At 45.4% G+C, this 130,958-nt stretch overlaps 4 protein-coding genes across 4 annotated transcripts; all 4 read left to right on the top strand.

Annotated features, from left to right (window-relative positions):
- The first annotated feature begins 43,519 nt into the window (after window positions 1-43,519).
- LOC134677808 (GTPase-activating protein CdGAPr-like) lies at window positions 43,520-66,439 on the top strand. The gene is made up of 7 exons (XM_063536235.1): window positions 43,520-44,226; window positions 56,850-56,947; window positions 58,029-58,105; window positions 59,112-59,212; window positions 60,078-60,213; window positions 61,651-61,807; window positions 66,226-66,439. Exons 1-7 carry the CDS (start codon window positions 44,173-44,175, stop codon window positions 66,437-66,439), a joined length of 837 nt encoding a protein of 278 aa, XP_063392305.1. The 5' UTR covers window positions 43,520-44,172.
- Window positions 66,440-66,683: 244 nt separating this feature from the next.
- LOC134677905 (GTPase-activating protein CdGAPr-like) lies at window positions 66,684-70,458 on the top strand. Its single transcript, XM_063536350.1, has 4 exons — window positions 66,684-66,793; window positions 68,059-68,150; window positions 69,003-69,060; window positions 70,301-70,458. Exons 1-4 carry the CDS (start codon window positions 66,715-66,717, stop codon window positions 70,429-70,431), a joined length of 360 nt encoding a protein of 119 aa, XP_063392420.1. The 5' UTR covers window positions 66,684-66,714; the 3' UTR covers window positions 70,432-70,458.
- An 89-nt stretch (window positions 70,459-70,547) lies between these two features.
- On the top strand, window positions 70,548-76,909 carry LOC134677809 (GTPase-activating protein CdGAPr-like). The gene is made up of 9 exons (XM_063536236.1): window positions 70,548-70,573; window positions 70,716-70,865; window positions 71,008-71,157; window positions 71,446-71,595; window positions 71,738-71,887; window positions 72,924-73,102; window positions 74,753-74,936; window positions 75,687-75,815; window positions 76,726-76,909. Exons 1-9 carry the CDS (start codon window positions 70,548-70,550, stop codon window positions 76,907-76,909), a joined length of 1,302 nt encoding a protein of 433 aa, XP_063392306.1.
- Window positions 76,910-77,129: 220 nt separating this feature from the next.
- LOC134677810 (GTPase-activating protein CdGAPr-like) lies at window positions 77,130-120,291 on the top strand. Its single transcript, XM_063536238.1, has 11 exons — window positions 77,130-77,198; window positions 78,973-79,062; window positions 105,323-105,383; window positions 105,949-106,073; window positions 106,695-106,825; window positions 107,322-107,454; window positions 107,936-108,045; window positions 109,802-109,918; window positions 113,429-113,500; window positions 114,686-116,470; window positions 117,308-120,291. Exons 1-11 carry the CDS (start codon window positions 77,130-77,132, stop codon window positions 117,384-117,386), a joined length of 2,772 nt encoding a protein of 923 aa, XP_063392308.1. The 3' UTR covers window positions 117,387-120,291.
- The last annotated feature ends 10,667 nt before the right edge of the window (window positions 120,292-130,958 follow it).

Raw genomic sequence — 130,958 nt, forward strand, 5'->3', positions numbered from 1 at the left:
GTCCCTTTTCATAGATAGCGTCACATTTGTTTACTTTTATTTAAGTACCTAATGATACAGAGTATAATTCTAGTCGGCGATGTGCACATACCTCCTTTTTCCGTGGAGGAGTCCAATAGGGTATTAGTCAAATCAGTTACTTTTTTAGAACTGTCAAAACGATTTGCAAATATGGAATTATTATATGAAACATTACATCGTGACGTCACGGCCAACTCACCTACTTTTTTATATTTCTATCCGATTTATTATATAGAACTTGTGTAATGTGTTTATAAATAACTCCTATCTGTGTTTTTCTGGCGCCTTAAATATTTCATGCATGGTGTAAAATTATTTAAGTATTTTAAATACAGTCAAATACCCTATTCTAGTTGGAGATTTGCACATACGTCCTTTTTCCGTGGAGGCGGAGCCCAATTGACAGTTAACGGAAGTGCCAATGAACTTGGCGGGAAACGGATGTTCTTATTTTAAAATTTCGAAACGGTCAAGGCGTTCAGTGTTGCAAGTATTTAAAATAGGCAGCAGCTGAGTGGTGTTCAACTTGCCCCTTGTTTAGGACAGAGGACACCATAGACTTATAATATATAGAGACGGTGTCTCAGCGAGCTGTCACTGTTGCCACTTTTGTTTAGTGTACGATTAACAATTTAACACCACCTTGCTGTAGCCATGTCGATAAAGTCATATCGATAAACTATCGACATTTCTTACAATTTTAATTTTACTTCAAAGGTTTGACGATATCTAAAATGAACAAAACCGCTTTTATTCTTTATTGTGGTTATCAGATCACAATTTTATCGTCACGCCCCAGCAGGGAACCAGGGGAAAGTTCAGATATTTAATTAAAATACATAAATACCTACAAAGATATGTGTTCCGCAATAATTGAAATAATTTATTATATTCTAATATATTTATTATTCATTAGCATTTCAATTATGTATATGTTTAACGAAGATATTGAAGCTTCAATTAATAGCTATTCCGTTCCGCTGTGTAGCGTTTATCGATATATAACATGATTAAAATCGACTTTTCACATCCCTAAAAGAGCAACATACACGTTTTTACGCACACATACACAGCCTGGATGCATCAAAAAAGGCAACACTTGATTTGAAGTTCACCTTGTCAACAGTATAGTTGTCCTTTTTTGACAAATGGCATTTTTAAAATAGCGAGGAGAGAGAAATTATACTAGTTGCTGCGCCGTCAAAGAGAACAGAAAGCTTAGGGGCCTTGGAGGACACGTTCGACGTGTTGCATCCCTGTCACATTTAGGTACGTATTTACTACTTAGTGCGACAGAGAAGCAAGTCGAGCAACACGTCGAACGTGGTTCGCGGTAAAGTGTCATTCTATATACTTCGTTTTTTTAGCATTAGAAATTAGGTAAACAGTCTTGATGTGTCTTTGAATTGAAAAACACATTTTAAAACTAAGTTACGGCAAATATGTAACAATTATGAATCTAATACGATCATTTATATTCTTCTGCTTTCATAAGTAATAGTTATTGATTTTTAAAAAGCGTTTTTCAATTAAAAGACATGCCAAGATCGCTTACCTTCTTTCAAGTTCTTTGTAATGCTAAAAAAAACGAACTATACGTAGAACTTGCTAACTATGTAAACAAAAGTCAGTTGTAAATTCATCATTCAGAGACAATTTCAATATGGCGGTTTGTTTACATAGTTAGCAAGTTCCATAGAATGACACTTTAGGCCCTCAGTTGCTGCCACTGATGCGCCGTCATACTCGTAATGTTTCCAAAATTACAAAACATTCACATGCAAATTTGCTTTCAGTGAAATTTCTTAGAACTTTTCCACATTGACGGTAGGTACTAGTTCATCGGTGTCACTCACGAATTCGAGCCAATCGTGCATCAGCGCGCAACTAGTTGCGACCAATCGCCCGCGTGTTGCGAACTCATCAACCAATCGCGTTGTAGCGCTGTCACACCGCTGTACTGGCCCCATTCATGCCCCATTCTTATTGCCCGTAAGGGCTGGCCTTGAATACATACGTACGTCAATGCTTTTCCAACTTTTTGGAAACTTGCCCCCTATTCAAGCTTCCTTCTGTCTAAATCAGCGGTCGGCAACCAGCGGCCCGGGAGCCTCCCTGGCTAGTGGCTATTTTGTATGTAATATTGACAAATGACAATGTCTGCTAAAGTCACAAATATTACCAAAGTGCGGCCCGCGTCATCTTCGTTAACTACTATGTGGCCCTTGGCTGCTAAAAGGTTGCCGACCGCTGGCTAAATCATGAATCTAGTATTAAACTGGATTGGGCATGAGTGGTGGGGGTAACTGACAGAACGGGATAGTCTTACGTATCTTTCAGTAGGAGTAGCAGAGAAAGCGCTATTATTGTTTGTCCTTGTCACAGTCTCGCATATTTTTAGTTCCCCACCTTAAATTTAGTATGTATTATGGTGGGGATCCTATCTCATCGCATAATAATTGGTTGTCATAATGTAATGTTACTCTGTTCTCTTTTCGCATAATTTTTCTCCAGCTGAAACAGAAAGTATTTTCGAAAATATTTTGCATAGGTTGTGTAGAATAGGGTAGGTTAGGTTTGAGTTATAATTTTTTCAGAATTGTTAATATTTCCAGCATAATAAAAATTATGCGAAATGAGTTTTATGCGTAACATTACATTAGGACAATCAATTATTATGCGACCCAATATGGACCCATTATGGTGGGCAACAAATAAATTGGACCAATCACAGTGTCGCATTGCGTATGTTTTGTCCCTCACGGAGGCACGCGTATACCACTTCAGCTATAGGATCCTACCTTCTATGGTCTAAGGCCCCCCCACATCTGGCGTCTTTCGAGCGTCGGCGTCTACAATTCTATGGCCGCTGCTCGACACAACGTCGACGCAGCGTCGACGCAACTGCGCAGCGACGTCATTTTCCATAGCGCTGACCAGACGCCGACGCTCGAAAGACGCTAGATGTGGGGGGGGGCCCTAAATGTAACAAGCCGCACCCTCTCCGGGTCTTTTTATAGAAAGTTTTGTTTACATTAAGCGTCGTATCTCGCCCACTGGCATTTAAGTAAAATGTAAACTGAGTTGCAGCGTTTGATATTTTTAAACAAGCCAGCTTTAGGTAGATTTATGCAATACAATTTAAATGGGGTTGGCCGGTCGAAGTATTTGACAGATGGCGCTAGCATAGCTAGCCATGACAATACTTAAAATTGTGTCATAGCTCCTCTACACGATGGGCCATCGCCGGCCACTCCAAGGGACGCATTTATACGCGACGCGTTAGATAGAGCAAGTGATATTGCTATCTCATTTTACCGCATGGCTGCATCCCTTGGAGTGGCCGGCGTTGGCCCATCGTGTAGAGGAGCCATCATATATTTTTTCGGAATATTATGGCTTGGATGCCAGCCCTTTAAGCCAAATCTCATAGAGCCAAACTAGAGGAAGGGGTAAGCTATGATGGCGCCATCTATGCAAACCATTTACTGTTGCCCACTCCATTAAAGTAGGTAGTTCTAGGGGTAAAAATGTCTATTTTATGTTTTGTAGCATAACATAGGTTATGCTACAAAACATAAAATAAAAATAAAAAGGAATCCCTGCCTAACGCCCGAACCCCCACCCACCCCCCGCCTCATTAGCACAATATAAATAATAGTACTAGGTACAGAAGACTCACTCTCTAATAAAACGCGTCTGTTACGATCAGGACAGGTATGGCCGCTAGGTGGTGACAGCGCCACGCGCGGCTTATGGCAAACCCCAAAATTGGGGTCGAACGGATGTACTTTTAGCTACCTGTAGCAAAGCGACGAAATCGCGGAGTGAGCCACGCCTGTCATTAGCTATTTTCCCTCCCTGTATGAATCTTTAAACCATCTGTATCATTACATTAATTGCAAAAGCCTTGGTCGCACGCGGTCATTGACTGCTCATGTGCTCATTGGCCACTAGTTGACCTCATCCAAAGGTCAATATCATGTGGTCATTAGTGCAAGTCGTGTAAAAACCCTGCATGTTAGCTTTTGCACGCTTGGTATCACTTCTGTATAATATACAGTTGGTTTTGTCTGTAAAAAAAAACCGGGCAAGTGCGAGTCGGACTCGCGCACGAAGGGTTCCGTACCATAATGCAAAGAAAACTGAAAAAATACCAAAAAAAAAACGGTCACCTATCCAAGTACTGACCACGCCCGACGTTGCTTAACTTTGGTCAAAAATCACGTTTGTTGTATAGGAGCCCCATTTAAATCTTTATTTTATTCTGTTTTAGTATTTTGTTGTTATAGCGGCAACAGAAATACATCATCTGTGAAAATTTCAACTGTCTAGCTATCACGGTTCGTGAGATACAGCCTGGTGACAGACAGACGGACGGACGGACAGCGAAGTCTTAGTAATAGGGTCCCGTTTTACCCTTTGGGTACGGAACCCTAAAAAACAACTCTCCACTTCTTAATTAATAATTGTTTTAGCAGTATTAAATAGGTATCTATTAAATTAAATATAACACCCCCTAGGGGTCATCCATTAATTATAGGGGGGGAGGGGGTCAGGAAAATGTGACATGTTGTGACAGTGGGGAGGGGGAAGTCACAAACTTTGTGACGTCACTCTAACTTATTTGAATTATTTAATTCGCTGTACAATTAAATAACAAGTTTTTGGAACGATAATCGTTTTTATTCGTTTAATATTCTTTCCTAATCAGTTTTGGGTTATATTATTTTGATAAAATCGGATCGGACAATGTGAAAACGCTATTATTCTTTCACTTACTGAAGTTTATTTTGACAATACGCCTCTATACTAAATTATCTTTGGTATGGCTATGATAACTGTTAAAAACTTCACGAGCTAGTACTTTTTGTCATTTACGTGTCAAAGTGAAATTATCAAGTAAAACTGGTAACCGTTAACTGTCGTTTATGAGCGTGGGAAATGCTTTCAATTATGTGTTGACAAATTGTAATCCTTCACAAAAGAAAGTCGACCTTAATACGCTTGGAATAAAGTTTAGTTTAAATCGTCGCATATTCGCCACGATGCTCAATTCCTGTGACGTTCTATTTTGAAAAATAAAACGATTATCGACCTTAATGTAAAGTAACAGAGTCTGTTTTTAATTGAGTTAAATTGTTGACGCATAACTGACTGTATTATTCTATTTTCAAAAATTATGTACGTTAAATTTACAGCAAATTGGACTTAATTGTGTAGGTGAGATGTGTTATATTACTATGAAGCGGTTGTGAGTTGGGTTGTTTTAGAATAAGACGGGTAATAGTATTAGAAGTGTTGCTAGTCGTTTTATGTATATCAGTACAGTCACCTGTACTGATATAAAACTACTATATTACTCTATGACAGAGGCCTAGTATTACATAGATGAGCTATACGCGTGCCTCCGTGAGGGACAAAACATACGCATAGCGACAATATTAAAAACACGTTTTAACATTCCTGACACCGTACCAAAAACAATCTACGTAATTCGGTCGGGTTATTTGTTGCCCACCATAAACCATACTAAATTTTTGGTGGGAACAAACAAAAAGTGAGACTGTGACAAGGACAAGCAATAATACCGCTTTCTCTGCTACTCCTACTGAAATTTCCACTATCCAATAGATTAGATTAGATTTCTTTATTTCTAGATGAAAATTACACTATAAATTTGCTACATTCGTCAAAATTATGTTTATCTTCTCATCATGATCGTCAAAAATTACATTATATAATATGACTATACTGCGACTATATGACTATATTGACTATAGTACTCAATATGTGACGCTTTCTTATGGCTCTACAAATAAAATCGTGTCAGATATTTTTGCGACCTTCGCTGTGTAACATATTATTGCAGGATAATACAGGAACACACATAAACAAATGCCTTACCGGGATTCGAACCCAGGTCTCCACGAACACCGTTATTTCCGCTAACCTAGCTACAACGTACAAGACAGCCAGACAAAATTACTATAATTGTGAATTTCTATCCGAGATTGCACATGTCTTACAGATCTTGCGGTCCGCTGTACCCAATTGCCTTAGAAATACTATAGCATATGGGGCTAACTGAGTTAGGCACTTGTCCCACCAAGAGCGAGTAAGCGATTAACTATCGGCGATTTTCTCGCCCAAGAAACGAACAAAAGATTAGGATCCTGTGTTAGTAAAAGAGACACATATATTAATAGTTCATCGCTGGCTGTTCACACTGCCGGCGAGAACACTCGCTCTACTAGTTTGTCGCCGCGATAAGATAAAACTAGCTCAGCGGTACTCGTTTATGGATATGGGTGGGTTTTCTGATTCGATATAATTAAATCCAGGAAATTATATTATAGAGTTTATCGGGAACATACAAACATTGGGGTTTGAATTGAACCCGCTACCTCATGATTGAAAGTCGCACGTTCCTACCGCTATATATGGAAGTGTGGATTTGCCGTTTTTTACGCCAGTCCGACTCGCACTTGTTTCCTTTTGAGGTACTGAATCCGGAACTGTCAAAATGAGTGATACATCTACACATACACCACTGTGCTTTAAGATTTAAGGCTTCGTCACACAGGCGCGTTTCCGGACGCACAGTGTTTCGTCTAGAACAAGCTAGGTGGACAAAAGTCGTTATCAAATTATCTCTAATGAGTCATTAGATATGATAAACAACATGTTGAAACCCCCAAACCCATTAATAGATTATGTCTAACTTTCTAATTTTATGAGCCATAGGGTGCAGAAGTCAGCTAATGAGGTAAGTGCAATTGCACAATTTAATCAGTTGCAATTTTGTGATGCGTTCAACGACATCTCTTACAAGTAAAACGTTATTTTATGAAAAGGTTTGGTAATAGATCTTATAACTGAAGGTAAGCACTTTATATTTTTCATAAAAACATGTTCATATCAGTTGTAATAATGCTCGTATAGAGCAATAAATATGCACTTAAAAACGTGATGATTTTTTCTTCATTTTAGAACTTTGATAGACTAGCAAATACTTGACACCGCTTGACACCGGTCTAGATTTTTGATATTATTTACTTGCATAATTCTATTTTATGATGGTGTATATTTCATTTTGCAGAAATTTGCATAACATTTTTTTTTCATTTTTTTTGCAGAACACGTTTTCTCTATTTTAAGGAAGGGGTTTTTGAAGAATGGACAAATAAGGGGAAAAACGACGAAAATTTCCACCTTTATCAGTTTATATTGGTAAAATATGAGTTACGAGATTTCAAAGAAGAGTCTGAGAGACGGTTAAAAAATATTTTAACCAGTTATTCATCAAAACTGAATACCAAGTGGAATAGTGCGTCAAGATTTAAAGAAGCAATTTGTGGAAAAGTTTAAAAGTGGTATGGATGGCCAAAATATAGAATTACGAGTGTACATAACTAGACCAAGTGCATCAACGTCGTCTGAAAATGTTAATCCTGCAGGAAGACCCAAATTAAACTTCAAAAGTTCCCCTTTTGAAACGGAAAAAACGCTGAGTTAAAGATCTGGTACAATTATGTACCTATATTTTAACTGCTGCCGAAATCCCGATTGATTCGTGATCGACAGAAAATAGAACACGGCAAAAATGTTAAAAAATATTAGAGAAAGTCCACTTAAGCCAACGTAGTCTTGTTCTTACGACAGCAGTAGGTACTTCAATGAATTCTAGGCAGCTAAGTGTTAATGAGGCATTAGCATATTATATTGAGTCAAAATCGACAAATACAAACTTACAAGCAGACTAAAATGTGGTCAATGAAGGGTGATTATCATAAATATTCATTATATCATTATTTGCCCAATGCAAAAGGTACAAGCGTGTTATATCCTTCAGAAGAACTTTAAAAAACTTACGCAAAACAAGGAAAACAATTATTATTCTGATATAATACATGAGTAAGAACAGATTATAAGTTATTAATAATTAACAGATTAATTATTAATAATAAGTTAAGTTTTAATTAATTTTCTATATTACATTTTTATTTTTTTTGTATATTTTAAAGTAAATACTATGAAAATAATGTATCTAATGAACTGTAAAATTTTGTTTATTATTGTGTTAATAATTTATTTGCAAAAAAATATATAATTAATTTAAATATATATTTTATTTTAATTTTTTTACTTTTTTTCATGGTATTTTAAAATTTTTAGTAAATTATATTTAATTAAGCAATACTAGCCATAATACTACCCAAAAACACAAAAAAATAATTTTGTCCACCTAGCTTGTTCTAGACGAAACACTGTGGGACGGGGCGTGAGCGGGGCGCGCCACTATACATATAAAACGCTCACGCCCCGCCCGAAAAAACGCGTCTGTGTGACGGAACCATTAGAGAGATTCATATAACAAGTTAATAGGTACAATATGTAAAATTATGCAAGTGAAACAAGTAACATTAGCCCTTATGCATAGCAATTTTCGGGTTGCCGCCTACCGCACGTCACAGTCCGGTTTAGAAAGCAGACGACCAACCGGTCGTGAGATGCTGTACCGCGCCACAGAATAAGTAATAGTACTACCGTCACAGAATAAATAATAATACTAGGTACAGAAGACTCGCTCTCTAACAAAACGCGTCTGTTACGATCAGGACAGGTATGGCCGCTACGTGGCGACAGCGCCACGCGCGGCTTACGGCTAGCCATCAAAATTGGTGTGGAACGGATGTACTTGTAGCTATAGTTCGTTTTTTTAGCATTAGAAATAAGGTAAACAAACAATCTTGATGCGTCTTTTAATTAAATAACACATTTCAAAAATAAGTTACGGCAAATATGTAACAATTATGAATCTAACTTTCATAAGTAATAGTTTTTGATTTATAAAAAGCGTTTTTGCAATTAAAAGACATGTCAAGATCGCTTACCTTCTTGCAAGTTCTTTTTAATGCTAACAAAAACGAACTATAGACGCCGACGCTCAAATGACGCTGGTGGGGGAGTGGTTTTCAGGGCGCCTATAGTTCGTTTTTTTTAGCATTAGAAAGAACTCCACAGAAGCAAGCGTGCAGTTATTATCAGGCTCTTTAATTAGCCCCATGCGTGATTTTATTTTAATTTTTCAAATCATTATTTACATCGTTTGAACACCGGAAAATATAAAAATTCTTTTATAAAGTTTCCCATTATTTTATTAAAAAATATTTAAAATGTTGAATAATTTTGAGCGGTTGAAACGCTCATAATTTTTGGCGCGAATTCTTGATGACGCGATGACGTCACGCGTTGGACTCGTGAACTAACTGACGTTTGTTATTATTTACTGTTCTATGAAACTTCTGCAAGCAACTCCGCTCTTTCTGTGTTTATTCGTTGTATTGTTGTTAATAACATGGAAGAACCTAAAAAAAAACATTTTATACTTCTAATAGGTATTGTTTAGTACCAATGTGTAGAAACACTACCATGAATGCACCCGAGAAAACATTTTTTGACGTGCCAAGAGATGCGAAAGTACGCAAACGATGGTGTAAACTTATGAAAAGAGGAAAACTAAACCCCAAAACCACTTTTCATTGTTGTAAAATTACAACAATGTTGATACATACATGCTCATAAAACGTTACTCGTCCTTTGCGTTTTCAAAGCAAAATATATGTATATACATACACAGTTTATAGGTTATTTATTATGGTAACTATACATTTGCTATCACTTTGAGCTTTACACACACACACAGTAAAATTCATTATATTATTATATTTACCTTTCAGCTTTCTTTCCTTTCATCTCAGCGGAAACGAAATTTTTATTGTTGGCGAAATATGCAGACATCATGAAAGCATCTACATATGTGTGGTAGATTGTCCGATTGCGCTTTGACAAACCCGCTGTCCGTCATCGTCTCGGTGGCGTCGTTTTCTTTGATAAATACTTATATTTTCTATTTCACTTAAATTTCCACCGCTTTGTTGTTTGGATATTTTGCATTGATAAAATTGAAATGGCGCGCTTTGAGTATCCCGCGCGCATGACAATGACATATTAGATGACAGCACTAACCATTCAGATACTTACAAAGTTTTATGGTTATAAGAATTATAAATATAGCTGGTCAAGCAAATAAATCTTGTCAGATCTGCTTGACCAAGTTTAAAAGATATCTTTATTATTCATGTTTTCAGAAATATCACATGCAGTGTATTGGATCTAATATGGGGTCACATGCTTAATGCGTAAATAGAATGACACTAAACTCAACGAGTGACGTCACGTGACGTTTCGACCAATGGCGTTACGTTTCGTTCACTAGCTTTTCGCGGGCAAATTTTTGTACTTTTTATTTATTATTTTAAACAATTAAATGATAATTTAATAACGGAAATGCATTTGTAACATGATATAATAGTAACAATCATCCGAATAAAAAATATTTGATTGAAATTTAAACTTCATGCATGAAGCCAATTGTTATTAATTATTGAATTATTTAATGTAGCATGGTCAATACATATAATTTACTTCAAATTATTACCGCTAAAAGTGCCGGATTTGGAACCACAAGCTTACTTCTGCGAAGTTCTTTCTAATGCTAAAAAAAAACAAACTAAAGTCAAGGAGCCAATCGTAGCTCCGTGGCGTAGCAAAACAACAATCAAATGTATCTGCCATTGCGAAAAATATTAAAAACGAAACTATCCGAAGATGTTATAACAATAGACAATGAATATACTAGAGATGCACCGGATAGTCGGTTACTATTCGGTATCCGGCCTATCCGGCCATCATTTTACTATCCGTCCGGATACCGGATAGTGACCTAGTATCCGGCCGGATACCGGATAGTAACATTGCTTGATTTTGGAGTAAACAAATTGGATTTAAGAAACAGACACGGTTATAATCGTCAATCGCAACTGTCGCAAGTCAGTGGAAGGTTTAAATTGTTTTAAAATAAAACAATTTAAACATTCCACTGACTTGCACGCGCGCTATTTCGAACCTAGAAATGTGTCCGCGCGAACGTTCACTAGGAAACAGGCCAAACCTGCAAGAATGCGCACCTGCATGAAAAACCGAAATGTAGGTATAGTTCCACTGGCCCAATATTCGGCCGACGGTCAGGCCGAATATCCGGTATCCGGTATCCGGCCAAACATCTATCCGTTGCATCTCTAGAATATACACTCTAATGATCTGTAGGAAAGCAAATGATACGGTCACGCGACCGCCATAGCGCGTAATACTCATAATCGTTAGTGCATGGCGAATAGTGTTTAGGGTTCCGTACCCAAAGGGTAAAAAACCGGGCAAGTGCGAGTCGGACTCGCGCACGAAGGGTTCCGTACCATAATGCAAAAAAAAAACAAAAAAAGCAAAAAAAAACGGTCACCCATCCAAGTACTGACCACTCCCGACGACGTTGCTTAACTTTGGTCAAAAATCACGTTTGTTGTATGGGAGCCCCATTTAAATCTTTATTTTATTCTGTTTTTACTATTTGTTGTTATAGCGGCAACAGAAATACATCATCTGTGAAAATTTCAACTGTCTAGCTATCACGGTTCGTGAGATACAGCCTGGTGACAGACGGACGGACGGACGGACGGACAGCGAAGTCTTAGTAATAGGGTCCCGTTTTACCCTTTGGGTACGGAACCCTAAAAACGGGACCCTATTACTAAGACTTCACTGTCCGTCTGTCTTTATGTCTGTCCGTCAGTCTGTCACCAGGCTGGCAGGCTGTATCTCATGAACCGTGATAGCTAGGCAGTTGAAATTTACACAGATGATGTATTTCCGTTGCCGCTATAACAACAAATACTAAAAAAGCGGCCAAGTGCGAGTCGGACTCGCCCATGAATGGTGGCTGTGACATACGGACGGACAGACAGACAGACAGACATGACGAATCCATAAGGGTTCCGTTTTTTGCCATTTGGCTAAGGAACCCTAAAAACAGAATAAAATAAATATTTAAGTAAGTAACACTTTAATGTAAGGAAGAGACTAGAGAGGAATAAGTGGGCCTCCCAGATATATCGGAGCGACCGAGGTGCTCAAAATATCTGAACAAGCACTTTAACGCCTTGATTATAGAGGCGTGCTCAGATATTTATGGGGGCCTTGGCCGCTCCGATTTATCTGACGGCGAATGTACATAAACACCTACGGGACCCCAAAGACAATGGGCTGGCAATAGTAGGTATAAATATAAAAACACCGCGATCGACCGTGAAGACAGTTATGTCATGAACACACATACAAACGGAATCTATTGTCTAACACTCGCACAATTACTTAAAAACTGCCGTGTACGAGTTATTACCTCTCGTATAGTCGCCAACTCGCCACCAGATATATAGGAGCGGCGGAGCTGCTCAATAATATCTGAACACTCACTCTAACGCCTTGACAACGTGTTCAGATATTTGTTTGCACCTTGGCCGCTCAGATATATTTGAAGGCGAGTTGTAAAATTGCGTGGCCACTTTATGAATTAATTATAGTTTTTTATTAAATTTTTTTCTGATTTTTCCTTTCATCAACCTATATATTTGTAACTTGTATCTTTAGGCCTCTGTCAAGTCATACCTATTACTTATTTGCCAATATCATACTGCAAGTGAGCCTTTTCAATAGACACAGTTATAGATAATTAAGTACATAACGGATCATATAACTGCGGAACTATTAACTTTTTTGTATCCTTCCATCTTATCTCATCGTCCATTTAAATTAACCATTCGTGAATCTTATTCCAAAGGCATAAGGTCTAATAATGGTAATGTTGGATTATTGTTGTTAGTATATAATGACTGTTGCTTCATTATTACTCGGTGAGCATTCGTATTTAGGGGTCCGTTTAAGTTTAGAAAGATTTTTATTTTCCTAGCCTATTTGAGTGTCCCACTGCTGGGCAAAAGCCTCTCCCCTTAATTTCCATGACTCCCATTTTGGTGTTTCCTCCGGCCAGTTGTTCAGGAAGCTGTCCAGGTCTTCCCGCCATCTCCATTTGGGGCTGCCGCGGCCACGTCCCTCTAATACCGGCATCCACTTGGTGGCTAAGCTAGCCACCTCTCCGGATGCATGCGGTAGACATTACCGGCCCAGTCCCATTTGAGCCTAGCGTAGCGTAGCCTAGAAAGATTTAATGTCCGAAAAAACTTCAAAATAATGCATTCATCAACATCATCAACATCATCAACATTTATTCAGCAAATAGGCCACAAGGGCACTTTTACACGTCAACATTGAATTTACATAAAAGCAAAAATAATAACATCAACAATTTTATAAAATAAAACTAACAATTCAATCTAACGTATTACAATTACTAAGAGATGTATATGGTCTCTTAATGTCGAATTACATACAAAATACAGATAAAAAAACACACACAAAAAAATCTATAATATTTAGAGGTGTAAATGTCTCTAGGTGTCAGAACTATAAGATTATATAGTTTATCAAGTTATCCTTAGAGATGTATAAGGTCTCCAAGAGTCAATATCCTGTATAATTAATACATTCATTAAAAGAAAAGAAACATACGAGAACAGAATGAGGCGTCTCACTGTAATTAATTAATAAAAGTTACTAAGTATAATAGCTCGTGTTAGCTTAACAGACCAGTCTCCACAAACAGCACCCGTTCACGAGTATGACGCGTAGCGATTGCAAATCCGTGAAAATTTTTTCAAATCCGGATTTTCGGATTTTGGTTTGACCGAAATCCGAAGTTCGGATTCAATCCGGATTTTAAGAAAGGAATATTTGGCATAAAAGCAAAGTGAAACAAACAATCAAATTAAGTTGTTTTTATTAAAAATAACAAAAACAGAATGCGTACACTGCTACGCCAATAAAGAAACATCATCGCATCAAGAGATTCGTCACTTAACCTCGTCCTCATACGGTTACAGAACACTCCTGCTGCCGAAATTCTCTTTCCGACTCCACACTTGTTGGTGGTATTGATAATAGCTGGTTGTATACGGAGGATAAAATGCTACCGATTTTTCCTCCGCCCTCGTGGACGGCCATTTCTATGTGGATTCATCATCATCATCTCAACCATAAGACGTCCACTGCTGAACATAGGCCCTTGGACCTCCATTCGTACCGGTTGTAAGCGACCCGCATCCAGCGTCTTCCGGCGGCCTTAACAAGGTCGTCCGTCCATCTTGTGGGTGGACGTCCTACGCTCCGCTTGCTAGTCCGTGGTCTCCACTCGAGCACTTTTCGACCCCATCGGCCATCTTCTCTGCGCGCAATGTGGCCTGCCCATTGCCACTTCAGCTTGCTAATCCGGTGAGCTATGTCGGTGACTTTAGTTCGTCTACGGATCTCCTCATTTCTGATTCGATCACGCAGAGAAACTCCGAGCATAGCCCTCTCCATAGCTCGTTGAGCGACATTGAATTTTGAGATGAGGCTGATAGTGAAAGACCACGTTTCGGAGCCGTAAGTCATCACTGGTAACACACATTGATTAAAGACTTTCCTCTTGAGGCACTGAGGTATGTCGGACGAAAAGACATTGCGTAGTTTCCCGAACGCTGCCCAACCGAATTGGATTCGGCGGTTGACCTCCTTCTCGAAGTTGGACCTACCTAATTGGACTACTTGTCCTAGGTAGATGTACGAGTCAACAACTTCGAGTACCGAGTTCCCAACAGAAAGTGGGATGGGCATAACATTGGCATTTGACATAAGTTTCGTCTTGTCCATGTTCATTTTCAAGCCCACCCGTTGTGAAACTCGGTTGAGGTCATCGAGCATCATGCTGAGTTCCTCCATCGACTTTGCCATGACTACTATATCGTCGGCAAACAGAACGTGAGTGATGTATTCGCCGTTGATGTTGATGCCAAGTCCTTGCCATTCCAGGAGCTTGAAGGCATCTTCCATTACGGCAGTAAACAGTTTCGGAGAGATAACGTCTCCCTGCCTTACACCTCTTTGCAATGGAATCGCCTTCGTGCTCTATGTGGATTAGAGTAGCTAATCCGGGGCATCTGGTGGGGCAATCTGGGCAACTCCTGTATTATTTTGGTCGAGCAAAGACAGCTGCTGATTTAATTGCTCTTTAGAACTTAGCTCTCGTTGGTCTTGTCTCTGTAGTTTACCATTAACAGTTATCATTGCACTCGTGGAAGCCACCGAGGAAAGAGGAGAAGTCGGAGTCGATGTCGCGGCCATGGTGCAGATGACGGTGACTTGGCGGGTAGCGGGCGGCAGGGGCGGCGGACGCGGGGCAAGCATACAGCCGGCCTAGCCAAGGTTACAATCGCTATCGCTTCGACAACGAAAACCATTATGTCTCTCTATCACACTTCCATATTAGTGCGACAGTGACAGTTGCGTTTCGATCGCTACGGAGCGTAAGCGATCGGCATCTTGGCTACGCGGCCAGGTGCGAGCGAGTGCGCGACGCGCAATGCCCGGCTGGCAATAGCTCTCCCGCGTTACCGCTTCATGTGCACCGCTTTTTATTTCGCATTAGCATTAATTTTGAGCAAATTAGTACTGGTGGGAAAAAATCCGAAAAACCGGTTTTTTCTTTTCAAAATCCGGATTTTAAAACGGATTTTTAAACGCTCCGAAATCCGGATTTTTGAACTTCGAATAATCCGGATTGCAATCACTAATGACGCGTATCTCAGCCATCGCCTCCCTCAACCTTCATTCGGGAAAGTGGCGACCCGATCAACAACGCCACCGTAAGCAAAGACTTTTAAGCGAGCATGACATGTTCAAGCTACCGGCCTATATTAATATTAAAATAGTAATAACATGTAGCTGTAAGACACGGCATTTTGTGCTCATATGTTACATAAAAAGACAGTAATATAGCTTCACATAATTACTAGCCTAAGTTGACTTAGAGATGTAAAGGTCTCTAAGTGTCAGAAACATTAAAAATATAGGTAAGTATGTACAATCAAAAATAAAAATCAAATAAATAAATATGTACTTAGAGATGTATAAGGTCTCCAAGTGTCCAAAACTAAAATTAAATTAAACAATATAATCAAGCGAGAACATCATTGACTCATGTGTCAATTCTACTGGACACTAGCATATTTAATTCACAATGTAAAAAAAAAACAATATTTATTTAATTCTTATTATACTAATGAAATCAAGCTACCGGCTTAAAAGCATCTCTATCGTTTATAAAATCATTTACAGTGTAGTACGCCTTACGTAACAAGGAGTGCTTAATGTGCGACTTAAATTTATGAAGTGGTAAATTCACTACATCAGTGGGGACTTTGTTATAAAAACGTGTACAGTTCCCGACGAAAGACGTACTAACCTTACGGAGGCGGTGGGCGGGCACAGCAAGTTTATGTTTGTTTCTAGTGTTATAGTTATGGATATCACTGTTAACCTTGAATTCGTGGATGTTTTTCCGAACATACATAATATTCTCTAGTATGTATTGAGATGCAACGGTAAGAATGTTAACTTCTTTGAACCTCTCTCTTAGGGATACTCGAGCGCCCAGTCCATAGATGGAACGTACAGCTCGTTTTTGCAGCACAAATATTGTCTGAATATCTGCCGCTTTTCCCCACAACAGAATTCCATAAGACATAACACTATGGAAGTAACTAAAGTATACCAGCCTGGCCGTCTCTACGTTTGTCAGCTGTTTGATTCTCCTCACTGCATAGGCTGCTGAACTAAGTTTTCCGGCTAGAGTGCCTATATGTGCATGCCATTGCAGTTTGGAGTCTAGAGTGACTCCCAGGAAAACAGTTCGGTCCTCAAATTCCAGCGTATCACCTTTTATTTTAATCTTGCTGTTATTTACCTGCTTGACGTTAGGTAGCGTAAACTTGATGCATTTGGTTTTCTTGGCGTTCAAAAGCAAATTGTTTGCCGTAAACCAGTTTACAATGGTAGATAGCGCGTCATTAATGCTCTCGAAGCTATTTTCCTTTCTGTCCACTTTAAATATAAGGGAAGTGTCATCTGCAAATAACACTATATCATGTCTATCTTGTACAACTTTTGGTAAGTCATTAATGTATACCAAAAACAGGAAGGGACCAAGAATTGAACCTTGAGGCACTCCGAGGGCTACCGGGGACCCCGCCGATTGAGTTCCATTAATAACTACTCGCTGAGTTCTATCCGAAAGGTACGATGAGACCAGGTCAAGGGCACTAGCTTTTATCCCATAGCGGCTTAATTTTCTCTTTAAATTTTCGTGATCAACGCAATCAAATGCCTTTGACAGATCACAGAAAATTCCAACAGCATCTTGAGCTTTTTCCCAAGCATCAAAGATGTGTTTTAGAAGTACCGCACCGGCGTCAGTAGTTGATCGACCTTTGGTGAAACCAAATTGATTGCTGTCAAGCAGTTTGTTTCTGTTGAAATGTGACAATAGTTGATTCAGAATAAGTTTCTCGAACACTTTGCTTAATGCCGGTAGTATTGAAATCGGTCTAAAGTTCGTGGGATCTGTTCTCGTTCCTGATTTAAACAGAGGGATAATTTTGCTATGTTTCATAATATCTGGAAAAATTCCAGCATCAATGCATCTGTTGAAAATCTCAGCTAAGTATGGTGTAATTGACTCAATGATGGAATCTAATACTTTGACAGACAGGCCCCAAAGATCTTCTGTTTTCTTTAAATTTAAAGACCTAAAAGTCTTAAGAACTATATTCGATGAGACATACGAAAATTTGAAGATTTCTGTACATTCTGCCACATTTGTCTTCAAAATTTCTTCAGCGACGTCTGGCGATGAATTAAGGGATCTTGTTGTTTCTACCGGGATATTCGAGAAAAACCGCTCAAAATGATCTGCCACTTCACGGTCGGAACTTACTAAAGTGTCAGCAATTCGTAGGTTGTAGTGCGGATCCTTCAGTTTACGTTTTCCAGTTTCATTACTGATAACTTGCCATACAGTTTTGACTTTATCGCTGGAATTTAGGATCTTTTTCGACAAATAATCGGCTTTAGCGGCGACACACAACATTTTAAAAGATTTAGAATAATTTTTGACGTACTCCAGAAATTCCGGTCTTTTATCAGTTGCCTTTAAATCATATAAGTCGTAGAGCCGGCGTCTTTTCTCGTGAATATCCGGTGTAGCCCAGTCGCTAAATTTAGTCTTAGCCTTGCCTTGCACCTTTTTCTGAATGAAACAGGCATCAAATTCCTTTTTAATACAATTAAACAACTCGGAACTCAAACAGTCAGGGTTTTCCTGGGTACATGAAAGACAACATAATTGTTTAGTAATATTACGATTGAATAAACCTAGGCGACTTTCGGAAATCGGCCTACACAAAGTGTCTTGAGGAATTTCTTCAGTTTTCCCGCTGAAAGAAGCTTTTAGTCCACAGTGGTCAGAACTTAGGTTGTTAATAACAGATTTACTAATCGCGTCATTATTACTAAAGATGTTATCTATACATGTAGCACTGGTTGCTGTGACTCGAGTGGGTTCACAAAATAAATTGACTAAATTGAAGGATTTAAAAGTATTTAGTAACCTTCCACATAATGGCGAATTTTCTAGCAAATTAATATTGAAATCACCACATACAATTATATTTTTGTGACTTCCAAAAACACTACTAAGTACTTCATCTATGACCGATTCGAATAAGTTATAGTCTGCCGATGGGGGCCTGTACACGCATATAATTATAAATTGTGCATTAGGCTGCGTTTCCACAAGGGACGTCCTCGAATGAACCAATAGAATTGCTTCATTTACCTACCCTAGCTCAGCGCAGCGCAGGTTTAGTGGACGTTATTCTATTGATTCTTAACTCAATATTATTTATTAAAAATACTAGAGACCCGCCCCGGCTCCGCACGGGTTGATAAATTAAACACTTAAACCTTCCTCAAGAATCACTCTATCGATAAGTGAAAACGGCATGAAAATCCGTTCAGTAGTTTTTGAGTATGTCGCGAACATATAAACAAACACAGAAATAGACAGATGCGGAGGGGACGTTGTTTTATAGAGTCTGGCTACTGAAATTTTACCTAAATTATTGGCGGGAAATTCAAAAAATCTTGGGCTGGTCACACTTTGTGTAGTAGGAATTATAGTTTTGATACTAGACAATATCTTTGATATTCTGTGCACAAGTAAGGTACCTAAGGAAATAAGCTAAATAAACGTTTAATGCACTCAAAGTCAGCTCACATAATTTCTACCACTATTTAAAGTACAGTCAACGACAAACACACATGTTTACGTTCCAATATTTAGATTATATAGATATTTTTCAGAACTTTTAATTTATCCGTTTCTTTATACACTTGTCCTATTTATGAAATTCAGGCATTAATAAATTCACGTACTTAATCAAAGTAATCGGCAAATGTTAGAACTAGTACTTAAAGTATCAAAATATTTATAGAGCACCAACCTCCTAATTTGTTTACATTTGGTTAGAAGTAGTAAACATTGCACTTTTTCATTATACAACGCTACACGTCGACTTCGCACATTGTCGTAATTATTTACGAGCTTAAATAATAGTTTGTGAACCTCACTCAGCATATAAATTATTAATATTATTTAAAATAAACCCCATAAAAACCGCAAACAATTTGAATGAATGACATAAATTGACAACTGACTTTTAGCTTTTTTTTAAATCATAGACAATTGGTGATACAACAACGAAATATCTGTCAACAATTTTTGGCTAGCCAGACTCTAACTGGAGGGTCTGCCATCTTGTGGCCTGAATCGGAAACATATGTGCACATGTACATTGCCAAAGCAAGCGCCACCATCTACCGTTCTCGTCGCTACGTTCTTGTGCATAGTAGGTTCTGCCATTTTGTGGGCTAGGTCGGGAGCATTAAATGACACATTTACGCCTCGCGCCAAAAATCTGACGGATCCCATGCTGCCCCCTATAGTTCATGCACGGGGCCTATAGTATAGCATAGTAGTGTAATGTAGTTGTCGTAAATAGCTATGAAGCATGCATGTTTAATCTTTTACGTTTAAGTGTAATAATTTATTTTTTAATACAGTTGCTCAAAAAGTGCTACTTTACGTAGCTGTTTAGCGTGCGGAAAGTTGGTTATCTCGAACTAGTGCTTTTTACTTTTCCAATTTTTTTAAATTTATACTTGTTCCAATTCACGACTACTTATTGATGAGTGTTAATATTAGTTTCCTTTAAATGTCGTAATCAGCATAAAAACCTACCGTTAATGTAAGAATACGAAAAATATTACATATTTCATATTTAATTACTTACCTCTTCATCATTATAACACGTTTATTTTTTAATATTCAATATTGAAAATTCCGTTCTTAATAAGTTGACTGAATGGAACGGAATAGCTGCCAAACGCCCATAGATATAATATACTTAAAGACGATGTCTAACCGAGCTGTCACTGTTACCACTTTTGTTTAGTGTACGATTAACAATGTTTTTCTTATTTTTTCGCAACTGTATTAAAAAACGTCGTTCGATACACGTGCGGAAATGTCATTCTTCACTCGTCCCGAGTCTTGCCACTCGCCTGCGGCTCGTGGCAAGATATCTCGGTACTCGTGAAGTAATGACATACCTTCCGCACTAGCATCGAAATGTACTATTGTGTGTATATCATGTTTTTACTTTTGTGTGCGTATATTATGTTAATGAATTGCGTGGAATGTTATGTATCTAGTTATAAGTCTAGGATCCATGTTCCTTTCATAGGGTCGTTCTACCGTTTCGTGCCGATTTGGTGTCCGAGCCCACATCAAGCCTTAAAATTATAATTTTTTATATGTGGTTATTTTTAAAAGGTATGTTTATGTGGTACGGAAAATGCGCCAGTTTTGGAATTTAGCTAAACCTAATGATCTATTAAATAAAAATTAAAAACATGCGAAAAATTCATTTCCCTCGACATAAAATGGCGTACCATTGGGTTCAAAAATTTAAAAACACTATTATTTGCAGATAAACCCTATTTTCCATTATTGTTTATAAATAAACAAATAATCAGTATGATAATGGTACATGGTACGTATTTTTAAAGTTAAATTATCATAGAGAGAACGCACTTTTTAATTTTGTCACGCGAAAGACTTCATTTTCACTGTAAAAAATTGCCACTCATGCCAAATCTAAACGCGCCTTTATTCACGAATACCTGTGATTGCTACGTGTTTTTACTACCTTAGTCTACCGCAATACGTCAACGAAGGAGGTTTCGCGCTCTTGATTTACGAGTAATTTTGGTTCTCCTCACCGGAAAGGCACTTTGTCACGGTTACTACTCATTTCCATCCATTAAGTAATTTGGTGCTATATATTGTAAAAAAAAATCACCTTGTTAATAATCTGTTAGCATTTTGGCATATCTTCATTACTTTTACTTGATGACATTCTAACCTTAAAGACGATAAAGAAATTTAAAAAAAACCGTCGAAAGTTCATTCCACTCCAATTCATTCCTCTCCATTTCTTCCAATATTTTCGGGTGAAGGAAATGAACCAGTTTGGAAGGAAATGACAAATAATTTTGTATGACAGATGTGTTATGATTTTTTATGTTTTTAGCCCACAGCCCAAGAGTTATATGCACACATACGCTCTCAAATCATAACTATCATGTTTTGAAACGTATGTATGTCCCATTCTTTCGACTTCGTTAGACCATTTGACAGAGTTTCAGGGTATAGGTTCTTTCTTACCTATACCCGACACTATGTCATGGGAATCCTGTTGGTTGTGGATATTGCATATAAATAAGCAGATAGGCGCGTAAGCGTAAGTAGTCTCTTTTTTCATGGCAAATATTGTAAATATATCGGATAGATACATCATATTTCCAACATTTTATAAATGCGGAACATTTTGGACAGGTGAACCTATTGGAACTTATCTAATGCCTAACTTCTCTGCTAATTAACATACTGAAAACTTTTTATAGTCCTGGAATAAAGCTCAAGAGCGAGCCCTCCGAGGGCAGATATTTATGAGGAGGGTCTCACAAAGATCTGCTCCCGGGAGCCTCTTCTTGTGCTAAGTTAAAAATACGGGTTGGCCGTATCAGGGAAATTTCTTGTAACTTTGTAACCGTTTAAAGGCCAAGCTTTAGAAAATTCCAGAAAGTTCATGAAACAATGGTTCAACACCATCTAGAACTGGAGAGGAGCGTCCCATTCCCACCCCTTTCTGCGAGTTCCACAAAGAAAGAGCAGGCAGCTCGGAGCGTCCGTAAGTGGCGCGCCTTCCTGCAAGGCTGAAAGCCGAGCTTTCGCAGGAGAGTAGACCTTAAATTGTTTCAATGCAGAAATGCAAGCGATGCCGAAAGGCGAGCTCCGCATGAGGTGTTCAAAATTTCTTTTAACTATTGGCAGCGGGCACAATCGTGCGAGGTCAAAGACTGAGCTTCAGTGGAGCTGACCTCAAACAAGAACCAATAGCCGAATCAAAGACATGTATAACTTCGTATAAGATGAATAAAGTCTAAGAAGAAAACGTGCCTCGGAAATCAAGAAAAAGTCATTCTCGAAAAGATGGCGCACACACCTTTGGCCTATCCTCGGCTAGATGGCGTGACGACACCTTTTCATATTTAACAATTTTAACACATAGATATCAGGGAATGAACATGGGTAAAAATGATATTAAAATAATAAAATCATTTATCCATATATACACATTTTTTTGATAACTGTATACGTGTTTATTTTGAGTTTTAGTCGTGTGTCGATAGATGGCAGTAAATTTACAGTGACTACAACATTTACTATGAGAGGACCCTTCTATACTATCTATTCTCTTTGGCCGAATGTATTAAAAAGCAAGGCCGACGGCCCGGGGAGCTTCAGATAGGGGCACATTTCCGTACAAGGCCAAACATCAATCTGTAAGAGTGCAGAACTTTGCTAAGTGAGGCCAAAGGCCGAGATCCGCATAAACGCTGAAAGCCCAGTCCGTCTGATCACGTTGCGCTTCCATAGAAGACCTAACTTGAGAACTAAGAGAGCTTTAAATTTAACCAATGTGATCTCGGATCCTCATGCGGCTTGACCTTTGCATTTTTCCTCGAAAGACCGACTTGTTGAGTCTACAACCCTATGGAGTTTGTTATTTATAATAAGTATTTTGATTATTCGGGCGTACTCGGCCCTTGGCCTCTATCCACACAGTTTTGATGTTTCGTAGAGTACGCTCTTCGACCTCCAACGGCTTTAGAGCTCAACATCGTGTTTGCGGTCCGCTAGTTTGCTTTTTAATACATAACTACTTGGTCGTCTCCAAGCTCTGCTGTCCTGCAGCTTTACTTTGGCCCGCCGTTCCCTTTGAAACGGCTTATCATGGTAGTGTCCTAAATCTAATATCTGGCCCACTTCATTATTTAAAAAAAACAACATCTGCTCTTTACAAAGACGGCTAAGTCACTTTACCTACTAGAAAGTTTAAAATTATGCTGCAGTTCTCTCCCGAATAATATCAAAACTAACGATTGTTTTTTATAGCAATTTCTAGATAATTTAAGCTTTTTTAATTTCATTTATGTAAGCAGTTTTTTACATTACAAATCTCATTATTATATGTTTCTAGTTCTGACAAATAATGAGACCGAAGAGAAATACTGAAACATCGTAAAAAGTATCGTTAAAAAGTAGGTTATTATATTAAACAGGTCAACAGGGTAGATATACTTTTTAAAAGCCAAGCTATTTATGGTTGCATCGTTTAAAATATTATCACTTTGATTTTGACCAATAAAGTTAATTTATATTTAATATAATTTCATTTACTTCTATTCGTGTTTCATTACCTTCCCTTAGTTTTTCATTTCCATCTGTGCCTTCATTACTTTCCTTATTTGTTTTCCAAATGTATAACTAGTATATAGGTGCCTTTCTTAAAATAATATACACAATACGTATACACATCCACAATATCAAAATCTACACTGTAACTTCAAAATAAAAAAAATCTCCAAAAAAGTGGCAAATCGGCACGAAACGGTAGAATGACCCGCGTGCTAATAATTAATGAGATTGGCAGAAATAAATAAAACTGACTCTGCATGTAATACCCACTAAGTCAAAGGTACTCACGGCCGGCAATTTCCCTATATAAACCCGAGCCGTTTGTAGCTTGTTCAGAGACTTCAGAGAGCTTAACTCAATCACTTGCCTGAAAACTCTCCAGTAAATAAACTCAAATATATGTGTTTTTATTTCACACAACACATATACCGGTAAATGGAGGTATAGCGGACTTCGAGACAGCACGACGGCCAGCGCGTTCCAGCGGCGAGTTTCTACGCTTCACCCAACGAACCCCCCATCACTAAAGTTACAGTCTACACTCCACAGTAGTAGTATAGGTGTAGTGATTAATCCATTTCGCTCTTGACCGTTATCATACATGATTATATCTTTGCATGTATGTTTATTACCGTACACATTTATTAAGTAGTTAGTGGCAATTTTTATGAATCATTCTCAAGTGGTAATTCGTCATTGGTATTCTTAGTTCGCGATAATGACTCGGACAGATTTAATCGTTTATTCATAAGCCTGTTGTACACGTGGCTTAGGAATGTTGATTAATCTATACTATAATCATTAAAATGAGCGGTCTCAATTGTGGGTAAAGCCCATGTAATGGCTCCTCTACACGATGGGCCAACGCCGGCCACTCCAAGGGACGCAGCCATGCGGTAGAATGAGATAGCAATATCACTTGCTCCTTCTAACGCATAAATGCGTCCCTTGGAGTGACCGGCGTTGGCCCATCGTGTAGAGGCGCCATAAGGCCACATATTTGTGTGTTTATCACAAATTTTCGTTTCTGAGTTATGGATGGGTCATAGACTAGGAATCCTCTGGACCGAGTTTACAGCGATTATTTCATGCAACCGATGATGCCAAAAATGCGGGGGTGCGCGGGACGAGGTGAGCGAAGTCCCGTGCCGTGATTGGTCCGTTCACAGACACGGACGTCACACAAAGACACTTTCGACTCGAACATGGAGTAAAATTAAATTACCGTATGCGTGGCAGAGGGGGTAGCGCGACTATGCTAAGTCTGGAGGATGTTTTGTCTGTGGGATGGGTTCTGGGTATAGGTACTTCCATAGGGTACTTCTATGAAATTCTGACGTATAAATGACACTTGCACTGCGTGGGCTATCAAATCCGCAGACATTTTTTGGTCAGACTTCTATTGATATATTATATGTATATCGTCGTCTAGTACCCACAAATCCTACAACACAAGTCTTATTCAGCTTTCTAGGTCGGTCTGTGTAAAATTGTCCTGTAATATATTTTTTATAATTTTCCATTTTGGACATGGCCAAATTTCATGGCTAAAATTCGGGACATCCGGGCGCCGTTTCGTCAAACCGCGATGTCCGTGGTGTTACCCAAGTTGAGGAAAGTTTCAAAACGTTGGAAATGTTTTTTTGTTCATTTTATGACCACGGATTCTAGTTTTATTTCAATAATTAGGGTTACCAGTTACAAATTTTCAATGTCCCGATTTTTCAACGTACCTATCTACTTAATTACTGTTATACAATCTGACTAAGAATTTAAAATAAAATTTTATGAGTAACGTAACGTTTTACATAATTATTTTTTAATGGATGCTATGTTTGTTATTTATCTATTTTAAACTGATTGCCACTCTAACCGTTATCGAACAGTTATATCTACACGATCAGTGAGTACAATGACAACGTCATTTTGGCAGCTGACTCATGCTGTGACTTGTCATAATCACAATTTTTTGTCCATTTAAAAAAAATTATACAAACCTAAGTTAACGGTCCATTATTTGCTATTGATCACAAGATTACACATACAACTTTATTTCAAAGTGAAATAGTTTTTTCACCTCAGCAGCTCGAACAAGGGTACTTTGCTTCTTAAAAACAGTGAGCAAAATGCGATTTTGCTCACTGAGTCATTTTGTCTCACTCAGTGAGCAAAATCGCATTTTGCTCACTTAGTGAGACAGTATGAGTGAGCAAAATCGCATTTTGCTCACTGAGTGAGACAAAATGTCATTCAAGCGACTTTTATAGTCAAATGTCATTTCAACATGCGGGGTCTAATACAAGTTCGATATACTTGGGTTCTATTATCTCTAGGTATGTTCTCACTGCTTAGGGTGAAAAATTTTGTGTACTACACGAGATCAAAGTTATTTACATCTCGTGCGCTTTTGAATCCCTTACTACGCTCAAGATTCTAGATTAGATTCACTCGCTACGCTCGTGAATCTATTATAGAATCTTTCGCTTGCACGGGACTCAAAATAAGCACTCGAAGAAATATCAAACTTTGATCTCTTGTTGTACAAATAACTATTTCATGTTTTGCGTGTTTTTCATATAGAGCTCAAGATAAAAAAATGCTGATTGTAATCTCAAGTTACAGTAAGCGCGATAATACTCGTACTTAAATGAAATTTATAATTAACATTTACATTACAGAAAAAACTACCTAACCTCAACAAGCGTTTATAGAATATCGCCAACAGTGACCGCTTACCGACAAATGGGCCGTACACTTCCTCGCAACGCATTAGTAAAAAACTGCACAAGTGCGAGTCGTACTCGCCCACCGAGGGTTCCGTACTTTTTAGTATTTGTTGTTATAGCGGCAAGAGAAATACATCATCTGTGAAAATTTCAACTGTCTAGCTATCACGGTTCGTGAGATACAGCCTGTGGCCTATTTTATAAAGCTACAAGTTACAATTTACAAGCGGAAGTCTCTTTCTAACCCTATGTGTTAGAACGAGACTTCCGCTTGTAAATTGTAACTTGTAGCTTTATAAAATAGGCCACTGGTGACAGACAGACGGACAGCAGAGTCATAGTAATAGGGTCCCGTTTTACCCTTTGGGTACGGAACCCTAAAAACTACCTAACCTCAACGCGTTTATAGAATACCGCCAACAGTGACCGCTTACCGATAACGGACAAATGGGCCGTACACATCCTCGCAACGCATTAGTAAAAAATATTAGAGATGCACCCGATATCCGGGTACTATCCGGTATCCGGCCTATCAGGCCATGATATTACTATCCGGTCGGATGCCGGATAGTGACCTACTATCCGGCCGGATACCGGATAGTAACATTGCTTGATTTCGGAGTAAACAAATTGGATTTAAGAAACAGACACGGTCATAATCGTACTTGTTTATTATTTTAAAACAATTTAATCATTCCACTGACTTGCACGCGCACTCATTTCGAACCGAGAAATGAGTCCGCGCGAAGGTTTACTAGAAAACAGGTCAAACCTGCAGAATGCGCACCTGAAAAACCGAAATGTAGGTATAATTCCGCTGGCCGAATATTCGTCGGCGGATACCGGATATTCGGCCGATGTTCAGGCCGAATATCCGGTATCCGGTATCCGGCCAAACAACTATCCGTTGCATCTCTAAAAATATCCTCCCGTGGTTGCGTCACACTTGGTCACACCGCATGGGCGGCAGATGGCGTGCGTGTTTTGTTTTTGCCGTGTCCTGTTGTTTTAGTATTTATGTTATGTAGGTATTAACAGCGACACAATTGACTGACCGTTGGTAGCCTTTATGAAGTTGTAATAAGATTTATGTATAAAAGTACTTAGACAATATTGTTTTTATGAAAAATATCTTATATTTACATGATTTTAATGTGCATTCACGCGTGTAGGTACATCTTTTATAGATCAGAAAATGCCCAATCGTTGATGTGTCTGAGTTACGTAAAATAATATCAATTACTCATCATAACTTACGAAATCTACAGCAAATATAACAACTTTCATCCACTTCACCATTTCAATAAACTATGTAATAAAATTGTGTAACTAGCATACTCCCGAAAAGAAGTGTAAACATTAAACTTTGGATAATATCAATCGATGACAGATATGTATTACTTCCTTATTACTATACAGTCGGTTCATACGAATTGCAACCTTAATACAGGACGATAAGATCAACTATAGTAGTCTAATAAACTTGGTAATAAAACTTTTTCTAAACGGAAATTGACGAGATCTCGGTACTGATGTCTACTCTTATTTGTTGTACAAATTTGTACCTTATGTAAAAAACTAAGAGTCTGTTTCACAAAATCGCATTTGAATTAAAAGAGAGCTTGCGTAAGTAATCCGTCAATTGGAACCGGATTAGAATCGCAATGTTATCTTCGACAAAGGCAGTGGCGCTAGTGTCGCGTTAAGTACAATATCATTATAGGATTAGTTCCAGCTAAGCCGCGGTCATCAACTATCTATGTACACCATAGAGGTACAATAACATAGAGATGACATGGGGGAGGGGCCAAACGACCAAACGAAATAGTTGCACTTGTGGAAATTTCAGTAGGAGTAGCAGAGAAAGCGATATTATTGCTTGTCCTTGTCACGGTCTCAATTTTTGTTTGTTCCCCACCAAAAATTTTGTATGGTTTATGGTGGGCAACAAATAACCCGGCCGAATTACGTAGATTGTTTTGAGTATGTTGTCAGGAAGGTTAAAACGTGTTTTTAATATTGTCGCTTTGCGTATGTTTTGTCCCTCACGGAGGCACGCGTATAGCTCATCTATGTAATACTAGGTCTACGGTCAGTGCGCTGTTTCTCATTAGATAATGTTGCTAGACTTGCTAGGAATAAATTATACAGAGTGCTTCCTGTAACAGGAGCAATAAATTAAACTAAAGGCTGTACTCCTCAAACTGACCAACATTTATTCAGCAACTTTTAAAAATTATGAATCCTTTAGCCTTCCTCTTTTTTCATACAAAATAAATATTGCCTTCAATGGACGCTGACATCAGTGTGTTTGACGTTACTTGTCACGTTTTTAACATAAAATTTGCAATACATTGCGTCTTAGAATAAACTTTAAAGTGTAAAAACGCATTTAACTGATTTGCAAGACCGAAGTGATCCCATAATAAGTGTTCCGTGAACAAAGTTTTGTACGGAACACTAAAAATCAAACCATGAGTTATTTTCAAAAGTTGCTGAACAAATGTTGGTCAGTTTGAGGAGTACAGCCTACAGTTTGATTTATTGCTCCTGTTACAGAAAACACACTGTATATGTATATTTTATTCAATATTTTTATGCGTTTAACCCTTCGCGCCCACATTTTTAACTTTGCCGGCTTTTTCTGCTTACAATACGAGTCGCTGTGCCTGAGCATAGTATTCGTAGGAATAAATGAGCATAAACGCGCAAAAATAACGCTAAATTAAGCCCGGTTTTTTTATCATTGTTACACATTTGTTTTTTATCTTTGTTACACATTGTTACATCATGTTTTGCGAATTTATTTAATAAAAGAATTAATATAATCAAAGAAACGAGTGGCGCGGAAGATAATAATAATATATCATAGATAGACTTAATTTGGGTTCCATTTGGAACTATTATATTATAATCTATGGATTTTTAACCTCGTTAGGTGACAAGTAAGTAGGTAGGTATCAGTGGCGACGCTTCCATAAAAGCCGATTCCCACCGGCTTGCCTGTTTGTGGACGTTTGAGCAGAGTTGTAAAGGAAATATTTAAGCCAAATTAGCCCCGGCTTGCCTATGGATATATTTGACGCGCCGCCACTGGTAGGTATATTATTCAATCGGTCGATCAAATGCCGAAAAGTATCGCAAATCTTTGCAGAGGCGATTATTGTACACATATGGAAGATGAATGCTCTATAGTCTATGTTATTTAATCATTTTTAGGGTTCCGTACCCAAAAGGTAAAACGGGACCCTATTACTAAGACTCTGCTGTCCGTCCGTCCGTCTGTCCGTCTATCACCAGGCTGTATCTCACGAACCGTGATAGCTAGACAGTTGAAATTTTCACAGATGATGTATTTCTGTTGCCGCTATAACAACAAATACTAAAAACAGAATAAAACAAAGAGTTAAGTGGGGCTCCCATACAACAAACGTGATTTTTGACCGAAGTTAAGCAACGTCGGGCGGGGTCAGCACTTAGATGGGTGACCGTTTTTTTTGCCTTTTTTTGCATTATGATACGGACCCCTTCGTGCACGAGTCCGACTCGCACTTGCCCGTTTTTTTTTTTTGTTTACTTGCTAAGCAATGTTTGATTCGGTGCGTCATTGCCCCCAATTATATTTTTTATCATTGTGTCAAGAATGACTAACACGGGTTTTATTGCTAGAGGAAGTCCATGTTTTGTATACGAACTAATGCTTCTATCGGTACTGGTTTAAAAACATTAAATGTTATTCAATCTACATTTAACACGTATGTTGTCACTTATAACTTATAAATCGTTAATATACCTAATAGAAACGCGTATGTTACCGAATAGAAGTTTGCGATGAAAAAAAAATAGCAACCTTGTACAAAAAGAAAATCATACCTATAGTTCGTTTTTTTTAGCATTAGAAAGAACTCCACAGAAGCAAGCGTGCAGTTTTTATCAGGCTCTTTAATTGTTAATAATTATTGAATTATCTAATGAAGCATGGTTAATACATATAATTTACTTCAAATTATTACCGCTAATAGTGCCGGATTTGGAACCACAAGCTTACTTCTGCGAAGTTCTTTCTAATGCTAAAAAAACGGACTGTACGTAGTTTGGTTTGGTAAAATTAGGGTCTCCCCTAATATATCGACGCGCATTCGGCAAAAGCCGATAGGAAAAAGCTTTATGTCCGCGCAATAAGAGCGAAAAAGTCGTCGTTTGGCTCGGCTCGCGACGGCCGACGACGCCGGACGCGTCGACCGGTTTTTCGCTCTTATTGCGCGGACATAAAGTTTTTTCCTATCGGCTTTTGCCGAATGCGCGTCGATATATTAGGGGAGACCCTTACAGTCCGTTTTTTAGCATTATAAAGAACTTCACAGAAGTAAGCTTGTGGTTCCAAATCCGGCACTTTTAGCGGTAATAATTTGAAGTAAATTACATTTATTGACCATGCTACATTAGATAATTCAATAATTATTAACAAGTAAAGAGCCTGATAAAAATGTTGGAAAGTCAATGGCACACTTTATTAATTGACATGCTCGTATAGAGATGTCTTTAGAATATTTTGACTCTGGCAACTTGTGCGCTGTCATTCCTTCTCTTTGCTTTCACGGATCGACCGGTAAACATCTCATTAGATTTACTCTCGATATTATAAGTTATTTACTTAATGTTAATGTCCTTATTGACGACTTTACATTTGTGCATTTTGGAAATACACGGAGTGTTAAAGGACGACGTTGTTTTAGTTCACTATCGCACCACTTCCTCCTGCTGCGTATGCACCCAGTGACGGGCTCTGCTTAACAGGTTAAGATGCCCAGCATACCACGAGAAAAGGAGAAATCGTGATCCATCTAGTAAGTGGCTGTCGATCGAGTGGCAAAACCTCCAAAATATAATCTCTTACGTCGTCCTACAACGTTGATTCTACATATTTTTGACATAAATTGCCACGATGGCTGTTAATGCCACTAATGTCGTCATGGGCACTCCCGTCATCGAGAAGCTGGACGGGAACAACTATCTAACGTGAGTAAGTAAGTAAGTAAGTAAGTAAGTAAGTAAGCTCTTTATTTGCATTAAATGTGGTAACAAAAGGTCTAAAATATTATAGTTGAAAAAGCATCACACATTTAGCTGAATTGCAGCATGCAAAATGTACACCTATATCTAAAGTCTCTTACAAGTCTTACAACATGCAACATGCAAACAATCTTATATACAATTAAGAGTTGAGAGCAAAAGAAAATTAATTTTAATCATTAATAATTTGGCTATTTTGAAATCTAAATTTATATGAATTGTAAAAATAAGGCAATAATTAATACTAAATGTCAGAATACGTAATAAATATGTCAATTTCTATAAATTGTTATTATTAAAGAAATCATTTAATGAATAGTAACATTCTTCAATTAGCCATGTCTTAAGATTTGTATAAAATTTATGTCCAACTAAACTAGTAATAGATTTCGGCACTGCATTATAAATTTTGCTTAACATATAATAGGCATTCTTTTTAAATAGGCTCAAATTTGCTATTGGCATGTTCAAAGGTTTTTGTGTAATTATTCGCTTATTATTATTGTCTTTAATTAGAAATAGATCCATGTGTTTTTTTACAAAGGTACATGCCTCCAGGATGTATAAACATGTGAGCGTTAGAATCCTTTGTTGTCTAAATATAGGTCTACATGAGTCTAAAGGTTTTAAACCGAATATCGCTCGTATGCAGCGCTTTTGAGCTATGAAAACCTTCGATATGTCAGATGAGTTACCCCACAATACAATTCCATATCTGAGAGCAGAACACACGTATCCGTAATATACTGACAGGGCAGTTTTATGTGATGTTACAAGTCTAATTTTTTTTATTGCAAATACAAATTTATTAATTTTGTTGCAGACTGCCTGAGCTTGCTCTTTCCATTCACAGTGCTCGTCCACATAAAGACCCAAGAAGTTTTGACACTCTACTTTCTCTATTGGTTTCCCATTACATTTTATATTAAGCTTCAGATCTTTTCCCTGCCTAGTACGAAAGTAAACATATTTGGTTTTATCAGTATTTATAGTAAGGTTATTTCTTGTTAGCCATTCTACAGTTTCGTCTAAAACGTTATTCACTATATCATTATAATTTCCTACATTTTGACTTTCTACTACGATGGTTGTGTCATCGGCAAACATAACTGTAGGATGTTGGACTGCACGAGGTAGATCATTTATGTAAATAATAAACAATAGGGGTCCTAAAATACTGCCCTGTGGTACTCCGACATTATTTTCTCTGTCTGAAGAAACAAAATTCTCCATAGTATTTGTTACTTCATTTAATTTGGTTATTTGTGTGACCTGTACACGATTAGACAAGTAACACTTTATCCAATTTTCCGCAGGACCCCGAACACCATAGCAATTTAACTTTTTTAACAGTACATTGTGATCTACAAAATCAAATGCCTTGCTCATATCCAAAAAAAGAGCAACAGTTGGCATTTTATTATTAATATTATTTATAACTCTTTTATGTAAAGTAAAGGCGGCTAGGGCTGTAGATTTATTTGGTCTAAAACCATTCTGTTCTATCGCTAATATTTTATTTTTATCTAAAAACTTTTGTAATCGAGCATAGAAAACTTTTTCAAATATCTTAGATATGACAGGTATCAACGTGACAGGTCTATAATTACCCATGTCCGTTTTTGTTCCTTTTTTATGAAGTGGTTTCACAACAGAGAATTTTAATTTGCTCGGAAATACGCCTTGCTCCAAAGATAAATTTATAATGTGACATAACGGTACCATCAAATGACTAGCTACATTTTTTAAGGCTTTCGTATTTATTTTATCATAACCAACGGAACTGGTATTGCGTAATGACATTATTATTTTGAATACCTCCTGAGGGGTTGTGGGTTCTAAAAACATGCTATTTACACTGTTAGTTATAAGATCACATACATTCTGATTCGTCGCATTCTTTCTATTAGTAATATTATTGTCAATATTTGTTAAATCTATAAAATAATTATTGAATGCATTGGCAATGTCAGTTCCATTTCGAATTAAATTTGCATTAAATGAGATCTTATCAATTTGTGGTGAAATCTTAGAATTACCTATATTTTTATTTACAACATTCCATGTCGCCTTACATTTATTTTGCGCTTGCCTTATGTACTGATCATTACAATTTTTCTGAAGTTCAAACAAGCATTTTCTTAATATTTTAGAATAATTATTGTAGTATAGTTTTTTGCCTTCAGTTTTGCTCTTGTAATATTTATATCTAAGCGTTCGTTTGGTTTTACAACTTTTTTTTATTCCTCTTGTAATCCATGACATCTTATTTACCTTTTTGTATCGTTTTACTCTATATTCAGGAAAACATTGTTCAAACAACAGTACTAGTAAATCATGAAATGTATTGAATGCTTCATTCGTATCATTTTCAATTAAAACTTCATTAAAACTAAGGCTATGAATGTAATTTATAAATTTGTTCATGTTATCGTCGCTAAAGTCACGTTTTATTATGTACCATGTCTTAACAATGAAATCCTTATTCGTGTTTATAGCAACAGATTGAGCAGTGTCGTGATCCGACAGACCAAGTCGATGTATTTTGCCTACAGCACTTTTGAAATTACTAACTATATTATCGATGCAGGTATGTTGCCTTGTAGCTTCATTAATATGAGGCATTAAGTTATGATTCGTGAATACTTCACACAACTGAATTTTCTTTTTTGAGTCGGATAAGAAGTCAACATTAAAGTCACCAGCTATAATTAAACTGTAATTCCGGTTTTCTAACTTATTAAGAAGTACTTCAAGCTGTTTCAGACCTATTAGAAAATCTGAGTTAGGAGTTCTGTACAAACAAATAATTCTCGTTTTTATAGATTTAACAGTAATACCGCAAACTTCAAAGTCTTTCTCTATTGCCAAGTCCTTAAGCATATCTAACGGTTCACATTCAATACTATCCCTGCAAAGTATACATGTTCCTCCTCTACGCGCATTTTGTCTAGAAAAATTAGCCACAAGGTTATAACCAGGAATATTGAGATAATTTTCTTCCCCTTTAATTATGAATGTTTCAGTCAAACAAATTACATCAACAGGCGAGTTACTTTCTTCCAATTCCCGAATAGCTACTTCTAGTTCACTCGATTTGTTTAACACTCCTGCTATATTCTGGTGTAAAACGCGAAATTGTACATTCCTATTCTTCACGAAAAAACCCTTCTTCTTTATCTTCTCCACTCAAGACCTGATCGTTGCTGGTAGTCGTCGGATTACCTTTGTCATCTTCGTTATGTGTATCGCTCCTATTATTAAATTCTTCATTATTCCATTTTATGTCTTCAATGGTTTCCTTTAATTTCATGCATATATTTTTAATTCCCAAGTTATTAATGTCCCCTGAGTGTCTCCTAAACATATCGTAGTCATATGACAGATTCTTATTTGAGTCCAAGAGATAAGCATATTCATACGTGTGTATATCTCGCCAAAGCATGTTATTAAAAGTCTCGACTCTCCAGTTAAAAAGATTTGCACCGTTCCGACATTTGTATGTTGGCGCGCATATAATGAAGTTTGTATGATGTAGCCCTTGCAGTGATTCCCTTATTATGGAAATTAAGGTATATAAGTTAGTGGTATATTTAAAGTCTTCTTCTCCAATGAAAATAATGCAGTAATCACCTTTTGTTAAGTCACTTGTTTTTAAATGGATGTCTTTTAAGATTTCCTTAATTCCTGCATTAGGTGACAAATAATGACATAGCTGCGAGTCTTCTGCAAAGCAAGTCACAGCAATTTTTCGAAGATCATTCTTTTTATTGCTGCTTAATATATTGATCTTATTCTTTTTTGACGTAAGTTTAGGTGAAGGTTTCTCGCTAATCAGAATTCGGTCTTGACTATTGTCAGATTTTCCCCCTAATTTAGCTTTTTTGCCTAAGTTACCTTTATTTGATTGGGTATATTCATTGGAACTGGAACTATCTCTAAAGCATTCTTCTCTTTCATAACCAGTTTTTTCTTGCAAAACAGGGGTTGAATGACCTGTACCTAAATTATTTGGTAACGGGAAAGGAGACGGAATTGATGGTGAAATTATAATCTGTTCATTGGTGTGTGTGTATTTATTTTTTCGCTTTCTACGTGACTTTCTTTGAATTTTGGTTGGTGTTTTTTTATCAAAAATTGTTTTATACGTGTTCATTTTTCTTTGATAATCTTCCATAGTTTTCTTTAGGTCACAGATTTCACCGTTTAGTCTATCAATTTCACTATGTGCACTTAACAGCTGTACGTTCAGTTGGTCGATTTCCCCTTTAAGATTTTTTATGTCAGAGTTATTTTCTTGTCTCATGCTAGGCATGCTGCGAGGTGAATGTGGGCTGTCGTATCTGCTCGGTGAACAATTCAGGTCCTCATCAAGTGTATTGTTTGTTAAATTATCTAGAGAAAAATGCAACGTTGTATTAATATTATTTACGACATCCTTACTACCCGGAGTACCCGATGCCGAACTTTCCTGTTGTTTTTCAACCGGGATGTTAATATTTGGTAACTCAATATTCACGATCTTGTCCTCTTCATTACACTTTTTCTCAGACGATGTTATAAATTCATTTGAGCTAGGAGACGTCATGCCGGCCCGTTGTTTAGGTGATATGATCGGTTTTCTTCGTGTTATATAATTATCTCTTAAAGGAGTCTTCGTGGAGCTCGTAGTCTGAATTGTATTTTCCTGTGTCTCTGTCTCCGGTGTATTATTTTGTATAAGTGATTGAGGGTCTGTTTTTCCTCTATTGCCTAAGCAGGTTCTACATGTCCAATTAGACTTATTCTCCTTAGTCATTAAATTAAATCGTCTCATACTTACAACGGCACAGTCCAAGTCAAATGTATGTTTACAAGTAAAACATTTTAGACATTCCTTTGGTCTGGTAACTATTTTACTGCATTTAATGCATGTCAACGCACCTTTAATGTTCTTATGTAACGACATTTTGCACTATGTTTTGTTTATTATTGTCTAAAATCCTCAAAATAAACCAAAACAAACAAGTTCAATTGTCCCTTTACCACGATATCACAAGTAACACTCCAAAACGATGCCAAAGCGTAGATGTTGTATAGCGATCGATCTCGATACCCGTAACGATCGAGTTCCTTGGTACGGGGGCGACAGTGATACAGCTGATTTGAACGCTTATCGGCCGGTCAGCGATGAGTCATACTCGCTGTCCGCCGTACTTTAGACACCGTATTTGTTTCTTCACTTTGCACTATGATATCTTTGTAAGTTCTAAGTCTTTTTTTATTCTGAAAACACTTTTAAGTTCCACTAAATTGTAGCATTGTTCTTGCAAAAACTCAACTCTTAACTCTTAACTAAATAAATTATTTTGTAGTATTAAATACGGAGCCGATGTTAACGTGCCGAGCGCGCGCGGGGGATCGCATTGAAGATGATTTTGATCACGGAAGGATTGTGGGACACAATAGACAGGGAGTCGGACGAGGCTTTGACGGGCACAGATGCCGCGCGCGACCAGCGCGCTTTGGCACGTGTTTGTCTCAACATAAAACCGGCTTTATTTCAATACGTTCGGACTGCGACAACAGCTAAAGAAGCGTGGAAAAACTTGTCAGAAATATTTGAGGACAAAGGGCTGTATCGGCGAGTGTTACTTTTAAGGCAACTACACAGGGTAGATTTTACCGAGCATGCAGACATGGCTACATATATTGAACATGTAATGTCCCTAGTTCACCAACTCGCTGACATCGGCAGGGTGGTCGAAGATAAAGAAGTGGCCGAAATCTTATTAAGTGGCCTTCCGGCAGACTATGACACCTTGGTGAGCAACCTAGAAACGTATTGTATATCTTCTGAAGAGCTGAAAAGCGACCTGGTGCGTACTCGTCTTCTTCAAGAGGCGCAAAGGAAGTCTGCGAATAACGGGAGCTCGACAACAGCATACATTACAAGCAAGATTAAGTGTACATACTGTCACCGAGTCGGTCACATCAAGCCCAAGTGTTTTAAATATAAGAAAGATAGGAAACAAAGGGATTCTTCCAAGTCTGCCACCGCCACTGCAGCTTTCTTCGCCCAGGACCGGACAGATGTCTTCTTGGACTCAGGAGCGTCTTCTCACCTTTCTAATGATCCAAACTTGCTCAGCAATATAAGGGATACAAAGAAGCAATCCATAAGTTTGGCTAACAGCGAGACAATGTCAAGTTCCAAAACTGGAGATCTTAGTGTTGCTTTAAATGGACAGGTGAGAACCTTTAAAAATGTCATGTTAGTTCCCAACTTATCCGCAAATTTACTTTCTGTGTCTAAATTGTGTAAAGATGGTCATTCTGTTTTATTTAATAATGATGGGTGTTTTGTTTATGATAGGGGTCATAGTCTCAATAAAGCACCTAGCGACTATATGGCTATAGCTAACTGTGTTAATGGAATCTATAAACTCTCTGGGGATGTGTCTAGGGCTGAGGGATATAATCCTAACAGGAAGCACTCTTTGGACCTGCAACCTAGGCAGGTCGCACCGAGCGCTGCAGTTGCCGTCTCTACCCCGTCTGTGATGGACTTGTGGCATTTTAGACTTGGTCACCTGCACTCAGCTGGGATGTGTAAGTTGAGGGATGCATGTGGTGTGTTGTTTCAGGATAAAAACCTCAAGAACTGTGAAGCATGCATTAAGGGGAAGCTTTCGGCCGAGCCTTTCCCTAAGGCTAGTAACAGTACAACAACGCAACCACTACAGCTGGTGCACACTGACGTCTGCGGACCAATGCCTGAGACGAGCCATGGAGGAGGAAAATATCTGCTCACCTTCACGGATGACTACAGCCGGAAGAGTTTTGCCTACATAATGAAGAACAAATCACAGGTATTTGATTTTTTTAAACACTTTAAAGCTATGGTAGAAAAAGAAAAGAGTTTGCCTATCCTTTGCCTTCGTAGTGATAATGGTGGAGAGTTTACTAGTTCTAAATTTACACAATATTTAAAAGAACATGGTATTATCCACCAGACCACTATTCCCTACTGTTCTGCTCAAAATGGAGTAGCAGAGAGGACTTTTCGCATTATATTTGATAAGGTACGCTGCATGTTACAGCATTCAGGTCTCAGCAAACGATTTTGGGGAGAAGCAGCAATGACTGCTGTATATTTAAAGAATAGATCTCCCACGTCGGCTTTAGCTGGACGTATACCTGAGGAGGTCTGGTCTGGCAAAAAGGTCAACCTTGGACACCTCAGGGTTTTTGGCTGTACTGCTTTTTCATTGTTACCTGAACATAAGCGAGATAAATTGGATGCTAAGGCAAAGGAATACATTTTTGTGGGATATTGTGATACATCTAAAGGCTATCGCTTAGCTGATCCTTTGGATCCCACAAAGGTTATTAAATCTCGAAATGTTGCTTTTATTGAGAATAGATTTTACAACCCGTATACAAACCCCTTTCGAGAACTTTCCACGAGTGATAGCATTTTAACTTATAATGATATTTCTAATGAGATCTGTGATATTGGTAATGTTTCTAGTCAGAATAGTCAAGTAAATTCAAATAATGATAATGAAATCGAAAATAATGAAATTATTAATAATGAAATTTTAAATGATAATATTTTAATCAATGATAATAATAATGAGAATAATTTGAATTTATCTGACAGAGATTCATCATCATTTTCAGGTGGAGAAACCGATGAGTACTGCACTGGGAGCAGCGACTCCAGCACAGCTGATTCACCAGGTGCCGGCGGCCCACAACCAGTGAGCCTTCCCCCTGTGGCAGCTGAAAGTGATGGAGCGTCTCGTCCTGTGGCCGACGCTACACCACAACGATCGTCTCGCTCCACGCGTAATGTACTCCCTGCGAGGTATTTAGACTATGATTTATCCTTACTCGCTCATGGTCCCTCTCCATCGACTGATGAACCCATTACCTATGAAGAAGCTGTAAGTGGCTCTAATAGCCAGCAATGGCTAGATGCCATGAAAAGTGAGTATGATGCTCTAGTTAAAAACAATGTCTGGGAATTGGTAGATAGGCCCGTTGGTAAAAATGTAATAAAATGTAAATGGGTTTATAAAACTAAATATGATGCTTCTGGTAATTTTGATCGTTTTAAAGCAAGATTAGTCGCCAGGGGCTTTACCCAACGGGAAGGCATTGATTATAACGAAACGTTCGCTCCTGTTGTCCGTCACTCGACAATGCGAATTTTATTTTGTATAGCTAATCAGTTAGACTTAAACATTGACCATCTAGATGTGGCAACAGCTTTTCTCAATGCTGACCTTAATGAGACTGTATATATGGAACAGCCTATTGGTTTCAGTGATAATAATAAAAATAAAGTATGTTTGTTAAAGAAAAGCATTTATGGCCTCAAACAGGCAAGTAGAATGTGGAACTGTAAAATACATAGTTTACTTAGTGAGCATAATTTCACTCAATCCAAGTGTGAACCCTGTGTATATGTAAAAAGTAACAAGGATGATTTAGTGATTTTGGCTCTATATGTTGATGACTTTTATGTGTTTTACAGCCAAAACAGTTCGATTAAGCGAAATTTGTTAAACATTTTAGAAAGTAAATTTAATGTTAAAAATTTAGGTCCGCTTAAGAGCTGTTTAGGTATAAATGTGTCTAGGGATAAAGTTAAGGGAACTTTGACTCTAGATCAGAGTGAATATATCAGAAAACTACTTGTACGTTTTGGCATGGAAAATTGTAAGGCCGCAGCCACACCTATGGAAATTAACTGTAAACTTGTAAAATCTGAAAATAATGACTGTTTGCAGGATGATGTTTTTAACTATCGACAACTTTTGGGTTGCTTGATGTATCTGTCTGTATGTACACGGCCAGATATATCATATGCATGTAGCCAACTTAGCCAATTTAACAATTGTTTCGATAGGTCACATTGGTTAGCAGCTAAGCGTATATTGCGTTATTTGGCAGGTACAATTCATTATTCTCTATGTTTTCATAAGAATGAGAATTGGTCTATGTATGCTTATACTGACGCAGACTGGGCCAATGATATTACTGACAGAAAATCCTATACTGGCTATGTCATTAAATTGGGAAATTGTACAGTTAATTGGGAGTCTCGCAAACAAAGGTGTGTCTCTTTGTCATCGTGTGAATCAGAATACCTAGCAATATCTGATGTATGTAAAGATGTATCATTCATTAAGAGTCTTTTGTCTGAGATTTTGCCTAAACAAATTAATTGTATTGTATATAATGACAACCAAAGTGCTCAAAAGCTTTTACAAGCTAAGGAATACTGTCATAAGCGAACGAAACACATCGACATAAGGTACCATTATGTTAAAGATTTAATATCTAAAAATGTAATTAAAGTAGAGTATTTGCCTACAGACAAAATGATTGCCGATGTGTTGACAAAACCTTTAGGTAGAGTTAAGCATAATGAGTTTATCAAAGCTATGAACGTTTGTTAATACTTTCAATAACTAGAGCATATAAAGTAAGTTGTGATTGTACTCTAAATTTATATTAAGTATTTTTATCTGTTGTTTTTTCTTTTGTAAAAAGCTAACAGGTTTATTATTATTACTAGTATATGGTAGAGTCAATATGAATTTGTTTTAAATGTACATTCAATGTTTATTTGTGACATTTAATATTGTAGAGCCAAATTTAGTTGTTTCATGTTAGTTTTCTCTTTGAAATATTTGACTCTACTATGGTTATTATTTAGATAACAGTGTGCCCTTGAGGGGAAGTGTTGGAAAGTCAATGGCACACTTTATTAATTGACATGCTCGTATAGAGATGTCTTTAGAATATTTTGACTCTGGCAACTTGTGCGCTGTCATTCCTTCTCTTTGCTTTCACGGATCGACCGGTAAACATCTCATTAGATTTACTCTCGATATTATAAGTTATTTACTTAATGTTAATGTCCTTATTGACGACTTTACATTTGTGCATTTTGGAAATACACGGAGTGTTAAAGGACGACGTTGTTTTAGTTCACTATCGCACCACTTCCTCCTGCTGCGTATGCACCCAGTGACGGGCTCTGCTTAACAAAAAACTGCACGCTTGCTTCTGTGGACTTGGAGTTCTTTCTAATGCTAAAAAAGTCGAACTATAGTGTAACTATAACTATACTTCGTTTTTTTTAGCATTAGAAATTAGGTAAACAATCTTGATGTGTCTTTTAATTAAAAAACGCATTTTAAAAATAAGTTACGGCAAATATGAATCTAATACGATCATTTATATTCTTCTGCTTTGATAAGTAATAGTTATATATTTTTATAAAGCGTTTTTCAATTAAAAGACATGTCAAGATCGCTTACCTTCTTGCAAGTTCTTTCTAATGCTAGCGGAAGCAGTTATAAAGTTGACCCAAAAATTTTTTATTAAGCTATGAGCTTCATCACATATGTTCCTTGAGTAATTCTAAGCATTTCAAGCCTGGGAGGCAATAAGAAATGTGTGTCTACTCGGATTTGTAATGGATTCAAACTTTCAACCCCTTTTTAACCCTGTTAGGGGATGAATTTTACAAAACGCTGAAATTACTTTTCCTGTCTTTTAATAATATCCCCAAATACAAAGATTCAAGTCCCGAGTTCGAAATTTTTTTTGATATCCATACAAACTTTCAACTCCTTTTTCACCACCTTAGGGGATGAATTTTCAAAAACGCTGAAAATAGTTTTCTTGTATTTTAATAATATATCGTTTTACGAAGTTTCAAATTCCTAGCTTAAAATAAAACTTGAACCCCATACAAACTTTCATCCCCTTTTTAACCCCCTTAGGGGTTGAATTTCTCAAAATCACTTCTTATCTCTTGTACACTTTATAAATGTAATCTAGTGTGCAAATTTCAACTTTCTATCTTTTGTAGTTTCGGCTCCGCGTAGCAAAAATCTCCAACCAAATTTTTCACCTTTTTACGTTTTTCTTGTAAAATTACTATGAAATTGAAAAAACAAATATCAGCAATGAATTCTACGTCTTTGGTTTATACGAAAATGATACCTAACTTGCCCTAGTACCCACCAGGATCAGAGTAGATTTTTTTTAAAGATGACGGATGGCGGCCGTCTTTGTACCCCACCCTCCCCCCACTTCAGGCTAGAAATGCTTAGAATTACTCAAATATCAGATGTGATGAAGCTCATAGCTTAATAAAAAATTTTTGGGTCATGTATGGCAGCGTTACATAACTGACTCCAGTACTTATGCTAAAAAAAACGAACTATAGAGTCGCACCAAGAAAAGTCTACAGTGATAGCCCACGCAGTGTAAGTGTTATTTATACGTCATAATTTCATACAAGTTTGACTTGATATCAAAATCGCTGCAGACTTTTCACGGTCTGAGTTTAGTGAACTTTTATTTTTGTTACAATAAGCTTTTTATTTTACTTGCCTACTCCTAATTTCACCTAAGCCCAAATAAATAAATAGCTGATAAATACCTTGGTAGGTATATCGGATTTGTATCTATTTGACTCTTGCTTGGCCAGGCCCTTTTTATCTGTTAACATTTTGTAGGAATTAGGTGATCTATCTTTCATGTTTTTTTTGAACTTGCAGTCTTATACAGTGTAGGAAATGACTGACCACAATCTTATTACCAAAACGGGCTGAAAATGAAAACAAGGTTTTACAGTTTATAATTTATACCATTAGTAACTTCTGCCCGCGACTTCTTCAGCGTGGAATGATTATGACGATGAGCTACTAACTACTGCCTACCTACGTCTTTTCCTGGGCTTCAAACTTCTAATTATCTTCATACAATATTACATCTAGATCGTTTCACCTGCTGGTATGGTTCAAGCGTGAAGATGTAACAGACAGACAGAGTTACTTTCGCATTTATAATATTAGTAGGAAAAATATACGAAAGTAAGCATTTTAAATTACCCCACTGCGGGGTAAATTCTCCGCGCCGGCAACACTGCGATCGACCGCAGTGCGCGGGGCGGGAGGCAGGGCGCTGTCAAATCGAATTATACTCCTTGATTTGCAATTATGCGTTTATTTTACGAGAAGACGCTTAAAAAACGAAAAAATAAAGTCGCTAAATTAATATAACTGTTAATTACCCGCGACGGTCGCCGCAGAAGCGTGAGAAGTGCAATGTTTGGTGTTAAAATATGTGCCGTGTATAAACTCTGGTTTCTATTTTTGTTTTGTAGCTCAGTTTAACATTAAATAATGTTTTTTGTGCCGAAATGATCTTTCGTAAGCGTTTTTAAGCATTTAAAACAGTTCCGTGCGCTTACCGAAGCGTAAATAAAACGAGAACGTAGATCAAGCTTTCGATTTCTGCCGTGCCAACTTGAAGTACAAAATTGTCCTACTTTAGTGCCAAAAATAGTAAAAATAAACACAAACCAACTTCAAAAACAGTGTAATCGTGAACGTGGCTGTGAGTCTCGCATTAAGGCTTCCATAGACTATTTTTTTATTACAATTGAAAAAAAAAATTAAAAAGTGAAAATAACGCGAATAGGTACAAGACCAAACTGACCAAAGTGTTGTCTTGACGTGTAGATAAATATTAAAGTGAACAGATTTAAAATATGATCTGGAGGATATGAGGCGGGTGTTCGGGGTTTGCTCGGAGAGCTGGTACCTGTGCGGACAGAATGTGAGCCGTAGCTGTTGGTGTTGCTTGTATGTTGTATTTTCTACTCCCTTGTTTTATTTTTTATGTCCATTAACAATCGAACCGATCATACACAAATTTTACTATGTCAATGTACCACTTAGGCCCACTTGCACCATCCCACTATTATTTATATTTATTTAAGCCTTTATTTTTCCTTAAATAGTATTTCATTATGATGTTGTTGTTTATTTTACTATATTAAGGACCCCTTTCGGGTATAGGCCTCCTTCAATTCTTTCCACCTTTTTCGGTCTTTTGCCGTGATCAGCCAATTTTCTCCGGCTGTGGCTATGATGTCCCTGGACCATCTTGTTATGGGTTTTCCCGCCTTCCTTTTGCCATGGGGTCCTGGCCACTTTGTGACTTTGTTGGTCCATCTGTCACCATCCCACTAACCTGGGGTTAACATGCTGTCTGGTGCCGGCATCAGAAAAGCTTAGCACCACCCCATCTCGTCCTGTTGGTGTCTAAGGGAAAACTGACGACAGATATGCATATGAGCAAGGCTCGCCCGTATCCTTAGCGGGGTCCTTGCTCACAAGAGCTGTGTGCGCGTCACATACAAAAAAAAAAAGCTGGGGTTAACCAGGCTAACCAGTTAAACCGTTAACCCAGTGTCAAATTGTACTGGTAACCATGGTAACCTCAGGTATAACCAGTTAACCCCGGGTTAGTGGAATGATGCAAGTGGCGCTTAAATGGTAAGGTCAATATGGAGAAGACTGTCCATCAGGTATCTACAGCTAAGCTATCTACATACAGTTTACATGCAGTTTGCATACTCTACATGCAGTTTGCATACTCTACATGCAGTTTGCATACTTTACATGCAGTTTTCATACTCTACATGCAGTTTTATTGCTTCTAACATGCGTTTGTGCACATACTGCCCTTACAGAAGGTTGGTAGAGCTTCCTGAGGGCCTACCGCGAACCTCGTTCAACATGTTGTCTCTCTGTCGCACTTGTTGATTCGTACATAAGTGTGACAGGGAGGCAACATGTCGAACATGGTTCGTGGTAGGCCCTCTGTTTTCTGTCTGCGTCTTAGAGATGTATGTGTACAAATAAGATAATTCCTACATTGTGATGAATTTATCAACCAAAATTTTTATAAGCTGGTCTTCTCCTCGTTAACATTATTCTATTTCTTTTTTAAACCCCCATATTTTTTATTGCAAATAATGAAATCAGTGGTGGCCAAAACGTTAATGCAATTGAAAATTCTTAACCATTAACCAGTACAAATTGAACCATAAGCTGTAATTGTCCAATACCGTTCACGGTTCAATTTGTAATGGTTAATGGTCAATTGCAATTAACGATCGGCCAACACAGAATGAAATGCTTCAATGATAAAGTCACATTATGTGTATGGTCAATGTAGAGCTCCTTATTTATTTTTGAAAGCCTAAAAGTGTTTCTCCTTAATTTAGTTCTTATGAGTCCAGTTTGCTTGAAGACTAAAAGATATTATTATTTTATGATTATTTTGCATGTTTCAGTCTAGACTAGTGATTTGTAAATACAGCCAGTTTTTGTGGTTTGTGCTGTTGTACAATCTTTGTCTAAGTCGGGGGCAGTGGCGGATTTGCCCTAATGCACAGTAGGCCCAGGCCTAGGGCGGCAAGATGTTTAGGGGCGGCAAATTGGGACAAAAAATTCGCTGATGGTAACAAGAAATAACTCAAAATGTAGTCAATATTATGGGTGCCTTGAAAGGGGCGGCTACAGGGCCTGCGGCCTAGGGCGGCAAAGACTGCAAATCCGCCACTGGTCGGGGGTCTCCAAGCTTTTTTACCTGAGGGCCATATTGTGCCTCAGAGACGCGGGCCACCATCGGTTTTTGCGCTGGGGGAGGTTGTCTGGTTGCTGCTGTTAGGAATAGTTCCACTCTCAATGAACGCTGAACCCCTGGAGCCTGGCTCCCGGGGGTCGGACAGTGGGCACTCGCTTTGGGTGTCGGCGGGCCGGATTGGAACGCGCCGCGGGCCGGATTTGGTCCGCGGGCTGGGGTTTGGAGACCCCTGGTCTAATATTATTATTACTCCTTATTTACCTAACACCCATATTTACCATTAAAAACTTAAATTATATTAAGATGAGAGAATGTTTAGTAACATTATTAAAATTTTGTATACTTAACTCTCAAAGAAAGGATTTTGTAAGTTATTAGACTCTGGCCATGCTAACCACCTGTTAACTGTTAACCCCGGGTTAGTGGGATGCAAGGGCCTAATTAGAATATAATTGCAAGTTACAGTAAACTTAAAAACAAACAAGGCAAATATACAAATAATTTCTGTTGTTTAGTATGATAGCTATGTTACAACGATGTTGATGAGTCCCTACAATTAATTACTATGATTCGTTTTCCTTATTCTTCTACTTTGCATAGTTTGTTGTGTCACTTGATATTTCTTGTTAATGTACATACAGAAACGTAGATAGCATTTATTTTTAGACACAATTTCTATTTTAAAACCCGTATAAAACTATAAAGAGTAAGTAATTTGATTGTGACGTCACATGCTAGTGTTTCATAATTATAAATTCTATAGTAGCAAGATCGTTTTGACAGTTCGAAAAAACCGGGCAAGTGCGAGTCGGACTCGCGCACGAAGGGTTCCGTATCACAATGCAAAAAAAAACCCAAAAAAAACAAAAAAAAAACGGTCACCCATCCAAGTACTGACCACTCCCGACGTTGCTTAACTTTGGTCAAAAATCACGTTTGTTGTATGGGAGCTAGATATGAGCGCCGCGCCGGCGCGCCGCCGCCGCCGACAAAATTTACGCGCCGCCGCCGCCGACGCTGCGCTAACGGCGTGGCATCGGCGTGACCTTGTTAGATACTACTACTTTCAGAATCAGATTTTATCTAGTTAAGATCTTTAACGGCGCCACTCTGAATAGCTTATAGACATTCAAAAGGTAGTTTAGGTCCATATAATTCAAAAATATCGAAGGTAAATTCAAACTTTCTGTCTGGTAACCGCGCTACTAGTCTTAGGACAACGAAATTATACATTTTGCTAGCTGGTTAGGTAATCCGTCATTCACCGCGAAATTAACCATTGAAGGCATGGCTGAAATGTTTTTAAAATGTGTAAAAAGGGGTTAATTTCAGATATTAAGCATTTCCGCGTCCAAAGGAAGGGCGTCGGAGAGGGAAACGGCTCTCATTTAAACTTTGCCATTGTTCAAATTTCAAACTTTGCTCTCTCGAAGCTCAATCTTTGGCGCTATCTGAACCGCCAAGTTTTCGGCTCTGTTTGGAGCTCAACTTTCGGCCTCGCTTTAAAAATGTTGTTGATCATTGGTTTTTGTCCGATCTTAGCTCCACTGCAGCACGGCCTTTGGCCTCGCACGAATGCGCCTGCATCTTCAAGTTTTTAACATTATGGCCTCGGTCTTTATCGGCCTTCGGAATTGCTTACACTGTGCACTGGACCACTAGTTCAATTCTAAGCTCTGCTCTCTAGCAGCTTGGTCTTCGGCCTTGCACAGAAGCGCACCGCAATCGGCGCCCCAGGCATTCGGCCGTCAGCCAAGCTCACAATTGGCGTTCGATTCTAAGCTGTATGCTTAATACCAGCAGCTCAGCTTCTGGCCTCGCATGCTCGCATGGGAAGGCGTCGGAATCAGGTCTTCGGTGTTAGGTGGAGCTCGAGCCTCACCTTTAGACATCAATCGGTTTTGTTCGGTTGATTTTGGTTAACGACAAAGCTTGATTTTCCTCACTTCGGCTCTTTAGAATATCGACAAGACGTTTTCCTGATGATTCAGTCAATCCGCTACTGTATAGTTAGCACAAAAGATAAGGGCCTCGCAAAGATCTTCCGGCCAGGGCCTCACCAAGATTAAGACCTGCTCTGATCCAGCGTGATGCCGTTTGTGCGAGTGATTATACTATATAAAACTATTTTTCGTAAGTTTATTCAATAAATTATCCTTGAAATAGAAAAATGCATTTATTTTATAACTTTCTTACAGCAAAAACATGTTTTTTCGGTAAAATTTCGGTTTGAATTATTTTTTCATTAATCTAAGGTGTTTCAAGGCCACGCCGCCGATTCGCCGCCGCCGCCGACCGATTTTGACCGGCGCGCCGCCGCCGGCTAAATGCCTATCGGCGCTCATATCTAATGGGAGCCCTGTTTAAATCTTTATTTTATTCTGTTTTTAGTATTTGTTGTTATAGCGGCAACAGAAATACATAATCTGAAAATTTCAACTGTCTAGCTATCACGGTTCGTGAGATACAGCCTGGTGACAGACGGACGGACGGACGGACGGACAGCGAAGTCTTAGTAATATAGGGTCCCGTTTTGCCCTTTGGGTACGGAACCCTAAAAAGACACTGATTTGACTAGTTCTCAAATACCCTATTGTATGTGCGTTGCTTACGTTGCGTGCCCTATGCATTTAGTTATGTGTAACAATGTGACATCTATTAAGAAATTCCATACATTAGAACGAGCTTATGAGTTATGAGCATGCATACCTTAGTTATGATAGTCTTCATAAGTATCTGATGTGTTTCGGCCAATTGGCCACGTTTTTCCCAAGTATTTGTGTTTCATCCCTTTCCTTCATATCTCAAACGAAAGTGATGCACATATAAATAGCTATGCTGTGTAACTCGTGATTTCTATGTGTAAAACCAAATTTTATGCGATTATGTGTCTATTCTTCTATAATCATAGAACCTAAAATCGCTTGCTTAGAAACTAGCTTTCTGGTCATCTAAGCGTATTCCATACGATTGACTCGTATACATATTAACATACACATACATTAATATACGGCCGTCGCACGCCCACTACAGTGTTAAGGTCACATATAATACGTTTATTGCCGTCTGTTACGATGAATTTGGCCTTAGGATCCTCTTGAGAGCTGGACTTATTAATTTTATTAGACCTGTGGCTATTTTAGGAATAGGTAGTTTAAAACCAACATTTAGTAGTAAATATTTTACTACGATTGGAAAACCGGTAGTAAATTGATTCAAATACAGGGTCATTTTTAGTGTTCCGTACAAAACTTTGTTCACGGAACACTTATGGGATCACTTCGGTCTTGTTGGACCGTTAGCCATATTGTGCGAGGTGATTAGGTAGGCCATGAACCAGGCCAGGCCTGAACAACTTTTTCTATGAGATCAACCCCGAAATGCCAAAAAAAAAATTCAAACTTTCCAAAAATGACCCTGTATAATATGTAGAAAACGAAAAGAGTACAGTCGCCTGCAATAATATGTTACTCTTCGAAGGCTTTTATGTGACTCGCTCTTACGGCTCTACAAATAAGATCGTGTCAGATATTTTTGCGGCCTTCCTTGTATAACATATTATTGCAGGTGATTGTACAAGCACAGAATAAGTAATTTATACAGAATGGTCACGCTCCACCCCGCCCCGAATGGAGTTACTTCACCCCGCGGGGATTGACAGACTCAGTTTGATTAGAAATGCGATGACGGAACGTGCATAAAGGCAAAGAGAATTTGAAATAGAGAGTTACTGCCATGGTAAATTATGTAGATTACATTACATTTACTGCCATCTTTCGACAGAGGATTAAAACTGTTAGAACGCCATTTGACTTTGATCATTTTTCTTTCACTGATATGTGTTAACTCGTTTAATACATCATCAACATCAACATTTATTCAGCAAATAGGCCACAAGGGCACTTTTACACGTCAACATTGAATTTACATAAAAGCAAAAATAATAACATCAACAATTTTATAAAATAAAACTAACAATTCAATCTAACGTATTACAATTACTAAGAGATGTATATGGTCTTAATATTAATATTAACGCCATCTACTCGAGAGTGATGGCTCGAAAAGATTGCACCAAACCTTTAGCCTATAGTTAAGTAGACGGCGTTAATATTAATATTTACTAAGTTAACACAAATCAGTCAAATAATAAGGATCAAAGTCAAATGGCGATCTAACAATTTATGTACTGTCGAAAGATGGCAGTAAATTTACAGTGGCTACATAATTTACTTTAACAATCCGCACTGAGAGAAAAATCATCACCAGGAATTAAAAAACAGTTCTGTACTGGGGGAAGAAATGAAGTTTTAGTAATAATTATGGACGTTTGACTATTTCTGTAAAGTTTATTTATTTCTACAAACAGCTCAGTAATCCCAAATATAATTTCAACAAACAGATAATAGAAATTGCAAAAGTCAATTTGTTCCTATTAGTTAACTCTCCTTGTCCCCGGATTAAGTTTATTTTTGTAATTCTAAGTGTGTTTTTGTTGTACTTTTCTCTCAGTGCGTCTCTATACCCTCTATTCTCTGTGATAAAGGTATCCGTCCGCCGTGTGACAGTGCGTAAAGGCCTCGGTAGTATTAATCGTACGCAAAACATCTGGTAGACAATTAGTTCAACAATGCATGATTCATAAGTCGTCGGTTGACGCGCGCCTCATAGTAATTACGAGCTAATTCTAATGCTGAATAGAAATTAATCCGACTGGGTACATCCGCGAGACGTGGTAGACATTGCGTCGCTGTGGAATCACTAAAACTTTTATTACCTACCTATTTATTAGGTAAAGTCATCAGCAATAGTATCTTACACATCTAGGGCCGCAAAAATATATGACGCGCTCTTATTGCGCTCCAAATAAGAACGTGTCACATATTTTTGCGGCCCTAATTGTGTAAGATACTATTGCTGATGACTGTACTAATCCGGTACTTATTAACAAAACACATACTAGTACATATGTACAGTCAAGGATAATTAAATTTATGTACCATTTCATCCTCCTCCTCTTTTCTGTTCTCTTCTTCCTCGCTTTATGCTGGCATTTTTGCCACGGCTCATGAGAGCCTGGGGTCCGATTGACAACTAATCCCATAATTTGACGTAGGCACTAGTTTTTACGAAAACCCAGAGGGGAAACTAGGCCTTATTGGGATTAGTCCGGTTTTGTGTTCTGTTTGTTTTCCTTCACCGAAAAGCGACTGGCAAATATTAAATGATATTTCGTACATAAGTTCTGAAAAACTCATTGGTACGAGCTTGGGTTTGAACCCGCGACTTCCGGATTGAAAGTCGCACGCTCTTACCGCTAGGCCACCACCGCTTCTTAATTATTCAATGCAATATATCTGTACGGATAGTACATCTGTACCAGATGATCTGATGGAAAATAATGCCTACAATCCTACATATCACCAGGCGTGGCTCACTCCGCGATTCCGTCGCTTTGCTACAGGTAGCTAAAAGTACATCCGTTCCGCCCCAATTTTCGGGAAAGCCATAAGCCGCGCGTGGCGCTGTCGCCACCTAGCGGCCATATCTGTGCTGATCGTAACAGATGCGTTTTGTTAGAGAGTGAGTCTCCTGTACCTAGTCATCATCATCATCATCTCAGCCACAAGACGTCCACTGCTGAACATAGGCCTCCCCCTTTTTTGGGGGGTAAATGCCATAATCGCCACGCTTGGCAGGCGGGTTGGCGATCGCAGTCGAGTACACCGAATTTGAGGGACGCTGCTGCCCGTCCACCGGTGGTCTTGGACGTTGTTTAAGGACATACCCGGGTCCAGGTACCTAGTACCTAGTACCTACTATTATTTATTCTGTGATACCACATACATACATTCCCAAGTCGAGTCGTCCGTCCGTCCCTCCGCAACTTTGTAGTATATTTTACGAGACACGAAATAGACAACTGACCTGGTTCCCCGACTTTTATTACTGTTGTAAAATGCGGGAAGAGATCCCGAACGCGGCCCGAACTTGGAATACGTGCTCGTAAATCTTCGTTTACAACTATATTCATTGTTGTAAAACCATAAACGGGATTACATTGTTATTAGTTTGAGTCTAGTACGGCTACAAAGAGTTGGCATTTGACTTTTTTAATTTTTTAGGGTTCCGTACCCAAAGGGTAAAACGGGACCCTATTACTAAGACTTCGCTGTCCGTCCGTCCGTTTGTCACCAGGCTGTATCTCACGAACCGTGATAGCTAGACAGTTGAAATTTTCACAGATGATGTATTTCTGTTGCCGCTATAACAACAAATACTAAAAACAGAATAAAATAAAGATTTAAATGGGGCTCCCATACAACAAACGTGATTTTTGACCAACGTCGGGAGTGGTCAGTACTTGGATGGATGACCGTTTTTTTTTTTTGCTTTTTTTTTTTTTGCATTTTGGTACGGAACCCTTTGTGCGCGAGTCCGACTCGCACTTGTTTTTATTTGAACCTGAGGTGGATGAGCTCTCATCTCATCTGTATGACTAGAATAGGCGCGGAGACATGTCTCTTCCTTTATGCTAGGAGGGCAATATACTTACGAGTACTTACTCCTCTGGCGCAGCGACCCAAAGTGTGTTTTGGCCTCCAACACGACTGCTCGCCACTGATCCCGGTTCGGTGCCGTTTCTCGCCAGTTTTCAACCCGGAGCTCGCGCAGATCAGCGTCCACCACATCCGCCCATCGATCGATACCTAGGTCGACCGACCGAGCGGCGTCCTATCGGTTTTCCCTCAAACGCTCTTTTCACCGCCCGATCACCTCCCATTCGCTCAAGATGGCCGAGCCACCGAAGCCTTTGCAATATACAATAGTAATTTGATGTACAAATATCTTACAAATACGAAAAGCGCTGGTGGCCTAGCGGTAAGAGCATGCGACTTTTAATCCGGAGGTCGCGGGTTCAAACCCCGGCTCGTACCAATGAGTTTTTCGGAACTTATGTACGAAATATCATTTGATATTTGCCAGTCGCTTTTCGGTGAAGGAAACGGCGTGAGGAAACCGGACTAATCCCAGTAAGGCCTAGTTTCCCCTCTGGGTTGGAAGGTCAGATGGCAGTCGCTTTCGTAAAAACTAGTGCCTACGTCAAATCGTGGGATTAGTTGTCAAGTGGACCCCAGGCTCCCATGAGCCGTGGCAAAATGCCGGGATAACGCCAGGAAGAAGAAGAAGAAGAATTAAATGTACAATATCTTACAAATAAGTGCAATTTGGCCGCACTTAAAGATAGTACGTTACGATAGTACTTTCTAGTACGTTGTGTCAGTCATCACGGTCGTATCTCCGACATTCATCGACACTTATCTGAAATTCTGAGATAAGTGTAGGAGTGGAAATGCGCGTTTATGATCATTTAACGAGCCTTATCTCGAGTGCTCTCGGCACGCGACAATCTTAGACGGCTCAAGTGGTCACGAACGTTCTTTTCCGAATACGTAACACCTATTTTTATACCCCAGAAATGCTTCTGCCCGATAGCAAATTCTACCTCCGATTTGATCTCAATAAAGGATGAATTTCGAGATTTATTTATCGTGAAATTCCTAGGCATATCGTGAAACGTGAAAATTTTTGATTCGTACCCTGAGTCGACGGAGCCCCGCTAGCGGGGCTCCTATTTCTGGGCAGTTTGCCTTATCCTACCTATATATTGGATTAATGTGACAATCGTTAAAACATTACACAGGAACATTACGATCTGCCTGATCTTTACGATCGGCCGCCGACATATACAAAATAGTGATATAATCAGGCTTTTTAATCTTGCACATTTTTTAGGCCACTCAGCAAGCTTCGTGTGCCCTAAACACGGTACTCGACTGAAAAGCTCTCATTATATCTGGATTGTATAAAATACTATTATTTACCAACGTTTCAACACAGGTTTCACTGGTTCGTTAGTCGCGTTCACGACCAGTGAAACCTGTATCGAAACGTCGATAAATAAAAGTAATAAAATAAATTCGCGTTCGCGATAGACCCGTCTATAAATGTGAATTTCGTGATATTGTTCTTTCCCGGGGCTAGGGTTGCCATACGCCCGGATTTGTCCGGATATGTCAGGATTTTTGACCCTTTGTCCGGATTGCGGCCGGACTTGGCAAGTGGCCGGATTTTTAGGAATGACCTTATAAAAAAATGTTCAGGTGATATACTGCGTAGAATGCGATACGGGGTCGGGCGGAGGGAAAGGGAAAGGTAGATCCACGATCTAGACACGCGGCAGCGTGTCAAGCCAAGTTCAAGCAAAGGAACTGGCTAGCCAGCGCCAAGTGTAATATTACACGAACCACTTGGTGCCACTTTTGACCCTTCTATAACTCAAAACATCTTTAACGTAAACACATAAAACTACGTGTGTTTAATTATATCCATAAGGACATCTAGAAGCCCAAATTTCATGAAGCTAGCTCAAACGGTTATAATTGTTATAAAGATATGAAGGTCAAAAAGTCGTAAATTTTAAGACTGACTGACATACCTATAGTACCTAAACCTAACCTACTTCCAGATGACCTATAAGGATGAAATTTGGAATCCAGCTCAGTTATTGTGTGAAAGCGTAGGAAAAAATCGAAAAATTAAAAAAAGTTATAAAATAGGGGGGGTCCCCATACAAAAAAACCATTTTTTATTGTGACTGACATATAAGTACCTAAACCTAACCTACTTCCAGATGACCTAGAAGGATGAAATTTGGAATCCAGCTCAGTTATTGTGTGAAAGCGTAGGAAAAAATCTAAAAATTAAAAAAAGTTATAAAATAGGGGGGGTCCCCATACAAAAAAACCATTTTTTATTGTGACTGACATATAAGTACCTAAACCTAACCTACTTCCAGATGACCTAGAAGGATGAAATTTGGAATCCAGCTCGGTTATTGTGTGTAAGCGTAGGAAAAAATCTAAAAACAAAAAAAAGTTAATAAATAGGGGGGGTTCCCATACAAATTTCTTTTTTATTGTGACTGACATATAGTACCTAAACCTAACCTACTTCCAGATGACCTAGAAGGATGAAATTTGGAATCCAGCTCGGTAATTGTGTGTAAGCGTAGGAAAAAATTTAAAAATAAAAAAAGTTAAAAAATAGGGGGGGTCCCCATACAAAAAACCTGTAATACGCGCTAAACAACCGGCCCACGGTGTGTCGTTGGCGGCGCGTGGCACCACATAATTAATACAAAGAACAGAAGTAAAAAACATGCAGCGGAAACACAAGAAAAAACATTAAATCTCAATACCTGCCTAGTTTTCTTTACAAAAAGTATTGATATCCCATCAAAAACATAAATGTAAAAAAGGAGAGCCAAGTTCAATACAAAAATTATGCTTGGCTGTGGGGTTCGCCGCAAAAAGAATGGAGATTTAAATGAGTGCCAAGTTCTATGCAAAATCCAAATATGTATTTATAGGAACAAAATAACATTATAAACAAGTATTAAACTCTATTTCTTTGCTTTATTGGATACCTATAACAATTGCTGTTATTTAAAAAAAATGTGAGATCTTAAAGTAGGTTAGATTTGGCTTGGCCAGTTTTTATCAGAATTACAAAATATATATGTTGAATAACTTTATAAAATGATTGATGTAATGAAAACTGGCCAAGTCAAATCTAACCTGCTTTAAGATCTCGCATTTTTTTTAAATAACAGCAATTGTTATAGGTATCCAATAAAGCAAAGAAATAGAGTTTAATACTTGTTTATAATGTTATTTTGTTCCTATAAATACATATTTGGATTTTGCATAGAACTTGGCACTCATTTAAATCTCCATTCTTTTTGCGGCGAACCCCACAGCCAAGCATAATTTTTGTATTGAACTTGGCTCTCCTTTTTTACATTTATGTTTTTGATGGGATACAGTACACCGCAGAGAGCAGCGCGCCGCCGGGGCGTCGTTTAAGCTACGCCAAATATCTGTTACAAGAAATGTCCGTATTTTTAGGGTGATGTTAGGATTTTTATCAGGACATTTAATTCTTTCATATGGCAACCCTACCCGGGGCTCCATCTGCATACCAAAAATCTAAGTCGGCTCAGCACCTAAGCCCTTTGACCGCCGAAGATTATTCAAATTAATTCATTTATACATAATTCCCTTCTATTATCTTTTTTGTTAAAATTTATTTATTAAAAGCTTGTCTAGATACTGGAGGAGCTATGGTTACCTATAATTGGACAAACGTTTACCTTTAAAGTTATGTAAGCTGCAGATTATTTTTACAAGCTTTTATTTAGTTTCACCTGACCGTTGTCTGTCTGTCTGTGTGTGTGTAATCAAATCTTGCAAGTTAAATTTGATCCATTTCCCGGTTTCTGATTGAGCTGAAATATTGCATGCATGTATAAATCGGATGACAATACAATATGATGGTACCATCGAGCTGATCTGATGATGGAGACAGGAGGTGGCCATAAGAACTCTGTGATGAAACAACGCAACCTAATTGTGTTAGGGGTTTTTAGAATCGTCTAGATGAGTATTAGTTGTCTGTCGTAAGAAAAGTACAGTCAGCGATAAAAGCTTGTACCAAAAATGAAATTTTTGCCAAAAACTTATTATTTCATGATGTATTTTATGTTGGTGACCCTAAAACAAAAAAGTCAACGTTTTGCGTCGGGGGTTACAAAATGCGATGCCAATAAACACGAAAAATTCGGGACCGCTATTCATGCACCCAAATTCGCGGTCATTATCAATATTATCATACAGCCGTTTTATGCACATTGCGATATATTTTTTGTACGATGACTAAATGCTGTTTTCTTTTATTTCCAGGGCTCCCCTCACGGCTCCGTGATGTCCTGCCAGTCGCTGGCGGCGCGAGCGTTCGCGGAGCCAGACAAATCAGAGGCGCACTGCTCTGGCTTCCACAGGTAATGCTCTGTTGTTTCCACAGACAAGACATCCTCCAGACTGAGCATAGTAGCGCTACCCATTCTGCCATATATATCAGGGACCGGACAACCCTTTCCGCAATAACAGCCTTTCAATGGGCGTCCCTTAAACAAGGCTAACACATTGTCAAGGCTTTCCCATTTGAACTGCAAGCCCATTCATTTGTCTTTGTGTGTCTTTGAACGGACCAATCACGGCACGGGACTCGCTCACCTCGTCCCCTGCACCCCTGTATTTTTGGCAGCATCGGTTTCATGAAAATTGCACTAGAGATTCCTAGTCTATGGTTGTTCCTTAACTTTACGCTCGCGGGTGTAACAAAGCCCTTAACCCTTACCTCGACAGCAGGGATGTTGCGGATGCAGATTCAATGACATCATGCGGATATTTAAAGGCTCACATCCGTGGATGTCAAGATTCCTCCTCCTTGTGTCGTATTCCTCATTGCTGAGGGTCGTGGCCTCCACGAATTATTTTGTGGACTAACTCCTTCCACTTGTTGCGATCTTCAGCAGTGTGCAGTGCATCATGGATTTTAGATTTAGTGCCTTCGCGGATCTGATCTGTCCATCGCATTGGGCTTCTTCCACGTGGTCGCCTTCCTTGGACTTTCCCCGTTACCAGAAGCATTTCCAGGTTGTCATTTTTCTTTCTGGCTATGTGTCCAAAGAATTAAAAAAAATCTACGAAGACAGATGGTTGACAGCCTGACAGTAACTCCCACTTCTTGTAAGATAGTACATTTGTGCGGTGTGCTGTCAATGGCACTCGAAGCATTCGCCTCCAGCATCTCAAACGCATCAATGCGAGCTCTGTCGGCCTTTTTGAGGATCCAAGTTTCCGCGCCGTAAGTGAAGATCGAGAACACCAAAGTCTTCACCAGTCCAATCTTGGTGTTTTTGGAGATTGCTCGGTCTAACCAAATCCTGTTTAGTCGAGTCATTGCGCTTTTTGCCATACCAATCCGTTTTCGTACATCCGCTTCGCACGACCAATCATTACCGTCTGGCAAAGGCCGTTATAACGCGACGAAGATGATGCTGATTGATTTGATTTCAGGTCGGTGCGGTTCAGTTCGGAGTCACGGAGCTCGACGCGCGCCTCTAACGATGTGGACTGCAAGAGGGAGACGCCGGGTGAGACACTTTACCATACCTCTCTATCTTTAGATCATCATCATATCAGCGAAAGGACGTCCACTGCTGGGCATAGGCCTCCCGCAAAGAGTTCCACAATGACCGGTCTTGCGCCACCCGCATCCAGCAGACTCCCGCGACCTTCACCACCATCAGTCCACCTTGTGGGGGGTCTACCCACGCTGCACTTTCCGGTACGTGGTCGCCACTCGAGAACCTTTCCGCCCCAATGGCCATCGGTTCTCATCGGTATCTTTAGGTATTTAAATAAAAGTAAACTAAAACTACCCTCAAATGAAATTCTCAAAACAAAAAGTTTGTACATTTCGATCACATCTTAGATTTCTATAAAAATTGGTATGCTGGTAAACTACATGAAGCCGAACAACTTCCACCATATTTCCCAAAATGATCCCAGAACATTACTTTTTTGTTACCAGATTTAACCGTGTATAATTTGTTAACCCGTGCGAAACCGGGGCGCGTCGCTAGGTTTACATAAAGTGCTTCTATACGATTACCATTTTGTGTTTTCCAGGGTCGATATCGCTGACGGCGTTGTCGCTGACGCCGGTGTCCGGCGGGGCCGCCATGAGTCAGTCGGCGCCCTCCGGCAGCGGGTTTCCGGACGCCGACACGGTACGTACAGTAGACATGTTGTCAATAGTTGACATTTGACTATTCATTCATCCAGGGTCGATATCGCTGACGGCGTTGTCGCTGACGCCGGTGTCCGGCGGGGCCGCCATGAGTCAGTCGGCGCCCTCCGGCAGCGGGTTTCCGGACGCCGACACGGTACGTACAGTAGACATGTTGTCAATAGTTGACATTTGACTATTCATTCATCCAGGGTCGATATCGCTGACGGCGTTGTCGCTGACGCCGGTGTCCGGCGGGGCCGCCATGAGTCAGTCGGCGCCCTCCGGCAGCGGGTTTCCGGACGCCGACACGGTACGTACAGTAGACATGTTGTCAATAGTTGACATTTGACTATTCATTCATCCAGGGTCGATATCGCTGACGGCGTTGTCGCTGACGCCGGTGTCCGGCGGGGCCGCCATGAGTCAGTCGGCGCCCTCCGGCAGCGCGTTTCCGGACGCCGACACGGTACGTACAGTAGACATGTTGTCAATAGTTGACATTTGACTATTCATTCATCCAGGGTCGATATCGCTGACGGCGTTGTCGCTGACGCCGGTGTCCGGCGGGGCCGCCATGAGTCAGTCGGCGCCCTCCGGCAGCGGGTTTCCCGACGCCGACACGGTACGTATAGGCCCCGTGCATGAACTACAGGGGGCGGCATAAGAGCCGTCAGATTTTTGGCGCGAGTCGTAAATGTGTCGTTTATGTTTCCGAAGTAGCCCACAAGATGGCAGAACCTACTATGCACAAGGAAACGTACCGACGAGAACGGTAGATGGTAGACTTGCTTTGGCAATGTACATGTGCGCATATGTTTCCGATTCAGGCCACAAGATGGCAGACCCTTCAACGCGCACGGTCCCTGTAGTAGAGATGTCAATAGTTGACATTTGACTATTCATTCACCACTAAACATTTTTAGTGTTCCGTACAAAACTTTGTTTACGGAACACTTATGGGATCACTTCGGTCTTGCAAATCAGTTAAATACGTTTTTTTCTTAGACATCTTCTACAATCCGTAACTGTTTAAGGTGTTCTAAAGAACACGGTTTTTAGGGTTCCGCACCCAAAGGGTAAAAACGGAACCCTATCACTAAGACTCCGCTGTCTGTCTGTCACCAGGCTGTATCTCATGAACCGTGATAGCTAGGCAGTTTAAATTTTCACAGATGTTGTAATCCTGTCGCCTCTATAACAACAAATATTATACCATGGTTACCCGTACAATTTCACACTAGGTCAAAGGTTTAACCGCTTAACCCCGGGTTAGTGGGATGGTGCAAGTGGGCCTTAGAACAATACCTAAATTATTTCCTTTTTTTTTTCAGCCACCATCGCCTGCCTCCTGCCGCTTTCCGAAGCTAGAAGAGTGTGCACATTTCCACTACGAGCGCGTATGCCTCGGCGGGCTCAGTATAGAGCTGGGGCCGGCGCAGGAACCCGCGGACTCACCTCAAGGGGAGGGTAAGCTGTCACAACCAACCTCTGTTCAAGGGGAAGCTAGAAGAGTGTGCACATTTCCACTACGAGCGTGTATGCCTCGGCGGGCTCAGTATAGAGCTGGGGCCGGCGCAGGAACCCGCGGACTCACCTCAAGGGGAGGGTAAGTTGTCACAACCAACCTCTGTTCAAGGGGAAGCTAGAAGAGTGTGCACATTTCCACTACGAGCGCGTATGCCTCTGCGGGCTCAGTATAGAGCTGGGGCCGGCGCAGGAACCCGCGGACTCACCTCAAGGGGAGGGTAAGTTGTCACAACCAACCTCTGTTCAAGGGGAAGCTAGAAGAGTGTGCACATTTCCACTACGAGCGCGTATGCCTCGGCGGGCTCAGTATAGAGCTGGGGCCGGCGCAGGAACCCGCGGACTCACCTCAAGGGGAGGGTAAGTTGTCACAACCAACCTCTGTTCAAGGGGAAGCTAGAAGAGTGTGCACATTTCCACTACGAGCGCGTATGCCTCTGCGGGCTCAGTATAGAGCTGGGGCCGGCGCAGGAACCCGCGGACTCACCTCAAGGGGAGGGTAAGTTGTCACAACCAACCTCTGTTCAAGGGGAAGCTAGAAGAGTGTGCACATTTCCACTACGAGCGCGTATGCCTCGGCGGGCTCAGTATAGAGCTGGGGCCGGCGCGGGAACCCGCGGACTCACCTCAAGGGGAGGGTAAGTTGTCACAACCGACCCCTGTCACTTCCATCCCCTGTCGGCTAGAGGTTAAGTATTTACAATAGTGGGGGAGAACTCGCGACAGAGGGTGAGTAAGTTGTTACAAATAACCCCTGGTATTTCTGAAAACTAATCCCGAGAATGCCATCTGCCATCTGACCTTCCAACCCGGATTAGTCCGGTTACCTCACAATGTTTTCCTTCACTGAAAAGCAACTGACATATGGTAAATATCTAATGGTTTGTACATAACTTCCGAAAATCTCATTGGTACGGTTTGAACCCGCGATCTCCAGATTGAAAGTCGCACGCTCTGACCGCTAGGCCACCAGCGCATTTCGCCTCGCCAAAATCGCTGTGCACTTTTTGTGATGGGGAAAAAATGTTAAACTCGCGAGAGCGTAAGACGTAGACGCTTCGTAAGACGGACACGTGACCTGATCGAAAAACTGTTAAGGCTGGCGACCACTAGACTCGCCCAGTCGAGTCGAAACGCGTAGCCGCAGAAATTCGCCTGACGAGCAATACGCGCGGAGAGTCGAATCGGCGCGCCGCGGCTATTCGTCAATGGACGCAGTTACATAGAAAATATAGGAGGCGAATTATTGCGATTCGATTCGATTCGCCTCGGCGAGTCTAGTGGACGCCAGCCTTTACAATGTCATTGAGTTTTCACTTCTGCCGGCACTCCCGGAGTGCAACCCATTGTTTTTTTTAAATTCTTTCCTTTTTGTTACAGGCTGGATATCGCTAAAGGTTCGCTCACACGTGTCGTGGCGGGACAAGTCGTCCACAAGAGCCCTCCACTGCTCCTGGTCGGAGGCGAGCGACGTCAGGGAGTGGACACTAGCTAGGAACGCGGACCACTGCCGGCAATTAGATGATATGTTGCACAGGTGACTTTACTGGATATCGCTAAAGGTTCGCTCACACGTGTCGTGACGGGACAAGTCTTCTACAAGAGCCCTCCACTGCTCCTGGTCGGAGGCGAGCGACGTCAGGGAGTGGACACTAGCTAGGAACGCGGACCACTGCCGGCAATTAGATGACATGTTACACAGGTAACTTTACTTTACTGGATATCGCTAAAGGTTCGCTCACACGTGTCGTGGCGGGACAAGTCCTCCACAAGAGCCCTCCACTGCTCCTGGTCGGAGGCGAGCGACGTCAGGGAGTGGACACTAGCTAGGAACGCGGACCACTGCCGGCAATTAGATGATATGTTGCACAGGTGACTTTACTGGATATCGCTAAAGGTTCGCTCACACGTGTCGTGACGGGACAAGTCTTCTACAAGAGCCCTCCACTGCTCCTGGTCGGAGGCGAGCGACGTCAGGGAGTGGACACTAGCTAGGAACGCGGACCACTGCCGGCAATTAGATGACATGTTACACAGGTAACTTTACTTTACTGGATATCGCTAAAGGTTCGCTCACACGTGTCGTGGCGGGACAAGTCCTCCACAAGAGCCCTCCACTGCTCCTGGTCGGAGGCGAGCGACGTCAGGGAGTGGACACTAGCTAGGAACGCGGACCACTGCCGGTAATTAGATGATATGTTGCACAGGTGACTTTACTGGATATCGCTAAAGGTTCGCTCACACGTGTCGTGGCGGGACAAGTCCTCCACAAGAGCCCTCCACTGCTCCTGGTCGGACGCGAGCGACGTCAGGGAGTGGACACTAGCTAGGAACGCGGACCACTGCCGGCAATTAGATGACATGTTGCACAGGTGACTTTACTGGATATCGCTAAAGGTCCGCTCACACGTGTCGTGGCGGGACAAGTCGTCCACAAGAGCCCTCCACTGCTCCTGGTCGGAGGCGAGCGACGTCAGGGAGTGGACACTAGCTAGGAACGCGGACCACTGCCGGCAATTAGATGACATGTTACACAGGTGACTTTACTGGATATCGCTAAAGGTCCGCTCACACGTGTCGTGGCGGGACAAGTCGTCCACAAGAGCCCTGCACTGCTCCTGGTCGGAGGCGAGCGACGTCAGGGAGTGGACGCTAGCTAGGAACGCGGACCACTGCCGGCAATTAGATGACATGTTACACAGGTGACTTTACTGGATATCGCTAAAGGTCCGCTCACACGTGTCGTGGCGGGACAAGTCCTCCACAAGAGCCCTCCGCTGCTCCTGGTCGGAGGCGAGCGACGTCAGGGAGTGGACACTAGCTAGGAACGCGGACCACTGCCGGCAATTAGATGACATGTTGCACAGGTGACTTTACTTTACTGGATATCGCTAAAGGTCCGCTCACACGTGTCGTGGCGGGACAAGTCTTCCACAAGAGCCCTCCACTGCTCCTGGTCGGAGGCGAGCGACGTCAGGGAGTGGACGCTAGCTAGGAACGCGGACCACTGCCGGCAATTAGATGACATGTTGCACAGGTGACTTTACTGGATATCGCTTAAGGTTCGCTCACACGTGTCGTGACGGGACAAGTCGTCCACAAGAGCCCTCCACTGCTCCTGGTCGGAGGCGAGCGACGTCAGGGAGTGGACGCTAGCTAGGAACGCGGACCACTGCCGGCAATTAGATGACATGTTGCACAGGTGACTTTACTGGATATCGCTTAAGGTTCGCTCACACGTGTCGTGACGGGACAAGTCGTCCACAAGAGCCCTCCACTGCTCCTGGTCGGAGGCGAGCGACGTCAGGGAGTGGACGCTAGCTAGGAACGCGGACCACTGCCGGCAATTAGATGACATGTTGCACAGGTGACTTTACTGGATATCGCTTAAGGTTCGCTCACACGTGTCGTGGCGGGACAAGTCCTCCACAAGAGCCCTCCACTGCTCCTGGTCGGAGGCGAGCGACGTCAGGGAGTGGACGCTAGCTAGGAACGCGGACCACTGCCGGCAATTAGATGACATGTTGCACAGGTGACTTTACTAAAGGTTCGCTCACACGTGTCGTGGCGGGACAAGTCGTCCACAAGAGCCCTCCACTGCTCCTGGTCGGAGGCGAGCGACGTCAGGGAGTGGACGCTAGCTAGGAACGCGGACCACTGCCGGCAATTAGATGACATGTTGCACAGGTGACTTTACTGGATATCGCTTAAGGTTCGCTCACACGTGTCGTGACGGGACAAGTCGTCCACAAGAGCCCTCCACTGCTCCTGGTCGGAGGCGAGCGACGTCAGGGAGTGGACGCTAGCTAGGAACGCGGACCACTGCCGGCAATTAGATGACATGTTGCACAGGTGACTTTACTGGATATCGCTTAAGGTTCGCTCACACGTGTCGTGACGGGACAAGTCGTCCACAAGAGCCCTCCACTGCTCCTGGTCGGAGGCGAGCGACGTCAGGGAGTGGACGCTAGCTAGGAACGCGGACCACTGCCGGCAATTAGATGACATGTTGCACAGGTGACTTTACTGGATATCGCTTAAGGTTCGCTCACACGTGTCGTGGCGGGACAAGTCCTCCACAAGAGCCCTCCACTGCTCCTGGTCGGAGGCGAGCGACGTCAGGGAGTGGACACTAGCTAGGAACGCGGACCACTGCCGGCAATTAGATGACATGTTGCACAGGTGACTTTACTTTACTAAAGGTTTGCTCACACGTGTCCTGGCGGGACAAGTCTAACAAGAGCCCTCCACTGCTCCTGGTCGGAGGCGAGCGACGTCAGGGAGTGGACGCTAGCTAGGAACGCGGACCACTGCCGGCAATTAGATGACATGTTGCACAGGTGACTTTACTGGATATCGCTTAAGGTTCGCTCACACGTGTCGTGGCGGGACAAGTCCTCCACAAGAGCCCTCCACTGCTCCTGGTCGGAGGCGAGCGACGTCAGGGAGTGGACGCTAGCTAGGAACGCGGACCACTGCCGGCAATTAGATGACATGTTGCACAGGTGACTTTACTGGATATCGCTAAAGGTTCGCTCACACGTGTCGTGGCGGGACAAGTCCTCCACAAGAGCCCTCCACTGCTCCTGGTCGGAGGCGAGCGACGTCAGGGAGTGGACACTAGCTAGGAACGCGGACCACTGCCGGCAATTAGATGACATGTTACACAGGTGACTTTACTTACTTGGGTCGATCAACTATTTCTTGTTGACAGAAGATGACACAACAGAAGACAATAGTAGCATAGTTTGTTAGAACTGCTGTACCATGTTCTACAAACGTGCTTGGTAGATGTCCCATTATGGTAAGGCCAACTCACAAAACAATCAAGTTTGTTTCATTTAAATACGAAAAAACTAGTATTTTAAGAGTGACCCAGGAGACCGTAACCATGGCAACGAGTGACAAGAAAATTTTGACGACCGGTCTGGCCTAGTGGGTAGTGACTCTGCCTATGAAGCCGATGGTCCCGGGTTCGAATCCTGGTAAGGGCATTTATTTGTATGATGATACAGATATTTGTTCCTGAGTCATGGTTGTTTTCTATGTATTTAAGTATTTATATACAGTGGAACCTGGATAATTGCAATCTCACGGGACCGGCCAGTTTTTGTCAATTAACCAGGTTTTTCATTTAAGCAGGTCGTGTCAATTAACGAGGTTCAAAAAATCGTTGTGTCAATTATAGAGGTTTTCATTAATAGAGGTTGCGTTCTGACAAATTTCTTTTATGGAGGTGCAAATAACCCTTTAAAGTAGATTTACACGCTTACGTTCTGGGTTTCTGGTCTATATATTGCTTCTGTCTATACTTGCACTTTTACACTAAGTACATTAATTACCACTTTATTTTCTTATCATTTGCGTTTAAAAAATTCCCTTGAATTGTAGAAGAAAGTTTTATTAGAATGTAAAAAGCATACTTTGTTTTTTATTGATCACAACTATTTCACCTACTACAGGCTGTGATAGATACCCAATAAATAAATTGAATTCTGGATGGAGATATAAATGAAATGATCAGTGCTATTAAAATATTGTTTTTGCTGTCTACAACTACATTATTTCAATTACAGAGGTAATAAGTAAGACTCGTTTCAATAATAGAGGTAAAAACAAGAGCAACAATAACGGATTTTTTTAACACTGTGTCAATTATAGAGGTCTTAAGTTAGGATGTGGTCAATTACAGAGTCAAAATTACGAAGAAAAGCACTAAAATCTAAATTGCAATTATAGAGGCCTTTTGGTCTCAAGGGACCGGGACCGGACTTTTGGTTGCAATTATTGAGGTTTTCCATTTATCCAGGTGCCAATTAACCAGGTTTCACTGTATTATATATATCGTTGTCTGAGTACCCACAACACAAGCCTTCTTGGGCTTACCGTGGGGCTTAGTCAATTTGTGTAAAAAATGTCCTATAATATTTATTTATTACTTTATATTCTTCACAGATGCATATATGACCGAAAAGTCTCTGGCCTGCCCAATCTCACCGAGAAGATCAACAGCTCCCTAGACGAGACGGAGTACAGGAGCCTCATAGCGGACTATATGCACCATCTGTCCATTATAGCGGACGACTCCATCAACTGCGGACCAGTTCTTAATTGGCTACAGATGGACAACAAAGGTAAGCGTATAAAATTACAATACATTAATGATTAGAAATTATTTAAAACTCTTTCCTGGTTCGACATTCTGACCTCCACCGATGAACACCTGCCAGGCGTCCAGGCCCACTGTTCTGACCTCCACCGATGAACAACTGACAAATGCCTGAAACTGATTCCACACTCTGACCTCCACTGATGCACAGCGGCTACTCTGGCCTGCACCGATGAACAACTGCCACGTGTCCGTAATAACACAAGTACACTATGTAATAAAGGTGAGGGAGATGGAGAGACGAGACGGAGTACAGGAGTCTCATAGCGGACTATATGCACCATCTGTCCATTATAGCGGACGACTCCATCAACTGCGGACCAGTTCTTAATTGGCTACAGATGGACAACAAAGGTAAGCGTATAAAAGTACATTACATAATTAGAAAACATTTCATAAAAGACTTTCCTGGTTCATCATTCTGACCTTCACCGATGAACACCTGCCAGGCGTCCGGGCCCGCTACTCTGATCTATACCGATGAACAACTGCCAGGTCCTTGAAACATTATAAACTATTAGCCCGTCAATTTGACTAACACTGTCAGGTCAGCTGCCAGGCGCCCGGACTTGTGTGATGTACGGGTTTCCAAAATTACGGAAAAACAAAATAAATAAATAAAATTCAGTCACTTCTCGTATTTTTTATGGAAATCAATTTTTTTCTATTCTCAGAATAGGATTTTTTGTGATTTTTTCCTGATATTTCCTAGAAGTTTCTGGAAATTTCCAACAATATATACACTTTACAACACTTTGGAGTTGAAACTCTAGGTCCATGGGGTCCCAGCGCGCATAAGTTGTTCGCAGAAATCGCGAAGCGTCTGGTTGACGTAACTGGTGACCGAAGAGCTGGCGGCTACCTCGCACAACGTATCAGCATTGCGATACAGCGAGGAAATGCCGCCAGCATCCTTGATACTAGGGAATGCAAATCGGTTATTTTCGGTTATTTTTTGTATGTAAATAATCGGTTATTAACCGAAACCGTGGTTATTTCCATACAAAAAATAACCGATTTGCATTCCCTGCTTGATACAATGCCTCAGGGGCCTATTTTAGATTTAAGCTTGTTATTAATTTCGTTTAGTAGTACCACTGTATATACACGGTGTAACATGAGCAAACCGAATAATTTTAACAGCGTATTCCTGATCATATTTAGAGACAAAAATGTCCTATAAACTTTTTTGAAATTCGCCTAGTTTCAGAGATATTATTAATTTAAAAAAAAACAAGTTTTTATTGTTACATAGTGTAAAAGGCCTTTTTGATGGTGATGTTGCTGCTATGGGACGTAGTCTAAATATCCTTATTGATAGATGTCAAAAAGTGACAAGTAACACTTTGCAAAAAGTAGGTTCTACGAAAAAAAAATGTAAAAATCAATTTTAAGTGACAAGTTTACCAATAAAATTTATTTTTTATGTACAAATACATTAAAAAAATTGAAACAACGAAACAAAAAAAAATAATTTTTTTTTGTCGAAATTGACCTAAATATATATTACATTTTTTACTTCTTTTGACCTCAGATATGCGTGGTTAAAATTATTCGGTTTCCTCATGTTACACCGTGTATATTGTATGTAAATAAATGAGTATAATGTACATTTTCAGGGCACAAACTGCTGGTGGCTAACGAGGATTCTAGTTCCATAAACACGCCCGCCGTCGCCGCCGCCTATTCAGTACGAAAATACGTCTCACAGGTATAAATAAAATTTTTGGAAAAAAATCATTTTTGGTACATGCTTTTATCGCTGACTGTACTTTTCTTACGACAGACAGCTAATACTCATCGAGACAATTCTAAAAACCCCTAACACAATTAGGTTGCGTTGCTTCATCACAGAGTTCCTATGGCCACCTCCTGTCTCCATCATCAGATCAGCTCGATGGTACCATAATATTGCATTGTCATCCGATTTGATCCGATCCGATCCGAAACCGGAAAGTGGATCAAATTTAACTTGCAAGATTTGATTACAGACAGACAGACAGACAGACAACGGTCAGATGAAGCTAAATAAAAGCTTGTAAAAATACAATACAAGGGGAGGGGTCATCCATTACATACATCATACGATTAGGGGGGGGGGGGGTCAAGAAAATGTGACATGTTGTGACAAGGGGGAGGGGGGAGGCACAAACTTTGTGACGTCACTTTAAGTACATCACTAACAAAAAAATATATTTAAATTATTTTATTCGCTGTACGGTTAAAAAAGTGTTTTGAACGACAATCGTTTTTATTCGTTTAATTTTCTGTCCCAATCAGTGTTGGGTTATAAAATTACTAATATTACTTTTGTCAAAAATATTTTGATAAAATATTAAATAAATGTTTGCTGATTTCGTAGAATAAATGTGACGTCACACCAGGGGGGAGGGGTTCGCCAAATATGACCAAGTGTGACAAGGAGGGAGGGGTCAAAAAACTTAGAAATTCGTGTGATGTAATTAATGGATGACCCCCAAGTGCGAAAAATAGGAAATTCGCAACAAGTGGCTATTCATTGAAACAAGACATAATTATATTTATGAAACATTTGTTTTCGCAGGCGAGGGACGAAATCAGCTTCGAAGTTGGCGATATGATCTCAATAATAGACATGCCTGGTAAGTGTATTGATGTTGTATTTAACCCGTGGAGCGCCCTAGTATCACACATGTGACACTAACTCAATTTGGATCGTCGCGACTCGGTATCAGACGTCTGTTACCACAGATCAATATGGATCGTCGCGACTCGGTATCAGACGTCTGTTACCACAGATCAATATGGATCGTCGCGACTCGGTATCAGACGTCTGTTACCACAGATCAATATGGATCAAATTTCATTGCATCAATTTGTTGTATAATGATCTTTCGACGGATTATTACAACAATATTATCTTGTCTTAACTTTGAATAATATATAAGAGCGTGCGACTTTCGATCCGGAGGCCGCGGGTTCAAACCCCGTCTTGTACTAATGAGTTTTTCGGAACTTATGTACGACTACGAAATATCATTTGTGACGTCCCACGGGTAAAGGTACCTTATGGCGGTTGGCGCTTACGCTATTATTAACGCCGCTCCAATATTATTGCGGCGCTATGCGACGTTAGCGCCGGCCGCCATAAGGTACCTTTTTCTGTGGAGCGTCACATTTGATATTTACCAGTCGCTTTTCGGTGAAGGAAAACATTGTGAGGAAACCGGACTAATCCCAATAAGGTCTGGTTTATCCTCTGGGTTAGAACGTCAGATGGCAGTCGCTTTCGTAAAATCTAATGTCTACGCCAATTCTTGGGATTAGTTGCCAAGCGGACTCCAGGCTCCCATGAGCCGTGGAAAAATGCCTGGATAATGCGAGAAAGATGATGAACTTTGAATAATATGGATTGTGGTGATAATAAACCAAGAAATTCTGTATACTGCAAAACGTAATTCAAGACCAAAAAAAGTAAGAAATGTTTCCACTTTTTTACTAGCGCGTCTTGTATTTATGTAAAAATAAATAAATAAATAAAAGTACTTTTATAAATAGTAGGAGTAAAATTACTAATGAATAAATTATCTTAGCGTGATTATTTATCAAAAGGAATTTACAATTTTAGAAACAAATTATTGCAATGGCAACATTGTCTCACTTTTTTTGGTCTTGAATTACGTTTACCAGTATACTTACATGTGTCTTTCTATGTGTGTGTGTGTGTGTGTGTGTGTGTGTGCGTGCGTGCGTGTGTGCGTGCGTGCGTGCGTGCGTGAGTGCGTGTGTGTGTGTGTATGAAAGGCTATTGTACAAACTGCATGTAGAAATCAGTCCTTCGTCTATTGAACAATTTGATAATTTACTTGTTTGCGTCCCCAGGTCCTCAAGAGTCAACATGGTGGCGCGGCAAGCGCGGGTTCCGGGTCGGATTCTTCCCGCACCACTGCGTGGCTGTGATCGGGGATAAAGTCCCCAGGCACATGACGCAGCCTCCGCCTATAGTCGGGTGAGTGTCCTCTCTCCGGGTCCTCGAGAGTCAATATGGTGGCGCGGCAAGCGCGGGTTCCGGGTCGGATTCTTCCCGCACCACTGCGTGGCCGTGATCGGGGATAAAGTCCCCCGGCACATGACGCAGCCTCCGCCTATAGTCGGGTGAGTGTCCTCTCTCCGGGTCCTCGAGAGTCAATATGGTGGCGCGGCAAGCGCGGGTTCCGGGTCGGATTCTTCCCGCACCACTGCGTGGCCGTGATCGGGGATAAAGTCCCCCGGCACATGACGCAGCCTCCGCCTATAGTCGGGTGAGTGTCCTGTCTCCGGGTCCTCGAGAGTCAACATGGTGGCGCGGCAAGCGCGGGTTCCGGGTCGGATTCTTCCCGCACCACTGCGTGGCCGTGATCGGGGATAAAGTCCCCCGGCACATGACGCAGCCTCCGCCTGTAGTCGGGTGAGTGTCCTCTCTCCGGGTCCTCGAGAGTCAACATGGTGGCGCGGCAAGCGCGGGTTCCGGGTCGGACTCTTCCCGCACCACTGCGTGGCTGTGATCGGGGATAAAGTCCCCAGGCACATGACGCAGCCTCCGCCTATAGTCGGGTGAGTGTCCTGTCTCCGGGTCCTCGAGAGTCAACATGGTGGCGCGGCAAGCGCGGGTTCCGGGTCGGATTCTTCCCGCACCACTGCGTGGCCGTGATCGGGGATAAAGTCCCCCGGCACATGACGCAGCCTCCGCCTATAGTCGGGTGAGTGTCCTGTCTCCGGGTCCTCGAGAGTCAACATGGTGGCGCGGCAAGCGCGGGTTCCGGGTCGGATTCTTCCCGCACCACTGCGTGGCCGTGATCAGGGATAAAGTCCCCCGGCACATGACGCAGCCTCCGCCTGTAGTCGGGTGAGTGTCCTCTCTCCGGGTCCTCGAGAGTCAACATGGTGGCGCGGCAAGCGCGGGTTCCGGGTCGGACTCTTCCCGCACCACTGCGTGGCTGTGATCGGGGATAAAGTCCCCAGGCACATGACGCAGCCTCCGCCTATAGTCGGGTGAGTGTCCTGTCTCCGGGTCCTCGAGAGTCAACATGGTGGCGCGGCAAGCGCGGGTTCCGGGTCGGATTCTTCCCGCACCACTGCGTGGCCGTGATCGGGGATAAAGTCCCCCGGCACATGACGCAGCCTCCGCCTATAGTCGGGTGAGTGTCCTGTCTCCGGGTCCTCGAGAGTCAACATGGTGGCGCGGCAAGCGCGGGTTCCGGGTCGGATTCTTCCCGCACCACTGCGTGGCCGTGATCGGGGATAAAGTCCCCCGGCACATGACGCAGCCTCCGCCTATAGTCGGGTGAGTGTCCTGTCTCCGGGTCCTCAAGAGTCAACATGGTGGCGCGGCAAGCGCGAGTTCCGGGTCGGACTCTTCCCGCACCACTGCGTGGCCGTGATCGGGGATAAAGTCCCCAGGCACATGACGCAGCCTCCGCCTGTAGTCGGGTGAGTGTCCTGTCTTATCACAGTTATCACCTTCTATAGGGCATGGCACACTGCGTCCGATTTGCACGTCGGAATGCGAATCGGACGCAGTGTGCCATGCCCCTACAGCAGCGGTGGCTATTTAGTATGTAATATTGACAAATGACAATGTCTGATAAAGTCATAAAAATTAACAAAGTGCGGCCCGCGTCCAATTTGTTAACTACTATGTGGCCCTTGGCTGCTAAAAGGTTGCCGACCGCTGCCGCTGCAGCCGCTGCAGCTGCCCCTACAGCAAAAGCACAGTATAAAAAGCGTGGTGCTAAATGAATCTTAGAAATTAAATCAGCGTTAACAAAATTAGTTACAACATTTTAACTAATCAATTAATGGGGTTTACCGGTCGAAGTATTTCGCAGATCGCGCCAGTCAAGCCCTAGAACTTTGTGAAATTTTACGGGCAGGATGCCAACCCTTAAAGGGTGTCCAAACTTTTTTACCTGAGGGCCATATTGCGCCTCAGAAACTTTCGCGCGGGCCATCGTCGGTTATTGCGCGGAGGGTGTCTGGTTGCTGCTGTTAGGAACAGTTCCACTCTCAATGAATGCTGAACCCCGCGGGCCGGATTGGAACGCGTCGCGGGCCGTATTTGGCCCTGACGGTCATGACGTAAAACAGTAAGAAACATTATTTATTACAAGCTTTTATTTAGTTTCACCTGACCGTTGTATGTCTGTCTGTCTGTGTGTAATCAAATCTTGCAATTTAAATTTGATCCATCTCCCGGTTTCCGATTGAGCTGAAATTTTGCATACATACGTAAGTCGAGTGACAATGCAATATTATGGTTTCATCGAGCTGATCTGATGATGGAGACCGGAGGTGGCCATAGGAACTATGTGATAAAACAACGAAACCTAATTGTGTTTGGGGTTTTTAGAATTGTCTCGATGAGCATTAGTTACCTGAGGAAAGAAAAGTACAGTCAGCGATAAAACCTTGTACCAAAAATGAAATTTTTGCCAAAAACTTATTTTAATAAAATTTTGTTTTACAGGTCCGTAGCAGTGGCACCAATAAAGCCGGTACTTCGGAAACACGGAAAATTGATTTCCCTGTTCAGAAGTTTTATACTGTCCCGCCCTTCGAGACGGCGGCTCAAGCAGCAGGGCATCCTGAGGGAGCGAGTGTTCGGCTGTGACCTTGGGGAGCATCTACTCAACTTCGAACATGATGGTGTGTTTTATTTAATTAGTTAGCACGGGTTAACAAATTATACATCTAAACCTTCCTCAAGAATCATTTTATTGATTGGTGAAAACCGCATGAAAATCCGTTCAGTAGTTTTTGAGTTTATCGCGAACATACAAACACACAGACAGACGCGGCGTTTCATACTTTCACGGCGCTCGAGAAGCCGGCTTAAATAGCAAAGAAACGCTATTTCAAGCGTGTAACGATAAGTCTAACGTCTGTTTACATTAGAGATGCCTGGAATAGTGATTTTGGTCGAATACTGAATATTCGGCATCTCTCTCGACCGAAGCTGAACATGTGCATGACTTGCGAACATTTTGAGTCACAATTATTTTGAAAACTGTTCGCCAATACCAAAACGCCGAATACCGAATAGTTGCCGAATATTCGTGGTATCTCTAGTTTACATGGTTTCTAGTACGAGGGTCGCACTGAAATATTCGGGAATGGGACACTTAGAAATAACATAATAGAAAGAGGCATATAATTTATAAAAATGTAACTCTTTATAAAACTTTTAAGGTATATTCCATTTGGTTGTCATTTGTATTTAAGAATTACTGGCAATTTGAAAATTGTATGTCGAACATTATTTGAATTTTTGGCCAAGTGATTTTTCGGATCATATTTTTAAACGGTTTTCAATATACCCTCAGCGAATAAATAAAAGTTACAATGGGCTTCTGTTATTTTTTTATGAACTAGAGTTCATCGTACGCTCGTTTGCAGTTAAAAATAAATATGAAAGTCACTTTCATTTTATCCCATGGGTGATCTTAAAGAAGCATGTCATTCCAAAGCGACGTCAAAAATTAAAATCGCATTTGTGCTGTTAATTAAAAAGACTGCCAAAAAAGTTGCATATCGGCAGATTTCGACATTCCTAAATATTCATATGACAACAGTAAAAAAATCTTTTATATATATATACATTTAAAAAAAACTTCAATTCCGTTGGCTACTCCACGAATTTCATACAAAACCACTAAGGCCCCAAAATCGCCATACAAAAAGGACTTTGGGATTATGAGCCGTGTGCATTACAGAATGATTACTTTCAAAAGAAAATTTATATGCGTGGTCAGTTTGAGTTTAAGTATGCATTAAAATAAAGATTGACTGTCTAGATGCGACAGATTTCTCTATTCCCGACATTTTCAGTGCAACCCTCGTAGGACCAACATTTTTTTTATTAGCCTCTGTGTGTGTCCCACTGCTGGGCAAAGGCCTCCCCTCTCCCTTTTCAATCCATGTGCTGAGCGAGATCCCGCCTATCCCGCTGGAATGCATCCAGGTCATCCCGCCATCTCTTTCTTGGTCTGCCTCTGCCTCGACTATACTTCTTTTTTTTTAGCATTAGTAATTAGGTAAACAATCTTCATGTGTCTTTTAATTGAAAAACACATTTTAAAAATAAGTTACGGCAAATATGTAACAATTATGAATCTAATATGATCATATATATTCTTCTGCTTTCATAAGTAACAGTTATTGATTTTTAAAAAGCGTTTTTCAATTAAAAGACATGCCAAGATCGCTTACCTTCTTTCAAGTTCTTTCTAATGCTAAAAAAAAACGAACTATACCCTGGGACCAAAATAAACGAATTAATTTGATATTTGTCGACAGTGCCCCTAGTCCTGGTGGAGTGCGCTAAGGCCATCGAAGCCCGGGGCGCCGTGGACGGCATCTACCGGCTGTCGGGGGGCTCGGGCCTCACGCAGCGCCTGCGCGCCGCCTTCGACAGCGGCGAGGCCCCCGACCTGCCGCAGGACCCGCACGCCACGGCCTCGCTACTCAAGATGTACTTCAGGTCAGTTGAAGACACGAGCACAGAGTAATAATAGGTAAAAAAAACAACAGGTTGCACTCCGGGAGTGCCGACAGAAGTGAAAACTCAAAGACTAGTCCAAAATGTCTACAGCACTATGTGTAATTTTATTGACCCATCCTCCTTTCTATTGAAAAACTTTAGTTCCGATATTGCTGGCCACTGAGCTTAAATTTGTAGCGTTAATTGTTTAAAATTCGAGTAGAACCTTGCCGACCTCGCATCTAAATATATTTGGTCATGATATTTTGAGTTTTATTCACCAGTACTAGAGTTCACTTTTATTAGGGATTTCATCAAGATGTACCTTTATTGAATTATATTTGAGTGATATAATGTAACTGTGAGATCCTCGTATTTCAGCCCGTACAAGATTAGACTATTGAGCTTTATTGCTTAATATAAAAGTCCAGTTTTAAATAATTGACCTGATTATGATACGTTATGACTAAAGTTCTTTAGTGAACAACATTGTCCGTGACACATGACGTCAGCGTTACGTTACGCGTTACACTGAATCGAGATTATCATTTTTTCCCCACCTCAAAAAGTGCTCAGCGCCGCTAAAGAAGTTTTCACTTCAAAAAAGCGGCCAAGTGTGAGTCGGACTCGCCCATTAGATGTACCGCGTGAACCAAGTAAGTAAGTAAGTAAGTACTAACAATTAGATTTTCCAATCTATACAGGTATCCAACAGTATCCGTATAATGAAAGTAATATTTTTATTTTCAGAGAACTGCCAAACCCGCTCTGCACGTACCAGCTATATGAAAGCTTCGTGTCAGCTGTCCAGACAGAGGAATCCAAACGGCTGAAAGCGGTCAGAGATGTCGTGGTCAAGCTACCACCACCACATTACAGGTCAGTCAATTTGACAGTACATTAGTACCCTTACAGTGTGGGTTTAAAAAACAATATACATATTTGTTAATGGACATTTCTATTTAAAGTTGTACCAAAAACATTTTGTTTTAGAATGGGAATTTTTATATTATTTCTACTCAAAATCCTGTGGGCGCCCAACGAGCCTTTACCATTTTTACTGAGAAAAAGTGCCCATAAAAATTTGGGCAAGTCTGTTTGGTTACGGTTTTCAATACAACCTTCTGTGACCGTAACAAAATGGACAACAAAAATTGTATGAAACTTTTGGGGACACTTTATTTGTCGTATTGGGATCGAAAGAGCTCGTGATTCTGTGTGGAAATAATTTAACATTTCCAAAATCTAAAACACAAGTCGGGGGTCCAACTTTAAATAGAAATGGCTAAATATAAATTAAAATGTTGATATAAACGTGCTCATTACATTAAAATATAAATTAATTTTGATTTTAAAATTAAATTAAACCAAACTAAAATTATCTATTGAGTATACGAATGAGAAAATATGCGGCGTCAGTGTACGCAACAGTTTCGATCTCATACAAAAATATGACGGATTTCCGAATTTTTTCAATGTGAAAGTTTCGCAATTTTGGAAACTTTCCAAAGCAAATCATTATACTCGTGCGATTTACAGGCTGGCCTGATTGACGAGCGAATGAGGCCACTAAAATTAAGCAAACGTGTTTTTGTCATTGTTCGGTTTGGCAACGTTGCATTTCCTTTGGTTCAGTGTACCATGGGTTCATTGTGTACCCTACACCTTCTTACGAGAGGAATGGAAAAAGTGGTCTAAAAAATACATTAGGAAAGAAAGATAAGAAAAACTAAAATTGTCTTCGCATAATTACGCTGAAAAAGGTTTAACTTTTCTTGTCACTTTTCAGAACGCTAGCGTACCTAATGCGTCATCTCCGCCGCGTGTCGCTACTAGGAGACGTGACGGGCATGACGGCACGCAACATGGCCATCGTGTGGGCGCCCAACTTGCTCCGCTCTCCCCGCCCGCAGCACGCGCTACAACACGTCTCTGTGCAGGTGAGCCTTGTGATGTACCACGCTAGAACCTGATGCGTCACCGCCGCGTGTCGCTACTAGGAGACGTGACGGGCATGACGGCACGCAACATGGCCATCGTGTGGGCGCCCAACTTGCTCCGCTCTCCCCGCCCGCAGCACGCGCTACAACACGTCTCTGTGCAGGTGAGCCTTGTGATGTACCACGCTAGAACCTGATGCGTCACCGCCGCGTGTCGCTACTAGGAGACGTGACGGGCATGACGGCACGCAACATGGCCATCGTGTGGGCGCCCAACTTGCTCCGCTCTCCCCGCCCGCAGCACGCGCTGCAACACGTCTCGGTACAGGTACTTTTTTTTTTATTAAGTACAACCACATCGTATGTATTACATATGTCGCATTACAATAGAACCAAAGTACTTCACCTGATACAGTACGACAATTATGGAGTATATAGCGTTGTCTAAGTATAATATTGGGAACGAGTTTAAACTATAAAAACATAAAAAAAACATTAAATTTTAAATAATTAACTAATACCTATATACATTATTTACAATTTTGCGACAATCCTTAAACAAATAATTACAAATACTAATAATTTAATACAGATTATACTTATTTCTTGGAACTAAATATTATTTTTGGCAATATCTTAGATTTAAATGTGGGTAGACGGTCATGTGGTACTTAAGACATAATCATTTTATAGACATAATTAATAACACAGACATGTTTAATTTTTATTGAGGTTTCCAAGATCCGGCATCAGATAGTAACAACAAAAAAGCAATTATAACCCTAGTAAGACATTTAGTGGGCAGACCCCCCACAAGGTGGACTGACGACCTGCGGTAAAGGTCGCGGGAGTCCGCTGGATGCGGGTGGCGCAAGACCGGTCATTGTGGCACTCTGGGGGAGGCCTATGTTCAGCAGTGGACGTCCTCTGGCTGATATGATGATGATGAAGACATTAAAAAAAAAAACAACGGGTTGCACTCCGGGAGTGCCGACAGAAGTGAAAACTCAATGACAAAATATCTGCAGCACTATGTATAGTTGACCCATCCTCCTTTCTATTGAAAAACTTTAGTTCCGAAATTGCTGGTCAGTGAGCTTGTTTAAAATTCGAAATTCAAATTTGTAGCGTTAATTGTTTAAAAATCGAATAGAAATTGTAAAGTTATACCTTGCAGACCTCGCATCTAAATATATTTGGTCATGATATTTTGAGTTTTATTCACCAGTACTAGAGTTCACTTTTATTAGCGATTTCATCAAGATGTAGCTTTATTGAATTATATTTGAGTGATATAATGTAACTGTGAGATCCTCGTATTTCAGCCCGTACAAGATTAGAACATTGAGCTTTATTGCTTAATATAAACTTCCAGTTTTAAATAATTGACCTGATTATGATACGTTATGACTAAAGTTCTTTGGTGAATAACATTGTCCGTCACACGTGACGTCAGCGCGTTACGCGTTACGCTGTCGCGAGTTTATCATTTTATCCCCACCTCAAAAAGTGCTCAGCGCCGCTAAAGAAGTTTTCACCTCAGCAGCTCGAACAAGGGTACTTGGCTTCTTAAAAACAGTGAGCAAAATGCGATTTTGCTCACAGATTCAGTTTGTCTCACTCAGTGAGCAAAATCGCATTTCGCTCACTAAGTGAGACAAAATGAGTGAGCAAAATCGTATTTTGCTCACTAAGTGAGACAAAATGAGTGAGCAAAATCGCATTTTGATCACTGAGTGAGACAAAATGTCGTTCAAGTGACCTTTATAGTCAAATGTCATTTCAACATGCGGGGTCTAATACAAGTTCGATATACTTGGGTTCTATTATCTCTGTGCCTCTAGGTATGTTCTCACTGCTTAGGGTGAAAAATTTTGTGTACTACACGAGATCAAAGTTATTTACATCTCGTGCGCTTTTGAATCCCTTACTACGCTCAAGATTCTAAATTAGAGATATAGAATAAATTATAGAATCTTTCGCTTGCACGGGACTCAATATAAGCACTCGAAGAAATATCAAACTTTGATCTCTTGTTGTACAAATAACTATTTCACTTCAAAAATAGGCGAATCGAGTTGTACTGTTTGTTGCAGGCGGTGGTAACGGAATTCCTGATCTGTTACGCGGAGGAACTTTTCGCCGAGGAGCAAGACTGGGATTCCGGACCGGAGTCGCTCAATTCGGTGAGTTAATCTTCTATAGCCTCCTAAGGCCCAGCCATACAAATGGAAAATGCATAATTAGCCACAGAAATTTGAACCTACAAAGTAGGAAATAGAGTTGATTTTGCGTTGTTCAAAAACTGAACGAAACAAAGCAAAAACAACTCTGTTCCAATCGAATATGATTTAAATTTCATTGAATTGGATAAGTACTATAGGTAGACCCTTGGGCCTTAGGAGGATAAGGGCCGTGCGCGTTGGAAGTCTGCCATCTTGTGGTCTGAATCGGAACCATACACGGTGTAACATGAGGAAACCGAATAATTTTAACCACGCATTTCTGAAGTCAAAAGAAGGAAAAAAATTAATATGAGTTTAGGTCAATTTCGCCAAAAAAAATTGTTTTTTTAATTTTTTTAATGTATTTGTACATAAAAATTAAATGTTACAGTCAGCAGCGGAGTTGCTAAGCGGCGAGGTGTTCAAAATTACCTTGGCATGATCTTATAACAATAAAGTCGCGTCAAGATCATTTTGAACACCCCGCCCGCTTAGCAACTTTTGCTGCTGTCTGTATTAAAATATAATCGTTTTGTATTTGTGTAGGATCAGTTGGAACATGTCGAGCTGAGAGGTCACGACTCGTGCCGCCGTCCGAAGAGCTTACCACTCAACCCACCTACTAAACTACTCAGGTAATGGCCACTTGTAGTAACTGGCCACACCAAAATAGAATATTCACCTATAAATCTTCTTCTTCTTCGGGGTCATCCATTAATTACGTCACACCAATTTCTAGGGTTTTGACCCCTCCCCCCCCCCCCTCTTGTCACACTTGGTCACATTTGGCAAACCCCTCCCCCCCTAGTGTGACGTCACATTTTTTCTACGAAATCGCCAAATCGAATCAAGTATGTACCTAAGTATTATTAATATTTTATCAAAATATTTTTGACGATATAAATATTAGTAATTTTATAACCCAAAACTGCTTAGGAAAGAAAATTAAACGATTAAAACTATTTTCGTTTTAAAAACTTGTTATTTAAATGTACAGCGAACTAAATAATTTAAATAAATTTTCGGTTACTGATGAAGTTAAAGTGACGTAACAAAGTTTGTGTCTCCCCCCCTCCCCCATGTCACAATATGTCACATTTTCTTGACCCCCTCCCTCCCCCTAAACGTGTGACGTAATTAATGGATGACCCCTTCTTCCTCGCGTTATCCCGGCATTTTGCCACGGCTCACATAGGAGCCTGGGGTCCGCTTGACAACTAATCCCATGATTTGACGTAGGCACTAGTTTTTAAGAAAGCGACTGCCATCTGACCTTCCAACCCAGAGGGGAAACTAGGCCTTATTGGGATTAGTCCGGTTTCCTCACGATGTTTTCCTTCACCGAAAAGCGACTGGTAAATATCAAATGATATTTCGTATATAAGTTCCGAAAAACTCATTGGTACGAGCCGGGGTTTGAACCCGCGACCTCCGGATTGCAAGTCGCACGCTCTTACCGCTAGGCCACCAGCACTCAGGCCAGGCAAAATAGAATATTAACCTATGAATAGAATTCATTTTAGTATAAGGTGGCCAGCTATTGAAACTTTATACAAAATAAAAAGGTCTTTTTTTTGTTTGTGATGAAATTGGCTTGATTTAAAAGTTTCATTGTACATTAGAAATTTCGCTTTTATTTTATCCGACCCTACCGTATATAATAGTATTTTATGCAATCGTTGTTTAAGAGAGGTCAAAAAAGGCGAGTGGCGTGAGTTCGGCTTCGTCTCAAATTGTTAATAAAGACGCCACGAGTATTTTTTGACTCAGTTAAACAACGTTGCATACAATACTTTTTCTACGACCAAGCATTTACTTTGAAATAAAATTGTAAATTTAACAAATATTTTTAAATCAAGAAGTAGCAAAAATGGAGGGTACCGGCGGGAAAAGAATGAATGAATGAATAAAATTTAAAAAAAATGTCTATGGTTCACTTATTTGTCAGAGATGACATTTAAAATAAGGTTGGCAACACTGTATTTCATTCAATATTTTTTAAGTGGTTATTTATTATACGAAGTATCGTAAAATCGCCAAAAAGATACTGCGTGTATGCACAAATTTTTTTTGGGGAATAGACTAAACGCTCGTCTTGACAACTATAAGGTAGGGTTTTAAAGGTGTGTGTACGACCCTTTAAATGACAAATAAAAGTACGGGAGTAGAAAATAGTACATTATTGTCGAGGCTCGGAAGTAGCTACTTGCAGGCTGAGGATTCGTTTTAAACGGACGACCTTGGGAGTCCGTTTAATTGAATCCGAAGCCAGCAAGTAGCCTTCCAGCCGAGTCATATATAGTGCTTTTCTCAAAAATGGTGCAAGAAATACAAATATCATAGAAATATTTTACAAAACCAACGTTCTTACTTATATATTTTCACAGAAAAAAGCCCTTCCCGCCATTTTATTTTTTTAATAAATAAAATAGAAGTGTATTTTTCTGCCGAAAATACGCCAACCTATTTGAGACAGCTAAATAGTCGCGGTACTAATCATCTGTTTGGCTGTTTAATGAGTCTGTGCCTTCATTTGATATGGCCATTTCGACTTTTAAAAAGTTTGGAACTCGACAAATAATGGAATTTGTATGCAACATTGCAGTCCCAAAATCGAGACTGCAATGTTTTTAACTTTTTAATTTTTGTCTGACCATAAACTACGCGCTTCGCGACCAATTTTTTAGACCGCAAAGTCGACTTTGCCGTCCATTTTTGAGAAAAATACTATTATGTCGTCTTATGTCTGTATTGTGTTTCAGTCTGGAGGAGGCCCGGCGGCGCGAGAAGTGCACGTCGACGGGGCAGAGCCCCCGCCTGCCGCCGCCCTCGGGCGCCATCGCCGCCGCCGCGCGCGCCGGCCCGCAGCTGCGGCCCGCGGGCCACCTGCGGCCCAAGTACATCGAGGTAACCCATACGTTACACCGGCGATACTCTACCGCGGCTAGGTGGCCCGGCAGGTGATCCTGGTTTATATACGAGAAGTGCACGTCGACGGGGCAGAGCCCCCGCCTGCCGCCGCCCTCGGGCGCCATCGCCGCCGCCGCGCGCGCCGGCCCGCAGCTGCGGCCCGCGGGCCACCTGCGGCCCAAGTACATCGAGGTAACCCATACGTTACACCGGCGATACTCTACCGCGGCTAGGTGGCCCGGCAGGTGATCCTGGTTTATATACGAGAAGTGCACGTCGACGGGGCAGAGCCCCCGCCTGCCGCCGCCCTCGGGCGCCATCGCCGCCGCCGCGCGCGCCGGCCCGCAGCTGCGGCCCGCGGGCCACCTGCGGCCCAAGTACATCGAGGTAACCCATACGTTACACCGGCGATACTCTACCGCGGCTAGGTGGCCCGGCAGGTGATCCTGGTTTATATACGAGAAGTGCACGTCGACGGGGCAGAGCCCCCGCCTGCCGCCGCCCTCGGGCGCCATCGCCGCCGCCGCGCGCGCCGGCCCGCAGCTGCGGCCCGCGGGCCACCTGCGGCCCAAGTACATCGAGGTAACCCATACGTTACACCGGCGATACTCTACCGCGGCTAGGTGGCCCGGCAGGTGATCCTGGTTTATATACGAGAAGTGCACGTCGACGGGGCAGAGCCCCCGCCTGCCGCCGCCCTCGGGCGCCATCGCCGCCGCCGCGCGCGCCGGCCCGCAGCTGCGGCCCGCGGGCCACCTGCGGCCCAAGTACATCGAGGTAACCCATACGTTACACCGGCGATACTCTACCGCGGCTAGGTGGCCCGGCAGGTGATCCTGGTTTATATACGAGAAGTGCACGTCGACGGGGCAGAGCCCCCGCCTGCCGCCGCCCTCGGGCGCCATCGCCGCCGCCGCGCGCGCCGGCCCGCAGCTGCGGCCCGCGGGCCACCTGCGGCCCAAGTACATCGAGGTAACCCATACGTTACACCGGCGATACTCTACCGCGGCTAGGTGGCCCGGCAGGTGATCCTGGTTTATATACGAGAAGTGCACGTCGACGGGGCAGAGCCCCCGCCTGCCGCCGCCCTCGGGCGCCATCGCCGCCGCCGCGCGCGCCGGCCCGCAGCTGCGGCCCGCGGGCCACCTGCGGCCCAAGTACATCGAGGTAACCCATACGTTACACCGGCGATACTCTACCGCGGCTAGGTGGCCCGGCAGGTGATCCTGGTTTATATACGAGAAGTGCACGTCGACGGGGCAGAGCCCCCGCCTGCCGCCGCCCTCGGGCGCCATCGCCGCCGCCGCGCGCGCCGGCCCGCAGCTGCGGCCCGCGGGCCACCTGCGGCCCAAGTACATCGAGGTAACCCATACGTTACACCGGCGATACTCTACCGCGGCTAGGTGGCCCGGCAGGTGATCCTGGTTTATATACGAGAAGTGCACGTCGACGGGGCAGAGCCCCCGCCTGCCGCCGCCCTCGGGCGCCATCGCCGCCGCCGCGCGCGCCGGCCCGCAGCTGCGGCCCGCGGGCCACCTGCGGCCCAAGTACATCGAGGTAACCCATACGTTACACCGGCGATACTCTACCGCGGCTAGGTGGCCCGGCAGGTGATCCTGGTTTATATACGAGAAGTGCACGTCGACGGGGCAGAGCCCCCGCCTGCCGCCGCCCTCGGGCGCCATCGCCGCCGCCGCGCGCGCCGGCCCGCAGCTGCGGCCCGCGGGCCACCTGCGGCCCAAGTACATCGAGGTAACCCATACGTTACACCGGCGATACTCTACCGCGGCTAGGTGGCCCGGCAGGTGATCCTGGTTTATATACGAGAAGTGCACGTCGACGGGGCAGAGCCCCCGCCTGCCGCCGCCCTCGGGCGCCATCGCCGCCGCCGCGCGCGCCGGCCCGCAGCTGCGGCCCGCGGGCCACCTGCGGCCCAAGTACATCGAGGTAACCCATACGTTACACCGGCGATACTCTACCGCGGCTAGGTGGCCCGGCAGGTGATCCTGGTTTATATACGAGAAGTGCACGTCGACGGGGCAGAGCCCCCGCCTGCCGCCGCCCTCGGGCGCCATCGCCGCCGCCGCGCGCGCCGGCCCGCAGCTGCGGCCCGCGGGCCACCTGCGGCCCAAGTACATCGAGGTAACCCATACGTTACACCGGCGATACTCTACCGCGGCTAGGTGGCCCGGCAGGTGATCCTGGTTTATATACGAGAAGTGCACGTCGACGGGGCAGAGCCCCCGCCTGCCGCCGCCCTCGGGCGCCATCGCCGCCGCCGCGCGCGCCGGCCCGCAGCTGCGGCCCGCGGGCCACCTGCGGCCCAAGTACATCGAGGTAACCCATACGTTACACCGGCGATACTCTACCGCGGCTAGGTGGCCCGGCAGGTGATCCTGGTTTATATACGAGAAGTGCACGTCGACGGGGCAGAGCCCCCGCCTGCCGCCGCCCTCGGGCGCCATCGCCGCCGCCGCGCGCGCCGGCCCGCAGCTGCGGCCCGCGGGCCACCTGCGGCCCAAGTACATCGAGGTAACCCATACGTTACACCGGCGATACTCTACCGCGGCTAGGTGGCCCGGCAGGTGATCCTGGTTTATATACGAGAAGTGCACGTCGACGGGGCAGAGCCCCCGCCTGCCGCCGCCCTCGGGCGCCATCGCCGCCGCCGCGCGCGCCGGCCCGCAGCTGCGGCCCGCGGGCCACCTGCGGCCCAAGTACATCGAGGTAACCCATACGTTACACCGGCGATACTCTACCGCGGCTAGGTGGCCCGGCAGGTGATCCTGGTTTATATACGAGAAGTGCACGTCGACGGGGCAGAGCCCCCGCCTGCCGCCGCCCTCGGGCGCCATCGCCGCCGCCGCGCGCGCCGGCCCGCAGCTGCGGCCCGCGGGCCACCTGCGGCCCAAGTACATCGAGGTAACCCATACGTTACACCGGCGATACTCTACCGCGGCTAGGTGGCCCGGCAGGTGATCCTGGTTTATATACGAGAAGTGCACGTCGACGGGGCAGAGCCCCCGCCTGCCGCCGCCCTCGGGCGCCATCGCCGCCGCCGCGCGCGCCGGCCCGCAGCTGCGGCCCGCGGGCCACCTGCGGCCCAAGTACATCGAGGTAACCCATACGTTACACCGGCGATACTCTACCGCGGCTAGGTGGCCCGGCAGGTGATCCTGGTTTATATACGAGAAGTGCACGTCGACGGGGCAGAGCCCCCGCCTGCCGCCGCCCTCGGGCGCCATCGCCGCCGCCGCGCGCGCCGGCCCGCAGCTGCGGCCCGCGGGCCACCTGCGGCCCAAGTACATCGAGGTAACCCATACGTTACACCGGCGATACTCTACCGCGGCTAGGTGGCCCGGCAGGTGATCCTGGTTTATATACGAGAAGTGCACGTCGACGGGGCAGAGCCCCCGCCTGCCGCCGCCCTCGGGCGCCATCGCCGCCGCCGCGCGCGCCGGCCCGCAGCTGCGGCCCGCGGGCCACCTGCGGCCCAAGTACATCGAGGTAACCCATACGTTACACCGGCGATACTCTACCGCGGCTAGGTGGCCCGGCAGGTGATCCTGGTTTATATACGAGAAGTGCACGTCGACGGGGCAGAGCCCCCGCCTGCCGCCGCCCTCGGGCGCCATCGCCGCCGCCGCGCGCGCCGGCCCGCAGCTGCGGCCCGCGGGCCACCTGCGGCCCAAGTACATCGAGGTAACCCATACGTTACACCGGCGATACTCTACCGCGGCTAGGTGGCCCGGCAGGTGATCCTGGTTTATATACGAGAAGTGCACGTCGACGGGGCAGAGCCCCCGCCTGCCGCCGCCCTCGGGCGCCATCGCCGCCGCCGCGCGCGCCGGCCCGCAGCTGCGGCCCGCGGGCCACCTGCGGCCCAAGTACATCGAGGTAACCCATACGTTACACCGGCGATACTCTACCGCGGCTAGGTGGCCCGGCAGGTGATCCTGGTTTATATACGAGAAGTGCACGTCGACGGGGCAGAGCCCCCGCCTGCCGCCGCCCTCGGGCGCCATCGCCGCCGCCGCGCGCGCCGGCCCGCAGCTGCGGCCCGCGGGCCACCTGCGGCCCAAGTACATCGAGGTAACCCATACGTTACACCGGCGATACTCTACCGCGGCTAGGTGGCCCGGCAGGTGATCCTGGTTTATATACGAGAAGTGCACGTCGACGGGGCAGAGCCCCCGCCTGCCGCCGCCCTCGGGCGCCATCGCCGCCGCCGCGCGCGCCGGCCCGCAGCTGCGGCCCGCGGGCCACCTGCGGCCCAAGTACATCGAGGTAACCCATACGTTACACCGGCGATACTCTACCGCGGCTAGGTGGCCCGGCAGGTGATCCTGGTTTATATACGAGAAGTGCACGTCGACGGGGCAGAGCCCCCGCCTGCCGCCGCCCTCGGGCGCCATCGCCGCCGCCGCGCGCGCCGGCCCGCAGCTGCGGCCCGCGGGCCACCTGCGGCCCAAGTACATCGAGGTAACCCATACGTTACACCGGCGATACTCTACCGCGGCTAGGTGGCCCGGCAGGTGATCCTGGTTTATATACGAGAAGTGCACGTCGACGGGGCAGAGCCCCCGCCTGCCGCCGCCCTCGGGCGCCATCGCCGCCGCCGCGCGCGCCGGCCCGCAGCTGCGGCCCGCGGGCCACCTGCGGCCCAAGTACATCGAGGTAACCCATACGTTACACCGGCGATACTCTACCGCGGCTAGGTGGCCCGGCAGGTGATCCTGGTTTATATACGAGAAGTGCACGTCGACGGGGCAGAGCCCCCGCCTGCCGCCGCCCTCGGGCGCCATCGCCGCCGCCGCGCGCGCCGGCCCGCAGCTGCGGCCCGCGGGCCACCTGCGGCCCAAGTACATCGAGGTAACCCATACGTTACACCGGCGATACTCTACCGCGGCTAGGTGGCCCGGCAGGTGATCCTGGTTTATATACGAGAAGTGCACGTCGACGGGGCAGAGCCCCCGCCTGCCGCCGCCCTCGGGCGCCATCGCCGCCGCCGCGCGCGCCGGCCCGCAGCTGCGGCCCGCGGGCCACCTGCGGCCCAAGTACATCGAGGTAACCCATACGTTACACCGGCGATACTCTACCGCGGCTAGGTGGCCCGGCAGGTGATCCTGGTTTATATACGAGAAGTGCACGTCGACGGGGCAGAGCCCCCGCCTGCCGCCGCCCTCGGGCGCCATCGCCGCCGCCGCGCGCGCCGGCCCGCAGCTGCGGCCCGCGGGCCACCTGCGGCCCAAGTACATCGAGGTAACCCATACGTTACACCGGCGATACTCTACCGCGGCTAGGTGGCCCGGCAGGTGATCCTGGTTTATATACGAGAAGTGCACGTCGACGGGGCAGAGCCCCCGCCTGCCGCCGCCCTCGGGCGCCATCGCCGCCGCCGCGCGCGCCGGCCCGCAGCTGCGGCCCGCGGGCCACCTGCGGCCCAAGTACATCGAGGTAACCCATACGTTACACCGGCGATACTCTACCGCGGCTAGGTGGCCCGGCAGGTGATCCTGGTTTATATACGAGAAGTGCACGTCGACGGGGCAGAGCCCCCGCCTGCCGCCGCCCTCGGGCGCCATCGCCGCCGCCGCGCGCGCCGGCCCGCAGCTGCGGCCCGCGGGCCACCTGCGGCCCAAGTACATCGAGGTAACCCATACGTTACACCGGCGATACTCTACCGCGGCTAGGTGGCCCGGCAGGTGATCCTGGTTTATATACGAGAAGTGCACGTCGACGGGGCAGAGCCCCCGCCTGCCGCCGCCCTCGGGCGCCATCGCCGCCGCCGCGCGCGCCGGCCCGCAGCTGCGGCCCGCGGGCCACCTGCGGCCCAAGTACATCGAGGTAACCCATACGTTACACCGGCGATACTCTACCGCGGCTAGGTGGCCCGGCAGGTGATCCTGGTTTATATACGAGAAGTGCACGTCGACGGGGCAGAGCCCCCGCCTGCCGCCGCCCTCGGGCGCCATCGCCGCCGCCGCGCGCGCCGGCCCGCAGCTGCGGCCCGCGGGCCACCTGCGGCCCAAGTACATCGAGGTAACCCATACGTTACACCGGCGATACTCTACCGCGGCTAGGTGGCCCGGCAGGTGATCCTGGTTTATATACGAGAAGTGCACGTCGACGGGGCAGAGCCCCCGCCTGCCGCCGCCCTCGGGCGCCATCGCCGCCGCCGCGCGCGCCGGCCCGCAGCTGCGGCCCGCGGGCCACCTGCGGCCCAAGTACATCGAGGTAACCCATACGTTACACCGGCGATACTCTACCGCGGCTAGGTGGCCCGGCAGGTGATCCTGGTTTATATACGAGAAGTGCACGTCGACGGGGCAGAGCCCCCGCCTGCCGCCGCCCTCGGGCGCCATCGCCGCCGCCGCGCGCGCCGGCCCGCAGCTGCGGCCCGCGGGCCACCTGCGGCCCAAGTACATCGAGGTAACCCATACGTTACACCGGCGATACTCTACCGCGGCTAGGTGGCCCGGCAGGTGATCCTGGTTTATATACGAGAAGTGCACGTCGACGGGGCAGAGCCCCCGCCTGCCGCCGCCCTCGGGCGCCATCGCCGCCGCCGCGCGCGCCGGCCCGCAGCTGCGGCCCGCGGGCCACCTGCGGCCCAAGTACATCGAGGTAACCCATACGTTACACCGGCGATACTCTACCGCGGCTAGGTGGCCCGGCAGGTGATCCTGGTTTATATACGAGAAGTGCACGTCGACGGGGCAGAGCCCCCGCCTGCCGCCGCCCTCGGGCGCCATCGCCGCCGCCGCGCGCGCCGGCCCGCAGCTGCGGCCCGCGGGCCACCTGCGGCCCAAGTACATCGAGGTAACCCATACGTTACACCGGCGATACTCTACCGCGGCTAGGTGGCCCGGCAGGTGATCCTGGTTTATATACGAGAAGTGCACGTCGACGGGGCAGAGCCCCCGCCTGCCGCCGCCCTCGGGCGCCATCGCCGCCGCCGCGCGCGCCGGCCCGCAGCTGCGGCCCGCGGGCCACCTGCGGCCCAAGTACATCGAGGTAACCCATACGTTACACCGGCGATACTCTACCGCGGCTAGGTGGCCCGGCAGGTGATCCTGGTTTATATACGAGAAGTGCACGTCGACGGGGCAGAGCCCCCGCCTGCCGCCGCCCTCGGGCGCCATCGCCGCCGCCGCGCGCGCCGGCCCGCAGCTGCGGCCCGCGGGCCACCTGCGGCCCAAGTACATCGAGGTAACCCATACGTTACACCGGCGATACTCTACCGCGGCTAGGTGGCCCGGCAGGTGATCCTGGTTTATATACGAGAAGTGCACGTCGACGGGGCAGAGCCCCCGCCTGCCGCCGCCCTCGGGCGCCATCGCCGCCGCCGCGCGCGCCGGCCCGCAGCTGCGGCCCGCGGGCCACCTGCGGCCCAAGTACATCGAGGTAACCCATACGTTACACCGGCGATACTCTACCGCGGCTAGGTGGCCCGGCAGGTGATCCTGGTTTATATACGAGAAGTGCACGTCGACGGGGCAGAGCCCCCGCCTGCCGCCGCCCTCGGGCGCCATCGCCGCCGCCGCGCGCGCCGGCCCGCAGCTGCGGCCCGCGGGCCACCTGCGGCCCAAGTACATCGAGGTAACCCATACGTTACACCGGCGATACTCTACCGCGGCTAGGTGGCCCGGCAGGTGATCCTGGTTTATATACGAGAAGTGCACGTCGACGGGGCAGAGCCCCCGCCTGCCGCCGCCCTCGGGCGCCATCGCCGCCGCCGCGCGCGCCGGCCCGCAGCTGCGGCCCGCGGGCCACCTGCGGCCCAAGTACATCGAGGTAACCCATACGTTACACCGGCGATACTCTACCGCGGCTAGGTGGCCCGGCAGGTGATCCTGGTTTATATACGAGAAGTGCACGTCGACGGGGCAGAGCCCCCGCCTGCCGCCGCCCTCGGGCGCCATCGCCGCCGCCGCGCGCGCCGGCCCGCAGCTGCGGCCCGCGGGCCACCTGCGGCCCAAGTACATCGAGGTAACCCATACGTTACACCGGCGATACTCTACCGCGGCTAGGTGGCCCGGCAGGTGATCCTGGTTTATATACGAGAAGTGCACGTCGACGGGGCAGAGCCCCCGCCTGCCGCCGCCCTCGGGCGCCATCGCCGCCGCCGCGCGCGCCGGCCCGCAGCTGCGGCCCGCGGGCCACCTGCGGCCCAAGTACATCGAGGTAACCCATACGTTACACCGGCGATACTCTACCGCGGCTAGGTGGCCCGGCAGGTGATCCTGGTTTATATACGAGAAGTGCACGTCGACGGGGCAGAGCCCCCGCCTGCCGCCGCCCTCGGGCGCCATCGCCGCCGCCGCGCGCGCCGGCCCGCAGCTGCGGCCCGCGGGCCACCTGCGGCCCAAGTACATCGAGGTAACCCATACGTTACACCGGCGATACTCTACCGCGGCTAGGTGGCCCGGCAGGTGATCCTGGTTTATATACGAGAAGTGCACGTCGACGGGGCAGAGCCCCCGCCTGCCGCCGCCCTCGGGCGCCATCGCCGCCGCCGCGCGCGCCGGCCCGCAGCTGCGGCCCGCGGGCCACCTGCGGCCCAAGTACATCGAGGTAACCCATACGTTACACCGGCGATACTCTACCGCGGCTAGGTGGCCCGGCAGGTGATCCTGGTTTATATACGAGAAGTGCACGTCGACGGGGCAGAGCCCCCGCCTGCCGCCGCCCTCGGGCGCCATCGCCGCCGCCGCGCGCGCCGGCCCGCAGCTGCGGCCCGCGGGCCACCTGCGGCCCAAGTACATCGAGGTAACCCATACGTTACACCGGCGATACTCTACCGCGGCTAGGTGGCCCGGCAGGTGATCCTGGTTTATATACGAGAAGTGCACGTCGACGGGGCAGAGCCCCCGCCTGCCGCCGCCCTCGGGCGCCATCGCCGCCGCCGCGCGCGCCGGCCCGCAGCTGCGGCCCGCGGGCCACCTGCGGCCCAAGTACATCGAGGTAACCCATACGTTACACCGGCGATACTCTACCGCGGCTAGGTGGCCCGGCAGGTGATCCTGGTTTATATACGAGAAGTGCACGTCGACGGGGCAGAGCCCCCGCCTGCCGCCGCCCTCGGGCGCCATCGCCGCCGCCGCGCGCGCCGGCCCGCAGCTGCGGCCCGCGGGCCACCTGCGGCCCAAGTACATCGAGGTAACCCATACGTTACACCGGCGATACTCTACCGCGGCTAGGTGGCCCGGCAGGTGATCCTGGTTTATATACGAGAAGTGCACGTCGACGGGGCAGAGCCCCCGCCTGCCGCCGCCCTCGGGCGCCATCGCCGCCGCCGCGCGCGCCGGCCCGCAGCTGCGGCCCGCGGGCCACCTGCGGCCCAAGTACATCGAGGTAACCCATACGTTACACCGGCGATACTCTACCGCGGCTAGGTGGCCCGGCAGGTGATCCTGGTTTATATACGAGAAGTGCACGTCGACGGGGCAGAGCCCCCGCCTGCCGCCGCCCTCGGGCGCCATCGCCGCCGCCGCGCGCGCCGGCCCGCAGCTGCGGCCCGCGGGCCACCTGCGGCCCAAGTACATCGAGGTAACCCATACGTTACACCGGCGATACTCTACCGCGGCTAGGTGGCCCGGCAGGTGATCCTGGTTTATATACGAGAAGTGCACGTCGACGGGGCAGAGCCCCCGCCTGCCGCCGCCCTCGGGCGCCATCGCCGCCGCCGCGCGCGCCGGCCCGCAGCTGCGGCCCGCGGGCCACCTGCGGCCCAAGTACATCGAGGTAACCCATACGTTACACCGGCGATACTCTACCGCGGCTAGGTGGCCCGGCAGGTGATCCTGGTTTATATACGAGAAGTGCACGTCGACGGGGCAGAGCCCCCGCCTGCCGCCGCCCTCGGGCGCCATCGCCGCCGCCGCGCGCGCCGGCCCGCAGCTGCGGCCCGCGGGCCACCTGCGGCCCAAGTACATCGAGGTAACCCATACGTTACACCGGCGATACTCTACCGCGGCTAGGTGGCCCGGCAGGTGATCCTGGTTTATATACGAGAAGTGCACGTCGACGGGGCAGAGCCCCCGCCTGCCGCCGCCCTCGGGCGCCATCGCCGCCGCCGCGCGCGCCGGCCCGCAGCTGCGGCCCGCGGGCCACCTGCGGCCCAAGTACATCGAGGTAACCCATACGTTACACCGGCGATACTCTACCGCGGCTAGGTGGCCCGGCAGGTGATCCTGGTTTATATACGAGAAGTGCACGTCGACGGGGCAGAGCCCCCGCCTGCCGCCGCCCTCGGGCGCCATCGCCGCCGCCGCGCGCGCCGGCCCGCAGCTGCGGCCCGCGGGCCACCTGCGGCCCAAGTACATCGAGGTAACCCATACGTTACACCGGCGATACTCTACCGCGGCTAGGTGGCCCGGCAGGTGATCCTGGTTTATATACGAGAAGTGCACGTCGACGGGGCAGAGCCCCCGCCTGCCGCCGCCCTCGGGCGCCATCGCCGCCGCCGCGCGCGCCGGCCCGCAGCTGCGGCCCGCGGGCCACCTGCGGCCCAAGTACATCGAGGTAACCCATACGTTACACCGGCGATACTCTACCGCGGCTAGGTGGCCCGGCAGGTGATCCTGGTTTATATACGAGAAGTGCACGTCGACGGGGCAGAGCCCCCGCCTGCCGCCGCCCTCGGGCGCCATCGCCGCCGCCGCGCGCGCCGGCCCGCAGCTGCGGCCCGCGGGCCACCTGCGGCCCAAGTACATCGAGGTAACCCATACGTTACACCGGCGATACTCTACCGCGGCTAGGTGGCCCGGCAGGTGATCCTGGTTTATATACGAGAAGTGCACGTCGACGGGGCAGAGCCCCCGCCTGCCGCCGCCCTCGGGCGCCATCGCCGCCGCCGCGCGCGCCGGCCCGCAGCTGCGGCCCGCGGGCCACCTGCGGCCCAAGTACATCGAGGTAACCCATACGTTACACCGGCGATACTCTACCGCGGCTAGGTGGCCCGGCAGGTGATCCTGGTTTATATACGAGAAGTGCACGTCGACGGGGCAGAGCCCCCGCCTGCCGCCGCCCTCGGGCGCCATCGCCGCCGCCGCGCGCGCCGGCCCGCAGCTGCGGCCCGCGGGCCACCTGCGGCCCAAGTACATCGAGGTAACCCATACGTTACACCGGCGATACTCTACCGCGGCTAGGTGGCCCGGCAGGTGATCCTGGTTTATATACGAGAAGTGCACGTCGACGGGGCAGAGCCCCCGCCTGCCGCCGCCCTCGGGCGCCATCGCCGCCGCCGCGCGCGCCGGCCCGCAGCTGCGGCCCGCGGGCCACCTGCGGCCCAAGTACATCGAGGTAACCCATACGTTACACCGGCGATACTCTACCGCGGCTAGGTGGCCCGGCAGGTGATCCTGGTTTATATACGAGAAGTGCACGTCGACGGGGCAGAGCCCCCGCCTGCCGCCGCCCTCGGGCGCCATCGCCGCCGCCGCGCGCGCCGGCCCGCAGCTGCGGCCCGCGGGCCACCTGCGGCCCAAGTACATCGAGGTAACCCATACGTTACACCGGCGATACTCTACCGCGGCTAGGTGGCCCGGCAGGTGATCCTGGTTTATATACGAGAAGTGCACGTCGACGGGGCAGAGCCCCCGCCTGCCGCCGCCCTCGGGCGCCATCGCCGCCGCCGCGCGCGCCGGCCCGCAGCTGCGGCCCGCGGGCCACCTGCGGCCCAAGTACATCGAGGTAACCCATACGTTACACCGGCGATACTCTACCGCGGCTAGGTGGCCCGGCAGGTGATCCTGGTTTATATACGAGAAGTGCACGTCGACGGGGCAGAGCCCCCGCCTGCCGCCGCCCTCGGGCGCCATCGCCGCCGCCGCGCGCGCCGGCCCGCAGCTGCGGCCCGCGGGCCACCTGCGGCCCAAGTACATCGAGGTAACCCATACGTTACACCGGCGATACTCTACCGCGGCTAGGTGGCCCGGCAGGTGATCCTGGTTTATATACGAGAAGTGCACGTCGACGGGGCAGAGCCCCCGCCTGCCGCCGCCCTCGGGCGCCATCGCCGCCGCCGCGCGCGCCGGCCCGCAGCTGCGGCCCGCGGGCCACCTGCGGCCCAAGTACATCGAGGTAACCCATACGTTACACCGGCGATACTCTACCGCGGCTAGGTGGCCCGGCAGGTGATCCTGGTTTATATACGAGAAGTGCACGTCGACGGGGCAGAGCCCCCGCCTGCCGCCGCCCTCGGGCGCCATCGCCGCCGCCGCGCGCGCCGGCCCGCAGCTGCGGCCCGCGGGCCACCTGCGGCCCAAGTACATCGAGGTAACCCATACGTTACACCGGCGATACTCTACCGCGGCTAGGTGGCCCGGCAGGTGATCCTGGTTTATATACGAGAAGTGCACGTCGACGGGGCAGAGCCCCCGCCTGCCGCCGCCCTCGGGCGCCATCGCCGCCGCCGCGCGCGCCGGCCCGCAGCTGCGGCCCGCGGGCCACCTGCGGCCCAAGTACATCGAGGTAACCCATACGTTACACCGGCGATACTCTACCGCGGCTAGGTGGCCCGGCAGGTGATCCTGGTTTATATACGAGAAGTGCACGTCGACGGGGCAGAGCCCCCGCCTGCCGCCGCCCTCGGGCGCCATCGCCGCCGCCGCGCGCGCCGGCCCGCAGCTGCGGCCCGCGGGCCACCTGCGGCCCAAGTACATCGAGGTAACCCATACGTTACACCGGCGATACTCTACCGCGGCTAGGTGGCCCGGCAGGTGATCCTGGTTTATATACGAGAAGTGCACGTCGACGGGGCAGAGCCCCCGCCTGCCGCCGCCCTCGGGCGCCATCGCCGCCGCCGCGCGCGCCGGCCCGCAGCTGCGGCCCGCGGGCCACCTGCGGCCCAAGTACATCGAGGTAACCCATACGTTACACCGGCGATACTCTACCGCGGCTAGGTGGCCCGGCAGGTGATCCTGGTTTATATACGAGAAGTGCACGTCGACGGGGCAGAGCCCCCGCCTGCCGCCGCCCTCGGGCGCCATCGCCGCCGCCGCGCGCGCCGGCCCGCAGCTGCGGCCCGCGGGCCACCTGCGGCCCAAGTACATCGAGGTAACCCATACGTTACACCGGCGATACTCTACCGCGGCTAGGTGGCCCGGCAGGTGATCCTGGTTTATATACGAGAAGTGCACGTCGACGGGGCAGAGCCCCCGCCTGCCGCCGCCCTCGGGCGCCATCGCCGCCGCCGCGCGCGCCGGCCCGCAGCTGCGGCCCGCGGGCCACCTGCGGCCCAAGTACATCGAGGTAACCCATACGTTACACCGGCGATACTCTACCGCGGCTAGGTGGCCCGGCAGGTGATCCTGGTTTATATACGAGAAGTGCACGTCGACGGGGCAGAGCCCCCGCCTGCCGCCGCCCTCGGGCGCCATCGCCGCCGCCGCGCGCGCCGGCCCGCAGCTGCGGCCCGCGGGCCACCTGCGGCCCAAGTACATCGAGGTAACCCATACGTTACACCGGCGATACTCTACCGCGGCTAGGTGGCCCGGCAGGTGATCCTGGTTTATATACGAGAAGTGCACGTCGACGGGGCAGAGCCCCCGCCTGCCGCCGCCCTCGGGCGCCATCGCCGCCGCCGCGCGCGCCGGCCCGCAGCTGCGGCCCGCGGGCCACCTGCGGCCCAAGTACATCGAGGTAACCCATACGTTACACCGGCGATACTCTACCGCGGCTAGGTGGCCCGGCAGGTGATCCTGGTTTATATACGAGAAGTGCACGTCGACGGGGCAGAGCCCCCGCCTGCCGCCGCCCTCGGGCGCCATCGCCGCCGCCGCGCGCGCCGGCCCGCAGCTGCGGCCCGCGGGCCACCTGCGGCCCAAGTACATCGAGGTAACCCATACGTTACACCGGCGATACTCTACCGCGGCTAGGTGGCCCGGCAGGTGATCCTGGTTTATATACGAGAAGTGCACGTCGACGGGGCAGAGCCCCCGCCTGCCGCCGCCCTCGGGCGCCATCGCCGCCGCCGCGCGCGCCGGCCCGCAGCTGCGGCCCGCGGGCCACCTGCGGCCCAAGTACATCGAGGTAACCCATACGTTACACCGGCGATACTCTACCGCGGCTAGGTGGCCCGGCAGGTGATCCTGGTTTATATACGAGAAGTGCACGTCGACGGGGCAGAGCCCCCGCCTGCCGCCGCCCTCGGGCGCCATCGCCGCCGCCGCGCGCGCCGGCCCGCAGCTGCGGCCCGCGGGCCACCTGCGGCCCAAGTACATCGAGGTAACCCATACGTTACACCGGCGATACTCTACCGCGGCTAGGTGGCCCGGCAGGTGATCCTGGTTTATATACGAGAAGTGCACGTCGACGGGGCAGAGCCCCCGCCTGCCGCCGCCCTCGGGCGCCATCGCCGCCGCCGCGCGCGCCGGCCCGCAGCTGCGGCCCGCGGGCCACCTGCGGCCCAAGTACATCGAGGTAACCCATACGTTACACCGGCGATACTCTACCGCGGCTAGGTGGCCCGGCAGGTGATCCTGGTTTATATACGAGAAGTGCACGTCGACGGGGCAGAGCCCCCGCCTGCCGCCGCCCTCGGGCGCCATCGCCGCCGCCGCGCGCGCCGGCCCGCAGCTGCGGCCCGCGGGCCACCTGCGGCCCAAGTACATCGAGGTAACCCATACGTTACACCGGCGATACTCTACCGCGGCTAGGTGGCCCGGCAGGTGATCCTGGTTTATATACGAGAAGTGCACGTCGACGGGGCAGAGCCCCCGCCTGCCGCCGCCCTCGGGCGCCATCGCCGCCGCCGCGCGCGCCGGCCCGCAGCTGCGGCCCGCGGGCCACCTGCGGCCCAAGTACATCGAGGTAACCCATACGTTACACCGGCGATACTCTACCGCGGCTAGGTGGCCCGGCAGGTGATCCTGGTTTATATACGAGAAGTGCACGTCGACGGGGCAGAGCCCCCGCCTGCCGCCGCCCTCGGGCGCCATCGCCGCCGCCGCGCGCGCCGGCCCGCAGCTGCGGCCCGCGGGCCACCTGCGGCCCAAGTACATCGAGGTAACCCATACGTTACACCGGCGATACTCTACCGCGGCTAGGTGGCCCGGCAGGTGATCCTGGTTTATATACGAGAAGTGCACGTCGACGGGGCAGAGCCCCCGCCTGCCGCCGCCCTCGGGCGCCATCGCCGCCGCCGCGCGCGCCGGCCCGCAGCTGCGGCCCGCGGGCCACCTGCGGCCCAAGTACATCGAGGTAACCCATACGTTACACCGGCGATACTCTACCGCGGCTAGGTGGCCCGGCAGGTGATCCTGGTTTATATACGAGAAGTGCACGTCGACGGGGCAGAGCCCCCGCCTGCCGCCGCCCTCGGGCGCCATCGCCGCCGCCGCGCGCGCCGGCCCGCAGCTGCGGCCCGCGGGCCACCTGCGGCCCAAGTACATCGAGGTAACCCATACGTTACACCGGCGATACTCTACCGCGGCTAGGTGGCCCGGCAGGTGATCCTGGTTTATATACGAGAAGTGCACGTCGACGGGGCAGAGCCCCCGCCTGCCGCCGCCCTCGGGCGCCATCGCCGCCGCCGCGCGCGCCGGCCCGCAGCTGCGGCCCGCGGGCCACCTGCGGCCCAAGTACATCGAGGTAACCCATACGTTACACCGGCGATACTCTACCGCGGCTAGGTGGCCCGGCAGGTGATCCTGGTTTATATACGAGAAGTGCACGTCGACGGGGCAGAGCCCCCGCCTGCCGCCGCCCTCGGGCGCCATCGCCGCCGCCGCGCGCGCCGGCCCGCAGCTGCGGCCCGCGGGCCACCTGCGGCCCAAGTACATCGAGGTAACCCATACGTTACACCGGCGATACTCTACCGCGGCTAGGTGGCCCGGCAGGTGATCCTGGTTTATATACGAGAAGTGCACGTCGACGGGGCAGAGCCCCCGCCTGCCGCCGCCCTCGGGCGCCATCGCCGCCGCCGCGCGCGCCGGCCCGCAGCTGCGGCCCGCGGGCCACCTGCGGCCCAAGTACATCGAGGTAACCCATACGTTACACCGGCGATACTCTACCGCGGCTAGGTGGCCCGGCAGGTGATCCTGGTTTATATACGAGAAGTGCACGTCGACGGGGCAGAGCCCCCGCCTGCCGCCGCCCTCGGGCGCCATCGCCGCCGCCGCGCGCGCCGGCCCGCAGCTGCGGCCCGCGGGCCACCTGCGGCCCAAGTACATCGAGGTAACCCATACGTTACACCGGCGATACTCTACCGCGGCTAGGTGGCCCGGCAGGTGATCCTGGTTTATATACGAGAAGTGCACGTCGACGGGGCAGAGCCCCCGCCTGCCGCCGCCCTCGGGCGCCATCGCCGCCGCCGCGCGCGCCGGCCCGCAGCTGCGGCCCGCGGGCCACCTGCGGCCCAAGTACATCGAGGTAACCCATACGTTACACCGGCGATACTCTACCGCGGCTAGGTGGCCCGGCAGGTGATCCTGGTTTATATACGAGAAGTGCACGTCGACGGGGCAGAGCCCCCGCCTGCCGCCGCCCTCGGGCGCCATCGCCGCCGCCGCGCGCGCCGGCCCGCAGCTGCGGCCCGCGGGCCACCTGCGGCCCAAGTACATCGAGGTAACCCATACGTTACACCGGCGATACTCTACCGCGGCTAGGTGGCCCGGCAGGTGATCCTGGTTTATATACGAGAAGTGCACGTCGACGGGGCAGAGCCCCCGCCTGCCGCCGCCCTCGGGCGCCATCGCCGCCGCCGCGCGCGCCGGCCCGCAGCTGCGGCCCGCGGGCCACCTGCGGCCCAAGTACATCGAGGTAACCCATACGTTACACCGGCGATACTCTACCGCGGCTAGGTGGCCCGGCAGGTGATCCTGGTTTATATACGAGAAGTGCACGTCGACGGGGCAGAGCCCCCGCCTGCCGCCGCCCTCGGGCGCCATCGCCGCCGCCGCGCGCGCCGGCCCGCAGCTGCGGCCCGCGGGCCACCTGCGGCCCAAGTACATCGAGGTAACCCATACGTTACACCGGCGATACTCTACCGCGGCTAGGTGGCCCGGCAGGTGATCCTGGTTTATATACGAGAAGTGCACGTCGACGGGGCAGAGCCCCCGCCTGCCGCCGCCCTCGGGCGCCATCGCCGCCGCCGCGCGCGCCGGCCCGCAGCTGCGGCCCGCGGGCCACCTGCGGCCCAAGTACATCGAGGTAACCCATACGTTACACCGGCGATACTCTACCGCGGCTAGGTGGCCCGGCAGGTGATCCTGGTTTATATACGAGAAGTGCACGTCGACGGGGCAGAGCCCCCGCCTGCCGCCGCCCTCGGGCGCCATCGCCGCCGCCGCGCGCGCCGGCCCGCAGCTGCGGCCCGCGGGCCACCTGCGGCCCAAGTACATCGAGGTAACCCATACGTTACACCGGCGATACTCTACCGCGGCTAGGTGGCCCGGCAGGTGATCCTGGTTTATATACGAGAAGTGCACGTCGACGGGGCAGAGCCCCCGCCTGCCGCCGCCCTCGGGCGCCATCGCCGCCGCCGCGCGCGCCGGCCCGCAGCTGCGGCCCGCGGGCCACCTGCGGCCCAAGTACATCGAGGTAACCCATACGTTACACCGGCGATACTCTACCGCGGCTAGGTGGCCCGGCAGGTGATCCTGGTTTATATACGAGAAGTGCACGTCGACGGGGCAGAGCCCCCGCCTGCCGCCGCCCTCGGGCGCCATCGCCGCCGCCGCGCGCGCCGGCCCGCAGCTGCGGCCCGCGGGCCACCTGCGGCCCAAGTACATCGAGGTAACCCATACGTTACACCGGCGATACTCTACCGCGGCTAGGTGGCCCGGCAGGTGATCCTGGTTTATATACGAGAAGTGCACGTCGACGGGGCAGAGCCCCCGCCTGCCGCCGCCCTCGGGCGCCATCGCCGCCGCCGCGCGCGCCGGCCCGCAGCTGCGGCCCGCGGGCCACCTGCGGCCCAAGTACATCGAGGTAACCCATACGTTACACCGGCGATACTCTACCGCGGCTAGGTGGCCCGGCAGGTGATCCTGGTTTATATACGAGAAGTGCACGTCGACGGGGCAGAGCCCCCGCCTGCCGCCGCCCTCGGGCGCCATCGCCGCCGCCGCGCGCGCCGGCCCGCAGCTGCGGCCCGCGGGCCACCTGCGGCCCAAGTACATCGAGGTAACCCATACGTTACACCGGCGATACTCTACCGCGGCTAGGTGGCCCGGCAGGTGATCCTGGTTTATATACGAGAAGTGCACGTCGACGGGGCAGAGCCCCCGCCTGCCGCCGCCCTCGGGCGCCATCGCCGCCGCCGCGCGCGCCGGCCCGCAGCTGCGGCCCGCGGGCCACCTGCGGCCCAAGTACATCGAGGTAACCCATACGTTACACCGGCGATACTCTACCGCGGCTAGGTGGCCCGGCAGGTGATCCTGGTTTATATACGAGAAGTGCACGTCGACGGGGCAGAGCCCCCGCCTGCCGCCGCCCTCGGGCGCCATCGCCGCCGCCGCGCGCGCCGGCCCGCAGCTGCGGCCCGCGGGCCACCTGCGGCCCAAGTACATCGAGGTAACCCATACGTTACACCGGCGATACTCTACCGCGGCTAGGTGGCCCGGCAGGTGATCCTGGTTTATATACGAGAAGTGCACGTCGACGGGGCAGAGCCCCCGCCTGCCGCCGCCCTCGGGCGCCATCGCCGCCGCCGCGCGCGCCGGCCCGCAGCTGCGGCCCGCGGGCCACCTGCGGCCCAAGTACATCGAGGTAACCCATACGTTACACCGGCGATACTCTACCGCGGCTAGGTGGCCCGGCAGGTGATCCTGGTTTATATACGAGAAGTGCACGTCGACGGGGCAGAGCCCCCGCCTGCCGCCGCCCTCGGGCGCCATCGCCGCCGCCGCGCGCGCCGGCCCGCAGCTGCGGCCCGCGGGCCACCTGCGGCCCAAGTACATCGAGGTAACCCATACGTTACACCGGCGATACTCTACCGCGGCTAGGTGGCCCGGCAGGTGATCCTGGTTTATATACGAGAAGTGCACGTCGACGGGGCAGAGCCCCCGCCTGCCGCCGCCCTCGGGCGCCATCGCCGCCGCCGCGCGCGCCGGCCCGCAGCTGCGGCCCGCGGGCCACCTGCGGCCCAAGTACATCGAGGTAACCCATACGTTACACCGGCGATACTCTACCGCGGCTAGGTGGCCCGGCAGGTGATCCTGGTTTATATACGAGAAGTGCACGTCGACGGGGCAGAGCCCCCGCCTGCCGCCGCCCTCGGGCGCCATCGCCGCCGCCGCGCGCGCCGGCCCGCAGCTGCGGCCCGCAGCTGCGGCCCGCGGGCCATCTGCGGCCCAAGTACATCGAGGTAACCCATACGTTACACCGGCGATACTCTACCGCGGCTAGGTGGCCCGGCAGGTGATCCTGGTTTATATACGAGAAGTGCACGTCGACGGGGCAGAGCCCCCGCCTGCCGCCGCCCTCGGGCGCCATCGCCGCCGCCGCGCGCGCCGGCCCGCAGCTGCGGCCCGCGGGCCACCTGCGGCCCAAGTACATCGAGGTAACCCATACGTTACACCGGCGATACTCTACCGCGGCTAGGTGGCCCGGCAGGTGATCCTGGTTTATATACGAGAAGTGCACGTCGACGGGGCAGAGCCCCCGCCTGCCGCCGCCCTCGGGCGCCATCGCCGCCGCCGCGCGCGCCGGCCCGCAGCTGCGGCCCGCGGGCCACCTGCGGCCCAAGTACATCGAGGTAACCCATACGTTACACCGGCGATACTCTACCGCGGCTAGGTGGCCCGGCAGGTGATCCTGGTTTATATACGAGAAGTGCACGTCGACGGGGCAGAGCCCCCGCCTGCCGCCGCCCTCGGGCGCCATCGCCGCCGCCGCGCGCGCCGGCCCGCAGCTGCGGCCCGCGGGCCACCTGCGGCCCAAGTACATCGAGGTAACCCATACGTTACACCGGCGATACTCTACCGCGGCTAGGTGGCCCGGCAGGTGATCCTGGTTTATATACGAGAAGTGCACGTCGACGGGGCAGAGCCCCCGCCTGCCGCCGCCCTCGGGCGCCATCGCCGCCGCCGCGCGCGCCGGCCCGCAGCTGCGGCCCGCGGGCCACCTGCGGCCCAAGTACATCGAGGTAACCCATACGTTACACCGGCGATACTCTACCGCGGCTAGGTGGCCCGGCAGGTGATCCTGGTTTATATACGAGAAGTGCACGTCGACGGGGCAGAGCCCCCGCCTGCCGCCGCCCTCGGGCGCCATCGCCGCCGCCGCGCGCGCCGGCCCGCAGCTGCGGCCCGCGGGCCACCTGCGGCCCAAGTACATCGAGGTAACCCATACGTTACACCGGCGATACTCTACCGCGGCTAGGTGGCCCGGCAGGTGATCCTGGTTTATATACGAGAAGTGCACGTCGACGGGGCAGAGCCCCCGCCTGCCGCCGCCCTCGGGCGCCATCGCCGCCGCCGCGCGCGCCGGCCCGCAGCTGCGGCCCGCGGGCCACCTGCGGCCCAAGTACATCGAGGTAACCCATACGTTACACCGGCGATACTCTACCGCGGCTAGGTGGCCCGGCAGGTGATCCTGGTTTATATACGAGAAGTGCACGTCGACGGGGCAGAGCCCCCGCCTGCCGCCGCCCTCGGGCGCCATCGCCGCCGCCGCGCGCGCCGGCCCGCAGCTGCGGCCCGCGGGCCACCTGCGGCCCAAGTACATCGAGGTAACCCATACGTTACACCGGCGATACTCTACCGCGGCTAGGTGGCCCGGCAGGTGATCCTGGTTTATATACGAGAAGTGCACGTCGACGGGGCAGAGCCCCCGCCTGCCGCCGCCCTCGGGCGCCATCGCCGCCGCCGCGCGCGCCGGCCCGCAGCTGCGGCCCGCGGGCCACCTGCGGCCCAAGTACATCGAGGTAACCCATACGTTACACCGGCGATACTCTACCGCGGCTAGGTGGCCCGGCAGGTGATCCTGGTTTATATACGAGAAGTGCACGTCGACGGGGCAGAGCCCCCGCCTGCCGCCGCCCTCGGGCGCCATCGCCGCCGCCGCGCGCGCCGGCCCGCAGCTGCGGCCCGCGGGCCACCTGCGGCCCAAGTACATCGAGGTAACCCATACGTTACACCGGCGATACTCTACCGCGGCTAGGTGGCCCGGCAGGTGATCCTGGTTTATATACGAGAAGTGCACGTCGACGGGGCAGAGCCCCCGCCTGCCGCCGCCCTCGGGCGCCATCGCCGCCGCCGCGCGCGCCGGCCCGCAGCTGCGGCCCGCGGGCCACCTGCGGCCCAAGTACATCGAGGTAACCCATACGTTACACCGGCGATACTCTACCGCGGCTAGGTGGCCCGGCAGGTGATCCTGGTTTATATACGAGAAGTGCACGTCGACGGGGCAGAGCCCCCGCCTGCCGCCGCCCTCGGGCGCCATCGCCGCCGCCGCGCGCGCCGGCCCGCAGCTGCGGCCCGCGGGCCACCTGCGGCCCAAGTACATCGAGGTAACCCATACGTTACACCGGCGATACTCTACCGCGGCTAGGTGGCCCGGCAGGTGATCCTGGTTTATATACGAGAAGTGCACGTCGACGGGGCAGAGCCCCCGCCTGCCGCCGCCCTCGGGCGCCATCGCCGCCGCCGCGCGCGCCGGCCCGCAGCTGCGGCCCGCGGGCCACCTGCGGCCCAAGTACATCGAGGTAACCCATACGTTACACCGGCGATACTCTACCGCGGCTAGGTGGCCCGGCAGGTGATCCTGGTTTATATACGAGAAGTGCACGTCGACGGGGCAGAGCCCCCGCCTGCCGCCGCCCTCGGGCGCCATCGCCGCCGCCGCGCGCGCCGGCCCGCAGCTGCGGCCCGCGGGCCACCTGCGGCCCAAGTACATCGAGGTAACCCATACGTTACACCGGCGATACTCTACCGCGGCTAGGTGGCCCGGCAGGTGATCCTGGTTTATATACGAGAAGTGCACGTCGACGGGGCAGAGCCCCCGCCTGCCGCCGCCCTCGGGCGCCATCGCCGCCGCCGCGCGCGCCGGCCCGCAGCTGCGGCCCGCGGGCCACCTGCGGCCCAAGTACATCGAGGTAACCCATACGTTACACCGGCGATACTCTACCGCGGCTAGGTGGCCCGGCAGGTGATCCTGGTTTATATACGAGAAGTGCACGTCGACGGGGCAGAGCCCCCGCCTGCCGCCGCCCTCGGGCGCCATCGCCGCCGCCGCGCGCGCCGGCCCGCAGCTGCGGCCCGCGGGCCACCTGCGGCCCAAGTACATCGAGGTAACCGATACATTACACCGGCGATATCAGAATCAGAATCATCGCATTTATTCGTGATAAACTATAGCATACCCAAGTATAGAACGACAAAGAAATTTAAACATAAAATTAATAGTTTACCACGAAAAAACCCAAAAGTCAGCGCTGATCTTCCGGTGAGACCATTTGTGGGTCACGAACGCAGCCGTACGACACGGCCCCATCATAAAACTGAACGCGACTCACCGGCGGGGAGTAGACGGCGATTAGCGCCATCTATCTGCCGGTGAGATGTCATGATGACATAAGGCCATGTCACACAACACGTGCTGATAAATAAGTTAAATAACAAGTCCATTTTTTTTTTATGTGTCTAGGTAGCCCGTCAGGAGATCCTGGTATATGGGGGTTTTCAAAAAAAATGCCACTATTTTTTTTTTCGAAAATCTATCAACGTTCGGGTTATTTAGACTCAGAAACGAGTACAATGAATGAGACCAAGAAAAAAAGTGTCCCCAGTTTTTCATACAACTTTTAGGTGTCAGTTTTGTAACGGTCCATACAAAATGATACGATGATAATGCGTTACAAAACTGACATTTTTTTTTGACACATTTTTTTCTTTTTAAATCGATAGTCGCCGTGATTCTGAGTAGAAATAACCCAAAAGTTGATGGATTTTCGAAAAACAGTAAATGATACACTTCTAAATGAAAATACCCATATAGGGACACCCAACATATTAAAATACATAATGATATTAATAATTTATTTATTTATTTATTTTATTTTATTAGTCAAATAAGTAACACAGCATTACAGTAAAACCAAGGCACTGTGAAACTACAAAAAAAAAATACAATACAAAGAAACTACAAATAAAAACCAAAGACAAATTAAACATTAGATTTGGGCGACGACGTAACAGCGTGGCTCCGTTGCGTCGTCTGACTTGGTGTAGGATTCGGCAGGTTGCCCCGGTACCGCCGAAACACCACACCTTTCGGCCAGAAGTCCGCGCTTGCGATGGTGTCCTGCAGCGGCCGCGGCACGCGCACCACAAATGAACTGAAGTGAATAATGTTTTTACAGGTGGGATCGGGGCCGGACAACCTTCCGCAATACCACACCGTATTGGATCTCCCGTTGTCAGGTTCGTTTGTATTCTATAATGCTTAAAAGCGTGCCGGTGTGAACACAAATTAAAATCTGTCATTATCTTACTATACTAAATCTGCTACGACACGACATGAAGGAAAAATAGAGAGAAAAAGAAGAAGAGGAAGACCTTAGAGCAGCGGTCGGCAACCAGCGGCCCGCCAACCTCTCGCTTGCGGCCCGCGAGCCTCCCTGGCTATTTTGTATGTAATACTGACGAACGACAATGTCTGCTAAAGTCACAAATATTACCAAAGTGCGGCCCGCGTCATCTTTGTTAACTACTATGTGGCCCTTGGCTGCTAAAAGGTTGCCGACCGCTGCCTTAGAGTATTTAGTAACTGGAGACGTCATGGCTGTTATTTTCTGTACAAAACAGTCTGTCGAATGTTGCGGGGGAGGGGGCGTCAAATGTATTGCTATTTCTACATGATTTGTACGTAACGTAGTTACAAATAGCCATGTCACTCCATACAAAATAGTTTTTCGGAGGCGACTCCAGTTACTAAACATTCAAAAATTGGTGCGGCCTGGAAAGGGTTAAATTTTGTTTTGTACAGGTGCGAAGCGAGGCCTGAAGCGGTCTCCGTCAGGCTGGCGCGGGCTGTTCTCTCGCAGTAAGCTGCAGCGGCACAAGGCGGCTCTGCGGCCACAAGTCACTGCGCCTGCGCCTGTCCCCGTAGAGGTACTAAAGGCTCCGACTCACAGGCGCGTTTTGCGGGCAGCGCGTGAGCGGGGCGCGCCTCTTTTACATATAAAACGCTCAGTCCGCGCTCACGCCCCGCCCGGAAAACGCGCCTGTGTGACGGAACCTTAATACAAAGTAAATACCTACGTATTTACTAACTTCCACTCCTGTGGTCATCCATTAAAAGAGTATTTGACTGTATTTAAAATTAATTCCCACTGCAAAATTGGCACAGGCCCCTCTCATGCGCGAGAAGGCTTGGGCTATAGTCCCCACGCTAGCCAAATGCAGATTGCTATAGTTCGTTTTTTTAGCATTAGAAATAAGGTAAACAATCTTGATGTGTCTTTTAATTGAAAAACTCATTTTAAAAATAAGTTACGGCAAATATGTAACCATTATGAATCTAATACGATCGTTTATATTCTTCTGCTTTCATAAGTAATAGTTTTTGATTTTTAAAAGGGTTTTTCAATGAAAAGACGTGTCAAGATCGCTTACCTTCTTGCAAGTTCTTTCTAATGCTAAAAAAACGAAATAGCGCGGGGACTATAGCCCACTAGTGCGGGAAAGTAGGACCATAGGTACTGTAAAAAACAATTCTAACATTAATAACAGTGTTCGCAGGACATACCGATGAACCCAGCGGGCTTGAGACCAGTGAAGTCATGCGAGTCACTCACCTCAGACGGCGACACGGTGGCGCCCCTAGCGGAGAGAGCCATGAAACCTCTCAAACATCACACCAGGTGCGTTTAGACCACAGACTAAGGGCCAGTTGCACCAACCACTAAGTTACTTACTAAGACTTCGCTGTCCGTCCGTCCGTCCGTCTGTCACCAGGCTGTATCTCACGAACCGTGATAGCTAGACAGTTGAAATTTTCACAGATTATGTATTTCTGTTGCCGCTATAACAACAAATACTAAAAACAGAATAAAATAAAGATTTAAATGGGGCTCCCATACAACAAACATGATTTTTGACCAAAGTTAAGCAACGTCGGGAGTGGTCAGTACTTGGATGGGTAACCGTTTTTCATTTTTGCTTTTTTTGTTTTTTTTTGCATTATGGTATGGAACCCTTCGTGCGCGAGTCCGACTCGCACTTGCCCGGTTTCTTTTCTTAATACGTCGTAAATCGTAAACCGCTATTTTATTATGTTACTTGCTGCTACGGAACCCTTCATGGGCTAGTCCGACTCGCACTTGGCCGCTTTTTTAATTTTGTTTCTTTTTATCGTAGGTCGTCATCTTGCGACTCTTACTTCGAGCCTTGGCAAGCGGAACTGGCTGACATGAGGCTCCGATTGTCCCCGCAGGAGCGAGACAGACATATGTTCAGTGAGGAGGACGACACGCACTGTGCGCCGGCTCAGGTAACATCATACGTACCGTCAACCGGGGTGAATAGAGTCACTGCTTGGGGTGAATAGGCCCCCTGCATGAACTATAGGGGGCAGCATAGGAGCCGTCAGATTTTTGGCGCGAGGCGTAAATGTGTCGTTTATGCTTCCGACGTAGCCCACAAGATGGCAGAACCTATGCACAAGGAAACGTAACGACGAGAACGGTAGATGGTAGCACTTGATTTGACTATGTCCATATGCACATATGTTTCCAGTTTACGCCACTGTAAGTCGGGACACAATGCAATATTATGGTACCATCGAGCTGATCTGATGATGGAGACAGGAGGTGGCCATAGGAACTCTGTGATTAAACAACGAAAGCTAATTGTGTATGGGGTTGTTAGAATTGTCTCGAAGAGTGTTAGTTACCTATGGAAAGAAAAGAGTCAGCGATAAAAGCTTGTATTAAAAATGATTTTTTTACCAAAAACTTTGTTTTTCTTGACAGGACGATTCTTTATGCTCTACTCCGGCCGAATCGGGCCCCGACAGCGTGGACCCCAGCCCCAGAAGGAACCTTAGGGTCGATATAGAGGCCGCCAACGAGCTTGCTGAGAGGTAAGCAAAAGTCTGACGATATTTCGTCGGGTGACAAGCAAAAGTCACCGAGTACCAGAGATGTGAAAAATACTTTATAAAAAGTATTCAAATACAAAATACAAATACTTCCTTGATAATACGAGTACTATTTCAAATGCAAAATACAAAATAGTTTTAGAATTTGTATTTAAATACAAAATACGAAATAGGTATTTTCAAAATACTTTTTTAAAATACAAATACTTTGCGATAAAAGGTACTCTGACTAGTGAATACCTAGTCTGAATTAAATAGTTTTTCTCGGAATTTCCGAGTTAAAAAGACTCTCTTTATTCTTTGAAATCAATCCTCTATCTAATGTGCATTTCTAGTTGTTTGTTCATATTAACCGGTAGGATGTAGGTATGGATGATGGTTTTTAACGGCCAACTTTTAAAGCATTAATTTGTAATGTTTTACAGCTATTATAATGCCTCTCGTTAGTGTGATGAAAACGTCTCGTTTGTGTTTCACAAGGGCAAAAAGTTTGTTCTCCTCTCGTGCCTTGAAGCCCTCGCAACACTCAAGATTCCACTTTTTTAACCACTTGCTGCGCTTGTGGTCATGTGCGACGTTACTAGACAGCAGATTCAACAGTTCCATGTTAAAAGAATGAGAGAGTTGCCAGGATTGTAACATCAGAAGAGATTGTAACTCCTACCTACATTACCTACCTACTATAAAGTATTTTGTATTTTGTAAATAGAAAATAGGTCCCAAAAACTATTTTAAATAAAATACAAAATAGTTTTCTTCAAAAGGTATTTAAATACAAAATAGGTATTTTGCATTCTGTATTTGCTTATTAAATACAAGTATTTCAAATAAGTCACATCTCTGCTGAGTACTATAAAAAAATTAAAGTAATAATGCACTTTATTACGCTTGTAACACGGTTTATTGTCCAATAATTTCAATGGTGTTAGTTAGTGACATTTGCTTGTCACACGACGATTTAAAGGTCGCTGGTTCAATATTACAAAGTTATATGTTACATCAGGCGCGGCTCACTCCGCGACTTCGTCGCGTCGCTACAAGTACATGCAGTCACACCAGTTTTGGTGTCTAGCAGTAGTGGTTGCCGCACACCGCTACGGAACGGACGCTCGCGCTTGCGCCACCTAGCGGTCATATCTGTCGTAATAGACGCGTTTTGTTAGAGAGTGAATTTTCTGTACTTAGTACTATTATTTATTCTGTGGTTACATTTTCAAAATTCGACTTAATGCCACTATAACAATGTTTAAATTTCAGTTCGATAAAAGTGAAACATAGAACCCTGTAATATTTTTCACGATTTCGGGGTAAAGTGGGGTTGGGTTGGGGGAAGGGGGAAAGTTGCTCAGATGCTCAGTATAATCCCACAACCTCCCTGGCAACAGGAATACAATTCCATACTTTATTCATTTTATTCATTTTAGGGATAACAAACAGCTATACAATACAGTGTTACATTTGGTAGTAGATTTAAAATTAACTTAATGCATAACCAACTTACTTTGACCTTTTGAACGCCAAACGACGCATCAATTTGCCGCGCCACTGACGCCACGGGGGTAAAACTTTAGTTTTGTGAATAAATAATGCCAACCTAAAAGTGGGGTGTTTTTCAGTAGATTTTCATTAAAAAACGATCGACGTCAAATGCCGTCTTTGGCGTCGTTGTCATTTTGCGTTGACGTCAATTGCCGTCTGTCGCGTTCAATAGGTTTGTTTTATATTTTGTTGGCAACAGGAAACGCAGCGCGCTGGAAGAGCAGCTGGCAGGCATCGGGTACATAGACGGAGACTCGCCGCGCGCCAAGCCCGCGGAGAAGCGCCACTCGGCGCGCCACGACAACCTCGCCAAGCGGTCAGTACCTACTATACTCTGTATCTTTTACCACACCAGCTCAGAAAGACTTACTTTGCACTTCAAAAACTGATAGCAAAGTTGCATTTTATTCACATGTGAGGCAATCACAGAACACCGCCTCTAGAAACTTAATATTGGCCATTTTGTTCCCGACGCAAATCACCAAACTGTGAGGTGCGGGAGGGGTGCTCCCGGCGTTGCGATTGGTCGTTTCAAACATGGCGCGCTGATACGTGTAAGCGTAGGGATGGGACATGTTCATTACAGCTAGTGGGTACTGCTACTAGTGATACCGAAATTTATTGTGGTAAAATTGTTACCAATTTAGTATACTTAGAGTAAACTTACTTAATAATTATATTGAATAATTTAATATTTCATTAAGTAATTTAACAATGTACCTGAAAATTTTACTTAACATATTAGGGCATTTCTGTTTAAAGTACCCAGAACTTGAATTTTAAAGTTTAGAAATTTTATATTATTTCCACTCAGAATCGCAATCTCTTTCGATACGAGAAAAAAAGTGTCGCCAAAATATCATAAATTTTTTTTGTCCCTTTTATTAAGGTCATAGAAGATTGTATTGAAAACATATTCAAATGGACCAATAACATATGCCTATTACAAATCAACACCGAGTTCCCTCGCACTTCTTTGAAGTTCATCATCAGGTCAATCTCGTGACGTGAGACCTAACTGCTCACCTAGAGGATTCTAAAAAACTCATACAACATATGTCTATTACAAACCAACACCGAGTTCCCTCGCACTTCTTTGAAGTTCATCATCAGGTCAATCTCGTGACGTGAGACCTAACTGCTCACCTAGAGGATTCTAAAAAACCCATACAACATATGTCTATTACAAACCAACACCGAGTTCCCTCGCACTTCTTTGAAGTTCATCATCAGGTCAATCTCGTGACATGAGACCTAACTGCTCACCTAGAGGATTCTAAAAAACTCATACAACATATGTCTATTACAAACCAACACCGAGTTCCCTCGCACTTCTTTGAAGTTCATCATCAGGTCAATCTCGTGACGTGAGACCTAACTGCTCACCTAGAGGATTCTAAAAAACCCATACAACATATGTCTATTACAAACCAACACCGAGTTCCCTCGCACTTCTTTGAAGTTCATCATCAGGTCAATCTCGTGACGTGAGACCTAACTGCTCACCTAGAGGATTCTAAAAAACCCATACAACATATGTCTATTACAAACCAACACCGAGTTCCCTCGCACTTCTTTGAAGTTCATCATCAGGTCAATCTCGTGACATGAGACCTAACTGCTCACCTAGAGGATTCTAAAAAACCCATACAACATATGTCTATTACAAACCAACACCGAGTTCCCTCGCACTTCTTTGAAGTTCATCATCAGGTCAATCTCGTGACGTGAGACCTAACTGCTCACCTAGAGGATTCTAAAAAACCCATACAACATATGTCTATTACAAACCAACACCGAGTTCCCTCGCACTTCTTTGAAGTTCATCATCAGGTCAATCTCGTGACGTGAGACCTAACTGCTCACCTAGAGGATTCTAAAAAACCCATACAACATATGTCTATTACAAACCAACACCGAGTTCCCTCGCACTTCTTTGAAGTTCATCATCAGGTCAATCTCGTGACGTGAGACCTAACTGCTCACCTAGAGGATTCTAAAAAACCCATACAACATATGTCTATTACAAACCAACACCGAGTTCCCTCGCACTTCTTTGAAGTTCATCATCAGGTCAATCTCGTGACGTGAGACCTAACTGCTCACCTAGAGGATTCTAAAAAACCCATACAACATATGTCTATTACAAAACAACACCGAGTTCCCTCGCACTTCTTTGAAGTTCATCATCAGGTCAATCTCGTGACGTGAGACCTAACTGCTCACCTAGAGGATTCTAAAAAACCCATACAACATATGTCTATTACAAAACAACACCGAGTTCCCTCGCACGTCTTTCATCATCAGGTCCATCTTATAACATGCGGCTCCGCTGGCCTAGAGGATTCTAAAAACATATTACCTACATATTATGTCTAAAATGGTACAATACGGCATGCATGACGAAGCACGAAGTTTCCGCAACTGACGAAACCATCATCGTCACATCACTAGTCGAAAGGGAAAGGGATAGCACATTGCATTTTCAAGTTGACGAAAAGGGACGGACTACTGCGCCTCTGCTTAGTGACCAGTATAAAATGAACCCCGCGGACAAGAAACATTATTCAATGAAATAATGAATTTTACTTTCCAGTGGGATGTTATTCCATCTGTTTTGTAAGTAGAAGTCTTAGATGACTTGCCACACCATTTTATGCTGCAATATCCCATGATATCCCAATGAATTCAATAGTTTACGATTTATTTTCTTAGACTCGTGCACACTGCTAACAGGTCGTAATCTTGGGCGCAACTAATCGGAGTGGCGCGCGAGCAATCTTATATTTGACCTATACACCATACGTGCGGTGACCGCGAGTCGTCCTATAAGCTCGGTCTATAGGGGTTGGTCTGTGGAGGCAATGTAATCAAGTGCAAATTTTGAGTTGTGTTCTTATGTTTGCTGGTAGAATTGACTTTAAATTATGATTTAGGATGATAAATATTTAATGAAATTAATTTGGATTTGATTTTGTTTGATTTTACATTTATCCCTTTATAAGACATTCAGGGTTCAGAAATTATGCAAAATTGAACCCTATTGGGCTTTAAAATAAAGTTCAAAATCAGGTGGGAAATGTTTTCCCTCTGCCTTACAAAGGGAGCACTCCACAGGCTGTCCCGTACAAACGCATTTTATGTCCTGTGTTGCGACTTTTTTCGCGGCATTTAAAGCAGGCGATTATTTTTCTGTGCATATTTTTGACCATTTGTCATAGAAAAGGAAACTCTTCTACCTGCAAATCTTCAGAAATTCACGTTTGTACGGGACAGACGGTAGACAATTTCATGGAATGCTCCAAAGGGTTAATATTTGATTCGGGTTGGTGTGGTGAAACGTATTTTGCTAGTTTAGTAACCTAACTAAATACCAATTTAACTTCTACTCAATATTATCTAACATGCAAACAGGTCATCCGTAGTGTAAAACATGTTGGTTTTTAGCCAACGATAAATAAATCAATCATCATCTTCCTCGCGTCATCCCGGCATTTTGCCACGGCTCGTGGGAGCCTGAGGTTCGCTTGACAACTAATCCCATGATTTGACGTAGGCACTAGTTTTTACAAAAGCGACTGCCATCTGACCCTCCAACCCAGACACTAGGCCTCATTGGGATTATTCCGGTTTCCTCACTATGATTTTTCTTCACCGAAAAGCGACTGGCAAATAACAAATGATATATCGTACATAAGTTCCGAAAAACTCATTGGTGCGAGCCGGGGTTCGAACCCGCGACCTCCGGATTGAAAGTCGCACGCTCTTACGGCTAGGCCACCAGCGCTTCGATAAATAAAACAATAAGGAAACGTATTTGTTGCAGCCTGTGCAAGGACCGGGACAGTCCCACCGCCAGCTCCGAGTTCCAGAACTCGACCAGCGCTGTCAAGATGAGGTGAGCATTCAGTTTCCTCGCAGACTTGCTTCCTTGCAGATACTAACGTTTTGAAAGCCAACTGCCGTTGATAGTTACGAATTACGATATGCTTACATCGTTACCAACAACAGCGGTATAATTAAATTTCTAATAAACATGTCATTATGTCAGGTCACAACCAAAACTCACTAATTACCACCACAAGTCATAGTGAACATTATTAGTACCAATATAAGGTCGATTTTTGTGTAATATTTTTTTAGTAATTAGTAAGTTTTGGTCGTTACTTGACAATTTACGAGAACATAATCCAACCCATCTTTTTTTGCTTCTTTTTTTTGCGCTTGCAACCCTTCTGGTGTTGCGGGTGTCCATGGGCGGCGGTAATCGCTTACCACCAGGTGATCCGTCTGCTTGTTTGCCTCCTATTTCATAAAAAAAACAAAAAGTCTTTTATTTACTATTATAAAAAGTTACGGTTTACGTACTACTGTAAATACGACTAAAATATTTTGAAATTACGTTGAAGGTCAGATGTATTTTCTTTAAAACGAAATCTTTACAGTTTGTTCATCTATTGGCTTTACGAATTGGTTGGTTTTATATGACTAGTCACAGTGACAGTCAACGATAGATATAGATAGTTTATCCTCTCTTTAGTCGTAGGATTATTAAAGTAAGAAATTTAAGTAATCCTTGTTGTATTTTCTGAATACTAAAATGTAAATTCGATTGTCTCAAATTATCCGACTGATATGTTATGAAGAGCTCTTGCAGATTCATATATTGGTTATTTTGATAGTAAATTGGCCAATGTCACTGTCTTTATAATATCGCATATATAAAACAGTGCTTACGTGGATATATGTCTAAAACTCCACAGAATAATTTATGAGGATACATGCCATTGTTTTTATTAGATAAATAGCACGATAGGTACCGAGATTTACTAGAGTCAGACCAAGAAAAGTCTGCAGCGGACATGATAGCCCACGCAGTGCACGTGTTATTTTAAACGTCAAACTTCTATGAAATTAATACGTATAAATAACACTGACACTTCGTGGGCTATCAAATGCGCTGCAGACTTTTCTTGGTCCGACTTTACAAATAATCATATATCTCCAACCATATCGATCAAAATTAATAAATTAATTGTCAATGGTCTAACCTCTAATTTTCCGCTTAAAATTAACTCAACAGAGAACGAACATCGCCCAAAAAGTGCAAGTCGGCTCGCTACAGCAACCTCCACCAATCTGACGACGTCACGGTCTCAAGGCTCAGCTGGCACGGCAAAGACAACCATTCCACTCTCATCAAAATAGACTGGCCTGTAGAGAACTCCATAAGCAACCTCACCAGTTCAACTCTTAATACCCCCATAACCCCCGCTACCCCAGTGTATGATCCCTTAGAGAGCGACTCCGAAGTGAGTGAGCATAATAAACAGACAATCAAAATTAACAACTGCGACAATTGCGATGAAGAGAAATGCTTAAAATGTGAGTTGAAAGCGGCGGATTATGAGAATATTAAAGTGGAAGATTATACAGATACGTTAAAAGATAGCTTGGAAGCTAGTCCGGCTAACTCTACTAATATTAGCTATCATAATCTAAATAGATTATCAGCGGTGTCTTCATCTACATCAGAAGGTACGGGAAAGAAAGAGGTGTCGTATGAAAACTGTGATATGAAAGTCATGACTTCTTCCCACGAAAGCTCTTCAAGCTACAGTAATATTAGCCCTAAACCTGACGAGCTTTACGAATGCTACAGCTTCAGCCGCCCCAATTATATAAATCTACAGTCTTCCAGCTCAAAAAGCTCTCCTGGCAGCCCTTTGAAAAGCCCTTTAAAAAGCACTATCAGTATCACCTTTAGATCTCCTACTAAAAAATCACCAGACTATGAACCTATAGAAAATGACACGCCAACCAATGAGCGGGACTCGGTCTATGAAGATATAGATTTAGAAAAGAATTTGTCTATTGTTGAGGAAGCGACGATACCGGAAGCGGACGCAAGTCTACCAACCCAACAGGCGTGCCAACCTCATAGCTTTACTGAAGATCTGATCATTCTAGAAACTCCTACAGACTCTGATGTTGATAACACAGATGTCTACAGTCAAGTTAAGTTCTTAAAGAAAAGCATAGAAGAAGTAAACGCTATGATATTAGAGTCACCACCGAAGGAAACCCATTATGAAAACGTTTCTTTTGAAGATAGACAATATGAGAATGTCGATATAAAGTCTACACAAGAAAATGGTAACATCATTAAGCCGAAAGAGACTCTAAATGTAAGAGAATTAGCGAACAGATTCGAAAGCCCGACCGAACAGAAGGGACCGTTCTTTGAAAAGTTTAAGACTGAAATCAAATATCCTGACAAAGAAGAATCACAACCAGCACCTTCACCTAAATGCTACAAATTATCTAAAAACTCCTCCAACGCTAGATCTTTAGATGAAAACGCTTTTATAAAAGAGTTCGCTCCGGAGAAGAATTACGTTGACCGGAGAAAAAGTCTTGAAGTCAAAGATGTGAAAAAACAAAACAAATTCTTACCAGATTTAAATCTAAATCTAAACATGGAGGAAGACAAGCAAGCAACTACGCCTACTACTGAAAATAAAATATCTTTAATACAATTTGATGCTAAAAAAGACATTAAGAACCTAATAGGTTTCGACACAGAAAAGAAACTAAGTAGGGAGAGGATAGAGAAATATAAAGAGGAACGTAGAAATTTCCTGAGAGAGAAATACAGCTCTCAATCTTTTAGGAGTAACCCTGATCAGCTTACAAGGGTTAAAGTTAAGAAAGAGGAAGTCAGTCCAAAGTTTGAGAGGAGGAACACGGTAGACTTGGGTCAGAGGATGAGATTCTCGCTCGCTAGGAGTAGTCACCAGTTGGACACCATCCCCTCCCCCACTAGCCCTGAAGGGGGGGAGGGCAGCGCTGGACGCCATTTTGAAAGGTAATATAAGTCTATCTCTATAGGTTTTGCTGTTCTAACATTTTAACTACGCATTTTAACTTCCAACGCGAAATCAGAGTGAAAAAGCCGGTCAAGTGCGAGTCGGACTCGCGCACGAAGGGTTCCGTACCATTACGCAAAAAACGGCAAAGTCACGTTTGTTGTATGGGAGCCCCTTAAATATTTATTATATTATGTTTTTAGTATTTGTTGTTATAGCGGCAACAGAAATACATCATCTGTGAAAATTTTAACTGCCTAGCTATCACGGTTCATGAGACTGGCCACCGGCCAATGACTGGCCACCCTAAATTATATTCACCTATAAACGGAATTCATTTTAGTATAAGGTTTCAACACAGACAAAACATCCTCACACATTAAATTTCATGCTCTTCCTTTTATTTCTGACACTATGTTATTTAGCAAAAAATAATCCTTATGATGAATCCTTTCGATCGGTATGATAAAAGTACAAGGGTGATTTTTAACCTCGTGTAGCGGGTTCGATTCCCAGTTCAACAATGTATTTATTTAAAAATCTATGAATGCAGTTTAAATTCTGTGTCCCTAGTGAAAAAAGGTATAAGTCTCGAGCAGAGCAGTTGTAAATGGGTATAAGTTCCAAGTAACACCTGTGCCCTTTTACTCCTAAGCTGCGTGAGACTTGTACCCTTTTTCACTAGGGCCACAGAATTGTTTTTTAAATTAAAATAATGTCTTCTTTCAGCAAAATATCCTATGTACGATATTAAAGGTACTTTCCTTTGATGTCCCATAGTCTTGGGATGCCTTGTATATGTATTTCCGAATACTTATCTTAATATATTATTTCAGGAAAGAGAAGATGTCCCCGTCGTACAATATTCGAGACATGGCCGCCATCTTTGAGCAGAAGACGCAGAACAGCGGCTGAACGACAACGCGTCGTCGTGTCGACGACGTGTGGACGACGTGTCGTGACTTGGTAAAACCGACGTGGACCTGTCAGAGCTGTGCTGTTAAAATATTTGTGACATTCCACGCCGAAAGGTACATTATGGCGGTCGGCGCTTACGCCATTATTAGCGGCGACCCAATGCTAATGCGGTAAGGTACTTTCGTCGTGGAATGTCACATTATTTGAGTTAAGTGTTAAAACTGACTTTGACAAAAAATATTTAGTAGGATTACGGTATAATTTAACTGAGAAAACGCGCTACGCTATATTTTCGCTCCATATGAGATTATTATGCAAAACTCTGCGTAGGGGGCGCCACTAGCGCATACTGTAAACAAACCGCCTTGATACATCAATGTCATATTTATTCGTAACAATTAATGTGAAACTTGTCAAGAAACTGTTTAAGGCATAGCATATAGGTATAAGTTACTCTATGGTTTACGGTTTGTGCTAGTGCTGCCTCTGGCGGCAGAACATTGCATTATTACTCCATATTAAGAAACTGTTTTATATACAAAATCTCTTATTATAGATCGATGAAATTAACTTTGTGAATCTCAAATAATCTCCAGTGTACATTTTGACAGTCCCTACAGTCGGTCTGACATTTTACCAGAACACCTAGTGTCACTGTCATTCGATAGTATGACGAGCGTTCGCGTTTGTGTTATGTCTATTTTTGTATGGGATTCTGAACAGCGCGCCAAGCGGGGCATTTTGGAAACTCAGTCCCGTACAAAATGACACTTAACGCAAACGCGTACGTCGCGACACGCTATCGAATGAAATTTACACTAGGGGTAGGTACAGTACGTCGCGCTATTATAGCTACACCAAGATAAGTCTGCAACAATTTTGATAGCACAGTGTCAGTGGGGAGACACACCTGACTTCGGTCGAACTCGGCTCCTCCGCTCGGCTCAGCATTGCTCCGAGCAATTATTAGGGTTAGCACCACATGACTTCCTTGTGCGTGCACGACCACAGATAATCACTTGAATTTTGACAACCCTAAATAGCCGAAAGGGATAGTGCTATATATTAGAAAGGGATAGCATGATTCGACCCTGTCAAACTTCGGGTTTGTAGGAAGTGTCCTTTCTGCACGGTATTACTATTATTTCTTCTGTGACAGTGTGCTATTTTAAACGTCAAACTTCTATGAAATTATGACGTATAGATAACACTTGCACTGCGTGTGCTGTCAAAATCGTTGCAGACTTACCTTGGTCTAATTCTATTGTTATTATGTACTGCTAATTGTGAATATAAACTAATACTCTACTCATTGTGAATACGTTTGTATGTATTATTTTAAAGTTTTCTCGCTAGATTTGGTTATTCAAAGTATAATGTATAATATAATGTGGCAATATAGTTCGTCCGCCGAGTATGGAGAGTTTCGGTCATTGACCCTTTGCAGAGACAAGTAATACTTAAAGACTGGTAATCTCAATAGCATAGCTGGTTTATGATCAACGACATGAAGTTAACTAAGGGTGGTATTCTACTTGTCCAATGTGTCTTGCGTCTCACATATTGCTTCGTGCGAGAGTGAGACGCAATGCACATTAGACAAAGAAATTGGACAGGTGGAATACTACCCTAAGTCACAACCACCCTAAATCACAAATATTAATGGAAGTAATCATATTTTTATGCCTATTCGTCGTTTTGACATTTCTGCTTGTGTGAAAGAGACAAAATGAACGAGGTTGCAATGTTTAGTTTGATGATGTGCGATTGTCACCTTGACTAGGCCCCCAGGTGTAATTCGTAAAGATTAAGCAATCGTGTATAAAACAAATGTGATATTCTCAAACCAAAAGGGTGCTTGTTTCTACTGACAAAATTTGCTTGACCATCTATAGAAGGCAAATAGCTATTTTCAGTCTTCATTTTACTTGTCTATGTCTATGTCTTGTGTATGACGACCGGTCTGGCCTAGTGGGTAGTGACCCTGCCTGCGAAGCCGATGGTCCTGGGTTCGAATCCCAGTAAGGGCATTTATTTGTATGATGATACAGATATTTGTTCCTGAGTCATGGGTGTTTTCTATGTATTTAAGTATTTGTATATTATATACATATATCGTTGTCTGAGTACCCACAACACAAGCCTTCTTGAGCTTACTGTGGGACTTAGTCAATCTGTGTAAGAATGTCCTATAATATTTATTTATTATTATATTATTTATTTGTCTCTTAAGTCAACGTACGAATTTCTCTGAACTCGGTGGTAGTCTTTAATGTATAACGTGGCATTACTTAGCTTGGTCCGTTCTGAGTGAAATATGCATGCTGTCCTACTCTAACTTAAAGAGTTCGATAGAGACAGCAATATGAGTGCAAACGGTTGTGAGACTAATAGCAATGCACTGACCGATTGATAAATATTAAATTTGTACCTTAAACTCATTGATATAAGATTCGAATTCCAAAAACAGTTTTTAAAATAGTATTTTCTGTATTTTTATTTTGTGAAAAGATTTAGTTCTAAAAAAACCGCTTGTTAGACTTTGAAATAATGTATCCAAATATTATTTTGTATAGGTGAATCAGTTTAAAGAAAAAAATCGGGGTTTTTAAATTTTCTATATATTTCGGGAATCTCGGAAACGGCTCTAACGATTTCGATGATATTTGCTAAATGGGGGTTTTCGGGGCGATAAATCGATCTGGCTAAGTCTTATCTCTGGGAAAACGCGCATTTTTGAGATTTTATATATTTTCCGAGCAAAGCTCGGTCTCCCATATATTTTTCTTTAAACTAATTCAATTAAAGTGTTAGGTTAATTGTTATGTTGAATTTATTTATTACTCTCTTATTATTAAAATGACTGCATTTAAACGTCTTATTAAATGCACGAGCATCACAACTTGAGTATTATTAATTATTATTATTTTATTAATAATGTTACTACGCGTCTGTCCGTGATTCGCTCGCACTTGACCGTGATATAAGGCCCCCCCCCCCCACATCTAGCGTCTTTCGAGCGTCAGCGTCTGTCGGGGTCTGGTCAGCGCTATGGAAAATGACGTCGCTGCGCAGTTGCGTCGACGCTGCGTCGACGTTGCGTCGAGCAGCGGCCATAGAATTGTAGACGCCGACGCTCGAAAGACGCCAGATGTGGGGGGGCCCTAAGGGGTCCCTATGCGACCGAGCGAAGTGAGGTCTCAGGGCTAACTCTTACTGTCATGTTTATATCCCCCTAAGGTCCAGCCATAAAAATTAAACATCCAATATTAGCCGGAATTTGAACCTATAGTGTAGGAAATAGAGTTGATTTTGCGTTGTTGGAAAATTTAACGAAACAAAGCAAAAGCGACTCTGTTCCAATTGAATAGTATTTAAATTTCATTGAAATAAGGAGGGACTACAGGTAGGACCTTGGGCCTTGGGAGGACATTGCAAATGTCTAGAACTCTAGATTTTTATTGTATTGGTGAATTTATTTATGGGATATAAGTCACAATGTCTTTCTCAACATTTGTAACAAAGATTTACCCCTTATTCATAAACGTTTACTAAAGTTAACAAGCCGATAATAATCGTTTGTCCCTTTCCGATGTATTGGTATGATGGAAAGGGACAAACGATTATTATCGGCTTGTCAACTTTAGTAAACGTTTATAAATAAGGGGGTTAAACTTTCACGATTATTTAACATTATGAAACTACACACACACACACAACACTAACGATATTCGATTTATCGTTAGTGTTGTGTGTCGACAGAGTGACATCCCTAGTGCGCAAAACGTTCAAACTGATAAACAAGACCAAGTGCGGGTAGTTCGAAACACTCGCGCGGCTAGAAGATGTTGATGTCAACTTGAGCCAGTCTTCTCCGAGACCACGGGGACAACGCCGTCCTCGAAACGTCGGAGGTAAATCTTAAAACTTAAATACGCGATTAAGTCCCGTTGTGTAGTTTCATAATTTGTAACAAAATAGTATACTTTTGTTTTTCTTCATGTGTATACATTATATCGAGTAGTTTCACTTGTTTTTTTTAATACTGAAATCGAATTCATGTTGGAGCGGGTCGCGGTAGCGCAGTGGTTTCGTTGCCATATTAAACATCATAGCAGGTGCTTTTAAAGGTAAAATATGTGACATAAGGCATACAATAAAAAAAAAAACCGGCGAAATGCGAGTCGGACTCGCGTTTCTAGGGTTCCGTACATAAGTCCGACTTACGCTTGACTGCACTTTTCTAATAGGTTTTCCTGTCATAGGGTGACGGCACCAGTAATGGACACGGCACCAATTATGGACATTTTTTACGTTGATCGAATTTTTTAAGCAACTGTCCCAACATTTTTCAACTGGCAACAGTAAAGCATAACCAATAGACGTTTGAGCTGTCATTTTGACACATGTCACCAAAATCAGCCGTTTTGTTCTAAGATGGCTGCGAAGTGAAATCTCGTTGCGGGCGGTGGTCATAAAAATCCGTTATTGTTGTTGAAATCGTTAAGGAGGTGAGTACATATTTGTGCATGCTGTTATCTTGTGTTATGTTGTAATGAGATTTGATGTTATTTTTACTGAATAATACTATATTGCAAGTAAATTGAGCTAAGTTGAATATGTCCAATCACAGCAATAAGTTTTTTGTGGGGTTTGTTCATTACTGGATTCGATATTTTATGAAATTCAGTAATGGACAAGTGTCCAAGCTTAAGCTTTTTATTACTTTTTTAGTTTATTGTGTTAAATTATTTAATTTATTGCACTAAACATTTGAGTTGGGTTGATTTTGTGATTGCTCTTTATTTTCCAATAATGGACGATGTCCATAACTGGGATTTTTAGTTGTCCATAATTGGGCTCTTTGTTTTGTCTTAGATGGATGGATAAATGTGGTCGGACTGCAAAAACTGCCAGGGTAAGGCGAGGCCGACCAAGCCATACGTCAACAGGTTTATTTTGCTATTATAATCCGTTTTTTATTCATCCTATTTTTCGATGAGGCAAATAATAGCTGTCACGTGGTACCACAAATTTGGTCGGACTGCAAAATCTGCCAGGCTACGGTGAGGCCGACCAAGCCATACGTCAACAGGTTTTTTTTAGCTATTATAATCCGTTTTTATTCATCCTATTTTTCGACAAGGTAAATTGTAGCTGTCACGTGGTACCACAAATTTGGTTGGACTGCAAAAACTGCCAGGCTACGGTGAGGCCGACCAAGCCATACGTCAACAGGTTTATTTTAGCTATTATAATCAGTTGTATCATTCTATTTTTTGATGAAGTCAATTGTAGCTCTCACGTGGTACCACAAAATTGGTCGGACACAGGATCCTGCCAACACAGGATTTGGCCGACCACTTTACTTTTACTGTCCGCAAAGGCAGCTATCGTAACATACAAGTTTCATACGATTTTTCGATAAGATTTTTTTGATGTTTTTTTTATAACTGTGGTCGGACTGCAAAAACTGACTGGTTATGGTGAGGCCGACCAAGACACGTCAACAGGTTTATTTTAGCTATTATAATCTGTTTGTTTCATTCTATTTTTCGATGAGGTAAATTGTAGGGATTGTAGCTGTCACGTGGTACCACAAATTTGGTCGGACTGCAAAAACTGCCCGGCTAAGGTGAGCCCGACCAAGCCATACGTCAACAGGTTTATTTTAGCTATTATAATCCGTTTTTTTCATCCTATTTTTCGACAAATTGTAGCTGTCACGTGGTACCACAAATTTGGTTGGACTGCAAAAACTCGTAGCCTGGCAGCAAAAACTGCCAATTCTATTTCTTGATGAGGTAAATTGTAGCTCTCACGTGGTACCACAAATTTGATCGACCCAATCGCCAATCGGCCGGCCAATACAGGATTTGGCCGACCATTTTTTTTTACTGTCCTCAAAGGCAGCTATCGTACCATACAAGTTTCATACGATTTTTCGATAGGTCTTTTTCATGTTTTTTTTTTATAAATTTGGTCGGACTGCAAAAGCTGCCAGGTTAAGGTGAGGCCGACCAAGACATACGTCAACAATTCTATTTTCTATTTTTCGATGAGGTAAATTGTAGCTGTCATGTGGTCCAATAAATCTGGTCGGACTGCAAAAACTGCCAGGCTAAGATGAGGCCGACCACTTTTTTTTTACTGTCCCCAAAGTCAGGTACCCTACCATACAAGTTTCATTCTATTTTTCGATGAGGTATTTTTTTTATGTTTTTTTGGTCCAACGTTTTCGCCATTTGTACAAAATCTGCCAGGTTAAGCCTAGGCCGACCAAGTGCGTTGGACGGTACTAAATGTCAGGTACCTCTACAGGGTAGGTACATTCTATTTTTTGATCAGGTTTGTTTCATGCAGCCGGCAACCGGACTAAAACTCTTATAGTATAACTTAGAAATCTAAATGAAAGTTCAAATAGCGTTAATAAAAGTTGATTTGTGACATCATTTGTTTCATTTATGTGTTCAATACAAAAGTGTCCATTAATGGATGTTCATAATTGGGTCCATGTCCATGACTGGGTGTCCATTACTGAATTTTTGATGTCCATCAATGGTGATTTCGTAAATTTCAATTTATATATTTTTTATTAATTATGTATTAAACATACAGAATTTTTGGTTTTGTTTAAATGTTCCTCATGTATTTAAGTGCCGAAAAAAAAATCACCATTTTTGTATCGTCAAAAAACATCCCATTTTTAAACGAAATTCTAATTTAGTGCGCTTAACATGTCCATGATTGGTGCCGTCACTCTAGGTAAAGAAGTACTATGTGTTTTTTTTTTTTCAATATTTTAGACCCCTTAGTTTCGGAGATAAAGGCCGAATGGTTATTTTTTGGCTATTTTCTTAAGTAACCTCGAACCTATGCATTTTAAAAATTAAAAAAAAACATGTCCAGCTTTGGGTCACTAATTTACATATGTGTACCAAATTTCAACTTAATTGGTCCAGTAGTTTCCGAGAAAATAGGCTGTGACAGACGGACAGACAGACAGACGCACGAGTGATCCTATAAGGGTTCCGTTTTTTCCTTTTGAGGTACGGAACCCTAAAAGTAAGGTACATCTTACCAGCGGTGGCAGCATGGTTCCATTTTTATCGCCTGCCACCATGCCTGTCTCTTTCGCACTTACATACTTGTTAGAACGTGACAGGCACGGTGACAGGTTATAAAAATGGTAACTAATTGAATATGGGGGTTATACTATACCTAATAATAGTAATGTACCCCTTACATTTCATCAAGTGTCAAAAGGTGCCTCTACGTGTTGGCTTCGGCTTCGCGCAAAGTACGGAACACCTTTGTTCCGTGATGGGAATAACAGTAATTTACCTCCTATTCTTTAAGTAATGATTAATCTATTTGGAGCAGCCAATCTACCTATGCAATCTTGTGTTTATCGGCATCTTCAATTAGGTATCGTCTTGGGTCGTCCCATTCGTTTTTCGTCAAGTTCTTAAATTAGTCCTATTCTGCTTTCGTCACTCATTCTACATTCGTCACAATAAAAGTTTACCATTTACTTTTTTTCGAAAATCCATCATCTTTTGGGTTACTTCCACTCAGGATCACGAGGATCATGTGTCCAAAAAAATGACATTTTTGTAATGCATTTTCACATACATTTTGTATGGACCGTTACAAAACCGACACCCAAAATTTGTATAAAAAACTGGGGACACTATTTTTCTTTGTCTCGTTCAACTTGTGATTCTGAATCTAAATAACCCAAAAGTTGGGTATCGTTTTTCGTCAAGTTCTTAAATTAGTCCTATTCTGCTTTCGTCACTCATTCTACATTCGTCACAATCGTCGGTGGCTTTCAATGTAGAATGAGTGATGAAAGCAGAATAGGATTAATTTAAGAACTTGACGAAAAACGAATGGGACGACCCAAGACTATACCAAAAGTTGATAGTTTTTAGAAAAAAGGTACCATTTTTTATGAAAACCCCCTTATACAGTTATACATTGGACCCATATTTTACCTTTAGAAGTACGTACTGAATGCATTTATCATATTTTTGTAAGCAGTATTTAAAACTGTTAGGTGTTAGTGTAAGGGCGATGCAGGAATGATAATTGGCAAAATAGCACGTCACTCACACGCCAACATCGTGTCAGCAAGCAAGCCAATATGAGTCTTATTTGAAAGCACTAAGGTTTCATTTACAGTGTACACTATAACATGTATATAAGTTCTTGGCGCTCAAAGAGTTATTTACAATATTTATTTACGATACAAGGGCGGAAAAGAGGAAATGAAGGAAGTGTTTTAAATCGACACGAGTTGCGAATTACCTATTCGCACGTGTATCGTACAACGTTTTACAGTACATATGGCCCTTTAAACTTTTGACATAAAAAGTGCTATTTTACGCACTAGTGCGGGAAAATACCATATGTACTGTAAAAACTATTTATGAAAGTGTTTATATACAGGCTGGTTCAATAAAGCCGGTATTTTTAAAATCTTTCAGAAATTATCTACAAGTATTGGTGAATTTGTTTTTGTTAATGTTATTTTTAAACATAATTTGCCACTTATCATTCTTGCAATGAAAGCTTATCTGTATATAAATAACATCAAATCTGCACATTTTGTAACAAAATCAAGGAAAATCACACGAAAAACACATAAATATGGACAATAAATGAAATATCGCATTTTATTAAAATCCTTCTACCTAATATTATTAAACATTTTGATAACTTCTATAAAACTGTCAAATCAAATAATATGAAAAGTTATAAATACATTTATGACGAATTATCAAGTCTGGTTTTTTATAATTCAGATAATATCTGCCCCTCTCTACCTATATCCATGTTTTGTCATATGAAAGAAAAGGATAGCACGTAAATCAGCTATAGTGTTTAACGGAGTATTGGAAAATCGGCCTTAAGTAAGAAGATAATTACGTTCAATATTGCAGACAAATTATCAAAGTGTAACACTTGTATGTAGGGATCGTGCGAGTTGGAGGGTCGGCCATCTTGCGGCCTAAATCGCAAACTTAGTGACATTTCACGCCGAAGCAGGTGCTGCCCTCTACAGCCCAATGTCAACCTTCGTGCATTCCGATAAGTTTGACGATGGCGCGCCGAACACGATAGGTGTGGCATTCAAAGGGTCATACAAGGTCATACACAAGAGGGGTCAAAAGCTAATTTTTACCCTGCACCCTTACAGGCCGGATACATTTTTCAGTACTCGAGACTTGAATAAGAAAAACGTGTTGTTTTGTCTACAGGAGGGATCTTTTTCAAAAATGTTGACCCTAAAGTTGAACTATTGAGTTTCTGCCATTTTGCGGCCTACATTGGAAACTTAAACTTGACGCAAATAAACAGAGAGCTGCCCCTAAAGCACGTTCCCTACATCAAGAAAAAAAAAGTAATTGTTACATGACATTTTTGAAAAACAACTTTTTTATAAATATATCACCTAATCTTGAAATTCTATTAAAAATAGACTGTCTCAGCCAATATTTCTTATTCATTGTTATTTCTAAATTTATACGTAAATAATTATGATATGAAGAGAATACTCGATTATATATAAAAAATATTCCCTATAAGTGAAGCATATGGAAACTTAATTTTCATGTGTCTTACTATTATATACTTACCAAAAAATTCTACCAATGAAAATACTAGAAATATTATTCTTTTTATTACTACCTATTTCGGATCGGAGACTGTATACATATACAGGTTGTCTTTGTGTTTCGACTTCTCCCCCAAACGGATTGACCGATTTAGCTGGAATTTTCTGTAAAAAACTATTCGTAGATAGTTTTTAACGACATATTGTCAGAAAATTCTCCTTTAGATTTCGCTGGCTCAATATTATAAAATTATATGTTACGTTTTCAAGGTAGTTTAAATTCGACTTAATGTCACTATTACAATGTACAAATTTCAGTTCCATAAAAGTGAAACATAGAACCTTTTAATATTGGGCCAGCGATTTGTCATATACAGGGCGTTTGGTACATCGTTTGCCAAATTAAAACGGCAGATAGCTTGAGTCATTTTCATTTGCTATCTGCTCATGTCTAGAAAAAAAAATTGGCCATGTTTTTTTTACTACAGCTCAAGTAAAAATTTGAAATTTACGAAAAACTGCCATAGAACTGAAAAAAAAAATTTGCGCAGAATTAATAATTTCTAGGCCTGGCAAATGACTCAACCTATTTGCCGTTTTAATTTGGCAAACGATGTACCAAACACCCTGTATATATTATGTTGAATTAAGTTACATTATTATTAGTGTGACCTATTTGTTCTAGCTAGCCAATTGGGAAAAAACCTCTAATATTCTCACTGGTAGAAATTCCTGTGGCCCATTTTATAAAGCTACAAGTTACAATTTACAAGCGGAAGTCTCTTTCTAACCCTATGTGTTAGAACGTGACTTCCGCTTGTAAATTGTAACTTGTAGCTTTATAAAATAGGCCACTGTAAGTAAGTATAAAGGTATCATTCTATTTCCGATCACAAGTAGCATCGAGTTCCATCATATTCTAAATTGAACCATAGTAATAAGAATTTACGGTTTAATTTGCTCTAGCCTTGTCCTGCTCAATGTGATTCCTAAAAAGACATATTACAATGAATACAATGATATTTCTTTTTTTTACTTAAAATTTAAAGCAAAGGAAAATCAACTCTACTTTCCAAATAATTTGGTTTAAATATAGTTGGTCAAAAAGATCTTGTCAGTTGGAAAAGGCGGCAAATTTGAAAAATGTAGGCGCGAAGGGATGTATTCTCATGGAAACTTTGAATTTCGCGCCTTTCTCTACTGACAAGATTTGCTTGACCATCTGTATCAATGGCTTAAACTGAGTAAAGTCGCACCAATAAAAGTCTGCAGCGGATTTGATAGCCCACGCAGTGTGAGTGTTATGTATACGTCATAATTTCATAGTAGTTTGACGTTTAAAATGACACTTGCACTGCGTGGGCTATCAAAATCGCTGCAGACTTTTTACGGTTTGTCTTTATTGGTGTGGGGACGAGACTAGTGATGCCTTTCGGACGCTATACTTCGCCATTCTTTTCAAATTGAATCCTGTAGTTTTACATACCCATTTGTGACCACCAAGTTGTTACTTTGATAGGTAACTACTGGGATTTAATATAATTTAAATTTAACTCATTGGTAAAATAAATAAATCCTAGGTGTTATTGGTACCCTAAAGTAATCCTACAAATAAGGTTCAATTTAGATTGCAGTAGAACGCGTTGCCGCTTGCGGTCCGAAATGTAATTATACCTTTAGTGGATTGTAAAATATGGGCCAAGTCTGGCCAGTCGCGAGCTTTAAGCAGGGCCATGCTGTTATGTAATTAATATATTCTTATGAATTAATGTAAAATACGCGCTTGTGTAGCCGTAGTTGAAGAATAAATGATATTCAAACTATTATATAAGTTTTATTTAAAAACACCACTTGTTCGGTCGGACTCGCTAACCAAGGGTTCCGTTCTTTCTAGTATTTGTTGTTATAGCGGCAACTGAAATACATCATCTGTGAAAATTTCAACTGTCTGCTATCACGGTTCGTGAGATACAGCCTGGTGGCAGACAGACATTAATAGGGTCCTGTTTTTTCGCTTTGGGTACAGAGCCCTAAAAAATAGCGACCCACGGGACCCACCCAGGCTTTATTATGCACTGAACACTTATACAATAAATTATACACTTAAAAAACCTTCCTCAAGAATCACTACTGATAGGTGAAAACCGCATGAAAATCCGTTCAGCAGTTTTTCATTTTATGCTAACATACAGACAGACAGACGCGGCGGGGGACTTTGTTTTATAAGGTATATTAACTTTGAATAATTTTACGGTTTAGACTCGCTTGTTTTTAATCACTCGCTGTATATGTATAACTGATATTTCACTAACCTTTCCCAACCACGTGTTGGGCAAAAATTATTTTTTGTGTAAGATTTGTAAGGTCTAAGGCAGCGGTCGGCAACCTGCGGCTCGTGAACCTGTCACTTGCGGCCCGAGAGCCGCCTTGGCTATTTTGTATGTTATAGTGACAAACGACAATGTCTCATAAAGTCATAAATATTAACAAAGTACGGCCCGCGTCACCTCCGTTAACTACCATGTGGCCCTTGGCTGCTAAAAGGTTGCCGACCGCTGGTCTAAGGCATATCATGGTTCGAATATGACAGCTAATGTAGATGGCGCTGTACGGAGCCGTATATTATATGTGATAACTCCACGAATGATCTGTCTGTCATTACAGAGTAGGTACATGAAGAAATAGAGGAAAACATGAGAACATATATTTTACTTTTATATGAATACATTGTTTATCTAATAAGCAACCCTATTTACAGTACCTACTTATTTACTCGTACAATGTTGCAATATTAAAAACCGATCAAGTGCGAGTCGGACTCGCGCACGAAGGGTTCCGTACCATTACTTAAAATCGTTGTATGGGTGCCCCACTTAAATATTTATTTTATTCTGTTTTACAGTATTTATTGTTATAGCGGCAACAGAAATGTATTATTTGTGAAAATTTCAACTGTCTAGCTATCACGGTTCATGAGATACAGCCAGGTGACAGACGAACGGTGGAGTCTTAGTAATAGGGTCCCGTTTTTGCCCTCTGGATACGGAACCCTAAAAATGAGTAAGACAGGTTAACTCTTTGCTTCCTTTGCGATAGCTATTGTTACAATGCATAAGACAGAATGCACAATAGTCCCATAGGCACTGGTCCCACCGCGCACCGCGAGCTAGTAAGCTATGAGCTATCGGCTATAAACACGAACAAAAGATAAGCACTCCCGTGTAAATAAAAGAGACACGGCGATATTTATAGCTCACCGCTGGGCGAGTAACTATAAATATCGGCTATAAACACGAACAAAAGATAAGCACTCCCGTGTAAATAAAAGAGACACGGCGATATTTATAGCTCACCGCTGGGCGAGTAACTATAAATATCGCCGTGTCTCTTTTATTTACACGGGAGTGTTTATCTTTTGTTCGTGTTTATAGCCGATAGCTCATAGCTTACTAGCTCGCGGTGGGACCAGTGCCATAGTTCCGACACTATCTAGGTCATAACCTTATCGCATATACACGCCCATAAGGAAAAAAAAACAAATGTTTCGATGTATGCTTCATCTTGGGTAGGTTTTGCATTACTAGTTGTGTCGGGCGTGGCTCATTCCGCGATTTCGTCTCGCTAATTAATAAAAGTACATGTGGCCCACACCAATTTTGGTGCCTAGCAGTAATAGTTGCCGCGGAACGGACGGCTGCTCGCGCTTACGCCACCTTGCGGTCATATCTGTCATAATCGTTTTGTTAAACAGTGATCCTTCTGTACTGATTGTGTGTTCGGACGATGCATATCTCCAGGAGGTTGATATTGGCGGCGCTACTGTACGCCTGGGCTACAAGCACCTATGGCGCCTGCATAAGGGACCAGCCAAAGATATCTATAATTGGAGCAACACGGGACCCGAACACAGGAAGACACGTAAAATCTTACGGTGAAGACATCATTTT

Source organism: Cydia fagiglandana, chromosome 27, assembly GCF_963556715.1.
Source record: "Cydia fagiglandana chromosome 27, ilCydFagi1.1, whole genome shotgun sequence".
NCBI lineage: Eukaryota > Metazoa > Arthropoda > Insecta > Lepidoptera > Tortricidae > Cydia > Cydia fagiglandana.

Coding starts and splice junctions, on each gene's coding strand:
- LOC134677808 (XM_063536235.1), top strand. CDS start 44,173: ATGAGGCGGGTGTTCGGGGTTTGCTCGGAGAGCTGGTACCTGTGCGGA. Junction 44,227..56,849: donor GGTACCTGTGCGGACAGAAT/GTGAGCCGTAGC, acceptor TTTTATTTCCAG/GGCTCCCCTCACGGCTCCGT. Junction 56,948..58,028: donor CACTGCTCTGGCTTCCACAG/GTAATGCTCTGT, acceptor ATTTGATTTCAG/GTCGGTGCGGTTCAGTTCGG.
- LOC134677905 (XM_063536350.1), top strand. CDS start 66,715: ATGCACCATCTGTCCATTATAGCGGACGACTCCATCAACTGCGGACCA. Junction 66,794..68,058: donor GCTACAGATGGACAACAAAG/GTAAGCGTATAA, acceptor GTACATTTTCAG/GGCACAAACTGCTGGTGGCT. Junction 69,061..70,300: donor CTCAATAATAGACATGCCTG/GTAAGTGTATTG, acceptor TTGCGTCCCCAG/GTCCTCAAGAGTCAACATGG.
- LOC134677809 (XM_063536236.1), top strand. CDS start 70,548: ATGACGCAGCCTCCGCCTATAGTCGG. Junction 70,866..71,007: donor CAGCCTCCGCCTGTAGTCGG/GTGAGTGTCCTC, acceptor CTCCGCCTATAG/TCGGGTGAGTGTCCTGTCTC. Junction 71,888..72,923: donor CAGCCTCCGCCTGTAGTCGG/GTGAGTGTCCTG, acceptor TTTGTTTTACAG/GTCCGTAGCAGTGGCACCAA.
- LOC134677810 (XM_063536238.1), top strand. CDS start 77,130: ATGGCCATCGTGTGGGCGCCCAACTTGCTCCGCTCTCCCCGCCCGCAG. Junction 106,826..107,321: donor CCTCTCAAACATCACACCAG/GTGCGTTTAGAC, acceptor TTTTTATCGTAG/GTCGTCATCTTGCGACTCTT. Junction 113,501..114,685: donor ACCAGCGCTGTCAAGATGAG/GTGAGCATTCAG, acceptor TTAACTCAACAG/AGAACGAACATCGCCCAAAA.